Here is a 116,038-nt window from a genome sequence, read left to right on the forward strand (position 1 = left end):
AGGACTGTCTTTATATTTTTCTAGAAATAATTGATAAAAATATTTACATGTGTTTTTTTATCATTTTTTATTGTTTCTACAATATCATTTTCAATAATATCTAATCAACCGTGATCTGAAATTGTTTTCTTCCAGATATCTGGGATTGCACTAACAAGACCATGATATTGAACAAAATTGGTTTTAACTGCATACTGAGTTTTAAGCTGCTCAAATGTCAGTATGTTTTTCCCATCTGAGATAAGATCATTTATAAAAAATTTACCATCATTACAATAATCTTCAAAAATAAATGGCTTTCCACATATTTTTATTTTGATATTCAGCTAAATGGGTTGACCCAGGATATTAATGGGATTGTTTGAATTTTTCACCTTTTCTGGCTTCAATTTAGCCAGATTTAGAAAAATGTCCCTCCATAAAGGATTTAACTTTCTTGCAATTTTTTTCCAGACCCTCTTTTGTCAGGTACAATATTTATCCCCTCCATATTTTTCGATATAACTCAATAATAAAAATTTCCAGGGAGAAATATTCAACGGATCTAGCAATTTATAAAGCCATGACATTTTAAGGGACATACAAAAACTTTCTGTATGTGGGAATTTTAAACCTCCCTCATCTTATTATTTATTATATCTTCCTTTTGATTTTGTCTGGTTTTCCATCCCATAAAAATTTGATGAAAATTCCTTGTATTTCTTGTATAACCTGAACTGGTGGATTTGGAAGTACTGTCAGAACCTGTACCAAAAGCGGGAGAGTCAAAGTTTTGATAACAATGGTTTTGCTAATATATGTCAAGTTGCTGTATGACCATAAATTGAGAAGACTGTTCATGCTTTTTTCTGTATAATTTTCTAACGTTTTATCCTCATTTAAGAGATTGAAATGAATTCCCAACAGTTTAAACTTTCCTGGTGTATTCCAAGATAATTTCTTGTTTGGTAACAGTTTTTCATTACTGTCTTATCTTGAGCCAACCCATATGGCTTCAGTTTTATCAACATTTCCCCTCAAACTAACACAGGCAGCAAAACTATCAAAAATGTGCAATGTTTGTTTAAGAGATTCCTCATTTTTATCCAAAATCAGAGAGGAGTCATCTGCATATTGACTTAGTAAAAAATCTCAGAGTCGTTAATTGTGACACCAGAAACAATTGGGTCATATTTTAAAGCTGCACTAAGTAGTTCCAACACAAAGATGCAGAGGGAAGGGGATAAAGGATCATAACAAAACAATTTACAAAATATCAAATATGAGTCGAGACATGAACCAACGACAACCACTAAACAACAGGCTCCTGACCTTGGACAGGTAAATAAAGAATATAGCAGGGTTGATATAGAAACGAAGATGTGGTATGATTGCAAATGAGACAACTCTCCACAAGAGACCAAATGACACAGAAATGAACAGCTATAAGTCACCGTACGGCCTTCGAGAATAAGCTACGTATACATCGCACAGTCAGCTATAAAAGGCACCGAAATCACAAATGTAAAATAATTCATTAGAGAAAACTAGCGACCGAATTAATGTACAAATAATGAACGAACACAAATATGTATAACACAGCAACAAACGGCAACCATGCACTGAATGACAGGCTCCTGACTTGGGACAAGCACATGCATACAAATGTGGCGGGGTTAAACATGCATGTTAGCGGGATCCCAAATCCTCCCCCTAATCTGGGACAGCGGTGTAACAGTACAACAACATGTTTGTGAGCACTCAATTCATCCCGAATATGGGACAGTGGTATAACAGTACAGTAATTTAACAACCTGTAAAATCAGTTGCAATTATATTAGATTAACTCAAAAGATCGGAACGACACACACAAAAAACTAATTTTAAGACAATAGACACAAAGCACCGACATAAAAGTATTTGCAATTACTGGAAATTTGCTCAAAGCTAATACATGTAACAACTAGAACTAAAATAAATCTTGTTCTTCCTGATTGAGTTATCAAACAGTACACAACGCGCGGCAAAGGATTTAACAAACAAACAAAAAAACACTGAGAAACGTCTAGTTTACGTTGTATATAGATATAAGAAGATGTGGTATGAGTGCCGGTGAGACAACTCTTCATCTAAGTCAAAATTTGTAAATGTAAACCATTATAGGTCAAAGTACGGTCTTCAACACGGAGCCTTGGCTCAAACCGAACAGAAAGCCATAAAGGGCCCCAAAAATGACTAGTGTAAAACCATTCAAAGTCTAACCTATTTAAAAAAAAAAAAGGTATACAATGTACTTGCATATATATCTATATACAATGGAAGTTTTTGAAAAGTGGCCCGAACGTTGTGACCATCGAAATTTTGCAATAGAAATACTAGTCAGGTCTGGACCACAAGATTTTAATAAAACATCCAGTGCAGGACTCGCACGAAAGCCAGATTTAGTTAAAGGGCGATATTCTGAAGCGTTTTTTTTAATTATTGGTCACTCAAGTTGAGAAAGAAAGGAGAGAAATCCAAATAAGTACCGACCAATCACAAACGTTGTTGCAAATTTGACCTTAAGGCGTCAAAGAATTTCCCATGATGCAATTATTGCATATAAATATAAAACTATCATACCAATTGAATAAAAAATATTGCATTTGAATGAAAATTATACCATTTGAATGAAAAATTATACCATTTGAATGGAAAATTATACCATTTGAATAAAAAAAATATTGCATTTAAATGAAAAATTATACCATTTAAATAAAAAATATTGCATCTAAATGAAAAAATATACCATTCAAAGGAAAAAAAATATACCATTCAAATGAAAAATATTGCATTTAAATGAAGAAATATACCAATTGAATATAAAATCTTGCATTTAAATGAAAAATATCGAATTTTTGCAACCAATACCATGCCATACTGTGCTGATAATGTCTGTATAAACATTTTATCCATCTACAAAGTATGGGAACAAATCCATAAAAATCTCCACTTTTTTCAATAAAAGACCATTCGAACGTGTCGAAGGCTTTTTCAAAGTCAACCAGTAATGATAGTCTTCGAATATTTTCTTCTTCTATTTTATAAATCAAATCTGCAATAATTCTAACACATTCACCAATTGAAAGTATCTTCCTTTTTAAAATCCTTTTTGTGTCTGACTTCTAATATTTTGCAGTAGAGGTTGTAATTTCATTGCTATGCAAGCAGATGCTAATTTTTAGTCAACACATAAAAAAGTAATTGGACGCTAATTTTTAATGAAGTGTTTTTCCTTCCCTCCTTTGGTAGACATACTTTTAACCCTTGTCGCTGACAATATTCAATGATTGAATAACAATGATCAATTGGTAACCTTTTAGATAAATTTTTAAGGGATTCATAAATTTACGGGCACGGTAAACACCATCTCCAAAAAATTAAACCAAATTTCAAAACCAAATCTTTATATCTACAGAAGAATTTAGTGAAGGTTTTAAGTAAGGTTTTTTTTTTTATCAAGTTTGGAATTTTTCATGTTTGTTTTTTAAATACAACCCAATGACCGATATGTACAATGAGATCTTGTTTCTCATGTATCCCATTATTACAAATCTTGTTGGGTTCGTCTAAACTAACACAGCTTGACATGACCACATGCACCATCTTAATTTGGGCAAATATTGACTCTAGATATCAAGAGTATATTGTATATCATGAGCCTAAGACTGTATCCTGATTGAAGTCATGTTATATACAATTTAATAAGACAGGATCAGTGAGGGAAGGGTTGATATAGATGATGATGATGTCTGCTTAACGTTTAGCGTCAAATTCATATGTATAATCAGAACTAGAATATGTCAATGTCATATAAATATCAATCATGCTTTGAACTAGACTGGCAAGCTAAGTCGGTTTTTTCTTGTTAGTACAGAAAGTAACAGTCCACAGGAAGACGATTTTTTACCCGGACAAATCGTTCTGACTCCGAGCCGACCAGTCTTTGTTTTAACTTCTTGTAAATGCCGCGAGAAGAAGCAACAAATACCAATTATAAAGTCTGTGTGAGGTTCCAACAATTATTTACAGAAAACGTTCCACGTATATATTACTTGAACAATTCCAGAGTTAGTCTGCAAAAATCATTTATCTTAAAATGAAAACAGTACTATAAAAATTTGCATTCGAAGTGCTTTCCTGGGTTTACATTACAATGGTAAAGCTTAATATATCTAAGCGAAACAGTTAATGAGCTATATGACAAATGAGGACATAAAACAATTTACCTTCATCAGAAACTACCAAAACTATTTTTTTTTAAAACGATGCGTACCAGTGAGAGAGCTATGTGACCAACAAAGTGGAAAACTAGTAGCCATATCCATTTAAAATCAAGTATGCCCGAAAAAAGTTGAAACTGTAGTTTCTTTATAATTTATCAATTTATATACGGACATTTTTTATGCCGATGATACCACAGGACTGACATTCAACAACTAACAGTGATATCGACTAAATGCTTTAAACTAGGTAAAGAACACATAATAACAGAACGAAAGATACCAGCGGGACAGTCAAACTCATAAATTAAAAATAAACTGACAATGTCATGTCTAAAAGAAAAAGAAAAACAGATAAAACATAGTACACAAAAACAACATAGAAAACTAAAGACTAAGCAACACGAACCCAACAAACAATTAGGTGATCTCAATTACTCCGGAAGGGTAAGAAGATCCTGCTCCACATGTGACACTCGAAATATGATGACTTTTGCACTTATTTCTTGGTTTATTATTATGAGGAACAAACAAAGCGCTTAATTAATAAGCTGATGTTTTAAATGTACACGTTATAGAAATTGTAAGATCGATCAATCCGAATTCCAACAAAAACCAGATTGGTCATCAGAAATAACTTGTCAGAGCTTCAAATTAGCACATGTAAACTAACTGTGATATTGTTAATTAACTGTTTATTAACTCTATGAGGAAAATTTAGCCCTTCCTCTTTGTAGAACTAAACCTGTATACCTCTATGACTAATTTGCACATTTAAGTGTTTACATACATTTTCTAAATGTATTTATTAAAGTCATAAGAAACGAGTGACCGATGAAAAATAATGTTCTTTAAATTCTTGAACCAATGCATACAAACATCATAAACTTAGTCTTCTGTGCACGAATTTATCATTTTTTTTTCTAGTAAATTTCGTATAATCGTCAATTTTTTTTTTCAATCCGTCAGTGTTGTTATTAAAATATGGCAGGTAATTAAATTTCGTGTTTTGAAGCCGAAGTTTTACGATTGTCACCTGTTTGTCAACAGCCGACAAAAAATCAACAAAAAAGCATGGAAACTGAGCACGTGTTTAACATGTAAATTCAGATAATAGTCTATTTTAAGGACGTCCATGCGTATTGTGATCACCGGATTTTTACGAGATGGGTCACACTGAGGTCACTTTGCAAACGGAAAATATGTCGGGGTAATTGCTTCCTGGAAGGAATCAATTAAAATAAAGTAAACTTCATCTAAATATGAATAAATTAAAGAATTTCCTTCAGAAAAAAAGTATATGTACATAGTTTTATAATAAAAACTATCCATTGAGTTATAAAAAAACATATTCATTATTTTTTTTGATTTGAGGTTTCTTATGACTTTAACTATCAATATCACATGGGTTCGTTGTTATATTGGGAACACGATTTAGTTGTTGAATTGGGAATATGTGTTTATTTTTACAATATTATTTAAACTATTTTAGCATAACAAAAAATCGCTGTAACAATTTAAATTGCGTTTGTGGCCACAAATAAGAAAATAATTCGTGATTATATACTGATAAACAGAAATTACAAGAAGTCTTCGACGGGAAAATATGAAATGCACACTAACGTTATATTATATGTAAATAAGTAACAAAATATGTACTAATATGAATAACATGACGAGTGTCACATGTTGTAAAGGATCCCTTACAAGTCCGTGGCTCATGAGATCCTACATTTTGGTCCACAATGCTCTTCAACTTCGTATTTTATTTGGCCTTTTTAACTTTTTTGTATTCGGGCGTCACTGATGAGTCTTTTGTAGACGAAACGCGCATCTGGCGTATATACTAAATTTAGTCCTGGTATCTATTATGAGTTTATTTATTGTAATAATAAAGGTATCAAAGATACCTGGATTTAAATGTTATACACCAGACCCGCGATCTAAGTAAAGTAGACTCATTTGGGACTTTTGAATCATAAAGCTGAAAATTGGAAAATAAAGAGCATTTAGGATGTACTTAGTTGAGGTTTTGGAATTTTTGTTAGCTGTTTGGACTGCTTGGTTTTTCCATACGATTCAAGATAAAAGTTTGTTCCATAAAACCTATTTATCTTATATATGTTATAGCTCATAAAAGTTCATTTGACTGAATTTTATAAGCAGATTCTTGATTTTCTCTTTTGATTTGAGACCCAATTAATACCAATTTAAATAAGGTAAAAGTCCGAGTCATCCTTTTTTTTACAATATTTAAAAAATCAAACACCTCGAAAAGGGGCTCCATGACTTAATAAGAGACTGACAACCCGTAGACACTCGTCTTAAGGGCATACGATACAGTTTTGATTCTGGATTTACAGTTTGATGAAAATTTCCATATAGGCTAGTTTTTGCCTGCTTAAATCAAATATGTAATAAAAAATATACCTTTATGTGCTACTTTTTGAGTTAAATAAGGTCGCAATTTTGTATATTTGCTCAAAATTCGGATTTGTGGCCGTATTTTCCCTTCCGAAAGAAAGCCATAACTTTTTTTGTTTTAAAAGATAAACACAAATTGTTTTTAGTATCCTAAAAAATTATGCATTTTTTATTCAGAAATAACTCATATTTATCAAATGGTCATCAATTAAGAAAAAATCGTATTTTTTGGCTGTATATTTATCAAAATTAAAAAAATTCCTCTATTTACAGTTTTATAAAATTTGGTCCACATAATCTCCCTGCAAAATGAAACAAAATGTCGTTTTAAAAAATAGAGATCCATGCACTCGTTTTCAAATTAAATCAGTTTGAATGATAAAAAATAGTCGAAAAATGCATCTTTTCCCGATATGTCATAGTTTGACGTCGCGAAAATAACATTTTACGTTAGCAACGTCATCACCTCCCCTGTAACTGTATCGTATGCCCTTAATCTAGGTGGAAGGTACAAATTTTAACGTAGTACTGCAAGTTTTTTTTATTTCGTCATGTTTTATGGCATTAGAGTTAAGATGCTGAACTTATACAAGGTTGTAGTGTAAACGACCGGTTATAAACTTTAAAAAAATAAAGCATTTATCGGGTTGTTTTATTCAAATGTCGAGAACAATTATCAAGCACATGGCACAAAAAGAAATTGCTAATTGACAAATATTTTAAACTGGTCCGCCTCGGCCTTATTTTGAACGTGTTTTTGTAAACTGACTTGTGTTGTCTAATTTTCTTTAAATAATTATGTTCCAACTGTTTAGTTTGTCTTTAATGTATATTTAACGCCTGTCTTGCTGACATAATTTTAAGTCTATAATCATTGTTGATCATAGGAACTTATCTAGTGGCAAAAAACTGAAGAGTTTTTCAATGATTCTAGGGTTTATACATTAAAAATGTCCGTTGAATGTACTCAATGACTTTTCATACGCAAAATGTTTGATAATATTTCTAAGTTGTATATATCCTCATATAGTATGTCATGACTTTAGATTAATATTTCAGAGGATCGTTTCGATAGAATTTTTACAATTTAAAAATTCGCTCTTTTTCCAATCAACTTCATGTAAACATTTTAGAAGCACATTTTAGAAAAATGAAAAAAAAATGTCTTTATTTAAAAAAAAATATGTTGCAACATTATTATGTAATTATGTTTTGCTGAGGTACATGTCGCTCAGTCTTTTCTATTTTGTGTTTTGTATAATTTTGTTTGACTATAAAACACTTTAAATGACAATATAGTTGTATTTTGACTGGCCCAGGTATTTTACAAATAACGGTATGAATAACATATGTAAATGTGGTCAAAGCACTTATGAAAGAAATCATACACTCATACTTACGTAGGGATTGTGCTTGATATTCATATGATGAAGACAGAATATTTCAATCAATTTAATTGAGGTCTGCATCTGGCATTTCAGTAACTGCTAGTAGTCCTTTCTTGATGTATGTATCATTGTCATTTTGCTTAGTTTCTTTTGTTACCTTTTCTGGCATTGGACTCTTATAAACTTTTTTATTGTGCGTAATGATGTGTGTTTCTTTATTATACATCAACAAGAAGAACAATGTATAGTGGAGGGTTGAAATCTCTTAAACATGTTTAACGTGCCGCATTGTTTGTGCCTGTTCCAGGTTAGGAGTCTCTTGCCTTCGTTAGTCTTGTATGGTCTTTAATTTAAGTTCATATATATATTTTGGACTTTAGAATGACATCAATTATCACTGAACTAGTACAGATTTTTGTTTAGAGACCAGCTGAAGCAAGCCGCTGGGTGTAGGAAATTCTCGCAGTGCTGAAAACCTATTGGTGAACTTCGGCAGTTTTCTGCTCTGAGATGGGGTTGTTGTCTTTTTGACACATTCCCTACTTCCATTCTCAATTTTACTCATAATCTGCTTTTGTCATTGGTAAAGTTCATATCCTGTCTACCAATTTGCTGCAACATACTGCAGCAAATGTTGATGTTTGGACTTCAGCGGAATAAGGGATTGTCCGCGCTCTGTCATTCTTTGTTGTGTTCGAGCTTTTGATTTTGTCATTTAATTAGGGACTTTCCGTTCATTTTTTCCCTCGGAGTTCAGTTATCTTTGTGATTTTACTTTTAAAACCACCACTAGAACTTTATAGTATATTTGAAAAAGACATACATTGCACCTAACAACAGGCCATATTTGGATCCCTAAGTGTTGTTTTTGATTAAGTTCTTGTGTAAAGAGCACTACAATATCTCATTTTTGTATTTCGTTCATATTATACAATTACTCACTAGAATGCTTGTCTCTTATCATAACAAACACATAATCTGATTCTAATCCATTGCTTTGTTCAAGATAACAGATAGTTCATGGTCATTTCTTTTGAATTTTTTTTTGCTGATTTAAGTACTGCTTGAGGCAAAGTTGAATGATCAATATATGTCCGATAGTTATTAAAATGTGTATAGTAAATATAAAATATAAAGTTTGGTTGTACCTGTAGAAAACTTATTTCAAACGGGATAGCACATCCTCATTTTTACGGAAATGTTGTTAACCGTGCCCGGAAATTTAGAAATGATCCATGTAAACTTGTCGCTCCTTTAGATAAACTTATTCTAAAAGATTACCTATTCAACACTGTAATAAGATCATTGAATATTGTTTTTATTGGTATAAATATTGATTTTGTTATCAGTAAATTAAAAGCTAACTAAATATTACTAATATGTTATATGCATATACATATTCATGGATCTACAATCTGTCGATACCTGTAACTTGGCATTGCACAAGGTCATGTTTTTCTCTGGCTGTTTATGACGTCTTAACACTAAATCTATTGGATGTTGGATGTGTACGGATTGATAGTTAAGTCTTAGTTGCATGATTTTTTTATTAGTTGTTAGTGGCTTTGAACTAGCTGTCAGATATCGCGAGTACTCTCAGATCTGTTCATTGTGTCTTTTGGTGTCGGGATGTATAAGTACCGGGCCACGTCCACTTGTATTTTTGTCCATCTGATGAGTTAAGCCTTTTTCAACTGATTTTTATAGTTCGTTCTTATGTTGTACTGTTATACCACTGTCCCAGGTTAGGGGAGGGTTGGGATCCCGCTAACATGTTTAACCCCGCCACATGTCGTTTGTTTATGTGTTACATATTTGTTTTTCGTTCAATTATTTTTACATAAATAAGGCTGTAATTAGTTTTTTCGTTTCGTTTGACTTTGTTTTACATTGTCTTATCGGGGCCTTTTATAGCTGACTATGCGGTATGGGCCGTACGGTGACCTATAGTTGTTAATGTCTGTGTCATTTTGGTCTTTTGTGGATAGTTGTCTCATTGGCAATCATACCACATCTTCTTTTATATATTCGACGGGAAAATATGAAATGCACACATTTTGTGTTTTGTATAATTGTGTTAAACTATCGTCTAGGCCTATAAAACACTTTAAATGACAAGATAGTTGTATTTTGACTGGCCCAGGTATTTTACAAATATCCACAAAATTCCGTATGAATAACATATGTAAATCTGGTCGAAGCACTTATGAAAGAAATCATACACTCATACTTAAGTAGAGATTGTGATTGATATTCATATGATGAAGACATAATCTGTCAATCAATTTAATTGAGGTCTGAATCTGCCATTTCAGTAACTCTTAGTAGTCCTTTCTTGATGTATGTATCATTGTCATTTGGCTTAGTTTCTTTTGTTACCTTTTCTGGCATTGGACTCTTTTGAACTTTTTTTTATTGTGCGTGATGATGTGTGTTTCTTTATTATACATCAACAAGAAGAACAATGTATAGTGGAGGGTTGAAATCTCTTAAACATGTTTAACGTGCCGCATTGTTTGTACCTGTTCCAGGTTAGGAGTCTCTTGCCTTCGTTAGTCTTGTATGGTCTTTAATTTAAGTTCTTTTATATATTTTAGACGTTAGTATAACTTCAATTATCACTGAACTAGTACACATTTTTGTTTAGAGACCAGCTGAAGCAAGCCGCTGGGTGTAGGAAATTCTCGCAGTGCTGAAAACCTATTGGTGAACTTCGGCAGTTTTCTGCTCTGAGATGGGGTTGTTGTCTTTTTGACACATTCCCTACTTCCATTCTCAATTTTACTCATAATCTGCTTTTGTCATTGGTAAAGTTCATATCCTGTCTACCAATTTGCTGCAACATACTGCATCAAATGTTGATGTTTGGACTTCAGCGGAATAAAGGATTGTCCGCTCTCTGTCATTCGTTTGTTGTGTTTGAGCTTTTGATTTTGCCATTTGATTAGGGACTTTCCGTTTATTTTTTTCCTCGGAGTTCAGTTTTCGTTAAAACCGCCACTAGAACTTTATAGTATATTTGAAAAAGACATACATTGCACCTAACAACAGACCACTTTTGGATCCCCAAGTGTTGTTTTTGATTAAGTTCTTGTGTAAAGAGCATGACACTATTTTACACCAGGCATCTAATTTAACGTTTCAATTCAAACAGGACGTGGCTACGAACATGAATACCCACCCAACCAAACGGACGCTCCCTCGCACGGATGTTACTGCAGGTTTTTTTTTCAAATTTGACCTTCATGACCTATTACAATATCTAATTTCTGTATTTCGTTCATATTATACAATTACTCACTAGAATGCTTGTCTCTTATCATAACAAACAGATAATCCGATTCTAATCCATTGCTTTGTTCAAGATAACAGATAGTTCATGGTCATTTCTTTTGATTTTTTTTTTTGCTGATTTAAGTAATGCTTTAGACAAAGATGAATGATCAATATATGTCCGATAGTTATTAAAATGTGTAAAGAAAATATAAAAAAAGAAGATCGTGTCTGGTTGTCAATGAGATAACTCTCCATAATAGACCAAATGACACAGAAAATCCCAACTATAAGGTCATCATATGGCCTTCAACAATGAACAAAGTCCATATCACATACTCAGCTCTAGGTCTCGAAATGACAAATGTAAAACAATTCGAACGAGAAAACTAATGGCCCAATTTAAGTACAAAAAAATGAACGAAAAACAAATATGTAACACATCCAGATCAACAAACGACGATCAATGAATTTCAGACTCCTGAAGTCATCCTCATTTTCATATGCTGCCATATCACGAGAAACATATAAAAAATGAGAGCACTTAAAAATTATGTTGCTTGATTTATTGAATTGAGTCTTTTTTATCTAAATAAATAAATCTCCTTCCTTTTTATTTTTATAAGTACAGTAAACAATAGTGAACTTTACTTAGATTTATCATGCGATCAGGTTGATGATAATTGTAATTATAACGTTTAAAGTCACACGAAGAGACATATTCATGAGAGGATTAAAGACATATTGTTTTAGGCACAAAATTACTCCTTCATTTCCGCTTTAACACCAAGATGAAAGCAAATAAATAATAAAACAAACAAATAACAGGTCATAAAATGTGGAAGCCCTGGAAGAAATACAAACAGAAATTACAACTCATGGGTACAAGTTTATAATTTGACCGCACAAGTTGTGACTTTATTTCTGCATGGCACTCCAGAATTTCCATACCAAAAACAAGTAAACACATGACATTAAAAAGACATTAACACTGTCTAAAACTGCAGGCGACCGCTCGCGACCAGAAAGGTAGTCAATCCTTCATAGCATTAATTATCAGTCATATATTAAGTTACATTTACTAATAGTTTGCTACAAACACAAACAATTTGATTTAACTTCTGGCGGTGCAAACAAGATGCAGTTGAACAATACACGTCATTAGACTTTTCAACATGTGTATAACACCATTATGAACACAAATGGCAGTATTTGAAGTTCGTTTTTGTTATTCTATGGGCAATTATGAGAATCAAAATGCAGGCAACTGATTTCAAATGGCTGCTTATGTTCAATAATAAAGTAAAACAAATATGACAGATAGTTAACAAAGACAACCAGTAGAAGTCTTTTGTTCGTCCGCAAAAAAAATGTTCAATGAACGTTAAATCAAGGTCAAGGGTCATGAATGAATATTCATTAATTTTGCCTGATTTTATTAATTAGAAATAAAAAGATGCGATATGAATGCCAAATGAGACAAATCTCTATCCAATTCGCAATGTGTATATTGTAAACAATTAAAGGTAATATTTTGGCCTTTGTGTTTGTTATTAAAGCCCTGGAGTGACATTCAAACATAGATTACAACTCGTGGACACAGGTTAATAACTTGACCGCACAAGTTGTGATTTTATTGTTGCATGCCACTCCAGGGCTTCCATAACAAACACAAGTAAACACATGGAATTAAAACGAAACTAACGCTGCATGCCTAAAACTGTAGATGACCACTTGCGACCAGAAAGGTAGTCAATCCTTCATAACATTAATTTTCAGTCATATTTTAAGTTACATTTACTAATATTATTTGTGCTCCGAGCACTGAGCAAAGTTTTCTTACTTTTACCCCAGATAGCAACCAACAACAACCAGTAGACGTCATTTGCACGCCGAAAAAAAATGTATTGTTCAATTAACGTTAAATCAAGTTCGAAGGTCATGAATGAATATTCATCAATTTTGCTTGATTTTGGTAATTAGAAATAAAAAGACATTATATTGTATGAGTGCAAATGAGACAGCTCTCTATCCATCTCACAATGTGTATATAGTTCTTGAATTAGCACAGGTACAAACAAATGTAGCGAGTTTAAAAGTTTTAATTGGAAGACCCACAAGAAAATATTAAATGAAATGAAAAATCAAGAGAGAACATTTTCCCGCCAAAATTTAAATGGTTTATATCTCGAAAACAAGCACATTGACCATTATTCTATTTTTTCTCTTTTTGTTACTTTATTAATCCTCTATCAATATATACTAGTGTTTATATGCTTGTTATTTTAAAACTGAGTAGCGAGCTTCCTAAACGCAATCAAAAAGACATATCAACAAAAACAAATTATACCCTTAAAATAAATCTCTATAAAGAAAATTACCGTGGATGTGTATTTAAAAATCGTCAAATCAACATTCGAAATTAATGATGGAAAAGGGGCATAACGGCCTGGTTTTGGCCCAAGAAAATGAAATGTTTGATAGCTATTTCAAATTGACACATAATGTTAAGTTATGTATAGGGTCATGGAATATCAATGCAAAGAAATGAAGATTTTTAGCTGAGGATGTCAAAATTACGTAATAATAGGTACTGTTTCATACAAACAATGACAAATGCAGAATTTATGTATTTTTTTTTAGCTTTATATCCGTCGTGGAAACATCGAGTGCATCCAGGAAAGAACAAATAATTAAACAGGAGCTTTATAATAACTATTGACATAATCTAACATTAGATAAAGTTGTTTTTTGGATGAGCAAATACTTTTTCAATATAAAACTGGAGAATACACCATGTGACCAGAAAGGAATTTTATCCTTCATAATAATCAGTCATATATCAATTATAAGATTTAAGGACACAAGTATTTACAATATGCCAACATACACAGTAAACTTGACTTTAACAGTGCATGATGCAAACAATATTCATTTCAGGTGACTTCCGATACTAAGGGAAGTAACTCTATTTTACTGGTTACCTGTTGAACGCGCCGCTTTTCTCCCCTTATACAACTATGAAGTGGAAACATATAAAGCACCCTTGTGAATAAATGTATTATTACCTTTTTTTTACTCGATTTTCTTATCCCAGGCAACATTACCTTAGCCGTATTTGACACAACGTTTTTGGAAATTTGGATCCTCAATGCTCTTCAACTTTGTACTTGTTTGGCTTTATAAATGTATTGATAATGAACGTCAATGATGAGTCTTATGTAGACGAAACGCGCGTCTGGGGTACTAAATTATAAACCTTTGATAACTAATTATAATAGTTATCATCAGTCATATAACAGTCAACAAAAGAAACGATAGAAAGATGTATTTTCCATATATAATGACATTGTATACACTGTACCATAATAAGTAATTGCCCTATTGGTCTAATATTTACCTAGTGTTATTTTCGTATCAAATCCTTTGATTTAAGGCAAATACATGATTTATTTGGTGTCTATATGATCGTAAGATAATCTTGTTTTCTTTTAAACCATCTAAACTGTTTACATTTCAAATCTTATCTCGTGTTAGCACTTACAACCAATTATAAAATGGTATGTTGTTCTTAGTTTGGTTCCCGGTTAACACTGACATGTCACATAATCCAACTGTTCATAATGTTATTGAAGGTTGGATCGTAAATAAACTCATCATAGATACCAGGATTAAATTTTGTATTTACGCCAGACACGCGTTTCGTTTACAAAAGACTCACCAGTGACGCTTGAATCCAAAAAAGATAAAAAGGTCAAATAGAGAACGAAGTTGAAGAGCATGGGACCAAAGTTCCTAAAAGTTTTGCCAAATACAGCTAAGGTAATCTATTTCTGAGGTAAAAAAAACTTAGTATTTTAAAAATTCAATAGTTTTGTAAACAGTTAATTTATAAATATGAAAATATCTGTTCAATGATAATTCATGTCAGCACAGATGCGCTGACGACTGGGCTGGTGATACCCTCGGGTAAGTAAAACCCCACCAGCAGTGGCATCGACCCGGTGGTTATAAATACACTCATAATAGAAACAAGGATACAATTTTGTATTTATGCCAGACGCACGTTTCGTCTACAAAAGACTCATCAGTGACGCTCACATTCAAAAAACTTAAAAAGGCAAAATAACGCACTAAGTTAAAGAGCACAGAGGATACTTCTTAACATATGCACTTATAAAGAAACACGACTCGTGGCGAGTAAATTGATATTACAAATATGTAATACAATTATATACTTTTTGAAAAGATGAAATAATAATTTAAAATATTATTTATAAATATAGAATCATCCTAGTGTCTTAAATGCTGGAGATTTCGGAAAAGAAACAATGTTGATGTATTTATCAAAAGATTTTGATCTTTGGTGCGAACTACATTGATTTTGTTTAGCATACAAATCTCAAAATTCCCATCCACAATATGGAGAATTTTCTCAAAATCTGTGCAATTTCAGGCAAATTTTGTTATTGCCATCTTCAAACGTTTTTTCTGCTAAGACCCACGAGACCTGGTAAACAACATATAAAAGAAATATCGATTATAAAAAATTTTTTTTTTTACATGTTTGTATATTTTTTTCTAATTTCTAGCTATCAAGTACATGTAACATATAAATTGTGTTGAGTAAAAAGATAATGATATTTACTGAATTTTGAATGAAAAAGGTAGTGCTGAAATTAAGTTGTTCAAGGTAAACGAAGATCTACAATAATCTATTTTTACACGAAAAACTCAATAATATTTCTCTAATATTCATTCGCACGTTATTTCCCAGATGTGGGATATCTTTTTTAACATTTTTTTTTTATAATCAACAAACCTTTTATTGACAGCTGTTGATTTTTTTGAAAAACAAAAATAGACCAGTGTTGCCGTTTTTTAACATATTTTTTTATTCAACCATAAAAGTTCAACATTATAAAATACATTTCTTTTAAGCATTTGGAGTCTCTTTTTATGACTATGAAGGAAAGAGCATTTTTTTTTTCAGTATGCATTACAGATTACAGATTAAAAAACATGTCAAACACCAAAAAATATTTTGCACTTCAATACAGAAATAATAAATAAACTCATCCTAGATACTAGGACTAAATTTTGTATATACACCAGACGCGCGTTTCGTCTACAAAAGACTCATCAGTGACGCTCGAATCCAAAAAAAGTAAAAAAGCCAAATTAAGTACAAAGTTGAAGATCATTGAGGACCTAAATTTCTAAAAGTTTCGACAAATACAGCTAAGGTAATCTATGCCTGAAGTAGAAAAGCCTTAATATTTCAAAAATCCAAAATTTTGTCAACAGTTACTTTATAAATATAACCATATCAATGATAATTCATGTCAGCACAAAATAGTGCTGCCTACTGGGCTGGTGAAACGATCTTATACCAGGCAAAGATAACCTTAGCTGTATTTAGAATTTTGTTCTTTGGAGTTTTGAGTCCTCAATGCTCTCCGAATTTATACTTGTTTAGAGTTCTAACTATTTTGATCTGAGTGTCACTGATGGGCCTTATGTACGAACCGCGCGTCTGGCGTATCAAATTATAAGCTTGGTACCTTTGGTAACTATTAACTATATCTAGACAGAAACATGATTATTATATATCAACATTGACTCGATACCTGTGACATAGACACGTATATATGTGCAATAATGAAGAAACACAATTTGTGGTGAGTTAAATAATATATTTAACAAACATGTAATATATTTATCTAAAATGTTATATAAATGTGAATACAATATTTTTTGCAACATGGTGGTCATTAATAATAATTATGTTAAGCAAAGAAGAAACTAAAATTAAATCGATTGAGAATGTAAATGGGAATGAGTCAAAGAGTCAACATCCAGACAAATGGCAGAAAACAGCCGAGGTTAAACATGTTTTTGTCAGATATCAGCCCCCTATTCCTCGAGCCTATGGATAATAAACCCAGTATTACGCACAGTAAAACTCAGTTTAAAGGAAGTCCAGGTTTGATGTCAGAATAAATGACAAAACAAACTAAGCAAAGTAACCTCCGATGCATACATTAACAAAGGACTACTAGCAGTTACTGGCATGACATCACCAGAGCTTAATTAAACTGATTAAAGAGTACTTCTGCATCATATGAAAATCATACAGAATCCTTCCGCTACGTGTTTTTAATATATTGAGAATCCAAGTATCTCAAGAACCAGAATTTATTTAAATGTTGAACATGGTTTCTGAGTATATGTTTCTATCAAAGGGTTTTCTATAAGACTTTGATTTGGATTGGCTCACTTACCTCAAAATCCCATTTTCCAATGTCAAGTGATTCTTTAAAATATCTTAGCAATTTCAGGCCAATCTCAAACATGGTGAAGAACTTTCAAATAACCCTTGGATCAAAATGACAAAGTTTGTTTTGCAGAAGATAATTTAACAAAATGCGAGAATTTACTAAGGATGATGATGTCATAAAAATATCTCACACAAGAGTCAACTTTTTGTCATTTTAGTGCAGAGTTTAAAAAGTACACAAGACCTTGTAGACAACATGTAAAATTTAAGATATTACAAATTAAAAAAAAAAAACTAAACCCAGTTCAATAGTTAATCCATATTATATTTTTTATGTATTTGCTATTTTTAGATGTCAAGTAACATACATTGCTTTGATTGAAAGAAATGTGATACTCAACTGAATTCAAAAAGCTAAGGAAAGGCTGAATAAAGTTGTTGAACCTCAAATACAACAAATGTAAGAACAACACAGATCTATTTTTACACCAAAATAAATCAACACTTACAGTTTTATCCTCATTTGCGCGTTCTTTTTAGTAGTAAGTTATCAATTTTTATATTTATATTAATTAACCAACCTTTTATTGTAAGTGTTAAACGACGAAAGCTGTTGATTTGTAAACGGTAAAAATAGCCCAGTGTTGCCATTTGAATAACATCTATTCTTCTTTTTGGAAATAAGTTTAATATTCAACATTGTAAAATATATTTCTGTTGTATAGTCTTGTGTACTTTGTTCCTTTACATGAGTATGAAAGAAAAACTATTTGTACATGGAACTCTTCAGCAAGCAGTAAAATTAGTTAGACCGAGTTAAAACTTTAAGCGTTTAATATCTAATTTCAGAAAATTAAAAATTTGGATCTGCCAGAAATTAATAAGATATACTCATCTTTATTTCATGTGTTGAACTGTTCTATATTTGCGAACCAGAATATGTAATTGTTTTTTTAACAATAGTATTGGGCTTTGGAACATTTGACAGTTTTTCATCAGCTGAACCTAAATTATAATTAATAACAGTAAAGTGAAAGTTTTCTTGTAAATAGTTAGGAACCATATCATTTAATTTATTTTAAATACAAGTATTGCTTTTTGATATTGAATTCGTTTTTCCAAATTTAACCAGTTTGATGTATCAATTGATAATCTGAAGGATGGCCATATGTCAGCTTTTATTATAACCCTATTCGACACAACAAATAAATCCTTTACTCGGAAGCGCTAGTCAGCTGGTCCCTACACAAAATTTGTACTAGTTCGGTGGAAGTCGACGTCACACTAAACTCAAAACATAAAACAAACTAAGATTTAAAATAAAATACAAGAATAACAATGGCCAAAGTCTCTTTACTTGGGACAAGTGCAAACATGTGGCGGTCTTAAAACATTTTTATGAGAAATCCACCCTCTCCCTATACCTCTAGCCGAAATAAAATAAACGATCACACAGCAATACGCACAGTAAACCTCAGCTAAAAAGCTTACAAATAATTACCCTTTAACAATCTATGTTGTACATAATAAAGACAAAACTAGAATATAGATGTTCAAAGGTCATAAAATAAATCCGGGTTGAAACTAAAGCAAGGGAACACATCAACCATAAGAGGCAATCAACAGAAAAATAGAAACACCGAGGTGAATCTAAAACAAACACCAATATACAGTGCAGATCACTTGTAACCTCTCATCAAATCTGTCAGAATCTGTCATGAGAACTGTTGTAGGACAGTATGTAGTACTAACACCTTTTAGACAGTTCTAGCTAGAACAGTAATAACCTAGAACTGATACGGTCAGTTCTACCTAGAACTGATTTAGACAGTTCTTCCTAGAACTGATCCTGACAGTTCTACGATTAGCCCTGATTTTGACAGTGGATTCAACTTGTGTGTGTTGTATTTAGAACAGGGAGTTTTAACTTTGGCACGCTTCTTGATAATTTTGTGCAATTTCGTGCAATTTCCTAAGTTGTTTTTTTAAATTGAATTTATTTGACCATGTTGAACAAGGTTTAATCCTTTATTTTATAACGAAACTATATCTTGTTTTCTTGATATTGACACAAAATGACGAAAAGGTTGACAGAACAATCTGTTTGTGTATCAATGGACTAGCGACTTGTTTTCAATGTTTTAGTTCTTTCTGTACCAGATTAGTCGTCTGTTCTGTATATTTATCAATGGTGTTCTATTCCTACTTGTGACATTTGATTGAGTGTGGATTTTCATTTTATTTGTTGTATGTACAACAGGCAGCTTCAACTTTGGCACACTGCTTGTGAATTTCATGCGAATTCCTCAGTTTTCGCTATTTGTTTATTTGAATTAGTTTGGCCATGTTGAACGAGGTTTAATCCATCATTTTCTACACATGTAAATGCCTGTACAAAGTCAAAACTATGTCAGTGGTTGTCCATTTGTTTGATGTGCTTGAACTTTAGATTTTTGCTATTTGATATTCCGATTAGAATTTTTCTTGGAGTTCTGTATTTTTATTATTTTACTCTTGTATAGTATGTTAGTAATGGATAAATGTGAATTGAACATCGGGAAACTACAGTTGTCTGCGTTTAGAACTTATATTTTAAATTGTCTGATGGTACATTTCTTTAACTCCTCTTCATTAAACGTGTATTTGAACACACATAGGAGGGAAATGCCACCAATTCTTCCATGAAAAATATATAACGTGCCTGTATTATTGGATGTCCCATTTTTAAGTGGTATTAATGTTGCCTTTCGGGTTTTATTTAAATGTATTTGTTGTTTCATATGTGAAGGTTTTGGTTATGTACTCACAAATGGAACATGATTACCACTGTATAAGATATTCAAATAATATTTAATGCGACTCTCATACAAGTGAGAGGTTTAGCTAGCTATAAAACCAGGTTTAGTCCACTCTTTTTACATCAGAATATGAAATTGAGAATGGAAATGGGGAATGTGTCAAAGAGACAACAACCCGACCATAGAACAGACAATAGCAGAAGGTCACCAATAGGTCTTTAATGCAGTGAGAAATTCCCGTACCTGCAGGCGTCCCTCAGCTGGCCTCTAAATAAATATGAATACTAGTTCAGTGAAAATGAACGCCATCCTACGCCTGTACCAAGTCAGAAATATGACAGTTGTTATCCATTCGTTTGATGTGTTTGAACTTTTGATTTTTTCATTTGATAAGTGACTTTCCTTAGAGTTCAGTACTTTTGTGATTTTCTTTTTTTTATACGTATCCATAATAAATTTTATGCACCCAAATGGTTGTTCAATTTTTTTCTCTTGGTTTGTATACTTCAAAGATGACGGTCACCATAACAATAATTCTACTGGAATTTGTTGTTATTTCAGGTATAATGTTAGCTTCGCACGCACTATCTATAAGATTTTCAGGCATCCAAATCATTATTTGGTACCGTTAAAAATCGGATATTGTACAAAATATAAAATTATCCTTTTGACACATCATGGAACATATTATTATTTATAACTTTCCAATTCATACATCCATGAGGAAGACTTTTTACACAGAATAATGGATTATGAATTTGGAACAGCATCTAAGAACGTTATACCCTTCCTGGGAACATGATATATCCTCAATTATAAGTGAGTTCGTGTTATCCAGCCTTTGATTAATGTCCTTTCTTATGTAGATCATTTAGCTGATGGTATTTCTGTTGCTTATTATATAATATTTCATTCATTTTGTATTTTATACTTATTGATATGATATTCATATTTGTAAATTATCTGTCCTAAGTACTATGGATGTTCTACCCTAGAAAAACCTTGCAAAACCTCTCGGAATTGTGGAAATCTGAAGTGTATATTTGGCCTTTTGAATCGTTTCTTCGGCATCGTAGACGAAACGCGAGACTGGTGTACAAAGTCATAAGAAATGTATCTGTAATGAGTTTCAGGTACTGTATAAACAAAAAGACTTGCAGATTTTTGCATTTTTTAATAAACATATTTTAAGACAAAACAAACAAAATGTTCAAGCTTTGCTCAAACACGTGACTGGAAAGGTTACATCAAATATATAAAAAGTGCTAATTTAGAATACATCTAATGTAAACACAACATATTTAACCAATATTTACAGTTTTTCGGAATTCGACCTCAACGAAAAAAGAAGAAACATTCCAAAATATTTATTATCATGGAATATCACAGATAAAGATTAAAAGGGTTCACAAAGTTTTATTTCTTTTCAGAAAACGGAACGACAAACCTTCAAGCTCTCAAAAGATAGATTTAGGAAAGTTTTTCGATGAAAATTGTTTTCTTCATCACATTGTCATGATTATTTTATATTTTCTTTTCAACTTTTTATTTTTGAAATATTCTTCTTTAATGTTTTCAGATTTAAATAAATTCCAAATGAAAATTCGATGTGTCCTGGTCTGAACAAACCGAAGAACTGACGTCATTAACCATTCTACCAGCAGGCCTACGATCATGCGCATACTAAACTGACTTCTGGATAAGTGAAAATGGACAAGTGGTATTTGAAAGCAAGGTTTATTTACAAAACAATTTAACAACGTCTTTTATGAACCCTTTTTAATGAAAATAAAGAAATAATTTAACAAAAACAAACATAGCACTTCAACAATACATGTTAATTTGGCAAGCAAAATGCAAAATAATTATGACTAGTATAGTAAAATAATAAATACACCATATAAACATATATCTATTCCTCAATGGCATTTGTAACTCAATAATATCATCTGCCCTAGAATGAAGAGCTCTTCACTATGAAGGAAAGATTAATTGTCATTGCGTAGATACATAAAAATATAGTTCCCTTACATCTTGGAATGACCAAAATCTAACTTGTAAAAGACTAGGATGTTCTCTACTTCTAATTTATATAGATTTGAAGCAATCACATATGGATATATTCCTTAGAGGATAATAAATATCTTACAAAACGAAAGTGAGTTTATTTTTACTTTTATCTGTGTTGCTTCAACATGGTTATATAAATTTTCACTGAAGTTGGTCGACATTGACTTGCAAATGAGAATTCTTATTTACTCATGAAATGTTACCTTATGTGCTATTTTAAGCCATGTCGGCCATCTTGATTCCTTTTTTTACAACGACATTAGTTTTATGTTTTTGTTGACTTATCTTTTTATGAATTATAATAAATGAACTGTTTAGCGTCTTTATCATTGATCATATTCTTAAAAAGAGAGACAAATAGTAAAAACAAATAATATCTGGACAAAACATGAAATTTTAAAATAATGAATGCACATTTTGGATTTATGTGAGACAGCAAACCAACAACACAAATACTTTAGCATTAACACTTAAAATTCACCGGGATATAACATTTATTGCCTCACCTCAAAAGAGTACAAAAAAAAATCACTTGAAGAAAATGAAGTGAATCTTAACATCTGCTAACGACCATTCAAATCGAACTTTTCTTAAGATTATGTGATTGTTATGCAGAATTTGATTGTAAAATTTATCAAGATGTGAAAAATAGAAATATAGTAATTCAACAATACGAAGAAATAAATCTGAATAAATTACAAAAATGTATTTGAATTTTGAAGATATAATCACAATGTACCTTTAAAAATCCTGAGAGTTACAACCCAACTTCCATTTATTTTAATAAATAAAACAAAACCGGACTTTTAACACTAAAACAGTAAATCATTTATATCAAAAGTGAACATTCAATTATTTATCACGTGACAACATCAAAAATTTTAAAATGAATGTAACACTTTTCTACGTTTCTAAAGCATTTTGCTTCTAAAAAAAAAGACGCTAACATGAAAAAAATATGTATATCCAAATATAACATATAACTTAACAACAGATTTTGTGAACATTTCGACGACATAGATGTTCTAATATGTACAAAAGTGCAGAAAAAAATTTATACATATCATGATTATCATCACATAGTCACAATGTATAAAATGCAAAGAGGAAATTTGGGTACTGTAGTGTGTAAGGATTGGGCCAAGTTAACGGATTTGTTAGGTTTATCTCACTACAATTATATACATATATTTCCCCAAACCAATTTATTTGGATTTAAAATCATCTACAATCAAAAGAGCAAATACGATATTTTTTGGAAGTTTAATTGAAATTTGATAGTGAAGTCTTAGTGCTAACTTTTAATCAAATTTAGAAATTATTTATGTTTTCAAAGATCTTTACGTTAAAAAGTACATGAAAAATACATACTCTTTTTGATAATAAAATTGTAGATATATGAAATAGCATTCAACCATTGAGACAGAGCTTCGATTTATGAATCCAGAGTTAATATTTTTCGACATGTCACCTATTCTGTTGTAGGACATTCTGGTACTCCGTCAAGTAAGAGCAACATAAACAAGAAAAATCAAGCTCCAGTCGGTACAATTGTGGGGTAAGCAGTAAACTTTCTCCAAAACTTCACTGACCATATATTTGATTTTACATCTTTTGGTCGCTCTTAGTATGTCGGACAGCAGATAAGGCAACCTGTCGAAAAATTATATAATCCGGGGTCAAAAGTCGGTTATATGAAAAAGGTCTATAGATATTTCTTGTTAACACTTTTAAGTTACATCTGCAGAGAAACATTTGAATATAAAAAACAATTATCACTAAGGTTTTCTCGAGAAAAACAAACCATTTGTTTATTACAACAAAGCACTTTATAAAAAATAGCACTATTAAGAGATGCAATGACTTCGTCTATTTCCAGTTTAATAATCTAGTAAACTATGGGTAGTTTCACTGTTGGTACCAAAAAATGAAAATGAGGTCATATAATTGGTCAACGACACCATTGTTTTTGGTGTTTTTGAGTACGTAAATTAAATAACCCAGAATGCATTAAATTATGAAACAGCGAATCGAATTTCTAGTCCATACAGGTACCCGAAACCTAGAATGTGTGTCATATTTTTGCAATATAAATTAGAAAATAAACATATAATTATCTTTTTTTTTCACAGACATATAATGTTTTATAATAAAAAAAATATCAATTCAAATGTCAATACTAATATCCACGTCATCCTTTTCCATAGTGAATGACATCATGAATGCAAATTTAAAATGGTAGTGCACTTGATAAATAAGTATCTTCAATGATAGGTGGGGCCTGAAAAATGTCTTCCAGTTTAAAAAACAACATTCGTTGAAGCCCTTCTCGGCTTAATGTTCTAAGTTCTGCTTCCGTACTGAGAATGTAGGAAAATAAATGTGGCTTCTTCTGTGCGTCACTATTGTATGTACAGTGATCACGCAAACAGTCTATGATTTTCATTTGTAAATCTTCCATTTTCTTTTGATCTTTGACTCCATGCCGTGCTACAAAAAAAAAAAACGAAATTATAAAGTTTGTTCATGACATTACATCGCAAAGTCCCGTTAGTGTATTCCTAATGCATATTTGTTTCATAATTTTGTATCGGATAATTGGATTTCTTCGATAATTTTCCAGTGTATGTGACTTTTTAAAGAAGAATTGTAATGTTAATGAAACTTTGGTGGTAGCCTAAATTCTATTGGCATACATGATGTAGATACCAGGAACAAAATATTTTACTGTAGACTTCAAAAGTCGCACCATGTGAGAGAAACGTAATTTTGCAACGTAATATTCAGTAAACAGAAAGAAACTAGACTAAGCGGGATAATACATTTTGAAAAAAAATAGCAAACTAAGAATTTTTAAAGAGCTGCTAAGCAAGGTAGACCAAGAAGGATAATACATTTTGAAAGAATAGTAAAATAAGATGACTTACTTGTGACTATAGTAAGAATAGTAGACTAAAATGACTTACTTGTGACTAAAGGAAAAATAGTAAATTGAAATGACTTACTTGTGACAAGAGTTAGAGCTGCCATACAAGCAAGTGATGAAATGTCTAGGTTGTTTCTGTGGAGAGACAGCCCAAAGTCGACAATGGAATCTATCCATTCTCCAAATATACTTCTGATCTCGTCTCTGTGGAATACCTGGCCATTGTCAAAAATTATCTGGTCATCATTTGGATGAACTCTGAAAGGTTAATTGCATATAATTAGTATGATAGATAAGGCATTACATTTAAATATTTTGACAGAATCAGCAAATAAATTTTAATATATTTTTTATAATAACAATTCACAATTTCCAAAAGACACCCATTCACGATTCACTTATTTTAACTTACTAAATTGTTTTTAGTTTCATATCAGTTGAATCAATATTCAAGTAAGCCGTTGAAAAAGTTTTGACTTTTGTCCTTCTACCACGTTTTATATATTAAAGCGCAATTTGTGACTTACCTGTATGCTATCCGCAAAACAAAGAGTTCTAATGATGCTGATTTGAAAAGAAGATCTTGATCTTCTTTGCACAGGTCACAGAAGCCCGGGATTTTTTCTGCCCATGCTTTCAGTATATCCATGGAGGTGAGGATAATATCATAGAAAAGCCTGATTTTTTCTTCATGTGAGGTTGGGCTTGTTGAACCGGAAGGCACTTCAAACTGTTGGTAAAAAAACAAATCAGTTGGTTAAATAATTGTAATAAAGATATTTTGTATTACTTTCATTTTAAATGTTAATTTGAATTATAAAATTAAAGCATACACGAAAGGGGTGTGTTCCTTTTAGATACAAGATAATATCTATATCAACCGTCACAGTGATTTAGAGAACAATGTCCACATAAGGTTAAAGCTGTATATAATTTCAAAATCGTTGCAGAAGATGATCACCCTGTCGACGCATGCGTTCTTGCTCCTTTTGTAGTTCATGAAATTCCCATAGATTTAGTGTTTTACGTTAATTTGTATCTTTTAAATGAATTTAGGAGTTTTGAATCGATAAACTACTGTTGCCTCAAATTTATTCTTACTATGATAACGAATACCGAAACATAAAACCCTATATATGTACTTATCTGTTGTTTAAAACTTAATTTTCAAAGGTATATTTAAACGTGTTGTAACTTACCTTACTGTAGTCCAGATTTGGAATGTCTGGGGAAGAATCTACATGTGCTCGGACTAATGCAGTAATGAGGCTGACTGGGGGTGAAGGTGGTGATTCTTGTGGACTTTTTGGCTTTGATGGAAGCCGACCACGTCTGCCTTTTAAACTGTCTGTTCTCACAACTGTAAAAAAATACAATGTTTAACCTATATGTCACTGATGAGTCTTTTGTAGACGAAACGAGCGTATGGCGCAAATACAAAATTTAAATCCTGGTAGACAGGTATCTATGATGAGTTTATTGTATCACTTAATATATAATTACAGGATGGTTTTCTACTCACAATCAAACCAATAAAGATAAAAGACTTAAACTGACATATTGAAATAAATATTTACATGAATGTTCGTGTTCCTAAGTGTTCAGCTACATTTTAAAATTCAGTAAAATTATAAAGACAAGTATATAGATAGCTTTAAAATTTTATACAATGATAATTATAAAAAATGAAAATTGATTAGATAGAAATTAACGTACCTTCTTTGACCATGCCAACAACCAGACACTTTTGGAATCTGCAAAACTGGCATCTGTTCCGTCTTCGCTTGTCTACTGGACAATTTTTATCGGCCAAACACACGTACTTGGCATTTTTCTGTACTGTTCTCTGTTTAAGAATAAAACATAGATTTTTATTTAAGAAAAAATAGACTCTTTGCTACTAACCGAATGTGAGCAACAAATATTACTTAAGAATTCATAAATGATTTATAAAAACATTGCCGATGTAGATATTCACAAATCAAAGAGAATTGGAATAAAACAAAAATGGATGTTCTTACCTTGAAAAATCCCTTGCATCCCTCACAGGTTCTGACTCCGTAATGTTGACAAGCAGCATTGTCGCCACAAACTGCACACAATAGACTCTCCTTCTGTGGTTGTTCCCTCCCAGGGGAAGACCTTGTAGAACTCGGTGTGGAAGGGGTAGCTGGTGATTTGATATGAAATTTCTGAACATCCATTCTGTAAAGATGGAATACATGTTTTAAAGATTGAATACATGTTTTAAAATTTAAATGTCATGTTGGTAACAGGTATTAAAGACGAGTAAGAAAAAAATTAACAGATTTGTATTTTGAAAATAGCATTCCAAATATATTCGTTTCTATTTTCTGAAATGACATTTTAAGGATAAGTGACGATAAATTCGGCATAGGTTATGAAAAAGTCACTTTATAGATAAGTAGCAAAAATAGAATTTGAAAAAGAGATCAATCAAGTAATAATTGTATAACTGGTTACAAGTCAACTTACCCTTCTGGGGTACCAGGAGGCATTGGAATTGTTAGAGGCGGTCTACGGGTGAAACCCTGACGCACTACATTTAAATCTCCAGGACGATAATGAGTCCTATCAGTCTCCGTGTGAGGTAAACTTCGGTTGTCATAGAAACCCTGACCGTAACTAGGAAAACTGCTTCTGTCTCTGCAGAAAATGTTTGAAGCATCACTAAAACTTTGATGAGAACTGAATGGCGGATGTTTTTGATCGATTTCGGAATATCCAATATGAGGTGCTTGGAACAGTTCATGAGGTGATGGATAAGTGAATTTTTGTTTAGTGTCACTGATGTATCTTTGTGGTAATAAGTCACAGTCCTGTGCCGGAAATGCTTGAAAACTGCCTTCGTAAGACATCATGGAATCGGTATACTTTGGTTGAGATCCTGGGAAACTTTGATTTTCCTGTGAATACATAGCTCCTAGCTGTTTAGCTGACTCTTTGTCCACCATGAATGCTCCTTCGTAACTGTAGGTTTCTGGATAGCCCTGTTGTATGTTTTGAAAAGCAGATGAATCGAAGCCGCCCTGAAAAATATCAGAAGGAATATCTTCTGATGCGTATGATGTATCCGAAGGCATTGTTCCTTGAAATCCTGCAGATGATGGAAATATGCCGATGTCCGCACTACCTGACTGTGTCCCGCACGAAGCAAACGGTGCAGGCAAATCTCCCAGAAAACTGGCTTGAGATGTGAAGGCAGCCTACAAACAGAAAAAAATCAAAATGTCTTACTGATATTCTTTTTGTTGACAGCAGATCTTACAAGAGCAAGTTTCAAGTGAATAATGTTTGAATTTTAAAGTAGCTGTGTTATATAGCCTGATGCTGACGTCCGTTTTCTCTTAGCAAATACAACACAAGCTGCGAAAAAAAATTGACCCCTAAGTCAAATGTCAACATAAAACATTCACAAGGTGCGAGAAATATTAACCAATTACATATTGACCAAGATCAAATCTAACAAGAACGTCACCGTAGAAAAATCTATATTAATTGAAATTTCATCACTTCATTTTAAAATTAACTACATCGAATCTTTTACTGGTGAATTTTGAGTTTTAGCATATTTAGGCACCTAAACATATCTTTGTGAATACCTTTTGGCTTCACCTTACAATGTTAATATTTTTTAAATTTCGACATTGTTTCTAATTTAAACTCAATGTACGGAAATATAATATTACTGAGTCTATTCTTAAATTTGGTTTCTGTTTGCGTGCGTTTATGTATAAAATGTGTTCCAATCATGTGATTGTCGTCGTGGTAAAATTAATAACAATTTTTGAATTTTGAATCGTTTATTTAATTAGGTGAAAGCAATACATGTAATCGACAGAACCTAATTATTAGCGGATACTTTAGATTTTTGCACGTGCATTTGGTCATTTAAACATTTTCTCTACGCCACTGCGTTTTTAATACACATCAAGTGGTTCTCTATCATAGTAATATATAATTCTGTGGTTTCATGGCAATTAAGTTTTCACTTTACTCGTGTTCATGACATTATAAGTTATGTCAATTGGTGTTTGGTGTTGACGTGCGAGGAGCAACCACCGTATTCGTCGAAATCGAACTTTTATCGCTATCTTAAACACGTGCCCGGATTTATGAAACAAATACAAGAAATTAATACTCTAATTACTTAAATTAATATTGGTGTTATAAATAAATGTTCACGCCTTTAACGGAGTGTGCCTCCGCTCGTTATAACTGAAGCATATGACATTAACCATATGGTTAAAATCCATTGTTCGCGAAAGTGATAACAGTTAAAGTCCCGGCTCAACCAGAGTATACGGATAAGTAGTTTCAGTTAATTAATATACATGCATACGCTAATAAAATGAATAATAATTTTCCCAATTGCAATTTTAACATTTTCTTTTATATTTTGTTTTCCAACTCTTCAAAACCGAGACATGCATTTCTATTCACTGTCAATGTTTTACCATTATGATTGAGTTTTACATGTTAAATTTAAAAGTTGTTTGGAGAAAAAAAAAGAGTTCATTTTGTTAAGGATGTTCGCTACTCTGTTTAAAAATAACAAGCTTTTTGAAAGACTGTTATGAATTGATAGTATACAAATTAAGAAACTAAAAAAGTAGGAAAAAATGGAGTGCAGTCGTTTTCAAGATATAAGCCATTGGAAATTTGGCGGGAAATAATTATCTCTAGATTTTTCATACATTTAATATTGTCACCTTTTTTGTTTCAAAAACTATGAAAAAATAACAAGGATTTTATAAGATTTTGAAATATGGCTTTTTGAAGTATAAGTTTTAAAATTATGAACAGAAAAATAGGGGTTAGTGGGCATTTTTTTTTTTAATGACAATACATGGATAAAACCAGAGGATTCCGAAAAACTGTCAAAAATTCAAAAAATAGAGGAGCAAACATCCTTAAATGTTTTAATTTCGAACCATTCTCCCGACTTAAACCGACGATGAAAAAAAAAAAAAAAAAACAAAAACAAAAAAAAACTAGATCCTTAGTCTATCTAATAATCGCGAGGCAATCGACCTTTTCTTATGGATTATAAAGGTGTTAACAGAAGAAGGTAGCCTTGAAAAATATCAAAATAAAATTTTTAAAACTATATAAGGTGTCAACAAACACATCGTTATTATTGATAAAGATATTTTGTCCAGTGTTTTAATTAACTACATACAGCTGTCTTTAGAAATGTGAATGGTTGATGTTTTAGTGCTTAACGTCTAGTGGTAAATATTCCGTGCATGTCTGAAAATATAAGTTGAATTGCTTTTCTTTTTTTACCTCTGTCAGGAGCGATCGAATCGACCATTTGAAAGTCAGGGATGCATATATACGTGCAAGAACAAGTTAGGACTTTAAAGATCAAATGATCGTGTGATTATAAATGTAACATGTAAGTAATTTAACTGCCCGGTAATGAGACAACTTTTTACAAGAGTTGAAATGAAGTAGATGTAAAATTAACATGTAAATTAACTGTAAATACAAAAGTAACATGTAAATTAACCGCGAATGCAAAAGTAACATGTAAATTAACTGCGATGCAAAAGTAACATGTAAATTAACTGCGGATGCAAAAGTAACATGTAAATTACCTGTGGCTGTAAAAGTAACATTTGTTCCGTTGATGATGTAATGGTGGTTGTTGATGGTGATTGTTGAGGGGAAGATGTCACACTTAATGAATGGCGTCTTGGAGAGGCTGGGACTCTCTGTGAGGAATCTGAAAATATAAAATACACATAAATTATTTGGCGACAATTGAATATCATGCAATGAATTTGTTAGTATATATATATATAGTCTACGTCTTGGCAACACCGGTATATGTTTAAAATTTTATGGCCAAAAAATATCAGGTCAAATTATTGTTTTGGGTCTCCCGTTCACAGTTCTTATGACTGTCTTATAAAGGAAATTGTATTTTTAATTTGACTGTGAGATGGGAACACACACACATACACAAACACGATGGGGCCTATATTTACTTTAAATGATGTCGCATGCTCATTTCTCTGCAAAATTCTGGTTGGATATTCGTTCAACAATTTCTACATCGGGATGAGGCTAGACAGTATTTATAAGTGAGTTCTGGTAATATTTTAGGGTATCAAGAAATAAAAATGGCCAACTGAAGCAAGTTTATATTCATGTTTGCCATCCCGTGTGTTTGATCTTTCGCCAACATTTGAAAGTCTCCCAATTTTTATATCAAAAATGTAGAATAGATATTTGAAAAAAAATAATATGATTATCATTTTAAAGATAAATGAAAATATTCAATTAATAAACAAATTATTACTGACCGTTTAAAAATGGAATTGTTACATTCTAACTTGGAATCAACATCATTGATAATACTTTATTAAAAGATTAGCTGCGGTTAAAAGATTTTATAAAATGTAACGCAACATAACGAGTGCATACGTTCTCGTTCAAAAGCACGTGACGTGCACGAGCCATCATTTTCTGTAACATATGTTCCATATTTTAAAATTTGATAAAGTGCTGTCAAGGATTTTTAATTTGCTTTCATAAAAACAGAAAAATTTATTTAACAAAAAATTTCACTTTAGATATTTTATAAAAGTACTCAATGTATCAGTAACTTTTGTTAAAACTTAGCGGTTGTTTAACAATACTCCTTTCTATGTTTATGAGTTTGATTTTTTTTTAAATGGTGCAAACATATATAGTATCTTGTTAAAATTGCATTTGAGGTAAACATAAAACAGTAAACACGTGCACAAGGTTTGATAAAACTTTGCTTTCTTTTATAAATTTAATAAAAAAAAAAAAATATAAGCGTATTATTTTTGCCGGTTCTCTATATATTTTAACCTAATAAAACTCATGCATTGAACTTACCAAGATTATATAAAACGCATGCATTAAATGGTGGTTCTCTTTTAATAACTGGTCTTCGATGATAAAAATTCCCACTCATTATTGATGACATGTTTAGAATGAAATTATCCAATTTTAAAAGTGTTTGTAGATTTTATCCACATGTTCAATTAGTTAACTGCCCAATGGACGAGCTCGATTTTTCATTGGATGAGTTTGAATTATATTGATTTTTTCCAATTACGCCAGAATTTCTTGACGCACAATGGTCATCGCATTGGTGTTGAAAAGAAAACTTATGTTTACTTTCTTTATATGGAGACGTTTAACACCTTGGAATTGAGGATGTCAATCACCTGCAGAATCTACGTAAAATGAATATAGATGGGAGTGACCTCCTTAAATGGTTCAACAATACAGGAGATAATACGTATATAATATGTATAATTAATAAAACTTATATCAAAATAAGGACATGTGGTAAAAATTGTTGCCAATGGACTATCAGTATAGACCAAAGGATAAAGGTGTGATTAACCTTGTTAATTTTGGAATATCTTTAGAATATCTCTTAAAGTTCATATATTTGTTATAATTTTTTCAATTAATTTTAATTGTATCCGTGGGTATCTTGATATTTAGCAGTCATTTCTTCATCTCCGGTGGTGGCAAATGTTAAATACTCGGCAATTTACCCGACGATTGTTTTGAAAATTAGTCTTTAACGTAAGCTTTGTCAGATTTTCGTACGCAAAGCCCGCACTTGAAGACAGACCTCTAACTGATCCTCTTGGCACAAAAGTCAAAAGAAAAAGGTACAACCAAACTTCTAAAATAATCTTTGGCACCTTAACCTCACTTACATTTTGTATTTAAGTCGCCGTTTGATAAGATAGCTACTATCATTATCTGTAAACCGTTTGATTTTAGCGGACTATAAGTTTATTTACTTGTACTTTCATTCAATAAGAATATCATTTAAATAACCTGTAGGACTTCGCTACGATACTCAACACCGTTAGAGGGAGTGTAGATCGGATTTTAATCAGATTATCAAAGTATTTATATACGGTTCGAATTAAATGATCATTTGCAGTAAAAAATAAAACTATATCGATACCATTAAAACCGCTACTATTTTCCGTAAAATGAATTCGAGTTGCTTCCCTTTAACTGCTTTATCACGATCATATTTTTTTTAACCAAGGTAAATTGGTAAATGCATCAAAATTTGGCAGGTTGCATACGCTGCAGCAAAGTACAATAGAATTATAAATTACATCAACGTGATTGCAATGTGTTGACAAATTAACAGTTTTCAATTTACAATTGCAGACCTATTGCATATTTAAATGACCCTTAGTGGGGTTCGTCCTGTTCTTCGGTACACCATATACATATTCTTGTCGCTGTTATTGCATTCTTTTTAATTTATTTTACACTTGATAACGTTTTTAGTTCTTGTAACCTGTGATGCAATACTTGTTAAAATTGTATAAAAATTAATAAATACTTGCTTGAAAATTTTAGTTCTTGTAACCTGTGATGCAATACTTGTTAAAATTGTATAAAAAGTAATAAATACTTGCTTGAAAATTTAAAAATAAAGTAAATGCATCCATATTTTAGCGATAAAAGAGATAGCGAAACCTGTGTTTGTAAAAAGGAAGACCACGTACTAAAAAATACGAATAGACTTAAAAGTGTACAAAATACCACATAGATGATAGAAAAATAAAGACTGAGCAAAACGAGATACATCAACACAATAAATTGAAAACTTGGGTGATTTGAGCTACATGTAGGTATTCAAGAATCTATCTTTTAAAGTTGCTGAAATCTCAGAATTTAGAAACATTGCATTAAAAAAGTGCATCCGTAAACTTACAGTATAAACAAGTAAAATTTATTATAGTTTCAATGAACATCTTGATCAAACACAGTATTTTGTCGATTTATTGGAACACCAAAAGTAGACTATGTTTAAATATCACTATTATTTTTTTCATTGTTTAATACAAAATTTAATTATCTAATTAACAGCACAAGACATTATAACTTCTTTAGAACTTTTGCATTTAATGTTGTCAGGTATAAACAATAACCAAAACAGATATTGCAGTTGGAATATATTTTAAAGCAAGGTGGGTTTTATAAACGTCTTAATTGTTATCAATTGCTATGATTTATTGGAAATTTCATTACGAATACAATATTTTCTTCGATTACTTACGTCACATAGGCTGATTGTGTTCGAAAGTATAGGTATTATGGTCCATCTGCGAATTGTAAAATAAACAGATTGGCAACGAATCTCAAAACATACCATTATTACGCCAATTTCATAACGTAGCTTGAACTTTTAGTATGCATAGAACAATGCACTATACGACAAGAGATAGAAGTTCTCTTGACTATGATTTTTATTTTAATTTTGTTTTAAAAGTTACTTTGAGTCCCACAAGGAGAAAGACATATTGATTTTTGGTATTTAAACGTCCAGTGGCAGATATTCCATGCATGTTGAGGACGAAAGATGGAAACAAATGTGTGTCTATATGAGGGGTAGAGATGCTGTAAATTTTGCAACTATCAACACAAATATAAAGGCGAGCGAGTATATTCTTTCATTAAAGTGCGGAAAATTAAATGTAAAACAGGCCTAATTAAATTTTCAGTCAATACCATTATTTTTTCAAATGTAAAAAATCTAAGAAAAAACTGAAAGACATAAGCTCAGTCAATAACATCAGAACTATTTACAATGTGCTCTAAGAGAATTTCGAAAATAAAAATTGAATTCGAGATCTTTAATTAAATTTCATAATTTAGCAATTCAGGCAACATTAGATTGAAAAAAACTAAAGTAAAGGCCTTATTCAAGCAAACTTAAACATTAGGAATAGTTTCGAAATAAAAATTAAGTGCAAGTGCAACTGTTTAACTGTATGATTCAGACACAAAACTTTGCATACATATTTTGTCATATTTATTAAAACATCACAGTGAAATAGTCAATGCTACAGGCATTTTAACAATAAAGTAAAAATAATTGTACCAAACATAGAGATAAATGAAGTAGAGATATATTTCATCAAAGAGATTTAAAAGATTATCTAGATGCAGACACTGAATAAAATGCACATCAAATTACAATAAAAGGGAATAGTTTTTAAGAAGGTATTAAGGTCGTTTTAACTAATCCAGATTCATATGTTTTCATCCACATTAAATCATTTAGTAGTCTGGAATAGAAATCTTTTGAGGAAAATCATGTATAACATTTTTTTCAGCAAAATTAAATATTGAATATATTGCTGTAATGAATTTTAGTTCTGCTTGATTATGAACTGATTATAGCATTCCTTGAAAAAAGTCACTTCGGTACGTTTTTAGTCTTGACTAAATTTCATAAAAAAATTATCAATATACACATTTAATACAACTTTCCATCGCTTTCCATTTTCTACAGTGCCAATGTGTTAAAAATATAAACAAAAATAACATACCATTTAAAAGAGCATTGCTTTTTCATTTACTATCTTTTTTTCTCAAAAAATCTTTGAATCTCGCTTATCCAATCTCTTTAAAAGAATTGTTCTTCTTATTTTTTACATACAGTTCAAAACCACGTATTTAAACATGTTAAAGATCACACATAACAACTATCAGCTGATCATTTCTAATAATGTTCGAAGTGTCCCCCAAAACTTAATTTTAAACTAAATATTCATACCCTGCATGTAGGTTAACCTAATCCATTGTAAATGAAATCATTGTTTATCCTGATGCTTTATACGTCTCATTTTCTTATTAATTGTATTAGGTATCGACTCCCCCAACAAATCAATAATATCAGAGTTATCGTTCTTGATCAATCTTAAATTGTCTTAAAGTTGATGAATATTCCATATAATGAACAATAAACGACAAACAATCAAATGTCAAAACGAGCAAAATATCAAATTATTTATCTTATCCTTATATATTTTTATGTATTGTTTGTTGTATAAAATGTATGACACTCAAATTGTTTGCAATTCCCATAATCTGAGACTGTATGAAAAAAATAGCTTCTTATTTAAACAACGTTCTAAACAAAAGAGAGTCTAAACGTTGACTTATCTCAAATAAATTACAAAATAATCATTGTTGTTTTATTCTTAGGGTTTGAAGTCTATTTTTCACATTTCATTATGTCATGTATGTTCGATGCATGTAACATTGGATTTTGTATTGCAAGACTTGAATTTTGATCGTGCCGTAATATACATATCTTATTACAAGTAAATTACAAATGGAAAAAAAAATCGTGTTTTATTCTCAACACACCATCGATCATCAGTATAAATCGATATGATGTATTTAATTTTTGCTAAACCGGAAAAACCAAAGTTTTGCCTTAACTGCATGAGTTTCAAAAGATTTATGAACTAATATTATATATACATTGTTAGACTCTTTCTAGCTGAATATAACTACAAACATCATTCCATAAGTATGGTCAAATAATAACCTATTCCTACATATGTGTAATAAGGAATAAATTTCGATACAAGTTTCCGTTTATTTCAAAACATGAAACCCTATTTGCTCACATTGGAGCTAGACAAATTAGTATCTAACGAGTGTTTTCGTCTGGACCATGTGTTTGCTCAACAGTCCCTCATTTCTAACCAACTTAACACGGTAGTGTATTGCACCCCCTTCGAATCAAGTACAGTGTTTCAAAAGATTTTGAAAAAAACACAGATTGTATAAGAAAACCCCTTAATAAATAATCATAACACTTTTTTTCTCAAAAATCGTTAAGTACCCTACTCCATGCTAGCAAAAGCGTTTGATTTAATAGCAATGTACAATAAAATAAGAAGGCACTGACTATGTACCAAAAGGAATAGTTCAGGCGACATCAATTTGAACAAAAATATTTGAAGCTCTGTATTGACCACGGTGTTGTTAATTTTCATTTTCTGAAAAGCTTGATCCGTTACCCGCAAGTTTTAGGTTTTCTTCTGTTAGACAATGTTTTTTTTTTAAATTTCAGACAATCACAAAGAATATAAATAAGTACACATTCAGCAATAAGCATTACCGAGACAAAAATATTAAAGTTTGTCAAGAAAGTATAAAGGCTATAATACACCCCCATCAATACAGTAAGTTTATATAATGCAGTTCCTACAGTTATGTATTATCAATATTATCACAATAAACAACTGTCATATGCATTTTATATTCAGTTAATAAGGAACTGTAGCAATGATTTGTAAAACAGGTGGTCATTTCCTAATACTGACCATCGGTTACTATAAGTAAAAGGTGCTAACCATTTTTAAAATAAAGTTGTAAGTCGCTAAAAATAATTAGCAAATTCTATGATATATGTTATAAAAAAAAAATAAGTGTTAATTCTATTTACAATAGTAACTTACCAAGCAAGAAATAAAAATAAATCTAAGAAAAATACCTAATACTTTTGCCGACTTTTAATGCTTAAAAATTGCAAGTTCCTTACCTTGAATATTTTGCTGAGAATTATCCAATGTATAATCAATTTGTGACACTCCACTATATCCTTTGTAATAATCCAGATTGTTTTATAAAGCAATACTAGTCCCTCATATACGAAGTACTCCATGCATCCGAATAGTTCGCAATCTAACTCAAACATCAATGAAAACTGGGCCATCGTGTGTATATATTTCAACATCATCGTAACAAGGTCTTGGGGAACAACCAGTGACGTCACACAGCATCAATTCGTACGTCACCACATTTCAATACACATTCCAGGTAATTGGTATAGATGTAACGGCGTTTCTGATTGGTTGCCTGTTAATATTCTGCATGGTTGGTTAGAGTTACTTGATGTCAATGGCTGCTGTGTGAAGCTCATTAGACGGTCGATACTGCGTCTGACGCAGACGATCTATCTATAGAACAGAAACATACATATTAAACAACAATAAACTACAAAGACTACCAATCAGGCTTACGATAGGGGTATTCTAGAATCATTTAACCATTGTAGCGAACATAGAATGCTTACGTATGCCTTAATCTCTTTTTCGCAAGCAGTAGTGCTAAAAATAGGAACATTGAAGCAATTATAGAATTGGAGATTTCTCAATAATGTGTATAGCGTATTGATGAATTTACCATCGGATCAATACAACGGCTTTGACAAGAATTGTAAAGTCCCTTATTTGGAAGTGTTGAGAATAAAATTGTCAATAATCCGTTGTGGTATGTTGTATTTGTTAACGCTTCAGTGATTTTGATGTTTAGCTGATTTACGTTGTATCTTTGTAAGGGTAAATTAAGGTCATCTGACATTAAGGTGATAAAATATCCCATTATCTATTTGTAACACATAAATAGAACAAATAAGTGATGAAAAACGAAATGTTAGACTAAATAAATATATCAACGATTAGGTAGGCTTGAATGCACTTAAGAAATACATCTTGTAATGCTACAGTATTATAGCAACAAAAGATCATGTTATTTTAAGGGTAACTTTATAAATAACGTTTTATTGAAATAGTTCAGGGTTGCAAAAGAAAGAAAAAATCGTCGTGATATGTTCATTTTTAAAAGTCTCATTTAAGTAGATGTTGATATCGATTAAAGAATGAAGAAACTATCATATGTGCAAGGATTACATATGTTTCACCAATGTTTAATAACCAAAATGTACAGCTTATAGGATGAAAATCTTCTATAATGATATTGAGCATAGCTGGCAGATGCAACTTTTATTTCATAAATAGGTTATTGAGACTGACATACATGTACTTCCATACGATACTTATTGAGTACAAGATAGAGGCAGTTTATCAGTGGAAAAAAATACCAACAGAAGTTAAGTTATACAATATTTAACCGCATTGACATACTATAACTTTAAAAATCTGAAATTATATCAGTTTTAAAATATTTACAATAGTAGTAGTTTCTTTAATTTTTGTTAATATAAAGTTGTCCCTCCTTTGATTTTGAATAGCATTACTTATCTCAAATCTCCTGAAATAAAACAAAACCACTGCACTATTCCAGGGCAGCACTTTATAACTCGTTTGTATGCAACACAAACATCCCACGAAGTCCGCATAAACATGCTTATTAAATGCGAATCACGAAAAGTACAAAACGTCGGTCGATCGAGATGGTCATATGTCAAAACAAATTTATTAAAGAAAAGTTCGAAATTTAAAACATTTACTAATAAATGACATATTGCAGTCTTCACGTCTATAAATTTCCAGTTTGCAACGTGAAGTGCAATATTTGACGCGATGAATGTATTTGTCTTAAATCAAATTGTCGTCAAGTAATACAAAATTTATCTTTTCATTCAGGTAGAAGATGTGATATGTCCATGGTTGATGAAACCACGTGATCGTCTGTGTAGTAAAGGTGTTGACATACAGCCGGGAGCAAAAGGTACATTGTCACTAAAAATAGCTTTTGTATTAATAATATGTCCCAGGTAAATTAGACGGTACAGAAGGATGTTTGTCAAATATTTTCAAATTGGATTACAAAACCTTTTGAAATTAATTTTTTACAAAACCTTTTTGAAATTTATTTTTTGCAAAACCTTTTTGAAGTTAATTTTTTACAAAACCTTTTTGAAGTTATTTCTTTAAGTTTAAAAATTTATTTAGAAGCATTATTAAATTAATAAATATCCTGTAAAACATTGAGGGAAAAAACAAATGTGAATAATAAACATGTTAAAAACATATAGAATGTAATCATGGTAATGGAAATCACAAACAAAAAACTGATTAGGGTGTTTCCAAATTAGAAGAAATAGTTTCGAAAACTATATTCAAAAGAAGAAATATAAAAGTACTGGGAAAATATAAAATATTTCTCTTAAAGGAACATGAATTATAATTCACTCTTTAGAGAGTCCCTAATCAAAAGGCAAAATCGAAAGCTCAAACACATCAAAGGAATGGATAATAAAACCATGTTTCGAAAGAAAATTCTGTTAAAAAGAGCATATAGACTTTACCTTTTAAAGTTCTTCTTATGATCGTTTATGTCTAGATGTTAGACGAAATGTTAATTAATGATAATTGTAATGATTTTTTGGTTCTGATCCTGCCTGGAATTAAATGTATATGATTTTTATAGAATGAAGATAATAACATCTGTCTGAACCTTTTTTTTAATGTTTCATTTTAGTTTATAAAATGTTTTTCTGTTACAAATCATGATGTATTGTTTTATGTGTACATGTAATGCTGCCCATCAAGGGCCCTTGATTGGAATAATAAATATTCTTATTCTTATTCTAATTCTTTATAATATTCCACAAGTGAACATAAAGTCCGAACATAGAGAATCACGTTTTTGTTTCCGTAGAGGGACGTCATCGACTATGCTAGGGTATAACAGCCAGTCAAAGTAGTTGCAAACCACCCAGTCAGTAGAGGGGATTGTTAGAATATATCATACCGTAATCTTTTAATAATGTACATGTATTACAAATCGAGTAAAATCGAGAACAAATCCGTAAAATAAAGGTATCTGAATGGTGATGGTGATAGCATTACTCGTGAACTGCAAGCAAGCAGTACGTGTCGTGTCGGTACGTGTTTACAAAAACGTCAAGTCCTCCCAGATACAATCAACAGATAGAAGCAGACAACGATAGTACGAAAAAGACAAAATACGCCATACTAGTAACTGAATTACTTTTAGAAAGGACAAACATGTTGACGTAGAACGTAAAAGACAGAAAAACAAAACACCATTGCCAAAACATAAGAGACGGTTAGCAGAACAAATGTTCACAAAACAGAATACACTGAAAAAACAAAAGAGTGAGTATCACGAAACCCACAAATTACCAGGTGAACTCAGGTTCTCAGGTGCTCAAGTAACGTAGTTAGTTTATGCCTTAAAAGATCTCTGGTATTCGTCGTGTTGTACATAAATTACAAATTTGATTTTAAATCGAGACGATTCCCTGAACAAAAAAAAACGAGAAGATTGAGGCTACAACCAATTGAAGATATGTATGGTCGTTTTACACAGATGTCATACAGTCAAGTTTAAAATAAGTGCTGTACTACTAAAAAGCAAAACAAATTTATAATAGCAAAGCTGTGACCAATATTATTGTCAATGATCAAGTCAATTTTACATATATTTGTTTTGGAATCTGCCACCATTATTGCAAAAATGACGCAGATCAAACTGTCTGTAGTTTTGTAGCATTGTGCTTGTTGATATAATAGATAAGGACAACAGTAGTATACCGGTAATTAAAATGATTAAAAAAGTTAATCCATGGAGTCTCACTTCTACATGTAAAAGTGCAGTTATAAAGTAAAGTAGCTATTATTTATACTTTATTGTTTGTAAAATTCAGGAAGTCTAGACAAAGTCTATAGTGAAGGGTTTTTTTCAGACAATATCATTACAAAATTTCAATATAAGACTCAAATATAATGCCTACAATATTTATTGTGCATCCGATAGCACTTTCGACTTTTATTTTTTGTTTAATAAGCAAAAAACAAGAAAATCAATTGTTTTGGTCTGTTTGTGTAAGTTTACAGTTCTCTTGGATTATTTATTTTCACTACAAAATCATGTGTGGGGTATTTTTTCACTTGTTTAACAAGAAGTTTGCAGCATATGTCTATATAATACAAACAAGTACTTATTTCAACAGGTGTTAACGTTAAGTTGGACATGTGAAATTCATTTAATTACATGGAACTACATTGTCTAGCGTAAATATTATGTTATTTCCATTGAAAGGGAAACCTTTTTATACTTATACAACGTTGATTTCACATCTTTGAAATATAAACGTGGAAACGGCAAGCTGTCCCTCCTTTGCACTTGTTGAGAGTTCCAACATCTAAACACGGTCAATAAAACGGTACAAGGACTTTATAGGTATCGACGTTGTTCGGTGAAAGACACAATATACATAATTCAGGTATTGTGAAAAAAAGAAACGTAAGCTACTGATTAAGTATAAAATACTGATAAAGTATAAATATGTGTAATGTTATACACTGTCGATTGGATAGCAGAAATACAAATCCCTTCAGTAGCACTCCAATTTACGGCATGCCATGCTTACCTATCATGGCTAATATCGAGTGAAGGTATTCAGGTTCGATATGACAAGTGTGACACAATTTCAGCTTATAAGGTTTTTACGCTCTTGAAATGAGTTTTAAAATGCGTGTAAATTGTCATATCAAGTTTTCTTTTGTTATGATTTAAGACGCTTATATTTCTCGATCAAACCTTAATCAACAGGAATCGTAGGAATGTCATACCCGCCGTTTTGTTTAACGATAACGATGTCATATATAATCCAGTTCTAAAAAAGAGGGGTGGGGTGAAAAGGGGGAGGGGTTAATACAAAATTAAGGGACAACAACAAATGATAAGTTATAATTGGCCGTTTCAGAATCTAAAGCATCATGGGTAATTTCATTGTTCGTACCTCAAAGTGAAAATAACTATACGTCATTGGTTGAATTTCCATTGTTTATAACGTTTTTAACCAATCAAAACGCTTTGGTGTACGCTTTTGAAAATATTACCCAGGATGCAGTAGATTCTGAACGGCGAATTAAGTCGACATAACAATGACAACACAAACAACCGATATACGACGACGAAAAGACACACATCTGAGAAAGTGATAAAACCAAACCCTCTTATTTATAGTGCACGTACCAATTTTCATTTTCTTGAAGTCATGATAGCGACAGTCAACGAATATCAAGAACCAACAGGTTTATTGAATGATTAGTCCCTTTCCTACATATACAATGTATATGAAATGTGAACCATAAGACACAAAAAAAAAACACAATCAATAATTTTGAAAACAGTTTTAAACCTTAAAAACTAAAATTCTTCAATATTTCATAATACATCTTAAATTTATCTCAGAAACATCAAATACTTGCAAGCCTGTTTTTGTCAAGTTCGGTGTCTGCTTGGCCGGGTTAACAGCATCAGTAGGTTCCAATTCAAGTATGTTACTTTATGTCGGAAAAATATGTATATAAAAAAAAAACATTTTTTGAACATTAATTGTACAGAAGGATTCAGTGCAGATAAGGCAACAAGACATCACTCGGATAAACTGGTACTACAATATATACTGTTAATATGCATCTTTTCTTTCTTTAGTTTTTGCTTTATTCATCTTAAAATAGTCTTTATCTTATATTTTGATCACTTTGTTTACAGATTTTCAAACAAAACAATGCTTTTTTAGGTATCAAATCTAAATATAAACTAATAAACAACCAAATTGAGGTTTAATAGCTCCCTCGTGATTATTTTTAGGATTTATTTGGTCTGATCCATGACTTGCACGGAAAATACTTTGATATCGATTCTAAGAAAGACAATTATAAAAGCTGAGCATGCGTATATAGAAAACTAATCAAGGTATCGTACACGAGAGACAGAAATCTGCGTCAGTATTGGTCGCAAAAGGTAAGATCAATACAGTAATGAGGAAATTAAGACGTCATAGATATGCTATATCAGAACAGCTCTGACGTAAAAACAAACTACCATATATGGAAAGGATAAAGATGTTTCATCAGAGTATTTCTGATGTCAGAGGCAGTGTGACGTAAAAACAAGATACCATATATGGCAGGGGTTTATTTGCTAAAGTATTGATATTTAAGTTAAAATTAAATCCGACATTGTGGAGATTAATCGAAAGGTTTTAAGGCCATTTGTCTCGTAAAAATGGCAATAATCCAAATACTTCTGTTATAAGAAAGTAAACACCAAAGATATATTATCGGGTGGGTGGCTTGGTATATATTTGATGTTATCCTGTGGCTATAATTGTTCCACTTTTGTTACATAATGCGATAATCTAAAATGTTAAACGGCAACAGTTTGATTTTCTCCTAAAGGTTCAGGGTTAATGGGGGCGTCTAGAAGATTAGAAAAGGATAATCTAAATAAACGATTTATGCAGGAGAGGGTTTTTGCGGAAGGCAATGCAAATGATAGTCTCGTGTTCAGATTAAGGTAAATATCATGTTGAGATACATTTTTTTGCGTGGTAATAATTCTTTAAATGTGAAATGATAACTTTATGTAACACGAAACTTGTCTGAGTATGGTTTAGAGAAGGCCACAAAGTACACCACGCTTCTGCACTGGCGTTTGAATTAGCAGTTCAACAGCTTGTCTAGTGTTACCATATACAATTGAGAATGGAAATAGGGAATGTGTCAAAGAGACAACAATCCGACCAAAGATCAGAAACAGCCGAAAGCTACCTATGGGTCTGAAACACCACAAGACCATCCCGCACCCGGAGGCGTATTTCAGGTGGCCCGCAAACACAAATGTGTACTAGTTCAGGTTTACTGAACGTCATACTAAACTCCGAAATATATAAATGAACTAATATTCATATATCATATATATAGTTGATCATTTGTAAAATGCCTCCTTTTTGAATGTAAGAAAATTTTACATGTACAATATCCACTTTAGATTACACGAGACTTAATTGTTTTAGTGTTGCTGAAATCAACAAAGTATGTACAAAAGACCTAGTGAAAGAAACAAAAACTGACCTACGGAACAGTCGAAACTTTGAAAACAGTCTACTAGATGCGATGTGAGATATAGCTAAGAAATTTTAGTGCACTTTTGATGTGGAATTGTTATGACATGGATCAGTTGTACAAGTCACCTCTCAAAACATTATTCCCAATTCAAATTTTTGTTTTTGTTGAACGTACCCGTGATTCTTATGAGTGTAACTTTATGAAATTGGTCACTAAAGTCATTTTCATTTTATACCCATTTGAGTTAATTCAATGCATTACAAATTACCGTTGTGTCACTACCAACTAAATAATTAAAGTAAAACAACCTTTTCAGGCACAACATGCGAGTACTGATTGCATAAGTACCAAGCTATATAGTATACGTATTATGGCTATGATAATAAACACCTGGTATGAATATTTTTGATCGCACTGGGTAGAAATCGCCGATGGTGGACTATTATTGACCAGTGGTATCCTTAGATCAGTAGTCAGTGCGTCGATACTGAGATGACTTTAAGCATACCTTTCTTACATTGCTCCTTTATAAATTATTATAAATCTAAGGTTCCACATCCCTAGACTATGTGGCCCCTTGTGGTCTTCTTATGATGTTTACCTATTACGATGATTAAACCTCTTTCTCTTGAGCTATTTTGATGAAGGTAAGCCCCGAAGAGGTTTTACTGAAAACTACAAAGTCAGTGTATGTCTAAGGGCAGAAAATATGAACATCTTCTAACAAAAAAATATTAGAAAAAGAACTTTTCATTTATATATCTTGTCAACACAGAAGTCATCAGCAAAGGCATTGATCCAACGGTTTAAAACACTGATCAAAAATATACTAGACATGGTATGTACGTTATAAAGCGGTAAAAAGCATTCTATGAACTAAACAATTTCGATAAAATGATAAGCATGCGACATTTTGTTTATAAACAGGTAAACAGCAATGTTAAACCAATTCCATGGATATTCACCAAGATATATAATCATAGAAAACAACGAGTAAAGGGTTAGAGCAGTAAATCTGGTGTTTGATTTAGATCCAGTGGTAAACATTGAATGCAAATTTTCCAGAACAGAAGAAGTCTACACAAAAGAACTGATTTTTTTTTTAGTTTTGAAGAATGGATATGGAGGTAAGACTTGTAAATTTGACTGTAATTATACAATTAACAGGTAAAATGAGAGACATGCCTTGTATTCAGTCTTTAACTGATCAAATACTAAGAAACCGTCACTCCGACATGGGACATTTCATTGAAAATTTATGTTTCTCCCCTTAAAAATGAACTTTAGGACTTAAGGGCCAAAGGTTTATTGTGCTTGCTTCTATTGAAGATATAGTAAATAGTTATCAAAGGTACCAGGATTATAATTTAGTACGCCAGACGCGCGTTTCGTCTACATAAGACTCATCAGTGACGCTCATATCAAAATATTTATAAAGCCAAACAATTACAAAGTTGAAGAGCAATGAGGATCCAAAATTCCAAAAAGTTGTGCCAACAGTGTTCCCGTAACTTCGTTACCAATAATCCTACAGTGACCGTTTCCGGTACAAGTAGAAGTGGGACATTAATTCTGTCTAACTTTACAATACCAGTATAACTGATTAATCGAAAGTACATGAGAAGGTATTATTTTTTTCAACATGTTTACTTTGTAAAACTATTGAATAATAGCTTTTTTTCTGATCTAATACTTAATGTATCTCTACACTATTTCTTTATGTGGGAGGTAGTCTTATTATATAAACTTAAGGTAATGACATTTTCTCTGGGTTGAATATCATTTTTGTTTGGTATTGTTTCAGTTATTTGTAGCAGGGTTTAGGACATAATTATATGCTAGTTATCAATAACGACTAAAAAAACAAACACAACACCTTAAAAATTTGGCGCGTTCGAACTGCTTTCTTGGAATAAAGAATTTGAACATTAATTGAAACATAGCTGACTATAGCGGAGAAACAAATCTCACAAAATTGTATGAATCTTAATAAAATTAAATTCTTTAATTGCACTAGACTGATTTATCTTTCCTTGATTGACCTCTTCAACAAGTAAATGTCCTTGTTTCTATAATTTTTCTGATATAAAAAGTAAATTCACAAAAATACCGAACTCCAAGGAAAATTCAAAACGAAAAGTACCCAATCAAAAGACAAACTCAAAAGCTCAAACACATCAATTGGATGGATAACAGCTGTCATATTCCTGACTTGTTTTATGCATTTTCTTTTAAGATAAGACATGTATCCAGTGAATAACTTTGAATTTGTATTTTTTTAGTTTCAAACGAAGTCAGAAAATGCAGACTTCATTTTTTACAGGTTTAAATTTTTTTTCTTTTGTCTAAACGATGTAGTTATCAATGAAATTCACTATTTGCAATTGATAGTTGAATTGTCAAGAAAGACATAATTGTTTTACTTTCTGACACTGTGTGCACGTTATGTGACAACCGAGTGGCAGTTATGGGAGGTCGGTTGAAATATATTCTCTTCCTTAACAGTTTGACTTTGAACTGTTTATGTTGTTTTCATTAAACTTACCTGTAGGTAATAAACAACCAATATGATATCAAGATTTTATGAAAACAAGGGATCGGCCTTAACAGAAGGAAATTCGTCTGTATGAAATGATAATATGTAGTATGATTTCAATGAGACAAATTTTCATCAGAGTCTAAATGACGCGGAAGTAAGCAACTATAGGTCGTCATACGGTTTTCAAGCAAGATCTACACCCATACCATATTTCAGTGGCGAAAGGCACCGACATGTCGAAATGTGAAACAATACGAACTAAAAAAACTAACGGATTGACGTATTGCAAAGCAATCGAAAGAAATTGTAACAGAAATCATCCGATGACAATTACTAAATTACAAATTCATTAGTTAGGACAACTTCAAACAAAGACCGTGGCGGAGAAACATGTTGTGAGCGCTCAACCCCATTTGAAAATCCAGGACAGTAGTGGGACAGAACCACGGAATAAAATATAAACAGTATAAAACAGCTGAAAATAAAAACAAACTGTACAATCAGTGGTGAAACAGCACAACTATAGAACAAAAACACTGTTAATCAATTGACGTGCTATTGATAATTTTTGGAGGGTCATAACATGGAATGGAAAAAGCAAGATTCATTTGTCCATTTAAAATTGTTCAACGTCTATGTATAACTGATTTTTCTCATTTGATGAATTTCAATGTGAAACAATTCAATTTGAAAACCAATTATCCAATCGTTTCGTGTGTAGATTTTTGGACTTGTCTTTTAGTTTTTTTTCGTTGGACAGTTGCCTTGTCTGTTTTTTAACTTGCAGTAGTCCCGGTAGTGTCTTCTAAATTGTTTTTTAATCTTAAAACTACTAAAAACTTGAAGTGTCAAATGCTTTTTTGGTATATATGTCAGGTATAAATAAACTTAAACACATAAAGCTAATAAAGATTTTGCATTTTTTTCTAAATTGAGGCCAGTGGTATGACCCGCCTCTGGTAACCCTATTTTTTTCTCTGGTCATTTTTTTTCAAATATTTTCATATTTTATATATGAAGATCCATAAAGGATTCCATTAAAATGAGTTTCGAAATTACCAAGTGTTTTTGGAAGAGCAGTGCTTAGTCGAATTCAATGGTAACCTATATAGATACTACTAACATAGTTATATTAAGGAGAAAGACATCAAACGACCTTTTTCATTCGTTTCATCGTATTCACAAATAATCGGTTGGTTTAAACCCTGTGTCTCAATTCACTATCGATCTGTTTTTGTGGTCTTAGATATTTCAAGTTGGTTTACAGTTGAGTCACTTAAATTTTGAATTTACTGGTGGTGTCATAATCCCGAGTTTGACATTTGACCCAGTTCGGATTTGCATAATGGGTGATATATGCTGAGAAAGAGACGTTTACCCAGTCTCCCTCCTTTTGAAATTCATGCGATTTCTAGCTCAAATCTTCAAACTTGATTTGTATCATTTTAAATTGATTTATAAAATTTAATCACCGGTAACCTGCTGGTGGTTCAAATTTCAATCATTATCATGATATTCCACCCGACCGTCCACGATGAATTATGTTGGGTGGGGTTTGCAGGATAGACAAAGTGAGACGTTTCTAAAGACAAATATGACAAAAACTACACTACCTTAGTGCATTCAAGTTAGACAAGGAATGATAGAAACGATGATGAATTATGTTATGTCTTGTTGTGTTATTTACAGTTCACTTAGTCGCACACTTTTTTTGTGAATAAGGATTTTACAGGTTGTTGACACAGTTATTTGTGTGAGGCCTGTTTTTTTTCCAGGCATAATTGGACAATTTCTCTTCTAGTTATTTCAAATAAATTTCACTTTCAAATTTACAAAAAGACCATCATCGCACAGTCCAATATTTTGCCATTTCCTGCGAACTGAACCCGTATAAACGGTTCCCCGTGATTGAGAGACATAATAATTACGTAAAGTCATATATTTTGTATTCTTCAAACATTATTCTTGGTTATTTATGACCCTAAAACGGTGCAGTATAGTAATTTACTCAAATACTGTATCCTCTGAGGGTTATTTCAAAGACATGCACGATATATAAATTATGAAATATTTGATAAGTGGCACCATCGTAGCTTCCTATCTTTGACCATTTCCTGTCTAATGAAATCCCGTTTAAACAGTTTCCCGTGAATGAAAGACAAAAAATAAAGTAAAGTCATATGTTTTGTATCTTTGTTTTAAATCTCTGGGTTATAAATAACACTAAAACGCTCTGTGTATAGTAATTTACACAAATAGTGCATCGTACTTAATTTATGCAACGTCTTCTACTGGTTTAATGAATAGCCTATGTTTCCGCATGTCAGTCAAAGAAGTGTGTAGTTGTGTAAATAATTACATATATCAAAAACAAGAAATACATAATTAATGTAGAAATCTGTTAGACAAAAGTAAAGAAACTTCCGTTCTCGCATGGTTGAATGGTCTGCAGGGCGTTCTCCTTGTATTTATTTCCGTAAATTTTGTAACGCTATTTCTGATTCGCTGACGTAACTTTTGTCAATGTAAGTTTGGCATTGGAAACAAAACGATTGGTGGTTTTATTTAGAAATACTTTTAATTGGTTAATTGACGAAACGTACTTTTAAACTTAATTTGCATAGAATAAACAAGTCAGAGTGACATCTCATGACATATGTGTTCATCAATTGCACTTTTTTGCATAATATTATTGTGTAATTACACAGCACATATAACCACATTTTACAAGGCACAACCAATCAGATAGTCGAGATGCGAAGAAGCGGAAATTCTACCAACGGTCTGAAATTATGATAGAGCTTATACTTTGGAAAAACCAGTCAAAATATTATAAATCTTCATGAAAACAGGCGTTGGCTTTACAATTGTAAGACATATTTGATGACATAGCGATAACCAATTATGCAAGTTCTTCCTCATCACAATTTTAGGGGAAGTTGTAATTCAATAGAAATATATTAACGGTTGAATTATGATGACCAAATCACGAAAGCTTCATTGGTAATATTATGCATTTGATTTATTTCATTAATGAAATCCCCATGCAGTTTGTCTTAGGATTGAAATCCCCCATTTTGATAAATGTCATTATTGAACAGTTGATTATCAATATTTTTAAATGAAAAGATCAGTCATAATGAAATAAACAATTAAATCTCCTTGTTAAAAAAATTGTGTACTTATGGAATACATAAACAGGGTACCAGGAAATACAGTGTAACCTGTCCTATCCGACACACTCCGAATACTCATGTATCTGCGGTTTACGCAGGTTCCACTGTACTTACATTATAGGACAGATAAAATCAATCCACAACACTTAACGACTTCGAAAACAACAACGAACAACGCATGGTTCAGATAGTCTGCCTCGGTATATGGACACAGTGTTTTGGAGTGAAACTAGTTTAATTACAATAAAAAATATATGATCTACAAAAGTACAGATATTTTGTATTTTTCTAGATTTAATTGAAACTGCATGTTGTTTACGTAAATAAATATCTGGAAGTCTAAAAAATGTAAGTCTTTTTGCATTAAATTGGTAAAATGTTTTACAAATTTGATTTTTCTTGAAATACAATCGCTTGGTCACGTGATTGTCATCGTTGTTACGTAAACGTTTACCGTCATGCTTGACGATCCTTTTATTTATCAAACGTGTTGACATGTGCGTTCCAGAAGTACATTCTAGTTTTACGTAAACAGGTATTGAAGTTAACAAGTAACACGCGCACATCCGGTCTTTTCTCACTAAAAATAATCCTGAAAGAAAGCATTTGTTGGGCTTCTTATTCGGTGTAGCTACGAGAAGCTGTTAGACAAATAAGGGACCCACTCAAAACAAAAAAACTTTCATTCTGGCATATGTCTACCCTTCAACTAGCTGTTCATATGATGTAAGATGAAAAACAAATGCAATAAGAAAACAATTACCTGATATTGAACGATTATTCCGAATATGTGCTGTTTTTCTTTTCATACTCCAGTTTTAGTTGAAGCGGAACATATTGAATCTCTGGCCATTTTGAGATGTCCCCTCGATACAACTCTTCCTCAATATCGAATTTGCTGTAGAAAAACGTCATCCTCTTTCATCCATAAACATATTGTGATATTGAGTTTTTGTCAGTAAGACTTCTAGAAACCTGTAAAGATATAGAAATTACACACTGTTGATATTCATTGACGACAGAATACAATTATTAGATTATACTTTTCTTTTTAAATATCGCTGTCAAGCTAATAACATTTGCACTTTGTCAGGAAGACATCAAGAAACAGTAAGTTTTTTTTTTATCTTATATAATACATGTATTCTACTATTTGGGAAAAGAGATATAAAAGAGGCGGAAGACACTAAAGGTGCATTTAAGGTTGTACCTAACACTACAGGGAGATAACTCTGTAAAATCAGCCAAACGTTTTAATAACGTTGTGTTGTAAAGGGAATATTAAGCTTCTCAATGATCAAAATTGGTGTTTGTCAATCTGCTATATAACCAGTGTAATTTTTCTGATAAAATGGTTGGTTCAAAATTTTTGAAATTTATATATTTTGGTTAAAGGGCCAAAGTAAATACTTTGTCAAAATTTTATGAAAATTAAACGACCCAAATTAATTTTAGTGAAAGTGTTGGGTACCACCTTAAAACTCATAATACGATATAAACTGACAACACCGTTACAAAAAAAAAAACAAAATACGACGAAAAGACAATCAAGTCGATAAAATAATGACACAGACAAAATAGACTGAGAAACACAAACGACGCTAAAACACACAATTTGTTCTCATCTGTTCCGAAAGGGTGAGCAGATCCTGCTTAAAGAAGATACGGGTCTAGTCACACAGCATCAGTAAAAAAACTAGGACAAAATAAAAAAAAAAAATCAGTCCAAAAAACAATGTACAGAAGAGTAAAGTTTGAACAACAGGAACTCATCCAAGTCAAACATAGCGAATTATTCGTTCTTTCCGAAAAGATAAATTTGTATCGAATATACCAGCTTATTTGGTAAGTCAGACGCGTTTCGCCTTTATAAAACACACCAGTGTCGCTCAGATCCCAGATGTTGGAATGCCAATCAAATACGGAGTTACAGAGCATTGAACATGAAAAAAAAGAAAAAATGAACAAAAGCAGTGTCTGCTCCGGATTCGCTATTACAAATCACCGTCTTGTGAATGTTTTTACCATGCACTGAATCTGTTTTAGTGTCATTCGTTGGCACTATACATAAGGAAAGGAGCAGAGGATGGGCTTGTGACTACATTTTTGTACATACATTTTGCCATCTTTAACAGAAATATAGTGTTTTAACATTTCAAAACAGTCAATTTAATCTTGCTTGTGTTCGTAAAACTTTCGAATATATGATTTGTAACTTGCCATTTAGAACCAGTGACCAAATAACTTTTTTTGTAAGCAAGGTGATTCATTTGTCTAGGTAATTGAACTGCAGTTACTTATCACTAGCCAGTCAACACTGAGGTTGTGAGTTTGAGCTTGCACTCGAATCTAATCTGAATTGACTAGGATTGTCAGTTTTCCTACCGAAGGTCTGTGCTTTTCTCCTGGCACTCCGGCTCCCTCCAACAATAAAAACTGACCCCAAGAAATAGCACAATAGTGTTGAAAGCGCGTTAAATACTGATCAATCAATCAATCATTGTAAGAAGCACTTTTTTTCATATAAGCAATCTTAGTAGGAATAACTAGCCACAACTGGATGTATTCATAGTATATTTTACTTTCAATCATGAGAATTCATGCCTTCGCTCATTGAGAAAAAAAAAACATAATTAGTAGGTATAGGAAGATGTGGTATGAGTGCCAATGAGACAACTCTCCATCCAAATAACAATTTATAAAAGTAAACAATTATAGGTCAAAGTATGGCCTTCAACCCGGAGCCTTGGCTCACACCGAACAGCATGCTATAAAGGGCCTCAAAATTACTAGTGTAAATCCATTCAAACGGGAATAGCTAACGGTTTAATCTATATATATATATAAAAAAAACGAGAAATGTTTACTGATTTATTATAGTTTTGTGGTTTGAGTCATTTATAAAATAAAGCCTTAGTGCATATTATTTATTTCAGTTCAACATACAACTTGACATTATCATCTTAAACTTTATCAATGACATGAGGTTACAAACATGAAGTTTGGTTGTACCTGTAGAAAACTTATTTCAAACGGGATAGCACATCCTCATTTTTACGGAAATGTTGTTAACCGTACCCGGAAATTTAGAAATGTTCCATGTAAACTTGTCGCTGCGTTAAATAAACTTATTCTAAAAGGTTACCTATTCAACACTGTAATAAGATCATTGAATATTGTTTTTATTGGTATAAATATTGATTTTGTTATCAGTAAATTAAAAGCTAGCTAAATATTACTAGTATGTTATATGCATATACATATTCATGGATCTACAATCTGTCGGTACCTGTAACTTGGCATTGCAAAAGGTCATGTTTTTCTCTGGCTGTTTATGACGTCTTTACACTAAATCCACTGGATGTTGGATGTGTACAGATTGATAGTTTAGTCTTAGTTGCATGATTTTTTTATTAGTTGTTAGTGGCTTTAAACTAGCTGTCTGTCAACTGCGAGTACTCTCAGATCTGTTCATTGTGTCTTTTTGTGTCGGGATGTATAAGTACCGGGACACATAAAATTGAGAATGGAAATGGGGAATGTGCCAAAGAGACAACAACCCGACCATAGAACAGACAACAGCAGAAGGTCGCAAACAGGTCTTCAATGCAACGAGAAATTCTCGCACCCGGAGGCGTCCTTCAGCTGGCCCCTAAACAAATATATATGGTTCAGTGATAATGAACACCATACTGAACTCCAAATTGTACACAAGAAACTAAAAGTTAAAATAATACAAGACTAACAAAGGCCAGAGGATCCTGACTTGGGACAGGCACAAAAATGCGGCGGGGTTAAACATGTTTGTGAGATCTCAACCCTCCCCCCTATACCTCTAGCCAATGCAGAGAAGTAAACGCATTACAATACGCACATTAAAATTCAGTTCAAGAGAAGTCCGAGTCTGATGTCAGAAGATGTAACCAAAGAAAATAAACAAAATGACAATAATACATAAATAACATCAGTTAACTGACATGCCAGCTCCGGACTTCAATTAAACTGATTGAAAAATTATGTCTTTATCATAAGAATATCAGGCACAATCCTCCCCGTGAGGGGTTTAGTATCATACCATCATAACATATATGAGAAGAACATAACCCGTGTCATGCCAACAACTGGTTTTTATTAATAATAAATGTGTTAAGTGAATCAATATTAACGCCACAATATGCAATATTTAATGACCTGACAACTATATCCCTTCTTAATACGTATATTTAAAGGTTTTGTTAGCTTCTGAGGTGAATACCGGGACACATCCACTTGTATTTTGTCCTTCTGATGAGTTAAGCCTTTTTCAACTGATTTTTATAGTTCGTTCTTATGTTGTATTGTTATACCACTGTCCCAGGTTAGGGGAGGGTTGGGATCCCGCTGACATGTTTAACCCCCGCCATATTATTTATGTATGTGCCTGTCCCAAGTCAGGAGCCTGTAATTCAGTGGTTGTCGTTTGTTTATGTGGTACATATTTGTTTTTCGTTCATTTTTTTTTACATAAATAAGGCCGCTAGTTTTCTAGTTTGAATTGTCTTATCGGGGCCTTTTATAACTGACTATGCGATATGGGCTTTGCTCATTGTTGAAGGCCGTACGGTGACCTATAGTTGTTAATATCTGTGTCATTTTGGTCTTTTGTGGATAGTTGTCTCATTGGCAATCATACCACATCTTCTTTTTTATAGTAGTAATTATGAAACACATTTTATATGTTCATCAATGGTTTTCAAACTATATATATGGACCGAGTTTTCTGAATAAAATTGAAAAAAGCTTCGTATACAACACCTAAAGTAATGTTAACGTGTTAATGCATTATATGTTTTTTTAAATTCAATTTTTTGGGGTGAGGGGGTGGGGTGGGTGGTAATATTAAGAGTTTGACAAAAAAATAACAGGTGATCATTTACTAGCATATACAAATTTACATATATTCTACTAAAAAGTACTTTTTTTTTATCAGATTTGATATGTCAATCTAGTACAAAACAGGAGGCTTCAGTAGGCTACCCCTTCACTATTAGATCAAATGGTTGCCCACCTAAGTCACTTTTTAGCAAACTTTACAGTTTTAAACTTATTGTATTTCATATTTCATACTCCTTTTTGTCCTCGATTTAAAAATTAAGTTCATAGGTCAGGTTGAAAGGTCGCCTGCCAAACCTCCCCGAGGTAGCAAGTTAGTTTTGACCATGTTGGAATCACAAACGTGTTCCGATTTAACAGATATTCATTTGTAGGCTCATCGGTAAGCTCTGGTGGCGTTAAGAAACAATCAATCATCAGTCAACCAGAAAACAGTCTCTTTATTCTAAGAAATGGTTGATGGATTTTATAGCTCACTATGCGGTATGGGTTTTGCTCATTGTTGAAGGCCGTACGGTTACCTATAGTTGTTAATGTCTGCGTCATTTTGGTCTTTTGTGGATAGTTGTCTCATTGGCAATCATACCACATCTTCTTTTTTATATTCAAGCAAGATTTTAATTATCATTCCACCTACATGTATATCATGTATATTATATAAGTAATTTAAAAGAGTTTATATCCATTGTCACAACGCATTTAATTGGCGTATAGTGGTATTAAGTTAAACCGTCCGTCAACATTTAATCAGAAACGCCTACAAGGTTTTCATACAATATTCTCGTTCACAAGCTAATATAAAAGTGCAACATATCTACCGGTGCAATATTTCTAGGAGGAGTCGAGACACGCTCTTTTTTTATAATAAAAATATGAACTCCCTCACCTTTCTAGGAGAGATAGAGAGAGCACCCGTAAGTCATTTGAGTTTCATGTACTATGTATATATAGGATTGTATGTGGTATTACAAATTAAATGCATAGTTGCATAATAAAAAGACATTTGATATAAAAACTAATAATACGTGGTATATTTAAACTCTAAATCAGAGAAAGAATAACGTATAAGTGTGCCACAAAGTGGACTGTACGGTCTTCAACAATAAATAAATGCCATACATAACACATAGCAAGCCATAAAGTGCCCTACATGACAAATACGAGTGAACTAACGGCCTGATTTGTGTACAAAAGATTATGCGATAAACAAAAATGATATACAATATACACCAGCACACGACAACAAATACTGAGTTACAGGCTCCTGACTTGGGATAGGGCGCACTAAAAGTGTATGACGGGTTTAAACACGTTTCGGGGCCCTACCCCCCTCCCTTTACAGGAAATAACTCTGTAACAGCGCCATACAAGAACAAATTTTTGATTTACCAGATAAACTGCAGCAGGCAAAGAAGCTGCCAATGTTATTTCTTGTAAATTCATTGACTAAAGATTGCTTTTCGCGTTTTTGCCTCAGTTAGCATGGGCTGTTTTTTTTCTTTCTTCATTTTGGTGCTTTTATTGTGTATAGTTCACTTTCAGAGAGGCAATCTAACTAAATATAGAAAAAAATCTAACGATAGTCTCAATTTCAAGAGCTAACAACGAGAACATTTGTATGTTTATATGTACAGTTTCTAAATACAAACATGCGGTATGGGCTTTAATTGCTCTTTGTTGAAGGCCGTACGGTGTTCTATAGATGTTAATTTCTGTGTCATTTTGGTCTCTTGTGGACAGTTGTCTCATTGGCAATCATACCACATCTTCTTTTTCATATATACAAAATTTAATAAAAAGAAAAAGGTCAAACGATTGTATATTTCATAAGTCCCACCTACGAAAGTACGTTTTCTAGTCAGTGCATCTGTTAATCCGCCCTCTCGTATCAGGATAAAAATCTTGGAATGCTGTAGGTTAATTCAAGTTTTGTTTTAGGACAATTTGTGGTCACATAAACCTGAAGCTTTGTACACATGTGGATTGTGAATTGATTATTGTAACAGTTATAATTATGGCAAAAATGTGTTTTGACGAAGAAATCACGATTCAATAAACATGATATAAGACAGCGCTAGAAAGGCTGCATGGTGTCTTATAAGCGCAGAATTCAGCTCAACAATATTATGTAAGATTGATCCTCTGAAAGTGTTACATTGTTTTATTGCACTATGTCCAGCGCCCTAGACCACATGACCCATCAGGCTATATCAAATTATAGCTTGCTTTCGTTAGTCAGAAGCGCCTTAAACGTTTCCTCGTCGGCTTTCTCTACAGTTATAAAACAGTACATTATGTGTAGTGGTATATCAGGTATACCAGTTACCACAAGTGGAAGAAGCTAGGGCAACTACATCGATCTTACATTGGTTTAGAACTAATATATATCAAACAGTGACAAAATATCACGTATTACAGATGAAAGGGTGGGCAGGTAAAAGGAAACATGGGAATGAGGGACTGGAAGCGAGTCGGGGGAAGTAAAGTAGGATTCATGGAGAACCGGAGGGAGAGGGGGAAAAATAAAAATGGATGTATTGTACTGTGAATTGTTTTAGTCGATTGTGTTTTCGTCGGCAGAATAAGTAGGAAAAGGGGGAAATTGGGGAGGGAAGTAGAATTTATGGAAGTAGGAGTTAGTGGTAGGGAATCAGGGATTCCCCTGATCACCCCTTCATAAATATTGCATGAGAAAAAAACTTCTATACTTAAACGTCCTAACAATATTTCAGAACACAGCATGCAACAACGATCGCCAATCAGAACTGAAAATCAATAACATCATGCATCAACACACTTTATTCGTATACAGGGGTTGGAACCGATCTTTTTTTACGATAAATGCTTTTGAATGGGGACATTTGGTTTATACCGCTTGAAAATATGGACATATGGTTGAACCCCCCCCCCCCCTTTCTCCTTTTCTAATCCTGGATTGAACCTTCGTTTTTAACGATTCTGTATCCATCCTTGTCCATTCACATTAGTTGCCCATTGTAGGTTTTCTTTCTGGGAAATCTTTTCAAAACTACTAGAACTGTCGATTATCTGAAAAGAGGTTAGAAATAGATAACACACCTAAGAGTGTTTTACATAGAAAAGTACTTTTTCTGTGCATGTTTATAAAATATTAAGCGGCATGTTTACGTCAAAACAAAACATGACTCTTCAATGTGAAGACGTTTTTCGGGTGATGCTAAGTTGACAGTAAATAGGTTTCAAATCATGTACACAATGACAAAGCACTACTCCCCCCACAAAAAGACAATACCCAAGAGTCCAAAAAAGGGTATTTATATTATGTCTTCAGACGCTTTTAATACTTACCATACACGTGACATCACAAAAGTCAGCTGAATACCAAAGAGTAAAATATTTCTTAATTGGTAGCAAGACGGCAGTAAAACTTTGATATTATCACGTAAATCCGTTTCTATATTATATTTAATATGACTAAATGTCATTTCAACGTATCCATTATGTGACGTAATCCAGGCCATGATTCGCACATTGTTGACGAATTAGCACATATTTTCTTTAACTTCCATGTTGTAAAAAAATTCACTGGTCAAGAATATATCCATTTGTTAAACCTAATGTCAAATGCAAGCCTCGAAGGTTTCAATCTCCATGGACTCTTTCTGTTTGGCCTTTGGACCTTTTGTTAATAAAATAAATTATTCTTAAAATTCTACAAAACTACTACATGTTCTAGAAGAGTTTATTTTGGAAAACCTTCATTGATATAAAATAAATCTATATATACCATAGGATAAGGTAAATACGTAAAGGCTAACAATTATGTACGTTATGAATACAAAATTTTCATTATGACGCAAGCAATGACAGTCTCGTAGCGTAGCAACGATTCGAATTGCACACTGATTGCGTTTTTCTATCGATTTAGCGGAAGCTATTGGAAGTGCTCTACCAAATGCTCTCGTTCGTTGTTATAAATTTAGCATTGATCGTCTGCTAAATTTAGATCAACTTCGTCAGCAGACGATCTATTCACCATCACTATGACGTAGAAATGTTTCTAAATTTAGACACATGACGACCTTACAATACTCGAGGTATTGTGCGTTATTAAGTCGTGTTAACCTACCGTGTCGGTAACTGACTGTCAATTCTAGTGCATGTTTGCGCTTCGATTACTTTGAAACTGTAAGACGTATGTTTATTTTAACAATAAAGTACTTTTATATTCTATTTTTATAGTGAATCCATACCGTAAATATGAATGGCTTATAGTGCGTTTTGATTTTATGATGGTGGGTATAGGTTACAACAGTAGTATTTATTCTTCCATTACTTCCATAGGCGAAAATACTATCATATTTTACTTCTCATTAAAATAAAAACCTGGAAAAATCAATTATGTGTCACATTGGTATTATAGCTTTATTGTACCATTCGGTTTGTTTGTATTGCTTGACCCTATGGGTGTAATTTTGCAAGAAAGATTCATTTATTATTTTGTTTTAGAAATTGAAGTCAAACAGTATCGTGACTATCGTCCCAGGGGCGGATGCAGCCATTTTAAAGAGGGGGTTCCCAACCCAGGATAAAGGGGGAATCCAACTATATGTCCCCATTCAAATGCATTGATCGGCCAAAAAAGGGGGGTTCCAACCCCCGGAACCCCCTCTGGATCCGCCACTGCGTCCAACGCAGCTTGTTAATGTATCCATACCCACCGTCATTTTGCAATAATTTTGTGAAAATTTAGAATTCTTTTCGAATAATTCATAAGAAATTATTTAATGGGTTTTAAAACGTATATTGTAAACTATTCATAAATGAGTTCAAATACCTATATATAATATAATATTATTAAGTAGGTCTGAGTCAGTGACAACTCTACAACAGAACAGGTTTATCCATCGGATCACCAGCAATGATGTATATACAACTCGTCTAAACATCAACCCAACAATGTTAGATCTGTAAATTTGCTTTCGCAAATTGTTTGTTCTTCCCTCGCCGGGATTCGAACCCATGCTACTGAGAGTATCGTGACACCAAATCGCCTGCACTGTATTCATTCATTTGATGTGTTAATTTGAGCTTTTGATTTTGACATTTGATTAGGGACTTTCCATTTTGAATTTTCTTCGAAGTTTAGTATTTTTGTGATTTAACTTGTGTTCCAATCATTGCTAAAATGCTCAGTATTTAAATTTTACTCTCAGTAAAAGGTTGAAACAATTTTTAATGCACGAAACTGGCTCCAGTGGCTGATTCAGAGGGTGAAAAAAGGGGGGAGAGCGAGAGTGTGAAAAAGAAATATATTACCATGTTTTTCCTGATTCAGAGGACTTTAAGCATTTAAAAATTGTCAACAAATGTTTCGTTTCAGCATAACTTTTGTATGTCTATTCATATATAGTATGTAATATTTATTGTGTGTTTATCTCTATACAAATGTAATTCAGGTTTGTTGAAAAATAAAGATATAGTGGAATAACCTCCCCCCTCCCCCTTTTTTCCCCAAAACCTAGTTCCGAGTTCAAATCTACAAAGGTGATTACAGACTTTGGGAATTTGGAATATTTATCGAAAACAAAAGGAGACACCTGACATCATGAACACATTTTAAAAGTCTAAGGAATGAAAACTATCAATTGTCCTTCCAATACGAATTTACTTATGTATAGAGGCATTCTATAGAATATTTGATTTTACAATAGCAATGTATAGATATGCCATCAATATAGCGATATTTAGCGGTAACGAAACCTATCCATTTATTCGAAATAAAGATATTTATATACAATTGATAATAAAATATTTTAGAATATAACATAGACTCTTTTTATATTCGAATAATAGTAGCTAGGTTTTCACAACTTTGTGATTGTCACCACGTGTTTGAAAAAATTATAGGGAAAATCGGCACTGACTCTTTCCATTCTTATCTCGTTCATTTGTTTATTAAGATCATATTTGAAGAATTTTATGGAAGAGGACTCAGGTATCCGAATACCGATATATCTCCTTTTAAAAAATACAATTAGATCCTGCTGTAAAAGTATCTAATTTTTCAGACATTCCAATTTCATCTATAAAATTATATTTTTAGTTGAGGTCTTTCTGGCAAATGGGACATAATTCAAATATAAAAAACATTCTATATGTGTGCAAAATGCTTTATAAGTATGGTAATAACATTTTAACTGAAACAGACGAGTAAATTAGAGATTTCACGGATTCTCATGAAATTTTGCATGCATCTTGAGAAAACTGCATATGGATATCGCTAGAATGGTGCTTTTAACTTAATGCGATCATCGAGCAGATCAAGTATCCATTAAACTACATGTATACAATGTATAAAATTTTATTTTAAACGATCAAGTACTAACAACCATTGTTGTTTCATTTTGTTATTGTCTTATTAATGCCGTATATTGTACTATATTGTACTATTCCCTTTGTAGGCCCATTTAATGGAAATAAAGATATTCTTTAAATAAATATTTTTCAAGTAAATGAAGTGAACATATTCTTAGTGTAACACTACCGAGACAGAGGAGATTAATCGAGTACAGACAATACCTGATTATAAGTATTTGTATTGCAACAAAATAAGTTACAGGCTTTGAATTATTTACGTTGAATTTTTATCACAATTACTATAAAAAAAAAGAAGATGTGTATAATTGTCAATGGACAACTCTCCGCAAGATACCAAATGACACAGACATTTACTTCTATGGGTCACCATACGGCTTTTAACAACGATCAGAGTCCATATCGCATAGTTAGCTGTACGTAGAAATCACAAATCACAAATCACAAATGTAAAGCAGTTCAAAAGAAAAAACCAACGGCCTAATTAATGTTAAAAAAATGAACGAAAGACAAATATGCAACACAGCGACAAACGACAACCACTGAATTACAGGCTCCTGACTTGGGACAGGCACATACATAACAGAATGTGACGGGATTAAACATGCAAGCTGGATCTTAACCTTTGCCTTCGGAGGAAGAGATACAACCATTAATTCATGTTTTTTATTATCGAAAGAACATGTGTGTTGTGTAGGTTACCGCCATACATGTGTTATAGGATCTGCTTACGAAGGAACACATCTGATCACCACCGTTTTTTTTTTTATTGGGTTCGTTTTGATGATTTTTTTCTTCTTTGTGCCATGATTGCCAATCTCTGTTCGACTTGTGATTTTTGATAGTCCTTGTACCTTTCGCCTCATTTTTACCAAAAAAATCCAAGTACCAGTTTTAATTTATTGCCTGTCCTCCAGGTCGACTCAAAACCTCATATTGGGTTTAATTTTAATTTGTGTTGGTATATAAAGATGAAATATTTGCTACTAGACGTTAGGCAATCAAAAATCAATCTATTGGTCTCATAAAAAAATATAAAGCGATTTATTGGATTGCTCATAGTCCACTGAATTATCATTTGACAAAGAAAATAACTCTGCTAACTAAAACTGAAAGTATCAGTGCTGACTTAAAGGCTCATCTTTACGTTAAGAATATCAACCCCCACCCAAACCACTTTTTAAATTGTTAAACGATTGTAACCGCGAATGACAAAACACTTTAAGACACTAAATATAATAAAATGCATCATATGCACATAACAAAACACATATCAATTTGTTATTAAATAATATAATTGTCTTTGAAAAAAACCGTCTAGACATACGAGGATATATATATATGAAATGTCTCTTTTTTTTCAACACGTTGAACAAGTAATAGAGGTTGGGTCTATTTCCCTGTATTATTAAATTTTCCGTCAAAATGGCGAACCCTACTGACAAAAATATCTCGAACGGCCAATATAATATAATATTTATTTCCATAAAATCGTATTATGCAAGTTGCTGTTGGAGGCATCTTGATTTCAGAAATTGTAAATTCTTATTATATTATTTTTCTATATTTACGATATTAAGAAGAATGTCGCCAACCCAAATGATTTAAAGTATACACGAAAGACAATATATACTAGTATATATAGCTTTACTTTTAAAAGAAATTTGTGTTTGTTAATAGTATCCTTCTTTAACATTTTGTTCTCAAAATTGCGATTTCAGGTTATTTTGTAGAAACAAATTTTGAAAATGGTTCTGGTGTGAAATAAATTCGGTGGAATTTAGCCCTTCCTTTTTATTCTTCGAACCAATGTTTTACAGTTTCTTGACATTGAGATGCCCGGCTCTAAGCGTATTTGAGGAAACGAACCGCTATTACAGCCATCTGGTATCTCAAAATTAAGAATGTTCTTTCAATTTTTTTTAACAATGAACAAAAAACAAATATATCATATACAGCAACACGCAAAACTGAATATTTCACTTTTAATGTGCCTTATAATGTCGATTGTGTCGTCATTGATGAATTCATTTTTTTTCAAAATTTTGTATTGCATTATAAATCATGATAAAACATTAAAAAATGCGAGTATTGATCGTCTGTAAATATATTTGATCCACAAAAAATATCAAAATTGATGTGAAAATATATGTTTTTTTAAAAACATGTATTTATATCTATACTGTATTAAAACACGTTGATTGCTTAGTTGTTTTTTGTTGGTTTTTTTTCAGAGCATGTTAATGCATATTTTTTTTTTATTTGTGGGTATCACAATGGCTTTGGAAATAAACCCCCTCTTTCTATATAGATTTTTTGTTTAAATTTCAAAAATAAATATATATATATATTTTATTTCAATTTATTTTCACTTAGCAAATGTGAAAATTAGTTTAAATGTTTTGAAATATTCTTCCCCCATATAATATGTATATATTAAATGTCAGATCAAATACAGATTCGTATATTCATAAAAAAAAAACTAACCCAAATCAGGAAAGTAAATTATAAACTATACAATTATATAGAAATATGTTTATGGACGAGATCGGGTTTTTATAAGTAAAATGGGTCTCGTTCAAATAAATATGTGTGTTTTCAGGTTCCATTTTGTTAATATTTTTGTTCAATTTTGTAATATTCATTGAATAAGATTTTTTTAATTAAAAAACATTTCTTTATTTTTTTCACCTTTTGTTGGCTTTAAAAAAAAACAAAAAAAAAAACAAAACAAGGAGATGTGGTTAGATTGCCATTGACTTTTTTTTTGGTCCTGCGACAAGTATTGAAAATGAAATTAGCAGATGTGGATGTAAGCTACGATAGGTAGGTGACCGCACTGCATTCAATAATGAAATGATCATCACCTTCACCGCAAGTTTACATTGTACCTTTGTTTATGGTTATACACGTATGTTTATGGAGGTGGCTATTTTTATTCACACATATCTCTTCTTGTTCACAATTATGATTCAAGAGTTAACACTTAGTTAACACATAGGAATTCAGCAGGCGTGATTTCTGGTGAACAGATCAAATAGCATGTATGATTGAACATGTACATTTTGTACATTGTTTGTACATATTTAGGTACAGCTTGTCTTAAATATTATTTGTAGCGTTCCTGTTCTTTCATCGTGCATATACGTTTCAGAGATTTTACATCAAATTTTTAATTAGTTCCACAAATTGTACTGATTTAATGATGTTCTCTGGTCTATTCCAAAATAACAAGCTTTTCGAAACATTGTTTTATATTGATTTACGCAACTTAATGGTTTGTGTCACTTGCTTTTCGTATATGTATTGAAAAGTTGGCGGGAAATGGTTCTCTTGATATTTATTATTAATATATCATTGGCGCCTTTTATCTTTCAAAAACGGCAAAAAAAAAACCAACGTATAAGATTTTCACAAATTGCTTTTAAACTATACTGTAGTAAAAATATAAAGAGAAAAGTAGTTGTCAGCGTGCAAAATATTTAACTGCACTTTACATGGACGAAACCAGAGGATTACTACTATCCGAAAAAGTCAAAAACCAGATAAGCGAACATCCCCAAGGCTTGCTCCCACTATAACTGCAAAGATTATTTAAAACTCATTTTTTGTTTTGAAAAATAAATCTCAGAGTAATCACCCTATTATATGTACATCCTTTGTAAATTTGGATGTGGTAGTCACCGATTACCAGTCGAGACCGGGAGATGACGCAATTTGCCAAGAAGCGAAAGAGTGTGCTCTCTATGTGACTCGATGGATATCGGTGATGAATACCACTATATTATGACATGTAGCTACTTTATTAATGAAAGAATAAATCAGCTTCCCCCTTTTTGTCATGAAAATGTTAACATTTATAAGTTTGAACAGCTATTTGCTTCCAACAATGTAATTATATTAGAAAAACTATGTAAATTTATTAAGAACGTCCAAGAGAAGGTCGTTCCTCCAGGTTAAAACTTCTTAGTATTATTTTATACATGTATATGTAATTCACACATGCTATATAAGTTTATATATTGTTAATATGTATATGTTTTCTGCAACAATTGTTTTAAGAGAATAAAGTATTAATTCATTCAAAGACTGTTTAAATTGTGTTTTTTTAATTGTTAATTTCCAATCATTATGATAATTTACGATGATGAATATTATTGATGTGTCTCCTCTTTTCACCGTAAAAATGTAACCATGGTTTTAATAAATTCATGATTCTAATTGGACTACATGTATATTAATTTGGACAAAAATGTAACCAAAAATCAAATTTCAAACATACTGATTTAATTCGTTTCCTCACCATTTCTGCCGCCTACTGTTTTTTCTTGGTATGTGTTTCTTGAGAATTAAGCAAAAACAGGAGAATCGATCGTTCCCCGATCGAGAAAATACAAATACTATCAAAATTGCTACTTATCAACTAAAAACTTCGGCATATTGAGTAAAATCAAATACTGTGTAAGGTGCAATGACTTCTTCTACATAAGAAAAGTTTACTTGGACATGTACGGTATATATGATACATTGAATTCGTAAAATCTGGGACTTTGTTAGTAGCGTATTACCACTAAACTTATTAGTGATTTTAAGACAAGAAAAGCTTTTCATTATTCAGTGTTAAAATGGATTTTTCTTTCTGTGGCTTTTTAGCAATAAATTTTCAAATTTTTTCATATCTTTCTTTCCATATGATATTATTTTTATGTTCCTTCAATTGTTTGAAGTAACTTAAGTGTGTAAGTTTGCTCTTGCTTAAACACATGCATGAGGCAGTGTCTGGGCCATTTTTTTTTAACAGTATGTCAGTTGCCGGGTGAAGATTGCTCATTATTATTGTACTAGTATTGAGAATTTATAACTAAAGCTGAAAATTAACTTCAAACTTGTTGAGTATAACTGCTGTAAAAATAATACTTTTATATTTAATAGAGTAATACCAAATACTGTGTAAGGTGTAATTACTTCTTCCACATAAGAAAATACCTGTACCAAGTCAGGAATATTACAGTTATTATTCATTCGAATGATGTGTTTGAGGGGGGTCTCATTGGGGGGTTCTGATCCCGGATTCCGCTTACTGTTTTGTCAGATTCCTGTATCCCGCTTACACTATGTACGTATTAAAGCAATTCTCATTTTTTTGTCATTTCCCGTGTCCCGCTAGACTTCATTTCCCGTTTTCACGGCACAATAATTTGACTTTCACGTGTCATGCTTACAAAAAATCGACAATCCCGCGTCACGCTTAGACCCCAATGAGACCCACTTAGACATTCTGATTTTGCTATTTGATTATAATTGACTTTCCGTTTTGAATTTTCCTCGGAGTTCGGTATGTTTTACATTTTACTTTTTCCTATATGTGAGAGTCTTTAAAAGTTTTATAAAATAGAGAATAATTGTCCAACGTTACAGAATAATAGCCTAAAAATAGAGAATAATGGGTGTTTAATGTGGTACCTAACACTACAGAGAGATAACTCTGTAAAGTCAGCTAAACGTTTTAATTACGTTGTGTTGTAACAGAAATATTAAGCTTCTCAATGATCAAAATTGGTGTTTGACAAATTGCTATATAATCAGTGTAATTTTTCTGACAAAACGGTTGATTCCGAATTTTTTAAATTTTTATATTTTTATTAAAGTGTCAAAGTACTTTGACAAAATTTTATGAAAATGAAACGACCCAAATTAATTTTAGTGAAAGTGTTGGGTACAACCTTAAATATAAAGAATAGAGAAGGATAGATAAAAAATCGAGGAAAGACCCAAAAAAATAATAAAACAATAAGAAAATGAAGGACCCTGATCCAGACCCCTTTTATATACAATTTTACTTTCAAATCGTCATTTACGGCTCAGTATGTCTGAACACCCTATTAATACCCATACTGCAAATGCATAAAAAAACTCAATCCCAATCGTATTGCAAATCGAAAAGGTAGACACATATTTGATTCAATTTTTTATATTTTTTCTAGGAAGGAATTCTCGATTTATGAGTTTAAATGTCCCTCTGGTATCTTTCGCTCTCCTTTTAGATTGCTGTACACGATAGCAAAACAATTATTACAATGGCAATCGGGATAACAGATTTAGTTCAAAGATTGATATTTTGTTCGCATTAAAAAAAATCTGTTTAGTTTTGCATGTAATATTTGCGACTGAAAATATATAAAATATATGTACATTGATGAAAAATATAAAATTTATTTGTACGAGCTTTAGAAACAGGACTAAAATCAAGGATCACCGATCTGTTCTCCTGTATCGCAGCGAATACAAAGACTTTTATTATATATTCCAAAATGTACATATAATGTTTTTATCCTCCAATCTACACCCGACATTAAAAAATCGACATTTTAAACGCAGACCGCGAAGAGGACCCCAAAATGATCTGTTACGCAAAAAGAAATATCAACAGTATCGCTTGCTAAGCATGGATAGAAGCGGGATGAAAGAAGACTGTATTGATCTGTATGAGTACAAATACAGACAAAATTTACTTATGTACAGTCAGGATCCTACTTCGTCAAAATTATCTCCCCATTACGCCAGTTCATTTTCACAATCGTAAAAATGGAAGCCATTGTAGCGATGACGCGCTACCAATTTTGCTCTTGGAAACCGATAAATTTATCCACATTGCACCAATACGATCCTTATATGTCAGTTATATTTTAAAAGACAAATGTATCAACTAGCTAATGAGCATCAGTTAATGATATTGTCTGCATTGATTCAACTTAAAACTATTGTCTGATCGGTTGTTAGGTGGAATTTTCGAAAAATCATAAACATTTAAAAAAAATCTAATTAAATATTTCGTGGAAGGGCAGACTAGATTTTTTTAGTGGTTGAAGACTATAAACCCTAGTTATCACACACAAAAAATTAGAATTTTTCGAAGATATGCATTTTCATCATCCAACTTGTAAGACTGTCGTCAAGTACTTTCAGTAAAAAAATAGCTATTCGAACACACCTTCCCTGTTTTTGTGACTCATTAGATAGGTATTTCACTTGACCCATATATTTCATCTTTTAGTACTGTTATTTTTTTGTGTTATAAAGTCAACCTGTAGCTTTAATATATAAAAATGATAGAATCTGAAGCGAGACGATGTATGAAATATTCTTACTTTGAACGATATCAAGACAAAATACTCAACTCAAACACGCCCTAACATAAAAAGGTGCACTCGATTTTCTCTTTTCGATACAATTGTTACCTATTTTTTGGAATTTTTTCTTCAGTCACATAATGGAAGGGCAGACACGAAAATTACTGAACTAATAGATTGATATCTTTTCCGTCCGTGGTAATTTTTTCAAAAAAATCGGAGGTTATGCATTTTTGTCATCCAACTTGAAAGATACCCATGTCGTCGACTTGATATCTAATTGTTCTGCTTAACTATGTACTAGATAAATTGAAAACTTATGCAAATGGTGTTTTTGAAATAAAACACCTCGTAATTGAGAAGAAAATTGCAGTTTTGTTTGTTTCTATTAACTTTTTAAAAAATTGTCACTATAGTAAACAATACAGTAAACATTTATCGCCTTCTCTAATAGAGAGCTTCGATTCTTTTGTTCTATTTCAACCTGGTTTCCGACTGTGTACATGTTGTATGACTTACAATGGTTAGCTAAATGCAGGATAAATGAATGTAGAAGTATTCTAGAAGTACACGATTGTTCATGGTTCACAGATAACTTTGTAGTCAGTTTATAAATTTTGAAAACAAAACGATTCTTAATTTTGAATGTTACTGATATGGGCGTCGAGCACCTACACTTCATTTTAAAATATGGACGTCGATCACCTGCAACAGTATCGTGGTAATAGATTATAATATCATGCGGGATTTAAAAAAAATATATCAAAATCAACCTTAAAGGGGGCAAAATTTAAAAAAAATATACTTACAATGTATTTAATTCTCTTTTAAAACTAACACTAGTGAGATAACACATATTCCAAATTTACAACTATTGAGAAAGTATTCCAAAAACACAAATAATTGTTATGTTATACCCAAAATATACACCAAAATGCACACAACGTACACACTCTTAAACCACCAGATCTAACACTGTTTTCCCCAAAAATCATAGGATACGGTATATGGCATACTAATGAAAGATTCAACATTTATATAAAGATGAGTATAGTTCTGACATTTTATCAAAATACCATGACCTTATATTTTGACTAAAGACGCTTTGGTAGGACAGATATGAAAAGGTTAGTAACAATCGAACACGCCGCCCTGACATTAAAGAAACCGTATGTATAAATATCATGACCTTTTCTTTTTGACTTTCATCTCTATACAGATAATATTGTTAACTCATAGATCATATCTATCCTGACGGGACAAAACAAACTTCGCTATGGATAAATGAAAGATTTCTTTGGTTTCTGAAACCAAATAAAACACTGTATAGGAATTACGATGTACAGCTACGGAATCCATTTGAATGAGCGGACGGAATCAATATGTTGCTTCCTGAAAGTTTCTAATATTAACATTGAAACATTTTATCAATTTGTTAAAATTTAACTTTGTTACACTAAACTACGCATTATATATATTTATGTAATTCATGTGAAGCAAACGTTTACGCTTTTCTTTTTATCAATACAATCATGTATCTGAATGAAATAGGTTTAAATGTTTGCTTGAGAGGTTTATTAAAATTATATTGGTTTTTTTTTATTTTTAAAAATTAGGGTTATGATATCTATAACGGTTGACCTTTTTAAAAGCAGTACTTACTACCGAACCTTCTTTTCGGAAATTTGGGAATCGAAAGAAATAATCTAATATGTCTTTGAATAGTATATTTATCCAATAAAATGATAATAACAGTCAGACCTGTTCATAAAGGTCACCCTGTGGAGGAGAGAACAGTGACTTTATTAGACAGGTGACATTTGAATTGATGTCAAATTACTTTGAGATAAAGTTAAATCGGGAGAAGAAAAGGTGACCATAGAAGACAGGTGTTTACTTAATATATATAGACAGGAGCAAATCCAGCTATTTTTAAAAGAGTTATCCAATCGAGGAGAAAAAAGGGGTGATGTTCGACGTATATATGTCCCCATGTATTTATCGTCAAAAAAGTGTATGGGGTTCTAACTCCCGGATCACCTACCCTACCCCCTGGTTCCGCCATTGATGGACGAACTTTAATGCAGGTTTAACTGTAAATAATCATATGTTTTTCACTTTTCTGGCTGTTTATATAGATATTGAAGGTGTGACTAGGTGCATGTGGTAAGAGGTTTTGATTTTTATTAATACTTGCTCTTTTGGGAGATAGTTGAACTTTGTATTTTTTTTTAGTATTTACTTGCATAAGAGGTGCGTTTCCAGATGACTCCTGCTACAGTTTGAATGCTAGGAAGTTTTCACTTTACTGGCTGTTTGTAAATACTGTGGATTCATTAAAATTCGTTGGATACCAATTTTCGTGGATTTCGTGGGTACAGGGGAACTATGAATTTAAATGTTCACGAATTACAAATTTTATTAAGTAATATACGTGAGCAGACTTTGCCAAAACCACGAAATTAAGTATCCACGAATATGCAAGTTTTCCTAAATCCACGAAAATAAATAAATCCACAGTATATAGAAGGTGTGCATTTGGTGATGGTTTTGATTTTTATTATTATTTTCTCTTTTGAGAGATAGTTGAACTTGCAATTTTTGGGGTATAAGCGGTTAAATGCTATAATAGTTATTTTAAAATAACAGTTTGCATCTGCAGGGGCATCAATTGTGTCTCCCAGGCACAATGATATCTCAAAGAAAGTTTTGCATTGACTCTGTTATAAATGTAGTTACTTCAGAGTGGGGTGGCACTCTGTCTAGGTTTTTTTCAGGATTCAAAAAATGTAGTAAAACTCGACATTAACTTAATTTTTCATCTATTTATTTGCAATACCTTTGAAAATTTTCAAAAGAATTGCAAATCTGAGAAAAATTTGTCAATTACATTTTACTAACTTTTTTTTCCAGAAGGAAATACATTGCACTCATTTTACGAAAATGTAATAAAATTCCGAAACACCATTCGCAGTTAACCTGTTTCAATCTTAATTTTTTTTATACGACCGCAAAATTTGAAAAATTTTTCGTCGTATATTGCTATCACGTTGGCGTCGGCGTCGTCGTCGTCGTCGTCGTCGTCGTCGTCGTCGTCGTCGTCGTCCGGCGTCCGAATACTTTTAGTTTTCGCACTCTAACTTTAGTAAAAGTGAATGGAAATCTATGAAATTTTAACACAAGGTTTATGACCACAAAAGGAAGGTTGGTATTGATTTTGGGAGTTTTGGTCCCAACATTTTAGGAATTAGGGGCCAAAAAGGGCCCAAATAAGCATTTTCTTGGTTTTCGCACTATAACTTTAGTTTAAGTTAATAGAAATCTATGAAATTTTGACACAAGGTTTATGACCACAAAAGAACAGTTGGGATTGATTTTGGGAGTTTAGGTTTCAACAGTTTAGGAATTAGGGGCCAAAAAAGGGCCCAAATAAGCATTATTCTTGGTTTTCGCACAATAACTTTAGTTTAAGTAAATAGAAATCAATGAAATTTAAACACAATGTTAATGACTACAAAAGGAAGGTTGGTATTGATTTTGGGAGTTTAGGTCCCAACAGTTTAGGAATTAGGGGCCAAAAAGGGACCCAAATAAGCATTTTTCTTGGTTTTCGCACCATAACGTTAGTATAAGTTAATAGAAATCTATGAAATTTAAACACAAGGTTTATGACCATAAAAGGAAGGTTGGTATTGATTTTGGGAGTTTTGGTCCCAACAGAATAAGGGGCCCAAAGGGTCCAAAATTAAACTTTGTTTGATTTCATCAAAATTGAATAATTGGGGTTCTTTGATATGCCGAATCTAACTGTCATGACTGTGTATGTAGATTCTTAACTTTTGGTCCCGTTTTCAAATTGGTCTACATTAAGGTCCAAAGGGTCCAAAATTAAACTTAATTTGATTTTGACAAAAAATGAATCAGTTAGGTTCTTTGATATGCTGAATCTAAAAATGTACTTAGATTCTTGATTATTGGCCCAGTTTTCAAGTTGGTCCAAATCGGGGTCCAAAATTAAACTTTGTTTGATTTCATCAAAAATTGAATAAATGGGGTTCTTTGATATACCAAATCTAACTGTGTATGTAGATTCTTCATTTTTGGTCCTGTTTTCAAATTGGTCTACACTAAAGTCCAAAGGGTCCAAAATTAAACTTAGTCTGATTTCAACAAAAATTGAAATCTTGGGGTTCTTTGATATGCTGAATCCAAAAATGTACTTAGATTTTTTTATTATGGGCCCAGTTTTCAAGTTGGTCCAAATCAGGATCTAAAATTATTATATTAAGTGTTGTGCAATAGCAAGTCTTTTCAATTGCACAGTATTGCGCAATGGCAAGAAATATCTAATTGCACAATATTGTGAAATAGCAAATTTTTTTTTAATTAGAGTTATCTTTCTTTGTCCAGAATAGTAAGCAAGAAATATCTAATTGCAAAATATTGTGCAATAGCAAGATTTTTTTTTTAATTGGAGTTATCTTTCTTTGTCCAGAATCAACTTAAATCTTTGTTATATACAATATACAATGTATATTCACTTTTTACTACCAACTGATAAATTATAATAAATAACATTCAGTGATAACAAGCAGTTTTTTTTACATCTTAATATTTTATGATGTATTTAAATGAGTAGTTATTGTTGCAAACTCCATTAGAAATTTTAATTGAGATTAGTTTTGGAATAAGGGAAAGGGGGATGTGATTAAAAAAATTGGGTTCAATTTTTCTCATTTGAAATTTCATAAATAAAAAAGAAAATTTCTTCAAACATTTTTATGCCCCACCTACGATAGTAGAGGGGCATTATGTTTTCTGGTCTGTGCGTCCGTCCGTCCGTCCGTCTGTCCGTTCGTTCGTCCGTCCGTCTGTCCCGCTTCAGGTTAAAGTTTTTGGTCAAGGTAGTTTTTGATGAAGTTTAAGTCCAATCGACTTCAAACTTAGTACACATGTCCCCTATGATATGATCTTTCTAATTTTAATGCCAAATTAGAGTTAGAGTTTTTACCCCAATTTCACGGTCCACTGAACATGGAAAATGATAGTGCGAGTGGGGCATTCGTGTACTGAGGACACATTCTTGTTTTGAGAGGATTAATATTCAACAGCATAGTGAATTGCTCTAAGAGAAAACAAAAATTTTAAGTTCATTAGAACACATTCATTCTGTGTCAGAAACCTATGCTGGGTCAACTATTTAATCACAATCCAAATTTAGAGCTGAATCCAGCTTGAATGTTGTGTCCATACTTGCCCCAACCGTTCAGGGTTCAACCTCTGCGGTCGTATAAAGCTACGCCCTGCGGAGCATCTGGTTAACCTATGTACCAAATCTAGAATATTAGGACATTTGCTTTCCAGAAGAACGTTTTATTTCGTCAGATTTTATCGACTCCCCCTTTTTGAGTTCATAGATATTTTTACAAGATGCAACGAACTGTCTATAATTAGAATGTTAAACGATGTGTCGACTCTTTGGCCTAAATCTAAAATACTTAACAAATCTTATTGAGTTTGATTGACATTCAAATCAAGAAAAGAAAATGGGTATGGATAGGTTGTGCACACACTGCAAAAACCAACAAGCAGCATTACAAGGCAAGCACTTATCACTGATGTGGAACCTTCAGGGAAAAAGAAACCGAGAACGTCCAAGAAACACCTGGCGCAGGGACACAGAATTTGAAATAAAGCAGCAAGGATACAACTAGAACACTTTAGAAAAGCTGGCACTTTATCGAGTTAGATGGAGAGAGTTCGTCAATGGCCTATGCTCCCCGGAGGAGCCAAACTCCCAAGTAAGTACAGTACATGTACAGTAAGTAAGTACTAAGTTTGATATTATCCAGTTTGAGAAAACATGTATGGCAAGAGATGATCATGTTGAAAATTATCATGATTTTCTGAGCATATCTAAAAAATATTCAGAATCAATGATTATCATGGTATTGGTGTTTTTGTCTACGATGTGTGTTTGGGTTGATATTTTAATATTGGACCGAATAGTAAAAAGCATACCAACTCTTTGAAGATAAATGGTCTTTCACTTGACAAGCTTCGGTTAATTATTTTTTTAATGATTTTTCGTGAACCTGTCTGTATACATGTAGCTGTACTCTTTCAAAAGCTCTTAATTCAAAGGCTTTGATCATCTTTTCTATTAAGAAATACTAAAATACAATGGACGTTATAAGGAAGCCTGTACTTCAGTGGTCGTCGTTGGTTCATGTCAGTCATATTTGTTTTCGTTAATTGGTTTGTTAATAACAAGGCCTTATATTTTTCGTTTGAATTGCTTCACATTTTCATGCCTTTTATGGCCGAATATATACGGTATGGGATTTTCTCATAGTTCAATGCATGCCTTACGTACAATGTAGCCGAATATACGGGATAGGGTTGTCTCATTGTTGAATGACATAAGGTGCATGGCTACAATTGCTTATAACCACTTCGATTGAACTTTGACGGATCATAGTTGTCTCTTTTGCAATCATACCACATCTCATTTTATAGTTGTACTTAGGATGGACCAGGCCCTGACTGAAACAATATTTTCTGATTTTAAGGCAAGCATCTAACCCCTTATGTAATTTTTATAAAGTTAAAAAATAACAGAATGATGTACATCAAATAGGATATGAAACTGCAGATATCTAATGAAGTTATTTTCACTATATATATGATGGTTTTCAACTGTCCCAAACTCGCATGCACCGCTCGAACAGATTTACAAGATTCAGTAACTTGTTTGTTAACATAATATTCCACTATCAATTATTTCATTTAGTTTATAACATTTACTGTTGATAATTAAATGTTTGCATGTTAATATAAAATATTAATGATTCATTTTGCTGATTTTTACTAGAAAAAAACTTATTTTATAAACTTATTGTGCATTTTCATGTAAAATGCTGTACCAACAATAATAAGGATAAATTTTACTGAATTCAGATATATAATAAACGGATGAAACAATTTGTAAAATTACCACGATAACAGATTATGTGACTAATCATCGACAATTATTTAGAAAATTGCTTCAATTTTGACAATTATCGAATTTAATCTCGTGTTTCAATTCCTACATAAAAGACAATTAGGCGAATTACTTGTGGGTATTATAGTTAAATGTCAATCTGACAGCTCGGGAATCACCAACCATTAGCGTAATAACCATATTTGAGATAAATTGTCCCGAGCGAAGTTTTGTCTGTTTTATGTATAATTTGCACCATATCAAAAACTTTTCCCATAAATTTTATATTAGATTTATTGTCTCGTTTTAGTGATGTTACAATAGAGGTTAATAGAACGCAGTCACGATTAGTTATATTGCAAATTTTATAAAATTATGAATTTTATATATGGGTCATTTTCAAAAAATGTCGAATTTTGAAATTGAAAAAATTATTAAAAGTTACTTATTCAAACAACCCTCTACATAAGCAAATCATAACAAACAGTACTTTAAGAACAACATATTAAAAGATGCAATCTTAATGATGTCATACAAGAATATGTTATAACATTTTTTGATCGGTGGTACATTATTTTGTCTATCCTGTTACCATTTTCAAAAGAAATTTTGGGTTATTAAGAAAAGGTTAAGATAAAATGTTAAGCTTGTTTTACGTAGACAATTAGATGGTTTTCAAGAGAATAAACTTCTATATATATTCATTCTGTAATATAATAGATAATTTGCCAATTTTCCAGGTTGTACTGAAAAATGCCTCTAAAAATTGGTTTTCAAAGGTTGTAAAAATTAGCACCAGTAATGCAAGTCTAAGATAGCAATTTATATTGTTCGGCATTTTTTCACCCTTTCAAATAAACCCAACATCAAGTAAATCCCTCATAAGTTAGTTTACTTTTCTCTATATTTCATTGGTAACAGGAACGTACGTTTCTGATATATTAATATATAAAAGTCTATCCTGTTACCTTTTTGTCTATCCTGTTACCGATATCAGTATTGCACCTGCGAATGCTTAATTGGGAAGATTAAGACGTTATAACCTGAAGATGACTTCAAACAACGAAATATTTCATTCGTTTTGCACCTATATGTTAAGATAAAAAAATTAACGACGTTTTTGTCTACAATTGTCTATGCTGTTACTGTAACCATAGCAACCATAGTAACAGGATAGACATAACAGGATAGACAAATTTCTTCGTTTTTGATTGCTGTTGTGAAATAACTACTCCCTTTGGAGAAGTGATTATGTTTTTCTATTGTGAATTTGGTTTCCAACACGTTATTGCACTTTTTACAAATATACTGTTGGTGTATTTAATCAAAATTGGTGGTAACAGCATAGACATAAAAAAAAGTACGCTATATTTTTTTCACTAAATGTCTTGAAATTTCTTTTCTCTACACTGTCGTTCAAGAAACGAGGCGTTTTAAATGTAAAGATTACTTTGCACTTTTGAAATCAACACTGACTGATTCAATATTCATAGGGAGATTAATTTCACAGCTGATATAAGTAGCGGTAACAGGAAAGACATGAACCTCCTGTACGCAGATTCAATTTAGTTTGTAGATAATATGTTACATACAGTGAAATAGAAGCTACGAATTTTCGTTAGAATAATATTTAACGTTCTTAAAAAGTCCCTTTTGTAGATATCAAGGCGATCAGAAAATCGCAAAAAAATCATTTGAAATGTGTTTTTCTGACACTGTACGCAGACAAATACCCCCAAAATGGGTCTTAAATGCAGTTTAATCTTATCAAAATAGATGTAAGGTGTGTTTATTATTAATGTTCTGAATCACAAATCCGACAAGCTTTCATTTAAACCATTACAACTGAAATTTCCATTAGAAATAAAAAAGTTAGCATGGGTGTACTGAAAATTCGACATTTTTTGAAAACGACCCATATATAGCCAATCTCCATACAAAGAAGCGAAGCATGTTGTCACCACTGTTTCGGAGTTTGATATATTGCCTGTAATTTAAACCACTATAAGATTATAAACCATACTATTTGATGAACCTTTAATTTAAACCATTATATAAGAGATATTAAAAACTGTTGTATTTGAGAGATGCTATTCTCAGGCAAAATAAAACTTTTTATCTCCATCCAACGCACCATTGTCTTCAAGTGACAGTAAAAAAATACCCTACCTTCAGGCCTGTTGCCCCGCCTTGAAGTTAATGAATAAATGAATACATAAATACATAAATATATAAATAAATATGCTTTATTTGGTGTCGATATCATTTAAATTAAAGACACAGAGCGTTTAGCCCATCTATTGTTTACATTATTAATAGTTTCTTTTCCTGGATATAAATAATATTTGGTATGATTGCCATGCAATGTGAGAACTCTCCCCATTGACCAATTTACATAGAAGTTAAGAACTAAAGGTCACCATTCAGCCTTTAACAATGAGTATAATTCATACCGCATAGCAAGCTATAAAAGGTAGCAACATGAAAGTTGCTACTTGACGTTTCAGAGCCTACCTTTTGGACGTATGTTTAGCTTGCTCTTGTTCTGAATACGCAACTGGTATTTCCCTCTGAATGTAAAGCGAATGGTACCAAGCATACATCAACCAATAATTATAAGGCACATGAAAGTCGCTGACAAAATTACCAATATCTCCTGAATTCGAAATGATGAAACTTTTTTTTGCCATAGATTTTCTTTATATTCTTGTAACACTTCATATATCCGTGCATGTAATCAATAGGTCTAACGTGTTACCTTGCTTTACTATTTGTCACTCAACTTTTTATAAAATATTTCAAATTTTACATGTTTCTGTAAATTTTGTATCTACTGACGTCCAATAAGAAAATATATAACATGGCATATGAAATATGAAAAATAGCTTTACCGCCGATAGAAATCTCGTTTTGGTTAAGAAGGTCTTTAAACTTTTTTTTCATTCAAAATGTGCCAAAATATTGGCAAGCATTTATCAATCGGTTTAAAAGATACAAAATAATGTTTAGAAATTCTCCCAGTATAAAAGAAGGAAATGTGGTATAATTGTCAATAAGACAACTATACACTAGCAACCAAATGACACAATCACAAAATGCCTGCTTACGGCCTTCAACAATGAGATTAATCCTAAAACGCCTATAGAAAGCTTTAAAATGTCCCACCATAACAAAACGTTAAACATTAATTTAAAAATGAAAAAAAAAAACAAACAAACGAAAAAGAAATACGACATTAAAAAAGACAACTACCACTGAATTACAGACGCATTTGCGGTTGTCGCACTTTTAATTTCAAAAACAGATTATAAGTCATTTTTAAAATGGCCCAAGCGTGAAATGAATTGGTCTACCTAATAGCAAGATGATTATTTTCTCTATAACCAGACGTTTTAAATCGTTACAAAAGGAAACGCAATATATTGGTTACTCATGAGATCAAGGATTATACTTTTCACTACACAACCATTCTGTTTTCATCATATTTTCATTCACCTCTCAATATAATTTAAATGATATTTGTCCTTCATCGTAGCTAAATATTTTGCCCTTGAAATGTAACTTATTACGCATATCGTATGAAGCTAATAAAGTAAGCAATATACAAACATTTTTTTATTATTATTTAGAAGCGTAATTCCAAGAAAGATAATTCAACAGTTTTTTTTTTATCAAATAGTTTGTGACAGCCATTTTCTTAAGTTAATGTACGTGGTAATAATTACATTAGATGTATGTTTCATTATAATATATATTTTATTCTGATCGGCTAACTGCACATCACGTGTTATTCCGTAAGCAGTTGCATTGCTCAATACAACTTTTCATTCATGATAACACGTGCTCCAACAATAAAGTGCACAGGTGAATTAAATAATAAAATATATAAAGTTCGTGTTTTCATAATCATAGCTAAAAAATGTAATTATAAGTATTGAATGCTTCTTTTTGTAACTTTATAGGGTTGTAAAAGCGTTGACCGTGCGTATATTTTTAGAAAAATGTACTTCGGTCAACGCTTTTACACCCCAATAAATTTACAAAAAGAAGCATTCAATTCTTAAATGTTTTAATTTTCTTTATTTTTTTCATGCTAAAGGTACATACAAAATCTAACACATTTTTAAAACAAGTAACAACAACCGATGCATTGAGTCATTCCATTAAGTTGTTGAAACAGCTTGTAAATAATAATTTATAAATATTAATTTAACAATGGTTGACAAGACAAAATTATGAGTGACCAATTAAAATGTTGTGGTCAGTTACGAAATTATGTTACGAGAATTTTCATTGGTAAAACGAAGAAAACCTGGGATCTCTAAGCACGTGAGCAACGACCTTTTTAAGCTAATGTTTTGGGCTATTCGTCAGTTGCCATGAGATTTCAGTTATAATAAAATCTAGTTATTTTGGAATTCTTCGTTTTTACCAGGTAATTCATATTTAATATTTTAAAGCATACTTTTTAGGAAAATTACCTTTCACATTTACTTTTTATATTTGTTTTATTTATTTAGTTTTATTTATTTAAAATGAGCGTTTTTAGTTTATTACATAACGATTAATATAGATGTTTTTAAGTGAAAATATGCAGTAAACATTAATTGCGTAAATGTTATTTATTTTATAAATATTCAATATTCCATGCGAATTTGTATACAAGAGATGTATTTATTTGAAATTGTACATGAGATTTCAGTTATAATAAAATCTAGTTATTTTGAAATTCTTTGTTTTTACCAGGCCAGCTAAAGTCCAGACGACATAGGCTGAAAGTCAAGTACGACATTCATGTAGACTCAATAGTTACCAAAGACCCATTTAAGGTGGTACCTAACACTACAGGGAGATAATTCTGTAAAGTCGGCTAAACGTTTTAATTACGTTGTGTTGTATAGGGAATATTAAGCTTCTTAATTATCAAAATTGGTGTTTGTCAAACTGCTATATATAACCAGTGTATTTTTTCTGACAAAACGGTTGGTTCAAAATTTTTGAAATTTTTTTATTTTTGTTAAAGGGTCAAAGTAAATACTTTGTCAAAATTTAATTACAATTAAACTAGCCAAATTAATTTTAGTGAAAGTGTTAGGTACCACCTTAAGAAAATTTTCAGGCAAATTTCAATCCCTCCGATGATTGGAACCTCTCAGATATATTCTCAGCCAATTGAAACCCCTAAAAGATGACATTTGATACCCCTCCGAAATAATTATCCACCCCCTTTTCAGATATTTTAAAATTAAAGGTCAATTTATCGTTTTAATGTTACAAAATAATGTATGTATAGCATACGAAAGCAACTACACACTAGAGGTACTACAAAAAAAGCTAAGAACAATTCCCGTTGCTAGCCAAGTCCAAGTTGGTAAAAGGACCCTCCCCTAACAAATATTTTGAATAAAAGAAATGTGAAGTGTAAATGCATTAAGTGGTTAGGATTCGGCGAAAGTTTATTTAAATTAGTATTTGGGGTTAAGGAGGACAATCGAATATAAAGGTTTACTTGTCCATGTCATCCCAGAGTAAACTCCAAAAATACTTCAGATAAAGAAATGAATAGTAGAAGCATCGGTGTAATACATGTATGTAAGTATGATTCTGTGAAAGTTTCACAAAGTTCTGTCGAGCGGTCTAGGGCCAGGGGATACCTTTCAATCAATTTAATAGCATTACTCAAATAAGGTTGGGATTGAAATAAAAAACAACTCTTTTTTATTTCAATTCGACCTAGGAGGTAAAAAATTGATTTATAGTAAAATCATTTAACATATACGATATTTGGGTATACCTGAAGTCAAAAGCTGTTTCAGGGTAAAATCGGCAGATATCATTTAAGGTTTGGACTATCAGTGAAATCTGCTCTAAATTAGAACTATTTGCAACAAGTAAAGATTGACGTTCGTAAGACATAAAAAATGCTCTTTTAGTTCGGTAGTGATTATTGGTATTATGTAAACAAAAAAGAATCCTGGTTCAAAGCGCGATAACTCTTGCTTTTCTATATTACAGCATGGCAGTGGTTGTCACTGACAATTTTACATTTTACTGAATACTTACTCACGGTTTTTTTTTTACTCTAAACAGAAGACCAACTGTCAACATCTTCGTCGATAAACTTCAGGGATGGTGTTCTCGAAGCTATCTTAGGACTAGGACGTGTCCTAAGTCCATCTTATGACAGGTATTTATCCTAAGTCGTGTTCTCGAAGCTCTCTTAATTTACGATACATCGCAGTTTTCGTCCTAACTTTAGGACACCTAATTAGATGTCTTAGGAGCATCATATCTTCATCCTAACATAATAAAGTTTGGATTTCGCTTTTTGTTCACTTTTTTACCTGAAAATTAACATGAAATGAAACGCACCATCGGTTTTGACTCGTATATATATAAAGAAATAATGTATGATTTTAAACTTTGAACTTCGTTTTTACGATTACACTACCAATTCAATTCTCATTTCAAAACAAGTTGTTTTCCAGTTTAAATTACAATCCTTTTTGGTATAATTTTAGTATTACATTTAAAATCATGGAATTTAATTCTTTAATTGTAATTATAAAATTCCTAAACAATTTTATTAATTGGTTTAGTCATTATTAAATGTTTTATCAAAAAATAAATTTGACGATTTAAAATTTCGCCTTAGGATATGTTTATGACGTCCTAACATAAGATACGTCTGAGATAGCTTCGAGACACAACTTAAGAGTGTCCTAAATTGATCCTAAGTCCATCCTAAAATTGGTCTTATCTATGACTTATGACGAATCTTAGGATACTTTCGAGAACACCACCCCAACACAGCAGAGTGGCTTTGGTACATAACTTGTATATTTTTTTTAATTTTCATTCTTACATTTAATATTCTTTCTTTTTTTTTTTTATCTTTCACATCACATACTTAACACAATTATAGTATTACATGTCTTACCTTGTTTGAGGAGAATTAGTCAATACTGATACTATCCCTTAAATTATCCATACCAGTCCCAGTGGCGGATCCAGAAATGTTCATAAGTGGGGCCCACTGACTGACCTAAGAGGGGGCCCGCTCCAGTCACGCTTCAATGATTCCCTATATAAGCAACCAAATTTTTTCACAAAAAGGGGGGGGGGGCGGGCCCCCTGCCCCCCCTAAATCCGCCTCTGAGTCCCTTATTTAACTTTAAAAACTTGTATGAATTGTAAAATTGGCTTACTTAATTGAACCAAAGTGCAGTGTTTGAAAAACTATTAGAATTTAAAAAGCGTTAGGTTGTATTTGTGTTCGATATTACAGATTATGTTGTTGGCCGTACTGTCCAATTAATATGGTTGAAAGGAAAACATGAAGTTATTTTCTGGCGTTTAAAAGAGAAAGAGGCAATTTCAAATTCTAAACTGAAAGGATAAATTTGAAAATGTCTTCAATTTATACTAATATTCAGAGGATACCAGTTTCGGATTAAAATTTTGGTGTTCATTCTCAAGTGCAAATCTAGTACTTTTGAACTTTTGGTTTTAACAATAATATCGCGTTGTTTTCCTTGTTTTACACAGTATCCCAGTTTTATTTTTTTTGTCTTTTGGTTTGAACAATAAAATATCTCGCAGTTGTAATTTGATTCACAGTATCACAGTTGTTTGTTTGTATTTTGAGCTCGAATAGCACTATCGCGTGGTTTTCTTTCCCAGTATTCTAGGTTTATATTTTGTTATTGAGACAGAAACACAGTGTCGCTTTGTTTGCACTTTAGCTTGAACAACAATGACGCGGAGTTTTCCCACTGAGTAAGCCAGATTTATAATTTTACTTTTAGTTTTAACAATAATATCGCGTAGTTTTTCTTCACAGTATCCCTTTTCTATATTTGTATCATGAGTTTTAATAACATTGTCGCGTATTTTTTATTTACATTATCCCAATGCATTTCTAAGTGTATACTTTGATTTTGTAAATTGTATCCCGTTATTTCCGATCCCTCACAGTTTTCTGTTTAATTTTAGTTTAAAGGGGCACTAGCTACGACATATATAAAAAATCTAAAATTTGATTTTTTTCTGTTCAATCAATAATGTAAGTGAAATAGTGAAATAACAATTCGCTTTTTGCAGCCAAAAAGGTTCAATTTTGTCAGATTACGCTAAGAAACATTGCTAATTAGTAATTCACTAGCAAGTGAATGAGTCGACCTCTTTAAATCCGTATTCATGTGAATTTCAATTTAACCCCTAGCTAGAGATTGACAACGCATGCATTGTACGCGTACTGGTTATTTAAAGAAAAAAAAATGTCAACAATGAAAGTGAAACTACGGTAAATCATTTTATTACTAATTCGATGCACATAAAATCATTCTTATACGGTTAAAAACAATGAAAAACATCTATTTTTAATCTATAAAATAAAATCAAACCGACCTATAAAAATCCAATTGCACGTGTTGGTTTAATCTAGTCTTATCTTTATTTATGTTTACATCGCTTATATGGTCATCTGAGGTCAAATCGATAGGTAAGTAGATGGCGTCTGGACTAAAATACACAAGAAACGAACCTCTATATTATCTAACCCATGCACTGTAAACTGTTTATTTTAGACTTTTGATAGTTTGGATAAATGTTTTACATTGTTATAAATCAAATATGAGAATTTGAGTCAAATCGGTGACCATGAATTTAACAGCTAGTGCTCCTTTTAATTAACAATGTCGCGGTGTTTTCACAGTAGTTTTGTGAGTACTTTAAGTTTGAACAACATTATGATCATATGTATTTATTGTTTGGTTGCGGCAACATCATTGACGACGACGATGAAAGTTTTTAACGAAAAGTCCTTGCGCAGTCGATGACTAATTGTTGTTCAAACTCAAAGTACAAACAGAGCAATACTGTGTTTCAAATTAAACTCTTGAAATAACAAACAATAATATCGCGTAGTTTCCTTCAGTCAGTTTCCTATTTCTATATATGTATCTTGAGTATGAATACCATTGTTGCGTAGTTTTGATTTATATTATCCCCATTTTTTTCAAAAGTGCATACTTTGGTTTTGAAAAATAATATCGAAATACGAAATACGAAATTGTATTCACTAAATTAGAGTAGCATAAAGACATTATAACCCAGTATGTTTACTGTATCCCTGCCTTACCTAAAGTTTTTTTGACCATTTTTTTTTATTAAGCACTGTTAAAGTCAAAATGTTATAGACTCAATGTAAAAATATTAAAATAAATTTAAAAACCCCTACCTACCTACCTACCCTATTTTTTCAGCATGTGACAGTTAACACACGTACTTTTTTTTTGGCTTTAATAAGGATACCACAAGGGCATTTAAGATAAAAAAAAATATATAAATAGAAACATTTGCAAAACAATTATATTTCATATATTCAATCTAGACATATTTGTTTTTTATTTGCAGCCTTTTGTTATTAACTGACAAATAAGTATCCATCTATTTAACACAGGGATTTTCTGTTCGGGTGTTAACATTTTATTTCCAAAGTTTTCCCGTCTTCGGAAATAAAAAAAAAACAAACCGTAGAGCTTGCTGTTCGGTGTGATCCAAGGCTCCGTGATGATGACCTTACTTTGACCTATAATGGTTTACTTTCACAAATTGTGACTTGGATGAGAGAGTTGTCGCGTTGGCACTTATACAACATCTTCTTATATCTATATGAACTATATGAAAGTGTAAATTGATAAATGATTAAATGTTTATATAAACTTAAAAACTCAAAGTCATTGCTTTGTTTTCCATTTAATATATAACCACCATCGTGTACAACGTAGGAATCTGTTAAATAAGTAAAAACACTGGTTAACGCTTTCTTTTGAACATTTCCCTCTTATTACGAAAGAGAGGTGAAAGACCTAAAAGACATTAAAGCTCTGAAGTTATGGCGCTTGTACTGAAGTATGAAGATAGGAACTAGTCTCTTAAATATACGAAATCAGTTACTGCAATTCGCCGTTTCAGAATCTAATGCATTCTGGGTAATATTTTCAAAAGTGTGGACCAAAACGTCGTGATTGGTTAGAAATGTCAACAACAATGGCAATTCAACCAATGACGTGACGTTATTTTCATTTTTGGGTACAAATAATGAATTTACCCATGATCCTTTAGATTCTGAAAAGGCGAATTACAATCTTTAAGTTACAATACAGAAATTTCAATAGCAAGAACAAGTAATGTAACAGAATAAAGAAAATTGAGCCAAAAAATAAAAAAAAAAGAGAAGAAGGGGCACAAAAAGAAGAATTTATAAATTTCCTGTTTACAAAACTTTAAATTTTTCGAAAAACTAAGGATTTTCTTATCCCAGGCATAGATTACCTTAGCCGTATTTGACTCAACTTTTTGGAATTTTGGATCCTCAATGCTCTTCAACTTTTAACTTATTTGGCTTTATAAATATTTTGATATGCGCGTCACTGATGAGCCTTATATAGACGAAACGCGCGTCTGGCGTACTAAATTATAATTCCTGGTACCTTTGATAACTATTTACACCACTGGGTTGATGCCACTGCTGGTGGACGTTACGTCCCCGAGGGTATCACCAGCGCAGTAGTCAACACTTCGGTGTTGACATGAATATCAATACTGTGGTCATTTTTAGCTCATCACTTGTCGTCCGTCCTCCGTCGTCCGTCGTCGTCCGTCGTCCGTCGTCGTCCGTCGTCCGTCGTCGTCCGTCGTCGTCGTCGTTAACTTTTACAAAAATCTTCTCCTCTGAAACTACTGGGCCAAATTAAACCAAACTTGGCCACAATCATCATTGGGGTATCTAGTTTGAAAAATGTGTCCGGTGACCCGGCCAACCATCCAAGATGGCCGCCATGGCTAAAAATAGAACATAGGGGTAAAATGCAGTTTTTGGCTTATAACTCAAAAACCAAAGCATTTAGAGAAAATCTGACGAGGTAAAATTGTTAAACAGGTGAAGATCTATCTGGCCTGAAATTTTCAGATGAATCGGATAACCCGTTGTTGGGTTGCTGCCCCTGAATTAGTAATTTTAAGGAAATTTTGCTGTTTTTGGTTATTATCTTGAATATTATTATAGATAGAGATAAACAGTAAACAGGAATAATGTTCAGCAAAGTAAGATTTACAAATAAGTCAACATGACTGAAATGGTCAGTTGACCCCTTTAGGAGTTATTGCCCTTTATAGTCAATTTTTAACCATTTTTCGTAAATCTTAATAGAAAATATTTTACAAAAATCTTCTCCTCTGAAACTACTGGGCCAAATTAATCCAAACTTGGCCACAATCATCTTTTGGGTTAATAGTTTGAAAAAGGTGTCCGGTGACCCGGCCATCAAACCAAGATGGCCGCCATGGCTAAAAATAGAACATGGGGTAAAATGCAGTTTTTGGCTTATAACTCAAAACCCAAAGCATTTAGAGAAAATCTGACATGGAGTAAAATTGTTTATTAGTTTAAGATCTATCTGCCCTGAAATTTTCAGATGAATCGGACAACCCGTTGTTGGGTTGCTGGCCCTGAATTAGTAATTTTAAGGAAATTTTGCTCTTTTTGGTTATTATCTTGAATATTATTATAGATAGAGATAAACTATAAACAGCAATAATGTTCACCAAAGTAAGATTTACAAATAAGTCAACATGACTGAAATGGTCAGTTGACCCCTTTAGGAGTTATTGCCCTTTATAGTCAATTTTTAACCATTTTTCGTAAATCTTAGTAATCTTTTACAAAAATCTTCTCCTCTGAAACTACTTGGCCAAATTAATCCAAACTTGGCCACAATCATTTTTTGGGTTAGTAGTTTGAAAAATGTGTCCGGTGACCCGGCCATCCAACCAAGATGGCCGCCATGGCTAAAAATAGAACATGGGGTAAAATGCAGTTTTTGGCTTATAACTCAAAACCCAAAGCATTTAGAGCAAATCTGACATGGGGTAAAATTGTTTATCAGGTCAACATTTATCTGCTCTGAAATTTTTAGATGAATCGGACAACCCGTTGTTGGGTTGCTGACCCTGAATTGTTAGTTTTAAGGAAATTTTGCTGTTTTTGGTCATTATCTTGAATATTATTATTAATAGAGATAAACTGTAAACAACAATAATGTTCAGCAAAGTAAGATTTACAAATAAGTCAACATGACCGAAATGGTCAATTGACCCACTTAGGAGTTATTGTTCTTTATAGTCAATTTTTAACAATTTTCATAAAATTTGTAAATTTTAACTAACATTTTCCACTGAAACTAATGGGCCAAGTTCATTATAGATAGAGATAATTTTAAGCAGCAAGAATGTTCAGTAAAGTAAGATGTACAAACACATCACCATCACCAAAACACAATTTTGTCATGAATCCATCTGCTTCCTTTAATATTCACATAGACCAAGGTGAGCGACACAGGCTCTTTAGAGCCTCTAGTTATAAATTTCCTGTTTACAAAACTTTGAATTTTTCGAAAAACTAAGGATTTTCTTATCCCAGCCATAGATTATCTTAGTCGTATTTGGGACAACTTTTGGAATTTTGGATCCTCAATGCTCTTCAATTTTATACTTGTTTGACTTTATAAATATTTTGATATGAGCGTCTCTGATGAGTTTTATTTAGACGAAACGCGCGTCTGGCGTTCTAATTATAATCCTGGTACCTTTGATAACTATTAAGTCTTATTTCCAATTTGAAAAGATTAAGGTCAATTTACAATTTTCTAAGTAGCAACATTCCAGCAGCACCTGCATACGGGGTATAAATCTCCCAATTGATACGATATTCCCGTGCTTGCATTTCCTGTCATGATTTTCTTGATAGAGGGTTGCTGCTCACAAGGAAGCTATTAAACCAAGAGTTCCAAATAGTGAAGTTGAATTCATCCTTTCGTAAATTTTACGGACGCCATCACCAGTTGGTTGACCGTTATGGAATAACCGTTTCACAAATGATCTACAATCCCCTTCTCTTTCATGAATGTGGCCTACCAAATTAGACTATTTACCGGATTTGTTATCACATAAGCAAACGACGGGTGCCACATGTGGAGCAGGATCTGCTTACCCTTCCGGAGCACCTGAGATCACCCCTACTTTTTAGAGGGGGGGGGGGGGTTCGTGTTGTTTATTCTTTAGTTTTCTATGTTGTATCATGTGTGCTGTTTTTTGTTTGTCTTTTTCATTTTTAGCCATGGCGTTGCCAGTTTGTTTTAGATTTATGAGTTTGACTGTCCCTTTGGTATCTTTCGTCCCTCTTTTACAATGAACAATTGTATTTGTTTTATTCATAAAGTAAAAATTCATTAAATTGGAGAAATCTTAAAAACATACTGTAAATTGATAATTAATGATTTTTTCCATACATCATGTTCATATAATTAATGATTTTTTCCATACATCATGTTCATATCTAAAATAAGAAAAAATGGTGCCAGCAAGACAACACACATAGCTAAATGTTTGATAGAATGTCTGTTTAGGTTCAGAATGTCCTTGTTATTAATATCTAGGAATTTGTTTTACTGATTAATTTTGTTTAGAATATAAAATTATAAAGACATCTAGAACTGAAACGGTAAGTTTGATCTGAAAAAAGAGCAATTTATTATACACATACAATGAATTTCTCCGTTTACTTTTCGGTAATAAATGTCAGAGAAGATATCCTAATCGAATAGATTAAAGGACAAAATGAAACTGACAACGTTAACTCCATGGCAAAAAAAGAAAAAGACAAACAGACAAATAAAAGTACACAAGACACGACATATAAAACTAAAGACTAAGAAACACGAACCCCACCAAAAAACTGGGGGTGATCTTATGTGCTCCAGAATGGTAAACAGATCCTGCTCACCATGTGGCACCCATCGATGCTCGATTGCAGATCGAACATCCATATACCAAATAGATTATCATCTGACTGAACTAATATTTTTATCTCCATATTTAGTGGTCCAATACTAACATGAATTCTATTCCCGTTTATACATTAAGAAATATATTTACAGCTAGAGATCCAGCACCCTCAATCAAAGTTGACCTTTAAGTTAGAAGAATTGTGCTATTTATTTAAGGTTCTTTTTTGTAAGAAACCTCCTTAGGAAACATTTGTTTATATTCATACAACCCGGTCCCGAATTGTTGGCTTGAGCCTTTTTAGTGACTTAAAATCTAACCTTTTGAACGAATTTGATTTATTAACTTCTGATAGAATCTTGTTATATTTAAGAATGTATTCTACCTTCAATTTCTGGAAACAAAAAAAGTTTAAAACATCTGCAAAAGGTTCAGTTTTCAGCTCTCTAGCTTTGAACAAATGTAAGTAGGCCATTTTCTAAGATATAAACACAGACGTCAGTAAAGAACCCTTGGGAGGTGTTAAAACCATTTATCACAATTAAGTTATTACATTTTTTTGTCATACTGGTTGTTTCGATAGCAACCATTTGAGGCCTCATCTATTATCAGAATTGATGACGAATTTTCGTCATACTCTGTTTTAAAAAACGGGTAAGGTATGTATGAGAGTTATGTAGAGTATAACCGAAAATAAATCAACAATTTGCCGTTTCAGAATCTAATGCATTTTGGGTTATATTTTCAAAAGCGTACACCAAAACGTTATGATTGGTTAAACGTACTATACAATGGAAATTGAATCAATGACGTAACGTTATTTTCATTTTGGTGTACGAACTATGAAATTACCCACAGTCCTTTAGATTCTGAAAAGACGATTTGGGGTGATCACGCTTTCAACAGCAGGTCCTTATGACAACAGTTGAAAAGTCCACTGTCCTCTCGAAGCTGTCAATTAACAGTCGTATCGGTTCTAACAGAAATAGTTGAAATTGTTTTCTGCAGCTGCGGTCATTTTTTGTCTGCTCTTCAAATTAGGTGCCTTAATTTCTTTGTTCAAAAGTCGATTGGTATGTTCCCTAATAAAACGGTTATCCATGTACCACTGGTGGTGAACATATGTATGTTATAGTGCAGCATTGAAAAAGGAGTAACTTGTAAAACTTGTAGTTAAACTTACAAAAAGGGAGACTGAAACATAAAATAGACGTTCCAACTCATTAGTGAAATTAAACTGCCACAGCAAAATAAGAACGAAAATGTACACAAAAGACGAAATAGAAAATTAAAGACAGCGCAATGAGAAACCCCACCAAAACTGGGGGAGTTTTCAGGTACTCCAGAGGGGTAAGCAGATCCTGCTCCAGAAGGGTAGGCAGATCCTTGATGCGTTCGTAAGCACAAGCTTTGAACGGGATGACTAAGTCGGTCGATCACATTATGGGAAAAAGAGTACGGTATTGTATTAACGACATTTGGAACAGATTCGTCGGCAGATCACATTATGGGAAAAAGAGTACGGTATTGTATTAACGACATTTGAAACAGATTCCTCGACATCTGTGTTATATCCCATAACGGTCAATCAACTCGTGATGGGGTTCGTAAATCTACGACGCGATGATTTCAACTACATGTATACCACTTGGAACCTTTGGTTTAATAACTTCCTTCATGTACTACCAACTCTCCATCAAGAAAATAAAAATAAGGAATGCAAGTCCTAAAACATCGTATCAAATGGGGGATATATACTCAGTATGAAGGCGCTGCTGGCCTGTTTCTACATAGAAATGATAAGTTTACAATTGGGAGCTGAATTCAACACTTTTGTTGCAAAGTTTTGTTTTCAACCAACCATTTTTAATTCATGGATTTGAGTAAAATATGAACCAGACTTATCTGTATCTGTTGTGTTCTTTATTCAAAATTTGTTGTTGTAGGCCTATTGTTCTCTTATCTTTATTTTCTTTACCAATTTCTCTCTTCTTTTTTTTATATATTTTAGAACCCAATTGATCCTTTTTTTTCATATAGAAAATGGTTATATTCATTACTAGCGGAATGTGGGGTTTAATGTTTAGTTTTCTATGCAAGTTCTCTCTCTTTTTTTGAGGGGGTGTTTTGTTTTCCAAGATTTCCGATCGATGACATTTAATTATATCTCACTGGTGGTCTGTTTAATTATTAGCATTCAAAAATGTAAACAACGGAAGTCACTGTTCGGAGATAGATATTTGTTTCCAAACTTAGGTTTGCTAGTACACCTCTCATACATAGCAAGTGTATGCGGGTGTGAATTAGTATATAATTAAACGTTTAGAATCATATTCAAAACAGTGTATCTGTGGCCATTGATTGACAACCTTAAATTATCCCATCGACTGGGCCAGATTATGTGAACGTTTGTAATAACCACGCTCACTATGTACTTGTTAAAGGCACTTAAACTGTGGGGTCACAAAAGGTTCTCAACACCTAAATAAAGAAATTAGAAAAACTAATCAAGAATCCCACGATGTTTTGATTTATATCAATAATATAAATCAAAACATAAAGTTATTCCTGATTAATTTTTCGAACTATTTTAATATTAAAGGCGTTAAGAACCTGTGGTGACCCCACAGTTTAAAATCTATAATAAGTAAGTAGTGAGCAGTTGTCGTTACAGACATACGTTCACCGAATCTGCCCCAGTCAAAGGGATAATTTAAAGTTGTCAATCAATGGCCACAGCTACACTGTTTTGAATATGATTCTATGTTTAAATACAATGCTTAAAGTTCATTTGATATTTAAACGCCCTCGTTAGCAAAGATTGAATTCGTTATTATAGTTAAAAAAAAACATAAATTAACACGTTCGTATAAACCTTTGGATTAAATTGTTAAAGGGGCACTAGCTGCCAAATTCATGGTCACCGATTTGACTCAAATTCTCATATTTGATTTATAACAATGTAAAACATTTATCCAAACTATCAAAAGTCTAAAATAAACAGTTTACAGAGCTGGGGGTAGATAATATATAGGTTCGTTTCGTGTGTATTTTAGTCCAGACGCCATCTAATTAACTATCGATTTGACCTCAGATGACCATATAAGCGATGTAAACATAAATAAAGATATGAATAGATTAAACCAACACGTGCAATCGGATTTTTATAGGTCTGTTTGATTTTATTTCATAGATTAAAAATAGATGTTTTTGATTTTATGTGCATCGAATTAGTAATCAAATGATTAACCGTAGTTTCACTTTCATTGTTGACATTCTTTTTCTTTAAATAACCAGTACACGTACAATGCATGCGTTATCAATCTCCAGCTAGGGGTTAAATTGAAGTTCACATGAATACGGATTTAAAGAGGTCGACTCATTCACTTGCAAGTGAATAACTAATTATCAATGTTTCTTAGCGTAATTTGACAAAATTGACCATTTTTGGCTGCAAAAAATGAATTGTTATTTCACTATTTCACTTACATTATTGATTGAACAGAAAAAAATCAAACTTTAGATTTTTATATATCTCGTAGCTAGTGCCCCTTTAAGTTAAACTACCGAAGTGAATTTATCATCGGCCATTTATATTAGCAGGACGACGGGTATATATGTAGCGGGACCTGCTTATTCTTCCGAAATTTTCGTTGGAGTTCGCGATGTCTAGTTTGTGTTATGTGTTATGTGTTGTGTGTACTGTTGTTTGTTTTATCATCATTATCTGTTTTTGTTTTGCCATGAAAATGTCAAATTTGTTTCGTTTAACAGTTTGAATGTCCTTTTGGTATCTTTCTCCTATCTTTCAAAAGAGGGACGAAAGATACCAAAGTGACAGTCAAACTCATAAATCTAAAACAAACTGACTACGCCATGGCTAAAAATGAAAAAGAGAAACAAACAACAGAATACATGACACAACATAGAAAACTAAAGAATAAACAACACAAACTCCACCAAAGACTAGGGGTGATCTCAGGTGCTCCGGAAGGATAAGCAGATCCTGCTCCACATGTGGCACCCGTCGTGTTGCTTATGTGATAACAAATCCGGTAATACATGAAATAGACACTAAAATAAACCAGATGACTCAATTTTAACATAATGCCGAAATACATACTTTTGATATTTGATCATTTTAAATGTAGGATTAAAAAATGTTTCTTGAATTATGGGAAATTAAAGCAAGTGACATTAACATTTTGTATGAAGCAGAGTTCGAAATTTTTCTTTTGATATTAGCAACTCATCTGTGTGTACCTTTTAAAGTTAAATATACAGCATGGGTTTGCACGATATTGGATTGCATTCGGTATGTCAACACATAGTTATTTAATCTAACAGAAGTTAGCTTTGCTGCAAACAAACCCATCATTTCTTTTTCTTTACATGAACATTTGTATTTACTCAGTTTGCACGCCAATACTGTTGTGTTTAGTTTTTCGTAGGTCAAAAACAACATATTTCATAGAGCATACAGCATGTTACTAAAAATACATTCTAGAAATCCCCAAATTTACATTGTTCATGCTTCTCTTAGGTCGATAAAACCTCTTATCGACCTCATACAAATTGTATATTATTATTGCTAAATTTAAGTTTAGTCAGAAAATAACTAATTTTGAATATGGATTTTCTGCAATGCAAACGTTTAAAAAGGCGTTTGGAATTTTGGATATTGTATTACAATTGTTTTCAATAGCAATGTGTTGCATAAGATAACTTTTTTCATTTAATGTATACAATAAACGTTAGGGAAATCTTTGTGTTTACAGCATTATTTTATTTTGGCCTACTTCACTGATTCAGAATCGAATCCATTCTGGGTAATATTTTCAAAAGTGCACACAAAATGTAATAATTGGTTTAAACGTCATAAATTTTTTTTAATCCAACCAATGACGTCGGTTTTGTTTTTCATTTTGGGTTACGAACAATTAAATTACCCATAGTCCTATAGATTCTAAAACGGCCAATTGGAATAGGCATATGAAAATATAACGTTGCAGGCCAAACTCCGTTTTTATATTGAAATTGACTATACTGCGTTTTTTTACAGTCATTTGCCATGTAACTATGACCTTTAAACATACATGATCGTAGATTTGTCAAAATAAATTACGCTATTTTCAAATTTTAGTTTTGAATGTGACCATGAAACACATTTTCAAGGTGAATTAGATCAACCTCTTTATCGTATAGAATTAAAACTAATTGGGGGAAATGGTCAATCATTTGACCCTATAAGTGAATCAATATTAAAGCCAAAATATGCAATCTTTAATGACATGACAACAATATCGTAACTATATCCCTTCTAAATAAGTATGTTTAAAGGTTTTGTAAGCTTTCGAGATGAACATTGACATTTGTGTGCTTTGTAAAGAATATTACTATAAAAGATTGGATGTGAAATACCTGAACGTATAAGATGTCTGTATGTTGAGTTATATTTACGAATTATTTCCTGATACAGATGATAAAGACTTCACAATATAGGAATTATGTATTATAGTAATAAGTATAAGCATCATGAATAATTTTTTGATATGATACATACGTTTTCATTTATTACAGTATCGCAGAAAATTTAACAATTTCATAGTGAAAGTATCGCAGAAAATTTAACAATTTCATAGTGAGTCTTGATTAACTTTACAGAATATAGAATATTGAACCCTAAATTTACATAAAAATTTACCCACAAAATATGGAAAAGAGAAGAATTTAGTGATACAATAATAATGTGCCTAAACATAACATGCATAAAGAATAGCAAAAAGAAGCCCTCAAAATTTCAAATTAAGAAAAATAGGTCCTCAAAATAGAGAAACTAGAATGATGGGGTGTTGGATATAAAGAATTGTGAACAATTGGTAAAAAAACCGTAAAAAGAAAGAAAACTAGCATAAGTATTTATAGAATACAGAAATGAGGATCCAATCCAATTCACCATATTCATATACTTTGATATAAATATGCAGTTACATAATCAATGTCTAGTTGCATACATAAATATAATGAAGATTCCATAGAATGACCATTGACGTGTGCAGACGTGCTCCATATACACAGAAGATTTGAACTGTCTTTGATCAGCTGTGCAAGTGGAGTTCTCGTTTAGTTCAGTTGGTAGAGTGATGGATAATTGTACCAGAGACAGACAGAAATTTGGTTTTGCAAGTAAAATCATGGTCTAAGTCAATAGATGGGTTTAAGTGGAGGTCGATGGTTGACCTCTCATATGTGTGGACTTTTGTTTTTTCCGTGCAGACCTGTTGTTAAAGGAAAAGGGGACTTTTTGATCATTGAGAAACTTAATTTTCCTTTTACAACACAACGTAGTTAAAACGTTTAGCTGAATTTACAGAGTTATCTCCCTGTAGTGTTAGGTACCACATTAAAAGATACTGTGGATTCATTATTATTGGATAGCAACTTTTGTGGATTTCGTCGATACAGATGAACCACAAATTCAAATGTGCAACGAATTACATAACTTCTGTTGGCTTTGTATGCAAGGATTTGCAATGCTATGATTTCAAAAATTCCACAAAAATGTAAGTTTTTCCCAATCTACGAAAATTGATACCCACGAAAATTATAGAGTGAAAGATTTGCGTAGGTCTGATGTAAGGGCATAGTGGACAGTTCTTCCATTTCTATAAGGACCTTCTGTTAAAGGACAGGGGTATTTTCTGTTAAAAATAGTGCAACGTCAGTAACATGAATAACTGCGTCAGGACATGCAGTTAAAAGTATTGTTTGTCCATATAAAGGCACGCACAACATCCTTATATATATATTTTCACGCTAATAATTAACGTCACTATCTTACATGTACAAGACATATTACATGATTTTAATCTAACAGAAAATATGTCTAAAAAAAGTAATAAATTATGAAAACAGTTTGACACACGACTCCAAATAAAAAAAATAGACTTATTATGACTAAACGTTTAATAAATTAATGGTGTTAAATAGTTTTAACACTTCCCATCGGTTGATTGACTTATGTCTGTTTATTTAACTTGAAACAAGTATAGAGTTGAATTAATTGATTATAGAAAATTGCAATTTGTGTAGATTTTGACAAATTTCGAGTATCCAAAAATTGAAGGGGAAATACGTTTTTACTAAAAAAAGATCTATCAATAGTTGATGGAAACAACACTAAATAAACTTCTATGGGAATGCTCTAACCTACTCTTTCAAAAGTGAAGATTTTAGAAATACGTAGAAATGCTAGGCGTTATATACATTGATATATAACCGCAAAGGACTCAAATACCCATTTTCGCGAACGATTTATTTTTGCGATTTTTGCAAGTGAAAAAATAACGCTAGTATAAATCGTCGCAAAAACTTTAATCTTTCTTTATCAAACTACACCAAGTGAACTTATAATTCGCGAAATTAAATCGCAAGTAGGCAAGAAAGGCATAAAACGCGAAATAAAGTATCCGTATACCAATTTTCATCTAGCTTAGAGGTTGACATTGACAAAGGGTGATGAATACATCCCGGGTGCGAGAATTATTGCTACATTGAAGACTTGTTGGTGACCTTCTGCTGTTGTCTTTTCTATGGTCGGGTTGTTGTCTCTTTGACACATTCCCCATGTCCATTCTTAATTTTATGTTGTAAATTATGTCATAACTTAAGCAAGGGCTACACGTACTAAACTAAGTTCTATAATTACTACTTACAACTTACAACTCCCGTAAGCGCTATGTGTCGCATAGGGCGCGAATAGAACCCTTCCATCTTAGTCTGTCTGCTGCTGCTTGTTGAGATTCTCCCCATGTTCTCAATCCAAATTCTGTTCTTTCATTGCCTACCATTCGTCTCAAATTTTTATGGTCTTCCTACATATCTCTTTCCTGGTGGTGTCCATTTCAAGGCGATTCTACAATCATTCCATGGGTCCATCCTCAGGATGTGACCTATCCAACTCCATCTCCTGTTCTTAATGGTGTTGGTTATGCTGCACATGTCGGTTTTTTGAAGCAGTTCTGTGTTGGATATCATAGTTGGCCAATATATCTTAAAGATTCTACGCAAGTTCCTGGTGTTGAAGGTGTTAAGTCTATCTCCATCTCTCTTGCTTATCTTCCAACATTCTGTTCGATATAGCAAAACTAATATTACATATACTATACAAGAACTATACTATGTAATGTATAATACTAGTAGATAAATCAGAAAATAATTCCTTTTTAATGCATACATTTTACAAATGCGTTTACAATTTTCAATATTGTATTAACATTGTGTTAGCAATATACATGATATATGGTTTTGAAGAACATTTTCATTTTCACAAAGGTTCAGGGACTGAATTTCTTGCTCTTCCTTGACACCAGTTGCGAGTATGATCTCGAGGAACGATGATAATCCGTGGGAAGGGTTGATAAATGGCTGATCCGTGCTTAGAGAGATAATTTTCTATTGCATGTAAAAGACACCCTTGTAGAATTCGAAAGAGGACAGAATAATGCCGCTTCAAGGCAGCACTTACACTAGCAAAGTGGAAAGATTATATATAAGTTGTAAAAGATTGATTCCCTATCCAATATGAATAATTATGTTTAAACTTAAATTCAAGGATATATCTACATAAGAAAATACCTGTACCAAGACAGGAATATGATAGTGGTTATCAACTCATTTGATGTGTTTTATTTATGAGTTTGCCATTTGATTAAGGACTTTCCGTTTTGAATTTTCGTCGGAGTTCATAGATATAGGAAGATGTGGTGTGAGTGCCAATGAGACAACTCTCCATCCAAATAACAATTTATAAAAGTAAACAATTATATGTCAATGTACGGCCTTCAATACGGAGTCAGTATGTTTGTGATTCTACTTTTCCCCCTCACATATCTCTTTCCCATAACAAACTTGGCCCGTTTATGTGCCACCTTCACTGACACCAAGCTTGGATCTTCAGCCAGATGACAAATTATACATAACTATAAAACAAACATAGGTTTATGAGTTAATGAGTTTGCATGTAACTTTTGGTATCACTTTCTCTTTTAAAATAAAATTGTCAAATTTATGAAATTTGGTATCTTAAAACATAAAGGTGGGTTAATTCGGTTTTTTGGATGAACTTAAGTGATATGAAGTAACTTTGCTATTTTTTATATATTATCACTTATGGTTACATTTTATAAGCGGTGTTGGTATATAATTTTATGCATATATGTTTTTGATGTTTACATTGTCCTCTTTTGCATATACATATACCTAATATTATCTGGGAATTACAATTGGTGTCCGATAATATTGGGTTGTTTCTACTTATTTGTATATCAACAGATTAACAGAGCTTAATAATCTTTCTTAATTTTAACATTTTTCTTTATAGATTGACAATTCAATTCAATTCAATTCAATTCAAATCTTTACTGTCATAACACTGTTCCTTTATAACCGGTGACACTATGTAACTAGTCCGTCAGAAGGGGACGATAAATGGCCGAATCGTGTTAAGAGAAAGTCATATCTCTTGCACATTAAGAAGACCCTTGTAGATTTCAAAGAAGAGCAGACTAATGCCGCTACAAGGCAGCACACGCAACCGCAAAGTGGAAAGGGATTTATATAAGTTGCAAAACTTGTTTCCCAATCCACTATAAATAAATATGTTTATTGTAGTCCTATCATGTAATATTGTCATTTTAATGTTATTTATAACATTGCCATAAAAGTGGGAGGCTTGGCATGCCACAAAACTAGGTTCAATACATCATTTTTGTTTTATTCAAATGTCCTGTACCAAGTCAGGAAAATGGCCATTGTTATATTATAGTTCGTTTCTGTGTGTGTTACATTTTAATGTTGTGTTTCTATTGTGTCGTAGTTCTCCTCTTATATGTGATGTGTTTCCCTCAATTTTAGTTTGTAACCCAGATGTTTTCTCAATCGATTTATGAATTTCGAACAGCGGTATACTACTGTTGCCTTTATTTGTTCATTTATATATACATTATGAAAGTAAATATTTGTAAGTCTCTGTATAGACAGAACTTAATCATGTTTCTTAGTTTATGACATAGATTATCAGAGCTTGAAAAAAAATGAAAAAGACAAACAGAAAAGCAATAGTACACATGACACAACATAGAAATCTAAAGAATAAGCAACACGAACCCTACCAAAAATGTATCCAGGACATTTTGTTTTATTGCAAATGCATTATAATCAATTTTATGACACAGTTTCTGAGGTTTATAGGCTAAGAGTGCACATTTTTAATAAAACTACACATTCTATTTCAAACACATTATAAGAGATGTTGATTACATTTGTCTAAACATACTGGTTGACTTTTTCCATGATCGTCCCCTTTGTCGTTTTACTTTATTTTGAATATTTGTTCCAAAAATTTAAATAAGTGTGTGAGTTTCTGTTACAATAATATCAAGCTTACTTATGAGTTTACATGTCAGTCCGGTATATTTCGTTACTCCTTTATGCACACCACAAACTAGATAAAAATATTTCCTATTTAAACTGAAAAGAAAAATTATATTGCATTTACTAACAACATTTGCCCTATTAAACAAAATGAAGAAAAAATGTTCTTTTTATTCTACTTACAAAATCAAAACGTTTTATAGAATAGTAGGCATATGCCCTTTAATCTCGTAATTTGTATGGCCTTTCAGTCCTTTTATACCAGTGTCACTGCTGACACTTTAATTCTAGTATGTATTGTGAGATTATTTTGAGCTTTAACATGTATTGTATAAGTTTTCTTTTCGAAGCCTGAGGACAATATCCTGTTTGTTTGATCGCTTCGGACCGTCATAATAGTGATAGATGGATCGTTGACTCAATTAAAGTAAAGCAGCAGGTATTGATTAATTCATTTCACAACCTTGTGGTGCTAACTATTATGTTTTACCTGCGATCAAAATATGATGTGCGCACGTCTGTTTTTACTGGTTTTTTGTTGTTGATATTCTTTTCATCAGGAATGCACGCATTTAGAAGTCTTGTTTTTTGTAGAAAAAAACACCATTTTCTTCAAAATGCAAACATTACAGTTCCATCTGATTAATACCAAGGTTAACGTATTTCATACCAAATAAATTGGTGTTTTCATTATTGTGTTTGTTTTTGTATATTATTTTCATCAGAAATGCACACATTTAAAAATCTTTTTTGTAGAAAAAAACCAACATTTTCTTTAAAGTGCAAGCATCAAAGTTCCATCTGATTAATACCAAGGTCAAAATATATCATACCAAATAAATTGGTGTTTTTATTATTGATTGTTTTTTTTTTTTTTTTTTTGCATATTATTTTCTTCAGAAATGCACACGTTTAAACGTCTTTTTTGGTAGAAAAAAACCAACACTTTCTGAAAAGTGCAAACATCACAGTTCCATTAGAAAAATACCAAAGTAAAAGTATTTCAGATCAAATAAATTGCCGTTTGTGTCAAATAAGAGCTCTTTTTTCACCGCTAGGTCAATTCCGTTATTGGTCATCTATAATCAAATCGTCACCATCTGTCAAGTATTAAAGGCGCAATGATGACATGACATTGACAAAATGTCTGAAATTTAAAGAACTTAATAAATGTTCTTAATTTGAGACAGACTTTTGTGTAAGGTAAACATGCTATAGTATCATAAATGCATGGAGTATGTAACGTTTACAGTTTTGCATAAAACACATGCTGCAGAGATAATAAAGAACATAGAAGGATTGGATAGTTCCGGTATAGTTTTGCCACGTAGTAGTCCTGATGAATCCAAACACACATTAGTGAATAGACCCAAAAGTCACAGATGGGAAATAGCGCATGACACAGATGACTTTTTTGTCGTATTAAGGTGTGTCTGGAGCGGATTTCTTCCAAGTTTCAAATACTTCATTTCTAACATTATTCTTATTTGTAAAATTTTTTTTTTCTTTTATTACTTACCTCGAACCCATCCCCCACATTGCTATTCCAAAAGAGTCACACTATAAAACATACGATTTTCTAACTGTAGGGTCATCTAAATATTTGTTTATCAGATTGACTATGTAGGTGAACACTCAACCTTATTGAAAGCTTATAGAAACTTTCAGTAGGATTATAGCAAAACTGTAATAACCGTCTGTTATCCAAAACAAATTATCTGCAAAGAAACATCTTAAAGTGATTTTTATTTCATAACAAAAAAACTATAAGAACCAAACCTTAAGATATCTACGGTATTCATTTTATATTAAAAATAGATACCATATAATTTGATGTGACGGCTACTGAAGTTAATGGGCCAAAAGTGTACATTTCTAATGAATCCACACATTTTATTACAATCAAATTATCAGAGTTGTTTTATAAAGTGTTTGACACATTTGTGTAAGAATAGTGGTTGACACTTATTTCTGGTGACCTTTGTCCCTTGTAGTTTTCTCTTTATTTGAATTCTTTGTTTCAAACACTACGCATTGTTTGAGTTTCTGCCAAAATAATATCAATACCTTAACCGGACGTCCAGTTTGAATTCAAATTAAGCTGGCGTAATCGAGCACATTTGTTCCAGGATTCCATGAATACTTCAAAATAAGAAACAATATTTGAAATGGATGGATGTAGCTAATTAATTATATATTTTCAATATATTCAATAATTCGAACACTAAGTGTGTCTTACCCCTAAAAACATATTGTCTTAGCCGTATTACGCATAATTGACCAGAGTCAAGTGTAAATGTTTTACTAAAAAAGAAACGCAGCGAATCATAATATAAAAATAAGAAGATGTGGTATAATGACATTTTCTACAAAATTTAGAATAACGTAGATGTAAGAATGGTACCGTTGAATTATATAAAGTCAGCAAATGTGTTTTGACTCCCACTTACTGGATAATGACATTTCCTTATCAAACTACTTAAAGATTTTTTTAAATATTTGCCAACAAGACGTATCTTATTAAACAAGCATAAAGGAAGATATTTTTCTTTTCATTGTACTTGCAAAAACAAAAATTTCATTATTTTTAGAAAAGGAGACATATGCCCTTTAACTTCGTACTTTGAATGGCCTTTTTACTTTTTTGTTCGATCGTTACTGTTGACTCTTATAAAAACCAAACACGACTCTGGCGCAAACAATTTAAATTCTGGTATCTATGGTGAGTTTATTTTGGGCTAAATCATGTATTATATAAGTTTTCTTTTAGTAATCCGAGGATAACACCCTGTTTGTTTGTTCGTTTCTTTCGTAACTCTCACAACAAGTTACCAATTTTAAATTGTGAGTAATAAAGAATGACCAAATAAAGTCGTGGACCTTCGGACCGCCTTTATACTGATAGTAGGATAGTTGACTATAAAGTAAAGCAGCAGGTATTCAATAACCAATTTAACAACTTTGTCGTGCTAATTACTTTTTTGTTCACCTAACATAAGATAATATGTGAACCTCTGTTTTTATTGGGTTTTTTTTGTTGATATTCTTTTCATCAAGCTCGCATATATAGCAAAATCATTTTTGTAGAATTTGTTTTTCTTCAAACAGCAAAAACATACAGTTCAATTTGACTCCTACCAAAACAATAAATATTTTGCATAAACTGATTTTGCGTTTGTATTAAACATGTTAAGTGATGACCTGACATTGACAATATGTCTGAAATTTAAAGAGCTTTAAATGTTCTTAAATAGGGACACTGTTTTGAGTTAGATAAACATGTGATAGTATCATGAATGCATGGAGTGTGTAACCTTTACAGTTTTGCATAAAACCATTACTGCAGAGATAAAATGGCAGATAGAAGGACTGGATACTTCCGATTTCGTATTTCCACCCTATAAATCCTAATCCACATGAGTAAAAAGACATCAAAGTCACATGAGGGAAATAGTGCATGACTCAGATGATTTATTTTGTGTCCTGTATATAAAGGACCGTCTAGAGAAGATTATGTTCAAATTTAACGTACTTCATTTTAAACACTATTCTTGTGTGTATTTGTTTTATTAATGTTTGTTACCCACACACCTTTTACCCTGCTATTCCAAATAAGTCACACTATTGAACATAGGTCTCACTGTAGGATCATCTTGTAATTAGTTTATCAGCTTGATTATGTAGGTGAATACTCGACCTCAGTGAAAGCTTATTGAAATTTTTGTTAGCAATGATATAGCAAAATTTTGATAACCGTTTGTTAGGCAACAATATCTATCTGCAAAGTCAAATCTTACAGTATCTTGTTTTGTTATAAGAGACAAAAAGTTTCCTGCCAATTTACTATAAAAGATTAAGCTTTAAAATAACCACACGGAATACTTATTAATTTATAAAATCATAGTATAAGAATAAGGAGATGTGGCATGATTGCCAATGACACAGCTTTCTACCAAATGTAAAGTAGATGTTAGCCTAGTTTCTTTGAATTATCTAAAGTTAGCATATGCTTAACAGCCAGGATTCTACTTCGTCAAAGTTATCTCCCCATTACGTCAGTTCGTTTTCACAATCGTAAAAATGGAAGCCATTGTAGGGATGACGCGCAGTCAATTTTGCTCTTGAAAACCGATAGATTTATCCACATAGCACCATTACGATCCTTAAATGTCAGTTGCATTTTAAAGACAAATGTATCTACTAGCTAATGAGCATCAGTTTATGATTTTGTCTGCATTGGTTCGAATTAAAACTATTGTCTGATCAGTTGTCAGGTGGAATTTTTGAAAATTCATAATCATTTAAAAAAAAATCTAATTAATAATTTTGTGGAAGGGCAGTCTAGATTTTGTTAGTGGTTGAAGACTATAAACCCTAGTTATCACACTCAAAAATTGTTTTTCTTTTTGAAGATATGCATTTTCATCATCCAACTTGAAAGACTGTCGTCAAGTACTTTTAGTAAAGAAAAATAGCTATTCGAACACACCTACTCTGTTTTTGTGATTCATTAGACATGTTAGATAGGTATTTCACTTGACCCATATATTTCATCTTCTACTACTGTAATTTTTTTTATGTTATAAAGTCAACCTGTAGCTTTGATATAGGAAAATGATAGAATCTGAAGCGAGATGATGTATCAAATATTCTTGCTTTGTAAGATTTCAAGATAAAATATTCAACTCAAACACACCATAACATAAAAAGGTGCACTCGATTTTCACTTTTTGATATAATTGTTACCCATTTTTTGGAATTTTTTCTTGAGTCACATAATAGAAGGGCAGACACGAACATTACTGAACTAATAGATTGATATGTTCTCCCTCCGTGGTATTTTTTTTTTAAATCGGAGATTATGTATTTTCGTCATTCAACTTGATAGATACCCATGTCGTCGACTTGATATCTAATTGTTCTGCTTAACTATGTAATATATAAATTAAAAGATAATAAAACACTTCGCTATTGAAAAGAACATTGTCATTTTATTTGTTTCTATTAACTTTTAAAATTTTTGTTACTATAGTAAACATCACAGTAAGCATTTTGTCGCCTTCTCTAACAAAAAGCTTCGATTCTTTTGTTCTATTTCAACCGGGTTTCCGACTGTTTATGCGTCCTACTGACAGGGTGGGGACTTTCCCTAATTAAACTTCTTTGAAAAATTGTATTGCATTTACCAAAAAATTGTACCTCCTTAAACAGGAAAGAAGGACAACGTTTTCTTTTAATTGTACTCGCAAAACCAAACATTGAAATATTTATAGAATAATAGACACATGCCCTTCAAATGTCTCTAATGACACTTATTAAAAACGGAACACGCATTTGCCGTAATCAATTTTAATTTTTGTATGGTAAGCTTATTTAAAGTTTTGACATGTATATTATTGGTTCTTTCTTTTTAATCCGAGGACAACATCCTGTTTGTTTGCTCGCATCTTCCGTCACTCTCACAGCAAGCGTTATCAATTTTAAAATTTTAGTAATAAAGTATGACCAAATTTAGTCGTGAACCTCAAACTTTCATCATGGGTAAATTCCAAATTAAAGTAAAGCAACAGGTATTGATTAACCCATTTAACAAGTTTATAGTGCTAACATTTTTTCTATCACCTGTTAAAAGCTGATGCACGTACGTCTATTTCTATTTTTGTTTTTGTTGATATTCTTTTCATCAGGAAAGTACACCTTAAAAGTTCTTTTTGAAGAAAAGTAAACCATTTCTTCAAAGTGCAAAAAATATAGCCCTATCTGACTAATAAAAATGTTAAAATATTCCATATCAAATATTTTTAAAGTTTGTGTTAAATAATAGTTCTTTTCTTTCAGCGGAGTCGGTACAGCTTTATATTGGTAAGTTGCCATCACATCGTCATCATCTTTCCAGTATTAAGTGTGTCGATCATGGCCTAACATAGATAAAGCATTCTCTGAAATCTACAATAGTAGATAGTAATACTAAAACTAAAGTTGTGACTGTGTAATAAAAATGTGTTTTTATCTGTCACACTTTTCTTTCAGAGATATTCTTGTCTACAATGTATGTCATTGCGTCTAATTGATGTGATGTTGCATTCAAAGAATTGAACACATCTAAAAGGGTGATTATTTTCTATGTTTCGGGGTGAATTCGGCCAAAAAATTCAGATATTTTTTTTTTTAAATATTAATAATTGATAATTATATATTTTAAGCTGTATGTTTCTTTGCATTATCATTTGATATTATTTCATCATGTTGACCTGAAAACTATCAATTCTCTCCGTACTTGTTTGTAATAATTTGATGATAATCTACCTATTATTCGTTACATTTGTTGTTTTTATAGTTATTAAGATGATAACACAATGTTGATTGCTGTACCCCTATTTTTGACATTTTTAACTATTGTGTCTGTTTGTTTTGTTCACGCATCGGTGACTATATAATGTAATTTGATAGGACTGTCATACAAATGAGAGGTTTATCTAGCTATAAAACCAGGTTCAATCCACCATTTTCTACATTTGAAAATGCCTGTACCAAGTCAGGAGTATGACAGTTCTTGTCCATTCGTTTTTGATGCGTTTTGTTATTTGATTTTGCCATGTGATTATGGACTTTCCGAATTGATTTTCCTCTGAGTTCAGTATTTTTGTGATTTTACTTTCTACCTGAAAAGGTTCGAATTCCCTTGAGAGAAAGCTGACCTAAGATGGATTAGGCTATTATTATAGGGCCCTTTTTGGTCATTTAGCATTTGAATTTTGGATATAACGCGTCTGATTGGCTGATGTTATTTTGTTATGAGCCCATAGACATAATTTAGTCATGTGACCGTGACGTCATCAACGTTTTTTCATGGTTTCCTACGGTTTAAAATGGAATTTAGAATTAAATTATAAGAAATGACTGTAATATTTTTTCTGTCTATTCGAAATAACATTAAAAATGTGGTGCACACTGTTAAATAACCCGCTACGCGCGTTATTCAGTGTGCACCAAATTTTTTATGTTATTTCTTCATAGACAGAAAAAATATTACAGTCATTCCTTAATTGTTATACATTCTTTGCATCCAAATGCTCCTAGGGAAGATAAAGCATGCACTGAATAAAGTGTTTATTTCATATCTAAACAACTATTGTTGAACATGTTATAATTGTTGAAATGTAGCTTTTTGTATTGTGAGCTATATGTTCTTTGCATTTTCATCTAATATTTAAAGAAAGGAAAAGACAAGCTATCAAATGCAATTTGATCTATTTTTAACGGTTTTCTAGATCCTGTTCTGCACAAATCTGAAGATGAATAATATTGACATGAATTATCATCAATGTGATGATTTGAATAAATTAGCAGTGTGCAAAATCATTGAAATGGTAAAAAAAAATAGAGATTTTTCATCAAGTCTATGATACATGTACAATTTACGACAAAAAATCTTTCATTATATAAGCGTCACTGATAAGTCCTTTGTAGTCAAAATGGGAGATTTGAGTACAAAACTATAAGACTGATATACCGTCTGCGCTTGCGCGTACGTCCCATAACATCAATTGTCAATTGATGCCATGTAAATAAGTGACGTTATCCAATCAAAATGAACGTTACAAACGTTGTTGCATTAGAATTACCGTACAGAAATAGTTAGTTGAGTAAACATATATACCAAACTAAGGTTTTGTATGCGTTATGTACAATTCAACCAATGAAATGACGCCAGCCTATATCTTATTAACTGTGGTTATTTTCTGAATTCACAAACTATTCAAATATTCGTCAATGTATTTAGAAAAGTACCTATATTATAAATTATAAATTGTTCACTTACAATCCGTTTAAATAGAATAATTTACTGATATACAATCCGTTTAAATAGGATAATTAACTGACTTCCGTCAAAAATGAAATTGGTTGAACTATTTACCTTTAACTTTTAATGTTTGTATTTGCTGAAATTGAAGATCTTACTGGTTTCTTGAGGATCAGTATGCGTAACTATAGGTTGACTCTTTGTTCGCAAGAGTATCACCATCCAAGTTTCACAGTACTTGGGTACCAGAATGCTAGACCGGATATTGTTTGATTGACACATGATGTTTTAAAACATAACTTGCCTTCAGTATCTGCGAGTATACTCTCAAATCGAACGTTCGTGTTAGTTTGACCTGTTAATACAATTGGTAACGCTTTTTTCGTCATTTATTGTTTACTTTTTAAAAGTTATATCTCATCTCTCTATTCGTCATTAAGTTATACCAGCTTTGATAATGTTTGGTATGACTATAAATTTTACCTCTTGCACTCGTACTACAATGTAGGAACAACAAAACTATTTGTGTACATTATAACTCGACGGCATTTTGGTCAAGGTTTACATATTTATACCTTGTATATGGCGGCGTTTTGTTCAAGGATATAGTTGACTCTCTAAAAAATTATTATCACACCCCTTATTATATTGATTTTGTATTCACTTGTTCGTTTTAATATGTCTTTTGATTGAGTTATATCACTGTAATTTTTATTTTATAGTGTGTCTTTCTGCGTTGGGATTTTATATTATTGTTTAAGGTAAGGTTGAAGGTTGAACCGTTGTATTTGTTTGTTTTAATTCAGGAACCTGATGTTCAGTGGTTGTTGTTTGTTGATGTGGTTCATAAAAGTTTCTCGTTTCTCGTTTTTTATATAGATTAGACCGTTGGTTTTCCCCTTTAAATTTTGTGGGCCCTTTATAGCTTGCTGTTCGGTGTCAGCCAATGTTACGTGTTGAAGACCGTAATTTGACCTATAATGGTTAACTTTTACAAATTACGACTAGGATTAAGAGTGGTCGCATTGGCACTAATACTATATCTCCTTATATATCTATTAAGTAAATAATTAGTAATAAACTGCTGCGTCATGAGTGGATAATGAATAAAACCCCATAACTCGGAAACATAAAATCCTAAATTCAGAAAAAAAATCGAAAGGAAGCTTATGTCAATAGATATAAAATATTCACCAAAGTTTTATGAGACCTGCTGAAAGCATTTTGAATTATTGTCAAAATAGCTGGAAATCCTCCTTTTTAATGAACATGATGAATAAAATCCATAACTCGGAAACGCAAAATCTTAAATTTAAAAGAAAGAGCTCATGTCAATAGATATAAACAATTCATCAGAATGCCTTGCAAATTAGTGAAAGCATTTTGGAGTTATTGTCTGATAACTGGAAAATCACCCTTTTTAAATGAAAAAAACACTATACATCATATACATGTAACCCTGAAACGTAAAATCTGAAATTCATAAAAAAAAAAAAAAAACGAAAGGGAGCTCACGTAAATTGATATAAACAATTCCCCAAAGTTTTATGCAAAACGTTAAATTGTTTTTTAGTTAATGTTCGACATGTTAAAGACGGACGGACAGACGGATGGACGGACGGACGTACAACTGCATACCATACAACGTCCAGTAAACCTGCATATAAAAATTAAGAAATGTATCTCACTCAGGCATTGTTGTTTCTGTGATTATATAAAGATGTTGGTTTTAAAAATCGTTGCCTCGAGCATCACTGTAAAGAAAACAAACAAACAAATTCAATTAGATTAAGATCCATTGTAGACTTCAATTTAGTATTTATATTCATCAAATTTAAAATTATATCCAATAAAAAAGAATCCCATGGACAATAAATTTATTACATAGGAGAAAATGCTCCAACCGGAAAAATGATTGTCCTGTTGACCCCAAAAAAAATAAATCCTTTCGGACAATTTTTGTTCCTATGGTACACAGTTGCAATTATGTTCTTAATTCACGTCGTTAAACGAACATAACATATTTATGTGCTAACTTTCTCTATTTTTCTTCTACAACTCTGCCCTTTATTCTGTACAAAAGTGACTCATATTGTATATATGTATATAAATAAGACAAGACTATTTCTGATACTAACAGGCACGGTAACCATTTCTATTTAATTATTATAATTCACAATCTACTACTAATCAATTTTCTATAAATGTCTTGTCATTTCATTTCATCAAACAATGTCCTAAACATCTCTGCATAAACACTTCATCATATCAAATCTATGAAATAAACATTACAAATCAGTATACTATAAATACATATTACTACAGACGTCTTATACACATTTAACAATATAAGAAAATAAATTGTCTGCAGGTCGAGTGGTCACCGTCCAGTCTTCGATCAAGTTAAATACCCGTTTTCAATCTAATAAATACCTTACTAATTTGCATAACTAGTTTATTCTATTGTTAAACAATAGACTAAAATAGATTCGAAAATACATACGCATACCACACATAAATTTATATATCATATGCGAGAAAAAATATCATATCGGAGACAAAGTTGTACTATAAAACAAAAAAAACGGATAAAATTTAGTTCGTTCTTATGTTGTACTGTTACACCACTGCTGTAGGCTAGTGGAGGGTAAGGATCCCGTTTAACTGCGCTTCATTCTGTATGTTTTTACTTGTTCCAAGTCAGGAGCATGTAATTATGAAGTTATCGTTTGTTGCTGTGTTGCATATTTATTTTCCTTTGTGGTTTTTTTTTTACATTAATTAGACTGTTACTTTTCTGGAATGAATTGTTTTGCATTTGTCATTTCGGGGTATTATAGCTGACTATGCCGTATAGGCTTTGCTTATTGTTTAAAGGACATACGGGGACCTATAGTTGTCATTTGGCGTCATTTGGTCTCTAGCGAAGTTTTGCAATCATAGCACTATTTTGTAATCATGTTAATGTTACACGACTGTCGAAGGTTAGATGCAGGGTTGGTGACGCCATACTCAATAGATTCATCATAGATACTAGAATTGAAATTTAGTATTTGCGCCAGACGCGCGTTTCGTCTACAAATACTCATCAGTGACGCTCGAATCTACAAAAAGGTTAAAAAAGCCAAATAAAATAAGAAGTTGAAGAGTATTGAGAACCCAAAATTCCGAAACGTTTTGGCAATTACAGCTAAGGTAATTTAAACCTATTACTGAGGTTAAAACGCATTCGAAATTTTTAAGTTCAGACTACTGGGCTGGTGATAACGTCGGGGAGTAAAAAGTCCACCAGCAGTGGAAATGACCCAGCGGTTGTAAATAATCTCACCATAGATACCAGGATTAAAATTTATTTATCTAACTCCACCACATTCTGTGTATGCCTCTCCCAAATCAGGAGCCTGTAATTCAATGGTGTTCGTTTGTTGGTGTTCATTATATTTGTTATTTCGTTCATTACTTTGTATATAAATCAGACCGTTTGTTTTCTCGTTTGAATTGTTTTACATTTGTCATTTCGGGCCTAACTTTAGCTGACTATACGGTGAACTATATGTGTTGATTTCTATATCGTTTGGTCTTTTGTATCCCATTGGCAATCATAACATATATACTTATATTCACTAACATCTGTATGTATCAAAATTTGCTGTTATATACTAGTATATCAAAGTCAGTATGAGGATAGAAATGTTTTTTGTTTACCAATACTGGGTTGAACAAACATCACTAAATGATGACAACTTTATCTAAGTGTTAATCATAACGGTTGTATTTTTGAAGGGTCAAATATATTGCGTCAATAAATAGAACAGAGTCACACAGATTTATTCTATAAATCATCTACTAAAGAGATGCTCTACATTCATTGCGTCACACATATTTGTACTTTAATCTACCAAACTGTTCTCTTATTATCAGTATTATCGTGAACACTTTTACTAATCTTATTGGGTTATTTCAGTCACTGTATTGTATACATCTTATTAAAAGTTTTAGTCTTCCCCGCTGAAAAAGGTCTTGGGCCTGGTGCAGTGGTTGGGGTGGGATAGGGGCAACTATTTCCGATCATAAACCATACAATAGAAACTAACAGCGGTTGAAGATTAATACAGTATATCATGTATCATATTTGCTTTTCGTTGGTTATTTTGTAGATAGGACCGTAAGTTTTTTTGTTTAAATCGATTATTATTTGTCATTTTTGGGGACTTTTTCAGCTGACTATGCGGTATGGGTTTTATTTATCAATGAAGTCCGTATGGTGACCTATAATCGTTAATGGCTATGTCATTCGGTCTCCTGTAAAAACATGTCTCATTGGCAATTATATCACATCTTTTTTATATGGTTTATTCACTAAAATCAAAATTTGCTATTATATATAACAACGTCACAATGAAAACAGAAACAGAAGACATATACCAATACTTCGTTACACACACATCGCTGGGTTCATATCAACATCGCTTGATTTATTTTAGGTGATAATTAGATCTGTTATAATTTGTCGATATATGGCGTCAATAGATAAAGAGCAGATGCTCTAGAATTATTGGTTCACACAGATTTTGTACTTTAAATCATCTTCTAAACAAATGCTCTAAAACTGTGAGTGACTAAGATTTGTACTATACTATATTGAACAGTTTTTGTTGTGAAAACTTTAACTAAGGAGGAGCGAAAGATACAAGAGGGACAGTCAAACTCATAGATCAAAAATAAACTGACAACGCCATCGCTAAAAATTGAAAATAAAAACAGACAAGTAATAGTACACAAAACATAGACAACTAAAGACTGTGCAACAAGAACCTAACTAAAAACTGGCGTTGATCTCAGGTGCTCTAGAAGGCAAAGCAGATCCTGCTCTACATGTGTCACCCGTGGTGTTGTATGTTGTTCCAGTCACATTATTGTTTACATCTTACTAGTATTTAAAGGTTGCGTCACCTCATGATGGGAAAGGTCTTGGGGCAGGGGGACAACTGGTTTCAGAACATAGACCAAACTGTAGAAAACTAACCGTAGTTGTGGTTTATTACTATATGTCATGTATCATATTTGTTTTCATTTTTTATTTGTACATAATGCCATTAATTGTCTCGTTTAATTAGTTATTAAACATTACCAGGCTTATAGATAAACTCATCATAGATACCAGAACTAAATTTTGTATATACGCCAGACGCGCGTTTCGTCTACAAAAAACTCATCAGTGACGCTCGAATCCAAAAAAGTTAAAAAGGCCAAATAAAGTACGAAGTTGAAGAGCATTGAGGACCAAAACTTAATAAGCCAGACACGAGTTTCGTCTACATAAGACTCTCCAGTGACACTCAGATCAAAATAAGTAGAAAGCCAAACAAGTATGAAGTTGAAGAGCATTGAGGAGCCAATATTCCCAAAAGTTGTACCAAATACGACTAAGGTAATATTTGCCTGGGCTAATACTTAACATTTCAAGGCCTCTTATAGCTGAGTATGCAGTATGGATTTTTTAATTAAAGAAGGCCGCATGATGACCTATAAATTTCTATGTTATTTGTTCTCTCGTTAAAAGTTTTCTCATTGGCAATCATACCACATATTCTTATTCTAATGGTATATTCACTCACGTTTGTGTACATCAATATAAACTATAATGTAACAATAGAAACAGAAAACATAATACCAGTACTTTGTTGCGTAAACATCAATAAGAAAAGTGGGTGTTTTTTTTAAAGTTTTTTTAAAATCTGTTATAGTTTACAGGTTCTAACATCAACGTCAATAAATATAAAGCAGAGTGATACTCTAGAATTTTTGGTTTACACAGATTTTGTTCTTTAAATCATCTTCTAAACAGATCCTCTAAATATGTGAGTCACTAAGATTTGTACTTTAATCTATCGAGCTGGTATTGTTGTGTTTAACTTACATGTGTATGTTGCTCCGGTCTCCTTATTGTTTACATCTTACTTATATTCAAAGATGGCGTCACCTCATGATGAGAAGGGTCTTTGGGCAGGTGGACAACTGATGTCCTAACATAAACCTAACTATAGGAAACTAACCGTAGTTGTCGTTTATTACTGTATACCATGAATCATATTTGTTTTCGTTCACTAATTTGTACATTAGGTCATTTGTTTTCTCGTTTGGATAGTTTAACATTTAAGATTTATGTGGCATGGATTTTTTTAATTAATGAAACCCGTATGATGACCTATAAATGTTAATTTCTATGTTATGCGTTGTCTTGTGAAGAGTTTTCTCATTAGCAATCATACCACATCTTCCTATTCTTATGGTATATTCCCTATATTTGTGTTTATCAATATAAGTTATACTGTATATCAACAATAGAAACAGACAACATAATACCAGTACTTTGATGCGTAAACTTCAATTATAAAAAATGCTGTTTTTAAGTGTTTATCAAATCTGTTATTGTTTGCAGGTTCTATAATCAACGTCAATGGATATAGAGCAGATCTCTACAATTGTTGGTTCACGCAGATTTTTTTAATCATCTTCTAAATAGATGCTGACTCATAAATTTGTACTTTAATCTACCGAACTGATTTTTTGTGAATACTATTACTAAAATGTTTGTATTGTTCCAGTCACTTTATTGTTTACATCATATTAAAGTTTGTGTCTCCTCTTGATGAGAAGGGTCTTGTTTCATATCATAGGCTATATGGACCTAACCATCTACATCATTTGTTTTTTTGCATTTATCTTTATTTGAACGTTCCTAATGAAGTTAAAACTAATACAATGTAATAAGGTCCTCAGTTCTTCACTTTGTATTTCATTTTGAAAATGTTACTCTTTAATTTTGTGCCTGAATGTCTTTTGTAGACGAAACGAATTTTAGGATGTCTAACTATTGCAGGCTGACAAAACAAAACAAAAAATAGCTTCACCTATGGAAAATTTCCTAAAATTCAACTCTTATTTTTTTCATGCATTTATATTTATTACATACACAATACAGGAAATCCAGCTATATTTCCTTCTGAAATATATATGGTTTGTTCAAAACTACTTTATGTTCAAGTATGATAAAATTGATAATTCTAAATTTGATTCATAACATCATGAACGTGTTTGTACGTACATCATGTACATACCTGTCCGTCTAGCTAGCTACATCTTAATACTATCTTGACTTGAACGCTCGAACACTAGTTTACAGCCTCGTTTATTTTATGGTAACTTCAATTGCAAAAGGTCGTGGGTTCGATCTCCGGGTACACCAAAGACTTGACAAATGAAGATACCATGGGAACGTTCAACACTGATAGGTCATAAACTACCGAGCTTAACAAACTCTAGAGCTAGATAAAGTGACATAGAAAGTTCTGTAATATTGTATTCAAAATTCAAATAACGCCGAGAAGTCCAATTTAACATTAAATTCCGACATCCAAACCTCCGAAATTACATAACTAATAGTGACGCAAAAATTGTGCCTGTCAGTTAAAACTAGAAGTGACCGGATATTTGAGTTCATAATCGTCAATAGTTTGCTAAACAAATAAAAACTCAATCAAATAGGCAAATTTATTATCCACACTCAAACGGCTTTGCAAGTTTTTTCTGTCGGACTAAATATCTTGAATAACAGTTCTAAACAAGAATGTGTCCAAAGTACACGGATGCCCCACTCGCACTATCCTTTTCCATGTTCCATGGACCGTACAATTGGGTAATTATCTAATTTGGCATTAAAATTAGAAAGATCATATCATAAGCAACAAGTGTACTAAGTTTCAAGTTGATTGGACTTCAGCTTCATCAAAAACTACCTTGACCAAAAACTTTAACCTGAAACTCCCACTTTCATTTTCTATGTTCAGTGGACCGTGAAATTGGGGTCAAAAGTCTAATTTGGCTTAAAAATTAGAAAGATCATCTCATAAGCAACAAGTGTACTAAGTTTCAAGTTGATTGGACTTCAGCTTCATCAAAAACTACCTTGACCAAAAACTTTAACCTGGACGGACGGACGGACGGTA

At 32.1% G+C, this 116,038-nt stretch overlaps 1 protein-coding gene across 4 annotated transcripts; it reads right to left on the bottom strand.

Annotated features, from left to right (window-relative positions):
• Positions 1-21,563: 21,563 nt before the first annotated feature.
• Positions 21,564-69,889, bottom strand: LOC143059660 (putative nuclear hormone receptor HR38). Of its 4 annotated transcripts, none has more exons than XM_076233197.1 (11): positions 69,768-69,889; positions 51,363-51,574; positions 37,795-38,212; positions 31,025-31,152; positions 27,897-28,627; positions 27,422-27,605; positions 27,117-27,246; positions 26,600-26,760; positions 25,928-26,130; positions 25,480-25,658; positions 21,564-24,964 (listed from the first exon to the last, which is right to left on the bottom strand). In XM_076233197.1, the coding sequence occupies exons 4-11, from the start codon at positions 31,043-31,045 to the stop codon at positions 24,705-24,707; spliced, it is 1,869 nt and encodes a 622-aa protein (XP_076089312.1). In that variant the 5' UTR covers positions 31,046-31,152; positions 37,795-38,212; positions 51,363-51,574; positions 69,768-69,889; the 3' UTR covers positions 21,564-24,704. The 4 variants fall into 4 exon arrangements, with proteins under 4 accessions (XP_076089312.1, XP_076089311.1, XP_076089313.1 ...); XM_076233196.1 differs by lacking the exon at positions 69,768-69,889 and adding an exon at positions 58,799-59,158; XM_076233198.1 differs by lacking the exons at positions 37,795-38,212; positions 51,363-51,574; positions 69,768-69,889 and adding an exon at positions 34,510-34,539.
• Between the last annotated feature and the right edge of the window lie 46,149 nt (positions 69,890-116,038).

The sequence above is a fragment of the Mytilus galloprovincialis genome, chromosome 14 (assembly GCF_965363235.1).
Source record: "Mytilus galloprovincialis chromosome 14, xbMytGall1.hap1.1, whole genome shotgun sequence".
NCBI lineage: Eukaryota > Metazoa > Mollusca > Bivalvia > Mytilida > Mytilidae > Mytilus > Mytilus galloprovincialis.

Bases quoted from the DNA above. Each gene is read 5' to 3' on its own strand.
- LOC143059660 (XM_076233195.1), bottom strand. From the start codon at position 32,388: ATGTCATCAATAATGAGTGGGAATTTTTATCATCGAAGACCAGTTATT. The intron at 31,153-32,297 runs GTAAGTTCAATG...TTATATTTTCAG, and splicing joins ATGCGTTTTATATAATCTTG to ATTCCTCACAGAGAGTCCCA. The intron at 27,606-27,896 runs GTAAGTTGACTT...CCATCTTTACAG, and splicing joins CCTCCTGGTACCCCAGAAGG to AATGGATGTTCAGAAATTTC.